Source organism: Rhinolophus ferrumequinum, chromosome 25 (assembly GCF_004115265.2).
Source record: "Rhinolophus ferrumequinum isolate MPI-CBG mRhiFer1 chromosome 25, mRhiFer1_v1.p, whole genome shotgun sequence".
NCBI classification, from domain to species: domain Eukaryota; kingdom Metazoa; phylum Chordata; class Mammalia; order Chiroptera; family Rhinolophidae; genus Rhinolophus; species Rhinolophus ferrumequinum.
Window position 1 is genome coordinate 20,810,874 of NC_046308.1, and position 144,179 is coordinate 20,955,052.

General features: G+C 42.7%; 2 protein-coding genes and 2 gene segments (V, D, J or C); 3 read left to right on the forward strand and 1 right to left on the reverse strand.

Moving 5' to 3' along the window:
• The first annotated feature begins 10,954 nt into the window (after window positions 1–10,954).
• On the forward strand, window positions 10,955–61,000 carry SLC5A1 (solute carrier family 5 member 1). The gene is made up of 15 exons (XM_033097966.1): window positions 10,955–11,252; window positions 17,709–17,780; window positions 32,851–32,955; window positions 33,598–33,657; window positions 34,809–34,913; window positions 43,528–43,633; window positions 44,773–44,853; window positions 46,110–46,330; window positions 46,562–46,697; window positions 48,307–48,414; window positions 51,413–51,563; window positions 53,716–53,884; window positions 56,944–57,159; window positions 58,735–58,840; window positions 60,262–61,000. Exons 1-15 carry the CDS (start codon window positions 11,118–11,120, stop codon window positions 60,477–60,479), a joined length of 1,989 nt encoding a protein of 662 aa, XP_032953857.1. The 5' UTR covers window positions 10,955–11,117; the 3' UTR covers window positions 60,480–61,000.
• A 10,566-nt stretch (window positions 61,001–71,566) lies between these two features.
• LOC117017182 (solute carrier family 5 member 4-like) lies at window positions 71,567–103,207 on the reverse strand. Its single transcript, XM_033097105.1, is given in 18 exon segments — window positions 71,567–71,852; window positions 74,068–74,170; window positions 76,806–77,021; window positions 79,658–79,826; window positions 81,918–82,068; window positions 83,225–83,332; window positions 84,992–85,127; window positions 88,179–88,270; window positions 88,273–88,338; window positions 88,341–88,370; window positions 88,373–88,396; window positions 90,507–90,587; window positions 91,879–91,984; window positions 95,717–95,821; window positions 98,397–98,456; window positions 100,676–100,780; window positions 102,335–102,406; window positions 103,079–103,207. Coding segments are annotated over 18 exon segments (1,968 nt in total). The 3' UTR covers window positions 71,567–71,637.
• Window positions 103,208–115,536: 12,329 nt separating this feature from the next.
• LOC117017732 (immunoglobulin lambda variable 5-39-like) lies at window positions 115,537–116,070 on the forward strand. The segment is given in 2 exon segments: window positions 115,537–115,595; window positions 115,715–116,070. Coding segments are annotated over 2 exon segments (390 nt in total).
• Window positions 116,071–122,249: 6,179 nt separating this feature from the next.
• LOC117017831 (immunoglobulin lambda variable 5-37-like) lies at window positions 122,250–122,857 on the forward strand. The segment is given in 2 exon segments: window positions 122,250–122,305; window positions 122,409–122,857. Coding segments are annotated over 2 exon segments (495 nt in total).
• The last annotated feature ends 21,322 nt before the right edge of the window (window positions 122,858–144,179 follow it).

Here is a 144,179-nt window from a genome sequence, read left to right on the forward strand (position 1 = left end):
CTCTTCTTTTCTTGCTTCCTGGTAGGGTTTCCCAAACTTGGAAAAAACTTGTTGAGGAGTTTGCCTACGATCCTTATAAAACCCAAGGGATCAGGGAACCTTGACCATGGATTAGGTTTTAGCCTTTTGCTCAGACAGAAGATCATTCTTTAGCTGAATCTCTCCCTTATTTCTTTGTCTTAGCATTTTTTGTGTCTCAGCAGGGAAAATGGTTCCATCCTTTGGAAAGGTGTGTGTGTGTGTGTGTGTGTGTGTGTGTGTGTGTGCATGTACAGTATTTATTTATGACTCCTAAATAATTGTTTGCATGAATGGAAGATGAAGATAGTATTAAATAGCACTGGGAGATCTTCCCATGGCTGGCAGTGACTATAACTATTAGAAAGCGTGTGTAGGGGATAAAAGCTTTCTGGGAAGCCCGTTTTGTGGTGCAGTTACCTTTACACTCGTAAACATTGCCTGTGTAATCAAGTCTATTTCCTTCACTGTACTCGTACTTTAAGCCCAGGGTAGATAATAAAGCCAGACAGGAACTGGAAGACCTGGATTTCAGCCCTAGCTCTCCCACCAGCAAGCTGGGTGACTTGACCAAGGTCCATCCGTTCTCTGGCCTCTGTTTCTCACTGGTAAACGATAAGTGAGGTCTTTCCCCATTAGATTGTGTACTTCCACATCTTTGCATCTTGCTATCTACAGCACCTGGAACGGTGCCAGGCATATATTGAACACTCAGGGTTTATTTGTTGAGTCAGTGAGTATATTATAGAGTCACCTTTGAAGATCTCTGAGGTCTCTAGCTGCTTGGACATTCAGCGTTTAGTCTCCTTCTCTCTCTTTACCTCCCTGCTTCCCTTCCTCCTGCTATCTACTGATCTAGTAAATAGTATATTTTCATGGTTCATAAAGTACATGTGTGTATATAGAGAAAGCCTGCCAGTCATCCAAATTCTCTCCCTGAAAGCAATCAGTTTTGCCGGTTTCTTGTGTATCTAGGAGATTTTTGCAGTGCACAGGTAAGCAAATATGTACCTATATTCTTCCTCCACCCTTTGATATTTTACATTAAGTTGAGTTTACTACATGTTGTTTTGCACACTTTGCTTTTTTAACGTAACAAAATATCTTGAGATCAATCCATATCAATATGCTAGAGGTTTTTTTGTTTATGACTGCATAGTATTATTCCATGAAGTGGATAAGCTGTGATATATTTAACCAGTCCTTTAGGGATGGGCATTTAGGTTACTTCTAATCTTTTCCCATTACAAATAGTGATGCAATATATAACTTTGAACAAAGGTCATTTTGCCCTTACATATGCCTATCTGGAGGATAAATACTTAGAAGTAAAATTGTTGGATCAAAGGATATGTACGTGTATAATTTTTAAGTAGACTTTATTTTTTAGAGCAGTTTTAGGTTCCCAGCAAAACCGAGCTGAAAGCACAGTTCCCATATATCCCCCTCCCTCATTAGGGCTTACTCTTGACGTTGTACATTCTATGAGTTTTGACAAATGTATGATTTGTCTATCTATCATTATAATATCACATAGAATAATTTCACTGCCCTAAAAATTCTCTGTGCTCACCCATTCATCCCCCTTTCTCTTTAACCCCTGGCGACCACTGATCTTTTAACTGTTTCCATAGTTTTGCCTTTTCCAGAATGTCATATAGTTGGAATTATGAGAGTATATAGCCTTTTCAGATTGGCTGTTTTCACTTAGGAATACACATTTAACATCCCTCATGTCTTTTCATGGCTTGATAGCTTATTTCTTTTTATCACTGACTAATACTCCATTGTCTGAATGTATCACAGTTTATTTATCCATCACCTACTGAAGGACATCTTGGTGCTTCCAAGTTTTGGCAATTATGAATAAAGCTGCTATAAACATCTGTTTATATGTGCCGGTTTTTGTGCAAATATGTTTTTAACTCCTTTGGGTAAATACCACGGAGCACTATTACTGGATCGTATAGTAGGAGTATCTTTAGTTTTGTAAAAACCTGCCAAACTGTCTTCCAAAGTGGCTGTACCATTTTGCATTCCCACCGGCAATGAATGAGAATTCCTGTGGCTCAACATCCTCGCCAGCATTTGGCTTTGTCAGTGTTTTGGACTGTGGCCATTCTAATAGGTGTGTAGTGGTACCTCGCTTTAATTTGCAATTCTCTAATGACACATGATGTTGAGCATCTTTTCATGTGCTTATTTGCATATTTTTATTTGCATATCTCTATATCTTTGATGAGGTGTCCAGCTCTTTTGCTCATTTTTAAATTGGGTTGTTCATTTTCTTATTATTGAATTTTAAGAATTCTTTGTATACTCGTATTTTAGTTAACAGTCCTTTATTAGATGCGTCTTTTGCAATTCCTCCCTGCAGTCTGTGGCTTGTCTTCTCATTCTCTTGATATAATATTGATAGATGTTCTCAAATTACTCTGTTAGAGGTGGTACTGACTTATGCACCTACCAGTGTGAGGTGATATAGTACATGTTTCTCTTCCAAAATAGTATATTATCAACTTGTTTATGATCTTTTCCAGTCTGGTAGGTAAAAAATAGTATCTCACTGTAGTTTTAATTTGCATTTTTCTTATTAGAGAGAAATTGGGATATCTTTTAATATGTTTATGTGCCATTTGTGATTCCTTTTATATGAACTATTTATTTATTTATTTTTCTATTGGGGTTGGCTATGGATAGTGAAATTATGGATGAACAAATCCTGTGGGCTAGTTCAAAACTGAATATCCTCAAAAACCTCCTGTCTCTGCATTCTTCATTTATACATGCTTCTTTGCCATTTGGATGCATCTCTACCGGCAAACTAGTGACTCTATTTCTTCTGTTTTGACAGATGTTTTGGTTGTTTAATACAGAATGTGGTTTACCCAACTCGAATCACTCCCATCTTTCCCTGGGTTACCACACCAGGAAACCCCATTCTTCTTAGTCAGCAATACCTTACATTGTCATACATAATCCTTTTACTCACGCATGTCAACTGTGATCATGAAAAGCACAGAGTTACTCATCTTTATGAATATTTTGAAATTGCTTTTTACTCAATACTCCTTTCATTGTTACAATGGGGTCACTTGTTACTTCACAGTATCTCTGATGTCTGCTCTGTCATGCAGATGGAAAGTGTTACAGCCAGAACAGGAAATAGATCTAACTCTCAGTTCAGTACTCTTTTATTTATCTACCCATCTGTCTATCATCCATCTATCCACCTATCCATTGATCATCCGTCTATCCAGCCAGCCACCCATGCATCCACCCATCCATCCTTTGACTACTTGTATTTCAATAAGCGCTAAAAAAATACATACCTATGTTTACAGCAGCATTATTCACAATGGCTAAAAAATGGAAGCAATCCAAGTGTCCATTAATGTATGAATGGATAAAGAAAATGTGATATATATAATGGAATTATTTAGCTTTAAAAAGGAAGAAAATTCTGACACATGCTGCAACATGGATGAACCTTGAGGACATCGTGCTAAGTGAACTAAGTGAGTCACAAAAGGACAGATACTGTATGATTCCTCTTACATGAGGTTTCTAGAATAGTCAAAGTCATAGAGACAGAAAGTAGAATGATAATTACCATGGGCTAGGTGGGGGTGGCAAAAAGGGGCGTTATTGGTTAACAGGTACACAGTCTCAGGTTTGCAAGGTGAAAGAAGTTCTGTGCATGGATGGTAGTGATGGTTGCACAACAATGTGAATGTACTTAATGCCACTGAACTGGACACTTAAAAATGGTGAAGATGGTAAAATTTATGTTATGCATATTTTACCACAATTAAAAAGAACACCTACAGTAGGATGTATCTAGTCAACAGGTATTTATTGAACTCTGTATATTTCAGAGCATGTGTGTTAGGCACTGGAGATAGACCCTCTTCACAGAAGGGAAGACAGACAATAAACAAGTAAGCAAAGAAATCAACAAGCTATTTATATTTTGTTATGAGCGCTATGAAAGTCATGAACTGGGGTGGGGGTGGGGCAGTTTTAGTTAGAGGGAAAGTGGTGGTTCTGAAGCCTTTTTTGAGTCATCGATCTTTCTGAAAATCGGATGAAAGCCATGGGCTCTCTCTCCAAGAAAACACAAATCTGACCACAATTATGCATACAATTTTATGGAGACCATGGATGTTCAAGCCCACCTCTGAGGGGGCCATCGGCCTAAGGTTAGGAACCCGTGCTTTATGGGCTGTCCAATGTTCTGTGGGGTGAATGCCGTATGATTCACAAGGTCCCCTGAGGTCCAGTTCCTGCCCATATCTCTGACCTTATTTCCCGCCATTCTGCCCAGCCATGCTGACCACAAGCACTAACCACTCCCTGAATGTGCATACTGTGTGCTCTCACACCTTAAAACCTTTCCCCAGCTGCATTGCCTCAGGAACTCCTGCTTATCCCTTACGACTCAGTGCAAATATCCCTTTTTAAAAAAAATTGAAGTAGGGGCCGGCCTGGTGGCTCAGGCGGTTGGTGCTCCGTGCTCCTAGTGCCGAAGGCTGCCCGTTCATTTCCCACATGGGCCAGTGGGCTCTCAACCACAAGGTTGCTGGTTGGACTCCGCAAGGGATGGTGGGCTCCGCCCCCTGCAACGAACAACAGCAACTGGACCTGGAGCTGAGCTGCGCCCTCACAACTAAGATTGAAAGGACAACAACTTGACTTGGAAAAAGTCCTGGAAATACACACTGTTCCCCAATAAAGTCTTGTTCCCCTTCCTCAATAAAATCGTTAAAAAAAATATTGAGGTATACTTGACCAAATATCCCCTCTTAATGATTATTTCTTTTGCCCCTCTCTCTACATCTCTTAGAGAGACAAAGGGAGGCATGTTCTGTCTCACCTTGCCTCACTGCCTGGGCATCTATCACATTATAATTGTTTATGTTCATTATTTTAATTCATTTATCCACCCAGCTAATATTTATTGAGCATCTATTATACGCCAGCCCCAGTCTTAGGCATAGTGATGGCCAAGAGACACTGGCACCACGCTCATGAAACTTATAGTCTAGTGAGGGCTATAGACATTGAACGTAGAGTTATACAACTAAATGTGAATTGAAAATTGAGAGAAGTATCGGTAGGATGAGAATAGAGCTTGAGAACAGGGTTCTCAGGGAGCTTTTAGGCTAAGGGTGGAGTGCAGGTCAGGAAGTCTCTTAGAAGTAATTAAACTGAGATGAAAGGATTATGAGAGTCAGTCAGGTGAAGAGTAGGAAAGTCTTTGCATAGAGAACAACATGCATATCAGATGTAAACTTTCCTTGATGGACTGGGAGGTCCCCAAGGGAGAGACTGTGTCTTTGTTTTTGTTTTTTGTTTTGAATAGTGTGTATTTCCTTCTTTTATGCTCCCTCACTTCATTGAGGTGTAATCGACAAAACTGTATATGTTTAAGGTGTGCAGCATGATTATTTGATATCCACATTGTAAAAGGATTTCCACAATGGAGTTAATCAATGTATACATCACCTCACATCATTACCATTTTTTTTTCGTATCCAAAAAATATAAGAAACTCATTCAATATAGGAGGACCTAACAGGCACATGGAAAGATGCTCCAGCTCACTAATCATTGGGAAAACTAATCATCGGGAAAATCAAAACCACAATGAAATATCACCTTACACATGTTAGAATGGCTATTATTAAAAAGACAAAAGAAAACAAGTGTTGGCCAGGATTTGGAGAAAAGGGAAACTTGTACATTGTTGGTAGGAATGTAAATTGGTGCAGCCACTCTGGAAAACAGTTTGGAGGGTGCTCAAAAAATTAAAAATAGAACTACGATATGATCCAATAATTCCACTTCTGGGTATTTATCCAAAAGAAATGAAGTCAGTATCTTGAAGCACTATCTGTGCTGTTATGTTCATTGCAGACATTGTGTCTTATTCAAGTTTGTAACTCCAGTGCCTGGTGTAGAGTGCATACTCTGAAGGAATGAATGCATGAATGAATGAATTTCTCAATGTAGAATTATCAGGACCAGACATGAGATGGGAGACAGTATTCTTTTGATGGTGAAATGAACCCACCTCTTCATTCTCCTCAGATGACTTGTTGAATAAATGAAAGAAACTCATGAAAACTTTAGGACTAGCCAACAGGTGGGGGAAATAAATTTTTGTTATCTTTGGCCTGTTGCCTTGTGCATTTTTTTTCAATTGAGGTGAAATTCACATACCATAAAATTAACCATCTTAAAGTGAAGAGTTCAGTGCCATTGAGTGCACGGAACTGCCACATCTATTTCCAAAACATTTTCATCACTCCAAAAGGAAACCCCGTACCCAAATGTGCATGGGTTTTAAGCTTCTGAAAGACAGGGACTACATTTGTTTTGCTCACTTTGTGTCCCCGACACCCAGACAAATGCTCAACCAGTGTCTGTTGAGTACTTGCCCTGAATGACTTGCCATGCGCACTGTTACCTCTGTGGGTCTTTCGGTTGCCCAAGAATTGAGCCTGTTGTTTTGTGTTCCTGGAATCCCGGCCTCAGAGGCGGTTGATGGATGGGTGGTAATTGGCTGTGTGGGAGGTAAGGTTCACCGGTGAGAGCTCTGGTGAGTTCCTCTGCCAGTGCCTGCAGGCCTTGGGCTACCCCCTGCCAGGGGCTGCTTCTTTGTCTCATCTCACAGAGGGACTTGGAACACCTGGGGTGACAATCACACTGAGGGGTGGCTCTCTGAGGACACGAGTGACAGTTACCTCTTTTACTCCACCTGCTTCCATCCTGGGCTCTGAAGATAGTGCCAGTGATACGGTTGACTTTTGGCTGCACCTGTTATAATGAATGACTCACTGAAATGCCACACACCTCCAGGCAGCTAAGTGTGAAGCTGGGAGTGACAGAGGGAGGCTGCCTGGGGAGTATGCTCAGACTCATAAGGCTTCACTTCCCCTTTCTCTGTCGTCTTCTGTCCCTGCTCTCTGCACCAGGGGTTAAAATATGGGCTTTGGTATTAGACACACAGGGTTGAGCGCCATCTTGGCCTTTTACCAGCTTGGGTAAGTTACTTAACTCCTGTGAGTCTCAGTGCTCTCATCCATAAAATGGGGATAACAATACGGTCATTGTGAACATGAAAGTTGCACTATTTGTCCAACAGCATCCATTTGCTTTCTCGTATCTGTCTTCTGCTCTGCGAGGGCAGGGCCCCAGCTCTGGCTTCCACATCTTGGGGTCTAGACAACGTGATGATGACGAAGCTAAAAATTAACCTTTCATCGAGCACCACATAGGTGCTTGGCAGTGCCCTGAAATGTTTTATATGTTCTCTCATTTATCTTAGATATTATTACCCTCAATTTGTAAGTGAGGACACTGAGGCCCCCCAAAAATTGATAACTTGATCCAAGGTTACCTAGTAACAAGAAGAGGAACCCAAATTCCAATCAGGGTATGTTTCCTGCACTGCTTTGGAGGAGCAGCCAGGGAGGAGTGATATGCTTTCTGAACACTGGCCATAAAGTGTCTCACCCTTTCCTGGAGGCTTTTAGAAATGGCGGTGAACAATAGAAAATGGCGCCCTTGGGGCCAGCAGATATAGTGGGGGATGAGACTTAGGGGGAAGTGCCATTGACATGCTTCTGACATGCAACTTTCCAGGGCTTATTGTCTCCAGTTTATAAATGAGAGACGGACGTTCTGGGAGCTTCAGGGCCCAGGCTGCAGTCATAGAATTGGCACCAGGATCCTTCTTAAGAGACCAATTGGTCAACCTCTGCCAATTTGACCGGACAGAAAACTATCTTAGAGAGAGGAAAGTGACTTGCCGAAGGCTCCTTGGTAGAGGGACCAGCACCTGAACCCAGGCCTCCCGACGACAGGCCAGGCACTGTCCCTGCTGCCCTAGGCTAAGGCCCAGCATTGAGGCAGTCCCCTGTGAAGAGCTCTGGGGAGCTAGGCTGGGGTGTCTTGCAGCCCCTCACCCTGCAGCTCCTCCTGAAGCCTGTCTGGGATTTGGGATCTAGAGGAAAGAGATACAGCCTGCCAACAAGCAACCTGGGTTCTGGGCCAAGCCCAAAGCTGACATGCATGGTGGGCACTCAGCAAGCTTCTATTAGATCAAGCTGTATCCCCATAGTAGAGGTGATTCTCACAAGGTCACCCAGCATGACAGAGGCCAGGGCTCAGATTCTTAGATGGAGCCTACCAGGGTTCCACCCTCTGTTGACTTCCCCTTTAAAGGAGGGTCAGGGGCACTGTGTCCCTCTCAACGTTCCATATTCCCCCGACTCGCCCCAGGCCCAGATAACAGCTCAGGGGTGGGGGTGCAGGTGGGCTGGCAGCCTGAGGCCAACTCCCTGCTTCCCTCTCCCTTCTTGTGCACCCTCACCCCCTCTTTGCCTGGAAGCTTTTTGGCCTGTACCCCTGGACTTGGAGTCACCCTCTCCAGCAGCGACTTCCTCCCCATCCATACTGTTTTCTTGTGTTTAAATTGTCCCTTTAGAAGAGACCAATGAGGAAGAGAAATCACAAAAGGGCCTCATACAATCTGGGGATGGCCATGGTGGGGGGTTACTTGCTGATGACATGCTTTTTATTTATTTTTATTTTCTGCTCCAGCTGGTCCCTCCCTTGTTATTGTTGACAACCTCCCAGCCCCCGCCCCATGCTTGCCCCGTTCTAGTGCATTCCTCACTCCTACATTACCTGGCTCACTCCTCTTTCAGGGCCCTGCTCAAACTAGAACTTTCCCAGGCCTTCCTCCAACCTCACTCATCCCCAGGTCAAAATCCTTGCTAGGCATTAGTGCTTCTCTTTCAAAGCACATATCACAATGATGAGTTTATAGGTATTTTTTTTGTAAAGATATTTCTTTCTTCCTTTCTTCCTTTCTCCCTTCCTTCCTTCCTTTTTTTTTTAATAGGACTTTATTGGAAAACAGCGTGTACTTCCAGGACTTTTTTCCAAGTCAAGTTGTTGTCCTTTCAATCTTAGTTGTGGAGGGTGCCGTTCAGCTTCAAGTTGTTGTCCTTTCAGTCTTAGTTAGGGAGGGCGCAGCTCAGCTCCAGGTCCAGTTGCTGTTGCTACTAGTTGCAGGGGGCTCAGCTCACCATCCCTGGCGGGAGTCGAGGAATCGAACTGGCAACCTTGTGGTTGAGAGGATGCACTCCAACCACCTGAACCACTGGGCCGGCCCAGTTTATAGGTATTTGTCTCACTTTTGATAATGGTCTCTCTTCCCCCAGCAGGCTGGACGCCCTTGTATCCCCAGGGTTGGTGCACATGACCTGGCCTACAGAAGCTGGTCTTTTGCTGCAAGAATGAATGCATGCATGCATGCATTTTTCTTCTCTCTTGCTGGCCGCCATCCCTTTCCTTCTCTGGCCACCTGTGTTCTGCTGTCTTAGAAAGATCAAAGGATGCTTTTGTCCATCCTTTGAGCTCCTTTACCACTTCCAGTCCTCCCTCCTGCTCACTTTTGGGATTTGCTTATTTCCACAGACTTCACTTTTGGAACTTGGCACTGGCTGGCTGCCTACAGCTTGGGGTTCAGGGCTGGACTTTTCCTGTGGGTGGGCTCACCTCCAGATCAGACCAGAAGTTGCTTGAGGGCAGGGACTGCTCGGCACAGAGCCAGGTGAAAAAGATTTGTGGGAATGAATGGACATGGACAGAAGGTGAGTTGCTCCAAGCGGTGGAGACATCCACACTGAAGAGTCCCTGCTACCAGGTTCCCCAGAAGGAGAATTCTTACTCCCTGTAGTCAGGTACTATGATGGGCCCTGGACATAGCCTTATACAGTGTCTTCTTCTGAGGGTGGATGGGTGGGGAAACAGGCAGGACTGCAGCCTCAGTGGGAAGAGCGAGCACTGGGAGGAGGGGAATGGACCTCAGAAGCAGCAAGGTGCAAAGGAACAGGCTGCTGGCCTTTGGGCCGTGGGTGGTTGTCTGGTGATGGGCCTGGAGGGCCTGAGGCAGAATAGGTTTGCGTGGTCCTTCTCCTCCCTGCACCTTATCACCCCAGGAAGGCTCCCCTCTCCAAAAGTGGCTGCTCTATGGCTGGCCTGGCACCAGCCCCTGAGCGCATTACCCAGCTGTCCTCTGAACTCGGCCTGCCCTGGCCCGGGCTGCAGAGCCACCTTTGTCACTGGCTCACTGTATGACCTTGAATGAGTTGCCCCTACTCTCTCAGCCATCTCTGTTCTGAGCCCCGACATCAGACAACATCAGCTTCGACATGTGTTTCCAGATGGGCAGGCTAAATCCCCAGGAAGGCACAGGGTTTGATGAGCTCCTTGGAAAGGATTCTCTGTTTATCTCCTCTCTTGCTTGCCTTGGAAGAGCCCCAGATCACATTATTAGGTGATGCCCTGGGCCAGGAAGTAGCTCCCGGTGGGATCCCCTCTCCCTCTCAGTTTCTTCCTCCTTATGGGTTAACAGTGCCCCCTAGGGCTGCAGGCTGTGGAGGGGGTCAGAAATGTGGGTGGGTGGGTAGGAGGGTGGTTATCCGGTAGCCAAGAGATGGCAATTGCACTGAGCTTTTACTAGCAACATGCAAAACTTCCAGTCCTCCCCAGAATGTTCTCCACGGAGACCAAGAACTTGGCTAATTCCTGGGAACAGTCCTGCACCCATTTTACATGTGGAGAAGCCAGGTCCCAGAGGGCGTGGCACCGGTCCAAGGGCAAGTGGCAGGTGATCTGAAGCTTCTAAGCACCTGGCCCCAGGCAGCCTGGTTCCTCCATGGATCCACTCCCGCTCTGCCTGGTGTGGCCCCACGGTGGCAGGCCAGGAGTCCCGGCCCAGTGCCCGCTGTCCTCCTACAGCGGGCCTTTGTGCCAGGCGGGCACCACCCCCCAGCCGGCCCCTCCCCGCGGCGGGTCAGCCCTTACCTGCCGGCCCGCCTCCGCCACGCCAGCAGCTCCGCTGGCTCCTCATTCCGCGCACCGCGTCCAGAGCTGGTCTCCGACGGCTCAGCGCAGGGGTCCCGCATCACCACCCCGCTGCCCAGACTTCGCGGGTGCCCTTCCCCTGGGCTGATCATTAACCCGGAGGCCGTATAAAGAGCGAGCCGCCAGGGTGGGAGGGACGCCTCGTCGCCGGCGCCATGGACAGTAGCACCTGGAGCCCCTCGACCCCTGTCACCGCCGCGCCCCTCGCGTCCCACGAGCGCATCCGCAATGCGGCCGACATCTCTGTCATCGTTATCTACTTCGTGGTGGTGATGGCTGTCGGGCTGTGGGTATGTTAGGGGCTCTGGGACACTCGCTGAGGGGGCGAAGGCCAGCGGCAGGGACAAGGAGGGGCCACCGAGGAGCAAGGGCCTGGGTGAACCCCGAGGAGGGGAGGGTGCGGGAAGTTCAGCGGAACCGATTTGCAAGTGCTTAAGAGGAGTTTGGGGGCACAGAGGAGGTGAGGAGGGCAAGCAAAGATGAGCAGAAGTGAGAGGGATGCTGGCCAGCACCAAAGAGGGACACCTGGAACCTGTGAGCAGAGAAGGAGCCTGGGAGATTGGAGACGGAAGGGTATGGTGTGAGGGGGCAGGAGAGGGCCCGGGGAGGGTCCCCCAGCTTGGGAGATGAGCCCAGACGAGGTGACCACTGTCCTTCCTCTTCATCATCCAGTTTTGGATGGAAAAGAAACAGCGTAGATGGGGAGGGACACAGCCTCTGCCAGCTGCAGGTGCTGCAGGGCAGCCTAAGGTAGTCGGGGGCTGTCTGGTGTCCCCTTCCTGGGAAAGGCTGACCTGATGGCCTTGTACCATGAGATCCCAGGGGCTGAAGTGAGTGAGTTGTGAAAGCTGACTAGAGGAGGAGGAGGAGGAAGACCCACGGGTGGCTTGGTCCCGGGAAGAGGGCAATGCATATGGCTCTTTCTTGGGACTCTGGGGACACATCAAACCAGAGAAACTTGTTCTTAGCAGCCTGGAACTTGGAAATTTCATTTGTGACAGAGTCTGGCACACCCAGTAACTGGAAGAGGTGTTTTAAATATGCAAATATTCCAGCCACTCTCAAAGGCTTTCTTGGAGGGTGACAGAGCAGGAGGCTGCTGTGCCAGCAGATGGTTGAACTCTTGACTTGAAGGAGAAGAGGGTGGACATTAACCCTTCCACAGCCACAGAGTATTTTTTAGGGATAAAAGGAAGTGTCGACTTTTTTTTAAAGTAATTGCAGAATCCAGATATGACTAAAAGCTTCCCCAAGTGTCATAAGGGGTCATTGTGGCTGACTCTTCCTAACACCCTCAGCTTCCCAGAAGTGTCCAACTAGGAGTCAGGACTCTCAAGTTTAGTACCAGCTTTGACATAGTTCTGCCATGGGACCTTGGGTAACCTGACTCAGCCTTAGTTTACTCAAGTGTAAAATGGGTACAGTCTTACCTAGGTTGTGAGGATTTGCAGAGATGAATCTGAAAGCTCTTTATAGATGCTAGGAGTCTTTTAAAATACTATTATCGGGGTGTGAGGGGTGGGAGATGAGCGTAAGGGGGATCAAATATATGGTGATGGAAGGTGAACTGACTCTGGGTGGTGAACACACAAAGGGATTTATAGATGATGTAATACAGAATTGTACACCTGAAGTCTATGTAATTTTACTAATAATTGTCACCCCAATAAATTAAAAACAATACTATTATCATTTGCCCTCGAGGGTATGAGTGAGGCCCTGAATTATTTTTGTCCTTTTAAGTAAAATGGACAAAAGTGATCAGTTGAGTAGGACATCTTGATAAAAAGCTGCGAGTCAGAGAGGGCAGGAATGCTAGCCCCCATTTTACAGACGAGGAAATGGAAGCCCCATGTGGTTGTGATTTGCCTCAGGTTGCAATTTATGGAATTATTCTTGGAACTCAGGTAGCTTGACTCTTGGTTTTCCATGGCACCAGGTACTTTGGCACTTTGCCTGCCTTCCTCCTCTCACCCTTCCCCAGCTTATAAGGGCTGGAGCCAACACGTGAATCCATCATTTGCTACTGTGTTTCCCGGAAAATAAGACCTAGCTTGACAATCAGCTCTAATGTGTCTTTTGGAGCAAAAATTAATGTAAGACCCGGTCTTATTTTACTATAAGACCAGGTATAATATAATTTAATATAATACCCAGTCTTATTTTACTATAAGACTGGATCTTTATAACATAACATAACATAACATAGCATAGCATAGCATAGCATATCATAGCATAACATAACATAACACCAGGTTTTATATTAATTTTTGCTCCAAAAGATGCATTAGAGCTGATTGTCTGGCTAGGTCTTACTTTTTGGGAAACACGGTAGTTGTGCTGCACTGTCTGTTTTCCAGACAATCACTAATTATCTTCGTTCCCTTAACCAATCTCATTTGAGCCCTGCCAGTCCTGCCGATTATGGTGTTTACCCTTTTTGAATATCTGTGAATCAGAATCACTTGTCCTTCTAAACGCTACTTAATGCGCCTGCCAGTATTTGTCCACATTTAGTCTTTCCCTATTAATCAGCGCCTCTGGACTCTGATCATTTAAACTGCTGGATTTCTTCCAGTTTGCATTCCTTTTTTTTTCTTTTTCTGCTGGAGCGTCAAGAGTGGCTTGGTTCAGGGACAGGCATCCTGACTCCTACTCGATCTCTGGACTGCAGAGACAGACGGATCCTGACCATTGTGCTTCCTCAACTTAGAAAAGGCACAGCTAATTGTTCCTCTGTCCCCACCCGCCTTTCTTCCAACATTATTTTGTTCTGTTTTATCCTTTTCCAACACAGCCTCATTCAATCATATTGGGACTCGAGCTTATTACTTCTTCAGTATGCATTTCCATCCCTGCCCCCACGCCCCAACTCTCAGTTTGTTTCTTGGGGGATTTTATATCCCTTTAGGCTGAATCTCTGACCTTATTATTTCTGGAATATGCCAGGAGTTATTAAACAACTCTCCATGGGCCAAATCTGGCCCGTAGCCTGTTCTTGTACGACCCATAAGAATGGCTTTTACACTTTTCAGGGGTTGTAAAAAACAAAACAAAACAAGAAGAATATGCAGTAGAGATCATATATATATATATATATATATATATATATATATATATATATATATCACGAAGCCTAAAGTAACTACTACCTGACCCTTTTAACAAAAGAAACTTACTGACCCCTGCCTTATGCAGTTGTTTGCACTAATAACATCATTGGACGCCTGAATAGCAATGGCCCCGAAGGGAGCCCAAACTTTCCATTTTACAGATGAGGATCAGACAGGGTGATCGGAAGTCACTCAGATGAATCAGCACCAGAGCTGGGACTAGAAGTCAGGTCTTATGATGCCAAGGGCAATGTTCTCTGCACTATCTTGCCTTTCTCCCTCCCTAAGACACTTTCCAGGAATAGCCTCTCCATGGTCCTTATCACCACTTGCACTGCTGTGGCAGTATCCTGGTGCTGCTGAATGCCTTCTTTCCTCACCCATTTTCATAAATTGAGGGCCTACTGTTTATCTAGTTCAACTCTCTTCATCCTATGTTCAAGTCTCTTCTTTAAACCACTTGACAAAAGCATCTTGACAAGTTGTCAAAGCTTCACTCGAATAGTTCCATCTCTGGACAGCTCTGACAGCGAGGAAATTCTTCCTGGTACTGAGCTCAGATCTAACCTTCTGGAGCTTCTCCCATTATGTCTGGCTCTGCCTTATGCGACTGAGTGAGCGTGTCCCACTTTATGTAAGATAGTGGGCCTCCCTCCATCTCCTCTTCTCCAGGCCCAACATTTTCAGTTTCTTAAGCTTCTGAAATGCCTCCCTCTTGCTTAGTGATATTTTTATTCCATTCAGAAAAAAAAATGTGGATCAGTAATTGTGCTTCGTTGGCTGCTGTGGCTTGCAATTGTGAAGTCATTCTCTTCTTGTTGCAGAGTGCACAGGAAAATTTAATGGCGTGGTTTATAAAGTGAGGCTTTCCTGTGAGCATCCCTTGCTTATGGAGACAGTGTCTTTCCATTTGCAGGGAGTGAACAGCAGGGAGGAAGGAGGCAGGGTACATGAGCTGCGATGCATGCCCCGGGAAGCACCTACTGAATGCTGCTGACAGACCGTTTGCAGAATGCCTGCCTGGGGCAGAGTGGGGATTGCTGTCCATTTTCAGAAGGAATGTTGATGGTGGGATAAGGGGGAAGAGTGGAGCTGGAGGGAACTGGGAATCCCATTCAACTTTTTTTACTGAGTGTGCACCAGATACAAGGCATTTTACTACGCATTACTGGGGGATTAAAAACTTGTAAAATGATTACCACAATCAAGCTAATAAACATATCCATCACCTCACAGGCTTGTAATTTTTTTTGGTGGTGAGAACACTTAAGATCTACTCTCTTAGCAAGTTTGACTATACAATACAGTATTATGAAGTATAGTCACCATACTGTACACTAGCTTTCCAGAACTTATCTTATAACTGGAACTTTGTACCTTTGACTAACATCTTTCTATTTTCCCCACTTCCAGCTCCTGGAAATAAGTATATATATCAAAACAGCACATTGTACACTTTCAATGTATACAATTTTTATTTGTTAAGTATACTTCAATAAAGCTGGAAAGATTTATAATACGATAACACAAAGTAAAAAAATTGTAAGAGCCGAATACGAGGTATAGGTAGAGTTCTCTCGATGTTCACAGGAAAGGTTATTTTTATTTGGAGAGGGGAGGGGAGACTTCCATGGGAGAATGTCCAGTGAGGCTTCATGGGGAAGGTGGCATTTGGAGAGTCCTTGGCGGGCAGGTGTGCAGGGTCTGGCTTGTGGAGCTGAGGGGATGGCGTTCCAGAGAGGAGAAGACCTGGTGTAGAACACACCTCTGCTCACCTTTTATCCATGCCAACATGACTCCTGAATTATTCCAGCTTCCCTAGTCTCTGCCCTCATATTCTTCCTCTAAGCTCTTCATTTCTAAGACCAACTTGGAAATGGGCCTGGGCCCCAAACCCACTTTTCCTGTCCCTCCAACCCTGCCTGGGGATATCAATCCTCTTCAACTTCACAATAACCTTCAGAATGGCCTTTCCTAGGCCAACTGCAGGAGCCCAGTCAGTTCTTGGGACTTATTTCTGTTTCAGCCCTACCTACATTCTCTGCTCCTTGGGTCTTTTGGTCCTCTTGGTAGTCCCCTGAAAAACTCCTATGGAACGGAGGCCTCCAGAATATGTCCTATGGGAGCCCAGAAAGATCTGAGCTGTGATCTCCTTGGCACTGCCTAGCACACAGAGGTGTGTAACAAATCTGTGTTGAGCTTTTGGACGCATGAATGGCTCTGTGCCCGAAAGGACTAAGTTCAGTATGTTTTTGCCCTCTGCGCATGCCGCGATGTGCTCTCTGTAGCAGATGTGTTTGCGGAACGAATGGTGAGTTTCTAAACACCTGGAATGTCACCTTCACAGGTTAATTCCTTCAGACCAGTGATGCTCTTCAGTCTCAGGGGTCACCTATGAAAATACAAACACCTCTGTCAGGCCTAAGTCACTGTCAGCCATTAGCATTCAGGGAGATTAGCAGGCTTCAGCTGAGAGAGGGCCACTGACGCAGAGCAGGACGGGGAAAGGACCCCGGGGCAGATACTGTCCCCATTTTGTGCTGGAGGACTGGGCCTGGGCCTGAGACCAGGAAAAAGCTGAAGGTTCAGAGGCCACATTGTAAAGGAGCTGTGAGAGGGGTTGGTGGTCATTTATTGAAACGGCGTGTCATTCTTCTCCTCATAAACCTTCATGGCTCCCTACTGCCTTGGAACAAAGCTACACTTTTTGGCCTGGCGTTTGAGGGTCTGCGGTTTGCCCTGACTTTGCCCATTCATACACCTCACCCAGGTTCACCACACAACACCGTCCACCATTCCCTCCTCCCCGCACTGGTATGGGTCCATCTCTGGGTCACCGCTTATGCTGTTCCTGCAGTCTGAAATGTCCTTTCCTTCTTTCCTCTGACTAATAAACCGCCCTCTTTCTTCAACACTTGCTGAAATGCTGTCCCCTCTGTGAAGCCTTTCCTGACCCCTCAGTCAGAAGAAATCTCCTCTTTCTTCTGTATTTATAATAATAATCATTCCACAGCATTCATAACATATTGAAAAGCAATGTTTCCAGCAAGCTCATCCCCAAAGGGGAAAGTTTTGAACTGCGTTTGAATGTTTTAGTCTTTTCTGAAATATTTAGTACGAACGCTGTGCACTCCTATAGCATCCTTCCTTCCTTCCCTCCTTCTTCCTCCCTCTCTGCCTCCCTCTCTCCCTCTCTCCCGCCTTCTTTGTTTCTTAGCAGCATTATTGAGATATTTACATACCAAATGGTGCTTTTAAAAAACTACGATCCTTCATTAGGCACCTTGAGTATGCTTGTAAAAAGCCACACATGTTTCCATTTCCCCTTATTTAACAGAGACACAAACAGATCCAGGTGGAGGGACTTGCTCGCAGCCACACTGTAAGCTCATTGCAGAGCTGGCAGTAGGGCAAGCTCTTTAAACCTGAGCTTCAGTCTCCATGTCTGTCAAAGGTAGGTCCCTCCCTCCTTCCTCTGAGTGTACTGGGCTCCAGGGGAGTGAGGAATGTGGAAGTGTTTCAGAGAGTGAAGTGGGTAGAAGAAAGTGTGAGTATATGGGGCGGTGTGTCCTTTTGGCTGCAAGGTCACTCTGTTCTAGTTTTCTATTAAACTTTTGACCCTCTCCTCCTCAGGCGATGTTTTCCACTAATCGTGGGACCGTTGGAGGATTCTTCCTGGCAGGACGAAGTATGGTGTGGTGGCCGGTAAGTTTTCTCTGAAATACTGTTTGCTTAACTACGATATTCCCTGTAGGAGGCCATATTCTTCTTGACTTGGGGACGCAGTGATTCTTCCTTTCAGCCTTAGATCCCTGATAATGGGTTTCGTGCTCCCCAGGTATCCTCGGCACCCTGATCTCTTGTGGTAAGGGAATAGCCTTTAAATAAATAATGTTTGGAATTCTTCAAGGGATAAATAGAGGAAAAGATTATACAAAGTGGGCAGTGAGGAGAAGCAAAAAGAGCACACAGACCGAGGGGATCTGGGACAAATCTGAACTTCCTCTTCTGTATCTATAAAATGAGGGAAGTAATATTTACCGTCCAGGAGTGTTGTGAGAAGTGGACACCTCTCAGCAGGTGGAAACTCAATAAATAGTAGCTCTTTTGCTACCTTTTTGCTACTTTAAGTCCCATGGAAGACTATCTGTCCTGCTCTGGGAGCCTGACAGTGCCTGATACACAGGAGGCCCTCAATACATATTTGTTGAATGGCTGGAGGAGGAGCCCCTACTGTTCCCAATTACAGTTTACTTCATCTCTTGGTGGATTTTGTATTTTGTAAACTTAAGAGGTGCTTTCTCTGACACTTGTATGTGGGCAGGACTACATCAAAGCATATGTGCATGGATCCCAATCAAAGGATATGTGTATGGATAGGAGAGAAACTGGGATGTCCTTTCCACCCTGTCAGCACAGGACTCTGGCCTGTTTATCAGTTCAGCCCAATGACCATTTCCATGAAGAGTTCTCTCCGAAACAACTGGTTGACCAAATTGGCCAAAAAATTCCTTGGGCTTAAGAAATAAACAAGACTGGCTGGTGAAAGAGGGGATAATGAAGCACACGTACAACGAGAAGAGGGTGACAGCTATGAGTCAATTGGAGAAAGAGAAGCAAGAAAGTAAAGAAAGTAAAACCACTGTCGTGTGCAGCACAGAGAGAAGTTAGGAGGAAATCACGCCACATTTGGCCTTTGATACGTTGTTTTGAGATGGCTTTTAACCACTGGCATCTTCACAACTGCTTAGGTTACCCTTCAAGTCATTTTTGCTTCATTCTTACGGTAGCCAAGAATACTGGGCAGAAGCTAGTTTCTGTGGTGGGTCCCCCCTGGTGGTCTCTCATGACACCACGTGTGGGTCAGTAAAGGCACAGACAATCTGAGGCCTCCTTTCTGTTCTTTGTCAGGGTTTTTTGTCTTCTTATGCTTTGGACTTTGGCAATTTCCTAAAAGCGGGTGTTGACTAGGCAGCTCTGATCACAAAGTTCAGGACAAGGCTGGGATAGTCCCTCTAGAACCGCGCTGTCCAGGATGGTAGCCGCTAATCACATTGGCAATTTACATTACAATTACATAAAACTGAAAATCTCTTTCCCCAGTCACATTAGCCATATTTCAAGTCTTAATAGCTGCATGTGGATAGTGGTTACCATCTTGGACAGGGCAGATCTAGAACATTTTCATCATCGCAGACAGTTCTGTTGGATAATGCCGCTCTGCAGATCTCAGAGCCAAGGCTGGCATGAAATCTTAGCAGACTTGAGATTTGCTGAATTAGATAGCCGAATAAGACCTTGTAGTTTACTTTAGTTATTTTGAACATAGTGCACCCCCCACTGCATCTAATGCTTCAGTGTCCCCTACAGTAAACGTGCCAAGTGCTTATCTAGCCTCAGTTTGCATCCAACCACCTTTTCTACTCCCCTCACCTCTGCTTTGACAAGAAACTCATATCTCTTCATGTATAATTTCTAACGCTGATTTATTAGGGATAAGGTCTTGGCTTCCAAGCTCTGGGTCTAGGGGAAGCCAATGAGAAAAGGGAAGAAGCATGGGGTAGGACCATCCTTAGGAGATATGCATGTTAGGCTAGGCCTGGGGACACCTCCCACATTGACCAGAAGTGATGGCTCTCTTCCTGACAATTCCCAGGTGTGGGTCTGGGCTGAGACTTGGTTGGTGAGAGGGATTAGCCCCACCCAAAGCAGGCAGGGTTCAATGGCTCACGTAGGGTTTCCTGTGAGCGGTGTTTTCCTTCCTCATGTTCTCAGTATTGGATTAATGCAACAGAGAAACATGCCATTATTCTTCTCTTGCGCAGAAGTCACTGCTTCCTTGATGAGGCTGAAATTCAACTTTTCTTCCTCCAACAACAGTTTCCATCTAGGGCTTTATGAGGTCACATCAATGGTTTCTAAACCTGCTCATGTATCAGAATCACCTGAGTGTGCTTCTTAAAAACACAAATTCCTGGTCCCCACTCCAGACCTAGGAAATTAAAAAAAACCTTGGAAGAGGGCCCCAGGAATCTCCATTTTAAAGATGTTTCCCAGATGCTTGATAAGTACTGATTTGAGTAGACTCTTATCTGTTTGGTCAGATTACTGAAAATACCACCATCTGTTAGGGATGCTGGGGAGGAGGATTCTTGAATGAGGAAGCAGTGTCCTCTGTCTTTCCCAACTCTAGAATTTTCTAGAATTAGAGTATTCTAGTAGTAGAATGAGCATGGGCTTTGACGTCAACATATTTGACCTGCCACATTCATTAGTTGTGTGATTTTGGGGCAAATCACTGAACTTCCCTGAGCTTCAATTACTACCTCTATAAAATAGGAAATAATAATACCTGCTTTGGAGGGTTTTGCCAGGATTAAATGAGATAATTAAATGTACAACACTCAGCACCTTGCTTGGCAAGGGCTCAATAAATGGGAACATTACAATATGGAAGAAACACCAGGAGTGCCAAGGCCAGCCCCCAGTTGGCATTTGGTGCACAGACAGCACGTAGTATTGGTCAGTAAATGGAAAGTAGAATTTATGTGAAGTTGTTATTGCCTCTTCGCTTAAATTTAACTTTCAGATTGACTGTGTGAATAAATGAACGTGATTTATATGTATATTTCTTTGTAGTACTATAAACCATCAATTCCAGCTGCACATTGACCACATTTTAACATCTTTGAAATTGGCTCGTGTATTATAACCTATCAGTTAGCATGCCACGGTTTAAGTGGCAGTGTTTTCTCTTTCTTCGTATTACATGGTGTGTCTTCCAATAGTTGGTGTTTTAGATTCTGTAAAGTATGGTTATATTCTAAAGTAGTGGTTTTAAAAATGCGTTTCCTAAGCGCTGCAGAAATGCCTCAGGGGCTGCTCACCCCCTCCTTCCCAGCAACCCGGCTTTTATTTATTTTATAAAAGGGCAACCTGCTAAGACTTTATTTGAGTACACGTTTCTGCTGACTTAAAAAGTTTAGAAACTGTTAGTTTAGAAGACAAATAAGCGTGGTGATTTCTATACTAAAATTTAAAACGGTTTTAAAACACTATTGCCATACACACTTGAAAGAGAGAGTTGAAGGAAAACTCGGCCTGCAAGAAAATGCAAATCTAAGTAAGTGCTCTCCAAAATCGAAAACTAGTTTCAATTGTATCAAACCTATACGTCTAAATTTCCCTTTGTATCAAAATGCAAATTCAGTTTAAGCCTGTTTGTTAGCCTGCAAGTTCATGACTGGGATAGCGGCTCTCAAATGTGCTGGCCTAAGGAGAGCATCACAGGGCCACAGGCTCTCTGAAGTTGACATCTCTCTCAGCCTGTGACTGAGCCAGAAACCGTCCAATGGGACCTTTTGCCCTATCCACCTGCTTTGGCCTCCTACTTTGTGCTGTAGGAGGAGTGAGCAACCAGAGAAGCTTCGGAAAGAAAGTATTGGGATTTTAGGAAGGGAAGACTTGCATTGACCTTGGATTGATACATCCTGATAAAAGGAGGAAATCAGAGCTTGTAAAGTCTGAAAGGAGATTGGACAGAGGAGACGCCAGTTGAGGGTATTTTGGGGACTTTGAAAGGAACGGTTGTAACCTGTAATAGGTAAAGAATCAGGAGCTCTAGAAAAAGACCCTGTTCCCAAAACATTAATGAGGCGAAGAGAGAGAAATGGTTTGTGCCTTGGCCTGGGGATAGAAGTGAGGGACAATTGGAGAGGAAGAGCAAGGACTCCAGGGCTGGGTCACAAGAAGAGTCAGCTTACACAGGGAGCCAGGCAGGAAGGCTCACAGAAGCCTGAGTCACATGTGAGGCAAGCCGAGCCGTCTGAGTTACTGAGTAACATGAAACCATGAAGCTATACCTTTTGTACCCGTGGGCTGGTTCATGGCCCAGGATTCCCTTTCTCTATGCCATCATGGTTTGGCACCTTTAACACACAGCTGCCTGTGTGCTGTGTTGTAACGATTATTTGGGCAAGTGGGAGATGTGAAAGCAGGAACATGAGTCTGGAAGGGGAAATTCCCCACTCCTTGGCTAGTGGTACCAGAAATTACTCAGACAGGTGTGGCTCCAGGTACACAGCCCAGTGGAGGACTCTTGTTTTGGAGGAGAGTTTGGTCACACATACCAGAGCCAGCTGGATACAATGGGGAGCAGTCTGGATACAATGGGGTTGAGCCAACCCTTCAAAACCCTTCCAACACAGAAATAAGCATTGCAAAGGGAGTGGGGAATCTCACAAAGAACCGAGTGACATCAGGCAAATCATTAACCGCTCTGAACCTCAAAGAGTCTCCTCTGTTTTGGGAGACAGTCCAGTTGAGGATCTCCCAGGAATAAAATTCTGATTCCGCACCACAGAGGCAGGAATAAGCTTGAGGGAAATGGGCGTGCTAGGCAGTTTATTGCCAGCAAAGGTCTTGAAAATGGAATGACTGTGTGTCTCTCAATAGCCGTAGTTTTTTTCCTTCCTTTATTTGTAGAGAATCACTAGAGAGGAGTATTTCAATGTGGTTCAGAGCAAGGGTTGACAAACTTTCTTTGTAGAGGATCAGATAGTAAATTTTTAAAAAGGCTCTTGCAATTTCTATCACAACTTCTGCTGTAGCGTGAAAGCAGCCATGGATATGACATAAATAGATGCGTGTAGGTATGTTCCGATAAAGCTTTATCTACAAAAACAGGTGGAGGGCCAGATTTAGCCAGTAGACCCTCGTTTGTCGACCCTTTCTTTAGGCCTGGGCTTTGGAGTCAGGCTGCTAGAGTCCAAATCCAATTTCTGTCCCTTACCAGCTGTGTGACCCTGTGTGATGAGTTACTAAACATCTCTGAGCCTTACCGGTTGTTATCTCTATAATAGGAATAATAGCACTTACTCGAAGTTGTTGTGAGGACGCATGTACAGTCTCAGAACAGTGTCTGGCACACAGTCAACTCTCCGGTTTAGCTCTTGTTCTCCTTATTTCAACTGGAAGCTTTTGAAGAAAGCTTTTGAAGGACTGTCATATCCCCTATCTGATTGAATCCTCAGTGATCTAGCAACAACCATGATGAACCCCGTGGGTTGCCCAAGTTCACGCAAGATAACAACAGCGCTAGACTCTCTGTTTTTCTCAGGTCTCGTTCTCCTTATCCTTTGAGATGGAAATTTATGAGATCAATAGGTATGGTCTAAAGATTTATCTGAAAACCAAGACATTCTTTCATTTAGGGTTGACCAAAAACGATGATGGAACTTTTCCGTGAGGAAAGAGGACAGCTTCTCACACTTCTTAAACTCTCTTGAGTAAAATGTATCTGACTGTATTTTTAAGTCTATTTAAAACCTAGTGATCGGCTCAAAGTTCAGCCACTTAGGGTGCTATAGGAGTGGCCATTGGGAGTCCTGCAAGAGCCTGACAGGCCAGAGACATAGCTGGGCACTCATACCTGAGAGAGAAAGCCGGAACAATGCAAATGGACACAGGGGGGCAGCGAGCTCACCAAGGGAGCAGGAAGGAAGGTGTGAGACGGAAGGTAGACAAGCAGTTGGCCTTCACGAGCTTGGGTGGAAGTGACCATGAAGTCCAGGTGGCCTTCTCTTCCTGCTCTGATTTCTTTCCTCTTGCATGTAGCTATGTGTGCTTTCCTTTATCCTAGGGCCAAGCCTGTGTTTTTCTTTTCTTTCTTTCTTTTTTTTTTTTTTAAATTGGGGAATACTGGGGGACAGTGTTTTCTCCAGGGCCCATCAGCTCCAAGTCATTGTCCTTCAATCTAGTTGTGGAGGGCACAGCTCAGCTCCAAGTCCAGTTGCCGTTTTTCAATCTTTAGTTGCAAGGGGCACAGCCCACCATCCCATGTGGGAATTGAACCGGCAACCTTGTTGTTGAGAGCTCAGGCTCTAACCACCTGAGCCATCCGGCCGCCCCTCTGGAAGCTCAGCAGCAGCTCGTTGTCTTCAATCTAGTTGTGGAGGGTGCAGCTCCCTGGCCCATGTGGGAATCGAACCGGCAACCCTGTTGTTCAGAGCTCACGCTCTAACCAACTGAGCTGTCTGGCAGCCCCAAGCCTGTGTTTTTCTTAAATTTTTTTTTTTAAATCTCTTTCAACAGCTAGTCCAGGGCCTTGCATCTAGCAGCCACTTGACAAATATGTTCTGAATTAAAGAATGGGAGGGAGGAGAGAGCCATGTCCCCAGACCCTCGTGCTGGAACCCCTTGTTGACGTCACTGGAAGCCTCAGCTGCATTCTGTTCCCTGGTGTAGTGGCCGCACAGCATAGGCAGTGGTAAGAATTCGGGGGGTTAGGAGAGGACCGGGTCCGAGTGAAGCCTGCCTTCAGCAGTGCCCCACATCTCTGTTCTTATGTACAGAGAATTTTTGTTTTCCTCATGATAGTAAAACTGGAAATGCAAGCCTGGCCAGAATCAGAGTGCCCAATTTCAGCCCATGTTAGACCTCTTGGTAAAATCTGGGGTGGCCATGCTTCTTCACTCCCTAAAATATTTTATTTTTTTTCAGTGTGAGTCAAGCTTTTGTAAAACTAGGCAGTTCCATAGATATGTATCTCTTTTGTGGGGAGAGTGTTTTGCTCAGTATGGCAGTTACGACTGCCTTGCTCTCGAACGACCTCTTGTCTCCTCCTTTTCCTCTTCTACCACCTCCTCCTCCTCCTCCCCTTTCTTCTCTTCCCCCTCCTTCTCTTCCTTCTCTTCCTCTTTCTCCCCTCTGCTCTTCTCCCCCTCATCCTTCTCTTTCTTTCTCCCCTTCTGTCCTTCTCTCCTCTCTCTCAGTGATGGAGCCATTTCCTTCCCATTCTTCACGGCTTAGTCTCCTCCTTAGAGTTTCTCTGATTAATGCATAGCCACTCACCACCCCATGTACAATTTGTGTTCCTAGGCATCAGGTGACGGGTGTGTAGCCAAGTTCCTGCCATCTAGTTAGTACCTAAGCTCCCGTCTTCTCTGGCTGCCCTCCCACCATCTTCTAACACATGAGCACTAATGCAGACAGAGAAAGGAACAAATAACTTACAGTCATGTACCACTTGACGGCATGGATGTGTTCTGAGAAATGTGTTGTTAGTGATTTTGTCCTTGTGCGGACATCATAGCATGACTTACACAAACCTCGATGGTCTAGCCCACTGCACACCTAGGCTGTATGATCTAGACCAGGGCTGTCCAAACTTTTTTCAACGTTTTTTACCAAGAGCCATATGCGGTAAAATACCCAAACAGCCGGGCCACTCACTCGAGGTGAAGTACGTATTGCCTCACCTGGTTTATTTAAGTAAACTAAATATATTTTTGGAATTTGCTGCAGGCCAATAAAAAATGGATCGCGGGCCGCAGTTGGCCCGCGGGCCGCAGTTTGGACACCCCTGCTCTAGAGGATTGCTCCTAGGCTACAAGCCTGGACAGCATGTTACTGTACTGAATACTGTAGGTAATTGTAACACAATGGTAAGTATTTGTGTACCTAAACATATCTAAACATAGAAAAGCTACAGTAAAATTATGGTATAAAAGATAAAATATGTACAGGGCACTTACCATGAATGGAGCTTACAGGACTGGAAGCTGCTCTTGGTGAGTCAGTGAGTGAGTGGTGAGAACCACTCTCTGAGGATATCTCAATGGAGGTGTCTAGCACAATCCAGAAGAGGAGGCCCCGGGATATCCTGGTATCAACCCCTGAAAGGAAAGACAGAAGCTGGGAGTAGAAAACCATCTCCAGAGTGATGGACATCTGGGTATGATATGGTCTGTTAACAAAGCAGTTTCCTGAAATTAACTGAGTGCTTTTCCATTTGAATTGTGAAGATCTTGCTCTCTCCAAGAGAAAATGACCACTCTGTCTCTTAACAGCAAATTCAGGGCACTCCATAAAATCATGGGCCGTGTAAAAGCATCATCAGTATTTCTTCAGAATAGCATGCTTTTGTGGGGCAAAAGTTTCGTAAAAGGTTTCTCATATTTGTCACCTCCTTTAAGCCCAGGAACGCCCTTGAGAGGTAGGCTAAGAAGGATTCTTATCCTGGGTGTATAGTGGGGGACACTGAGGCTCAAGGCAGTAAAGTGATTGGCTCAAAGTCAAATAATTTGCTCCGGCAGAGCCACGATTAGAACCAGGTCAGAAGGCTTCCAGTGTGCTTAGAAGGAGGAGAAGAGGTTCACACGAGTTAATTATGCTTTCGAGCATGATTATTGATATAAGGTACTTTTTCCAAATCCATTGGCCGCTTCTGATTGTGAAGCTAGGAAGATACACACAGCCATTGTCTGTTGTCTTTGGCAGTTCTCCTGAGTTAGTGGTCCTGAGTGTACGCATGCTATCTTACTTTTATCCCTAAGGGTGTGGGAAGTAAAGATAAAATTAGTGTGTAAACTTGAATTACTTTCTTCCTCTGGGCTATAGTGTTGTTTTTGTTTGAAAATGAAAGGTTGACCTTAATTATTTCCAAGGTAATTCCTGCTCTAACATCAGATGCTTGGGCTAAGGTGTCTATTTTCTATTTCCTGTCACACAAAACATAATTTTAATTAGCATTCAATGACATTTTCATGTCTTTTCTATAACTCCCCACCCCCTAGCCAAACAGATAACTTCCCTGCATGTTTTGTTCTCAGACCTCAGGCTGTGTGAGTGAATGAGACAGCTCTGGACTTGTTGCAAAAATCTGTGTTCCGATTATAGGATCACACGAACTCATCGTGGAAAAATGGGTAGCACGAATGCCATGATTTCACAGACCTTTAAAACTCCAGAGGTTAAGTAGGGGATTTTGGAGAGAGAGCCTCTTTCTCCCCAAGTTTTTTGTTTCCCACCCATCTTAGCCGCCCAGTGTTGTAGTAAGTCACTGTACTTCTGCTCTGGAAGAGAGGACAAAGCAAGTTTCGGGGGGAACAGTGACTTTCAGTCCGGCCCAAGCAGGCTTCTCACACTATTGTGCGGGAGCATCAGCTGGAGCGCTGACGACTCTGTTAGTAGGTCTGGGGTGGGGAAGGAGGATTTGCGTTTCTCATAAGCTCCCAGGTGAAGCTGATACTCCTGGCCCACGGAACACTCGGTGAGAAGTATTGCTTCGAGGAGCCCATTCCAAGGGCTGAGTTAAGCACCGAAGGAGTGATCATTAAATAGACTAATATCTGCCTTTGGTTCAAGAGATAGACGCAGTCCTTGCCAGCTTCCGACTTCCAACATTAATAGTTGGTAGGGAGAAATGCGTTTGGCCAGATGTTTGCCTTTAAAAACAGGTTTAAGTAGTTTTAAGTAGTTTGGAGTAGTAAGTGGTTTAAGCAGTTTTCCCTTTAGAGAAGGCTCATGGGAAAACATCACATTTGTGCCAAACCCTGGAGAGGTTGAAGTGAAAAAAATTGTCAGTGATAGAGCCACTGTATTATTAAGGCAGACCAAATTAGCATTATCAGGAATCTAAACTGCAGTGAGAGGAAATCTGTTCTTGTTAAATGGCCCACATAATTTAGAGGCAGATTCTCCGACAGTGATGGGCACGGAGAGGCGTTAGCTTGGTCCTCACCACGGCCAAAGACCCATGGCTGAGTGGCAGGTTTAAAAGAGGATTTGAAGCCACATGATGTTAAAACCAGATGGCACGTCAAGAAGGGCAGCCTGATTTGCGCCGGACAGCTCATGTCTGGAGTGTCCATTTGGGTCAGAGGCCCACTTGGGCACATAGTCGGAGCTGAGGGCAGCAAAGAGCAACAAGGATGGTGAGATACAAGTCCATGTGGATTCAAGCCCAGTGAGGAGCAGACACACGAGAAGAAACAGCTTAGCCTGGAGAAGATTTGAGAGTGGGCACAACCCCTGTCCTCAGATACTAGAAAGGCTAGTTTGTGGGAGAGAGATTTGACTTGTTCTGTATCATTCCAGAGGGCAGAATCAGGACTAACGAGTAGATTTTGGCTCAAGATTAAAGAAGCACTTTTTAACCATGAGAGTTGTTCCATTATGGATTCAGTTGCCTCATAAGGTGGGGAGCTCTCTGTCACGAGGGGTGTGCATCCAGATGCTGACCATCACATGGTGGTGGGGGGGAAGGATTTAAGCTGTGACGTCTGTGGGTCTATCCAGCTCTGAAAGATTCTATCATTCTATAATTCCTCCGTATGTTTTCCTTCCTGTCATCTTTCTAGGATTAGACATGTAGGCAGTAAAATGTGGCAGTGATTTCCCGAAAGTCCGAGGAAAACAGAGTGATGTGACGTTATGTCCACACTATCAAACCTGTTGGGTTTGGTTGGACCCAGGTCATCTTGCTCAGTGACCGCACAACCATATGGATACTTGTAATGGCTTCTTGAGCCCCATCAGGGGATGGGGAAGGCTTGGAAAGCAGTTAGTCAGAAGCAAGGGCAAGCTGGAGAAAGTTTAGATAAAGCCTAAAATTGAGCACTCAGACGGAATGTGGGAGGAGACTACAGAGAAGAACGGGATGATTCATGTCACTGGATCACTCCCTGAATGGGGCACGATTCCCAAATGGGCCTGAATGTGGGTGAAGCGGTGGACAGGGAGTGTGTTTGGAAATCAGGGTGATGAGAAGCATTGCTGATGAGCTCCGGCGAGAGGAAGGGCAGTGTGAGAACCTGGCATGGGAGTGTAGGTGATAAAGCCATGATGTCTGTATTAGCCTGCGTGGGCTGCTATAACACAATATCATAGACCAGGGGGCTTAAACAACAGAAATACATTTTTTTTCACAATTCTGGAGGCTATAACTCCAAGATCAAGATGTTGTCAGGGTTGGTTTCTGGTGAGACTTTTCCTCACTTGTAGGTGGCTGCCTCCTTTCTATGTGCTTCCATGGCCTCTTCTCTGTGCGCATGTGGAGAGAGAGAGAGAAAGAGACTGGTGTCATCTTATAAGGACCAGTCCGATCAGATTATGACCTAATTTAACCTTAATTAGCTCCCTAAAGACCCTAGCTCTAAATAACAGTCACATGAGCCATGAAGGCTTCAACATATAAATTTGGGGGGAACATAATTCAGACCAAAATAGTGTTCACTGTAGTTCTTACAAATTGTCTTTGAGGGTGAAGTGATTGTCCTCTTGGAGGAGAGAAGAGAAGCTGGACGATCAGCTCGAATGTGTCTTTTGGAGCAAAACTTAACCTAAGACCTGGTTGAGGGCCATATATCGGGCCATATATATGAGGGCCACATAAGACTCTGATTGAGGGCCAGCTGAGTGTCAGTCATTCATGATCTCATTTGACTCTTGCACAATCCTGTCACGAGAGAAGACTGAAGCTCGCAGATGTTATGATCATCCAGATAGTAAGAGGTCAAGAAAGCATTCAAACTCTAATTTATAAGCTCACCCTACCATATTACTGGAGGGGACTTGAACTTGAAATCTTGCTGAATTCCAAGGACTGTGTCTTTAAATTTGGAGTTTCCCAGAAGACTGCTTGGCAGGTCCATTTGGGGGCCCGGGAGGGTCTCTGAATAGGGAGGTGATGTGATCAGAGTTGTGCTTTAGGGAGATAACTGGTCATGTGGATGGGAGGTGACTGGAGATCATCTAGAAGCTTGTCTCACTGGTCCTGTTGAGAGATAATGGCAGCCAGTGCAGGACAATACAAAAAGTGCTGGCGTCCCATGACATGGTGAGGACAGACTCAGGTTTTGGTAAATGGGTGCAGGTCACGGGGTAAAGGGAGGGAGTCCAGGATGAGGCCAAGGTGAGTGACTGGGACAATAGCAGTGCCCTTGACAGAAATGAACCTGAGTCCAGAGCACACTGGTGCCCCCAAAGCTCTCCTGGCCCTCATTCCATCAGGTGATAAGGAGGTATCCCAGGAAAGCTTGAAACTGCCAAAAGTCCAATATCCCCACTTGAGGAGATGCTGGAGAGGACTTCTTGAACTTAAGGTTAATCTAATGCAGTTAATCATTACTGATAATTATGTCCTTAATAGTACAACATTAGGCTTAATCATTTATCAAATGTGAGATGATAAATGAAACGATAATGGATCAGGACAGGCAGGCTGCGGGCAGAAGGGGATTTTGATTAAAAGTGGGCTGTTATTCCCATCAAGCTTCGAGGAAAAAAAGGTGGCTGTCTCTAAAGAGACTGCTTTCCTCCTGGCTTTCCCTCCTCCTCCTCCTCCTCCTTCCAACTCACAAAGCATTTTAATGTTTATGTTATAAGGAGGACAAGATGCAGTCTAGGGCAATAGAAGAACTCACACCGTGAGAATTCCACTCACAGGTGGAGGCAACGGTAATTTACTTCTTTATACAAAGTTTACTGGGTCCTGTTCTTTTAACAAGACGAGCATGCCTATGTCGTACAACCATTTGAAAGTACAGATAACAGAAGACTAAAATTCATAAGTGGCAATAATTAGAGTATACAGTTTCCCCTTCTTAATGAATGGTGTCCTCTCATGTTACCCAAGTCCCGAATCTAAGAGTTACCCCTGCCTGACCACTTTTTCCTCATTTCCCATATCTGACCCGATAACAAGGCCTGCCAACTTTGTTTCTGAAACAGACCCCACTCTCTATGCCTGTTGTTTGGACGGCACCACCCGAGACCAAGCTGCCGCCATCCCCTCTCATCCAGATGCAGCAGCAGCATCCTACTTGTGTCTCTGTTTTCTTCCTTTCTTCCCTAACACTACTCTCTACACAGGGACAGCAAATTAGATCCTGTCCCTCCTCTGCTTGAAACGCTCCAGTGGCTTCCTATCACACTTGGAATAAAATCCACACTTCCTGTCCTGGCTTGCTAGCACCTATGTTATATTAGGCTGCTGCAAAAGAAATTGCGGTTTTTGCAATTATTTTAACTTTTTAAACCGCAATTACTTTTGCACCAACCTATATATCCAGCCCAGCTATCCAGCCTCATCTCACACCATCTTCCTCCTTTCTCACCACACTCCAGCCACTCTGGCCTTCTATCTGCTTCTCAACCATGATGACCTTCCAGTGTGTGTGTGTGTGTGTGTGTACGTGTGTGTGTGTACGTGTGTGTGTGTGTGTGTGTGTGTGTGTTTGCTTTGCTGGAATGCTTTTGCTGGAATGCTTTCCTCACCTCTACCGAAGGAACTTCCCCCAACCTCCAGTCTAAAGTAGTCACTCTACTGTGTTTCTCCGAAAATAAGACCTAGCTGGACAATCAGCTCTAATGCATCTTTTGGAGCACAAATTAATATAAGACCTGGTCTTATTTTACTATAATATAAGACCGGGTCTTACATAAGATAATATAATATAATACCAGGTCTTATATTAATTTTTGCTCCAAAAGACACATTAGAGCTGATTGTCTGGCTAGGTCTTATTTTCTGGGAAACGGTATCACACCTCTATTTTCTTCATAGCACTTACCACTCTTGGATCATTTTTCTTTCTTCTTCTTCTTCTTTTTTTTTTGTTCATTTATTTATGTTTCCTCTGTTAGAATATAAAACACTGGGAATCCCCAGTGTCTAAAATAGTGTTTGACATATTGAGTAGATGCTAAGGTTAATATTTGTTGAACGAATGAATAAAGGCACTTACACAACTATTTCCTCATTATTCCGGGACCTCCTTTCAGCCCTGCCTTCAGGGATCTCCCTGTCCTCTGACTTGGCACTAAGCACCCACTGCCTTGTACTGGGGGTAGCGTCTGGTAGTGTCAGAAGAGTTTCTTAACCTGTCTTTTGGGAAATAAGTGTTTTGTTCCAGATTTGGACCATCTTAGGGACATTAGATAAAAAACTATAAGTCCTCTCTCACCCCCATCCACTGAACAAGAATGAGGATAATTATACTAGTTTGATATTTATCAAATACTGCTATGCCTTCTCCTCCTGGGTATAAAAGGACTCTAGAACTTTCTGGAATTCTCTTGGACCTCAGATGCAATTGGGTTGATGGCACAGTATCATGACTGGTGAGTGCAAGAGCCCTTTCTTGTTTCACCTGATGTTTTCCCCTTCACCTTCCATTCACAATCCCATTCTCCTTTCCCATTCTAGGTGTCCACTCTTGAGTATTTAATATATGTTTTTCCAATCTGTCCTTGAGCCTATGTATTGAGGCATATGTATATCCTTGAAAAATGCCCTGTTTTGTGCATGAGTCTGTGGGGTCTCTGGGACCTTTGTAAAAACAAACTATCTCAAATTAGAGAATTATTATTACTATTATTATTATTATCATCTCTTATTACTTGGGAGCACATGGTATCACAGAATTTAACAGCTAGGAGTCACTTGGAAATCATTGGCTCTGCCACCTGACTTCTCTGACAAGTGACAGGCTCAGGTGACAGGCTGAGGCCCAGAGGCTTCCGTGTACATGGTTCCTTTATCAAACTGTCCCCATGTACTGAGAGCCTGTATTAGTCAAGGTCCCAAGCCAGCAAACCAGGAGTGCTGAGGACAGAAAGCCAAATAGTATAGGCCCTGCTCCTGAACCCACAGACTCGTGGGAGACTTTTAGGGGCGTGGGGCAGGCTGTGGGGCTTCCCAGGTCTCTTCACTATTGAGCGCTGGGCTTACAAAGGACTCACAGATGCTCTGATCTGGGAATATGTCCTTCTGTCCCTTCCCTAATTTTTCCCTTTTCATCTTCACTATTATTATCCACACCTGCCTTCTGAACCAGCCGTCCCAACAGACTCCTGCCCAGTCAAGTTCCTGGCGTGCCTCTGCCCTTTCTTGCCCTTCTCTTGGATGACATATCCCTCCTCTCCTTAGCCCACCCGTAAGTGTCCTGGTGGAGCATAGAGTCCTCACCCTCCTTTATCTTTGTGTTTCCAGATTGGAGCTTCTCTCTTCGCCAGTAACATCGGAAGTGGCCACTTTGTGGGGCTGGCGGGGACCGGAGCAGCTGCAGGCATCGCCACTGGGGGCTTTGAATGGAACGTGAGTAACACCACAGACTGTGTGCTGGAGCTTGAAGGAACGTTAGCGGTCAATCTGTGCCCGCTGGTAACTGGTAGAACGTTACCAGTTCTATCTGTGCTCCAAGATGCTCTAAGTCTTAGGGAACCTCTCAGGGCCACCCACGATGCAGATGAAGAAGGGACATAGTTTTAGGAGCCCCACGGTCCTGCTCCCCTTCCATCAGAGTAGCATGAGAAAACCACTGACATGACAGCAACAGTGTTTTTTCCTTCTGTTAAAATGCCCAGCCCTTCGGTCCCCTTTCAGCCATATTGGAGGTTTGGAAATGCTTACCACCAGAATTCCATTATTATTGTTATTATCATTTTTGAAAAGGTCTCTCAATGGTATTTTACTTCTTATAAATCAGGGAAGAAACAAAAGGAGTTGTAGCATCGGTGGGCAGCTGTGTGTGGTCCCCTCCATGGTTGCCCAGCTGCCATTTCTGTGGGCCAGTCAGGCAGCAAACCCCCTCCAGGCTCTGATGGCCATCGAGGGAGTTGTCCTGAGAGCCCAAAGAGAAAATGCTAGGTGGCTGTTCTGTAGCAGCTCAGGCCCCTGCAGGCAGCAGGAAGGGATAAGATAGCTCCTAGTTTGACTCCACCTCTTTTTTGGTTTCAGGCCCTGATTTTGGTGGTTGTCCTGGGCTGGGTGTTTGTCCCCATTTACATTAAGGCTGGGGTAAGTATTTGCTCTGTTATTCCCTTTCCTCCTGACAAATAATATAGATACATGAGCTCGGTCCTCCTGGAAGGCGGAGGAGACTTTATGGGATAAATGGCAGAAAAAGCCTGTGCTTTGGCTTTCTTTCCCAGGTTATAAAATTCCTGACTGCTCTTAGGGGTATTAAACAGATCCACCCAGCCATGACTTGTCCGTCTAGGAAGCCCTCCTAAGCAATCTTACTCTATTCAGAGCCTTTTGAAGCATCACGTCCTTTCATGCTGGGTGTGTATTTATGAGGCACTGCCATGCATTTGCTCATGATACATAACTGTGTGCCTCTGCCCCTGGGTGGTAAGTAGCATGAGAAAAAGAACCATATTTCCCCTTCATTTGAATATCTCAGCAGGTCTTGTTTGCTGAGAATGCAGCTGGTACTCAACTATCGAATACATGCTTGGTCTCTTGAAGAAAGCTCTCTGACATTTTACCTAAGACACCTTTGGTGTCATCTCTTCAGTGAACTATAATAAGTACCTACTATGAAGTCTATTGAAAGGAATATGGAAGAAACACCGGGCAGACGCTGCATCTTCTGGAGGCTGTTGGTGACACATGCCTGATCCCAGCAGACAGCAGGCTCAGGGTTGAGGGAACCAGACAGAGTGTGGCTGGAATTTTCAGAAAGAAAGTGGGAGAACAGTCGAGCAGGCCTGCAGCCGCAATCCTTGGCAAGGCCTGTGTGCAGAGCAGGGTGAAGCACACACCCAGCCTGCCCACCTTGTTTGGTGCACTGAAAAGATGCTACCACTGTTATGATGTCTTGCTCACAGTAGGTGCTTTTTATAGGAATATCAATCTATCTATATATCCCCTCTCCCCACGGCAAAGATCTGCCTTCTTGGTTATGTCCAGTCATATGTTTATTAAAAAAATGTCTATTGGGTGCCTTCTGTGTCCTGGGGTAATATCTCTGCAGTGGTAAAACATGTGGGATCGAGATGAGCAAATGGCTGGAGGGCAGCCACCTAATCACACTGCCGACTTCTCTACCAATGAAGGTTAAGCCTTCATCACACCTCTGACACCACGGTGGATGCCACTGCTCTGCTTGCTCTGGGCTGTTCTGTCACTCTGGCTGGTGGTGACCTCCCTTACATCCCATGCAGGTGGTGACAATGCCAGAGTACCTGAGGAAGCGATTTGGAGGCAAGCGGATCCAGATCTACCTCTCGATTCTGTCCCTGTTGCTCTACATTTTCACCAAGATCTCGGTGAGTCCACTGCCTGGCGAGGCTGGGGCCTGGCTGTCTCAGCACCTGCCCGCTCTCGCACCTCAGCACATGCTGGCCCCCCAAGGGGCAGTGCTATATGTTTCCATGAACTTGGTTCCGTAAGTCTTCTTGCTCCTTAGGGTAAAGTCCTGTTTCATGCATCGAGGAGCCAGCCCATGGAATTCCTTATCCTCCATTGTGAGGGAGGTTGAAAACATAAACAAGTTCAAAAAAGTTCAGTGAAAGCTGTTCTTCATAGATCAAAATGCACAACTTTCTTTTTTTTTAAATTGGTTGTTTGTCTTCTTTGCTGTTGAGTATTTTTTTTTTAAATTTATTGGGGTGACAATTGTTAGTAAAATTACATAGATTTCAGGTGTACAATTCTGTATTACATCATCTATATATCCCAATGTGTGTTCACCACCCAGAGTCAGTTCTCCTTCCATCACCATATTTGATCCCCCTTACCCTCATCTCGCAACCCTCCACCCCCCTTACCCTCTGGTAACCACTAAACCATTGTCTGTGTCTATGAGTTTTTGTTTCTCATTTGTTTGTCTTGTTCTTTTGTTGTTTTTGGTTTATATACCACATATCAGTGAAATCATATGGTTCTCTGCTTTTTCTGTCTGACTTATTTCGCTTTGCATTATACTCTGAGGATCCATCCATGTTGTCACAAATGTTCCTGTATCATCTTTTCTTACCGCCGAATAGTATTCCATTTTGTATATATGAGTATTTTTTTTTAATATTCTGGATAATAGACCCTGATCAGATATATAATTTGCAAATATTTTCTCCCATTCTGTAGATTGTCTTTTTACTTTCTAGATAGTATCCTTTGGTGCACAAAAGTTTTAAATCTTGAAGTTCATTTTGTCTTTGTTGCTCATGCTTTTGTTGTAATTGAATTCATTGATTCAGTGACACTAAAGAATCCACTGCCAAAACCAAGGTCATAAAGATTGACTCCTACATTTGCTCCTAAGAGTTTTATAGTCTTAGCTCTTTTATTTAGGTCTTTGATCCATTTTGAGTTAATTTTTGTGTATGATGTGAGATAGGGGTCCAACTCCATTCTTTGACATGTGCATATTCAGTTCTCCCAGCACCATTTGAGGAAGAGACTGTCATTTCCCCCCTGAACAGTCTTGCACACATGTTTTTACACAACTCAATGAAAACATGTTCTCACCCTGGGCCGATAGGACTTTGTCTTGGAGTCAGGACTAACGCCCAGGATTACTGCTCCCTCCCTGCCCAGCTTCCTGGTTCAAATTGCTACTGCCCCATTGGTGCCTTCATTCTTTCTCTGCCAAAATGATGTTTCCACCTCCTTCACTTTCTTCTCCTCTCCTTCAGGGTTAGTTTTAGTTACAAGATGAAAACCCTGGGTTTTACAGCCCTGCTTTATTAGAGATCAGTGTGCAGAGCCTGCACTGGGAAGTGCTGGGAGTGGTGGAGAAATCAGTTTTCCTGAGGGAGGGAAGAGGAGAAAAAGGAATGTTAGCCTGGAGGGTGCAGAGGTCACCTTGGAATTGCGGGAAATTCGTGAGAGAATGGCTCCTTGGTTCAGCTTGTGAGGTGGCACCTGTCTAACGACATGTAGAAGATGGAATTCAGACTCCCCTTCTTTGGAAGCAAGACTTCTGCAAGTCCACAGTTCAAGCAGGTGAAAGTCTGTTGACTACAGTTGCCATGGAAAGGGCACTTTTTGCCCTCAAAACTGGTGTAGGGGTAGTCACATAAATAAACGAAGTGCCCAACCTCACGCGCTGCCTTCCTAGTCACCTCACCTATTGCGCAGGTTACTGATTAAACCTCCCTGGACTCGGGAGCTCCCAGGTAGCTGAGGGGCAGCTTCCCTCAGCTCAGGTCCTGATGGAGCCCATCCCCCAGCAGCCAGCTTTTCCTGAATTTTGTTTTTAAATGATACTTGGTGTAGGCTGCTCCCTCTCTGTGTGATTTCTGGGGCTCCTTACTGGAGGCCTTGCCCAGTGTCCTACCTGCTCCCCCTGCTTTCCAGAGCCAACAGTCCCTTGAATAATGCACCAGAAGGATGACAGCTGCCCTTGGCTCGGTGCCAGTCTCTACTTGGTCTCCAATGGGGGCTTTATTTATTCTATCTCCAGTTCTCATAATAGTCCTGCACAGGGAGATATTTTAATTTTATTTTCCACTTCCTGGAAGAGAAGACGGAGTCTCAAAGAAGTTAGGTAATTTGTCCCAAATCACACAGCTAGTGTACCGCAAAGCCAGGATTGAAACCCGGGTGTCTCTTGTCCCAAAGTCTGTGTTCTCCTCACAATTCTGCTCTGTGCTTGGATGGAATGAAGGCACAGGATGACAGAATGGGATAGATCGTCTAGTCCTATGTCCTATGCTCTCATTTTAGAGATGGGGAAACTGAGGTCCAGATGGGGGGAGGGACTTTCGGGGTTAAACAGTAGCAGAACTAGGATGAGAAGCAGGGTCTCTGACAGAATCCAAACCTTTGGACGTTATGTACCATTCCTCCCACCCCCTCCACCCCCACCCCTGCCTTCTAAGTCTTTCAGTCTTTAGTAGAGGGTAGATCAAAATTCAAGACCTTGGGGAAAATTTAGATAGCCAGTTAAAGGGCCTTCCAATATGAATGCGTTGCTGAGAATGGGACTTGAGAGGACCGTGAGGAGAAAACATCAGCTGCACGCTGGGTATATGAAGGATCTGATAGTGGGACATCCAGTTAGCATGGAAGGCCAGAGAAGGGTCAGACAGACAAGGCTTTGTCTTTATAAATTTGGCTGACTTCAGGTTCACCATGGGTCATATATAGAGCATGCAATCTTTAGAAGATTTACCTGCCAGGAGCTCACATTAAGATGCACGTGAGTTCAGGGTTCATGGACAAAAGAAAAGAGTTGTTAGTTAACAAAGTCAGGAAGTCAGGTATTTACGTTACACACAAGGATTAATCAATGTCGTTGTACGTGTGGCGAGGCATGGGGAATTCATGATGGGTGAGGAGAGTGGCCTTGTGAGATCCATGTCCAGGCAGGGAGCAACCAGGGATGTGCTAGGAAGGCTTGGGGGGATGTGGGGATCCAGTGGGTGTGTAATTAATGGGAGAGAAAACTGAAATGCATTTCAAGGGCAGGGCCCAGATGTGACCCAGGCCATGAGGCAGTGGTGGTACGGGGTCGTGACTATGGCCGCCAACTGGTGGCCAAGTCCTTTTGAGCTCTGAGACTCCGACTTGATTATTCCTCCTTGGACTCCTCTGAATTTTATGGACTCCCCTTGAACACCCTGCCTTATCGCGTTCTGAGAAGCACTCTGATCTGTAAAATTTCCTAGCGTCAGGTATCTTATTCAAATGTGCATAACCATGAGATAAAGCCTAAGAGTTTATGAATCACACGTGATGACCAAATGTCCCTGTTTACATTTCCGAGGGCTATTATCACAGATCATAACTGCAATAAACTTTTACAGCAACTTCATTGTGCCTTTTAGATCCTTAGGTGAAAATAAGAGATTTGGCTGCTGCTTAAAGTTTGAGTACTCAACTCTTGGGCTATTCACTTTCATAAATAAAAAGAGAAATTTGAGCAATGGGGCTCTCCATTTCAAACCTCATTGCCAGGCAGGATTTATTGGGTGCTCAAATACAACTAAGACCAGAATGGGCAACAAACACACACATATAAAATTATAGGATCTCAAAGCATCAGAGTTGAGACAAATCAACCTACCCAAGGCTCTCAGTCAGAGACTCCATTACTCTAAGAAGTTTTCCAACTGGGTCTGTATTTTTATTGTTCCCCATGAGTCCCATGGATATTGTTCATCCAGACATTCAAAATGATGGGAACAAAGTTCTTGGCTAAATCCAACTTCCTATTTTTGTAAATAAAGTTTTATTGGAACACAGCTATGCCCATTTGTTGATATATTGTCTATGGCTGCTTTCATGCTTCAAAGGCAGAGTTAAGTAGGTTGGAAAGAGACTGTATGCAAAGCCTAAAGAGGTCTGCAAAGCCTAAAACATTTATTATCTGATCCTTTACAGAAAAAGTTTGCTGACTCCTGGTCTAGAGAACCACAATTTTCTAATCCACTTCAAGGTAGTTTTGCTTAGAATCATTGGGGAAATTTCCTCCCTCCCTCCCTTCCTCTCTCTCTCTCTCCCTTCCTCCCTCCCTCCCTCCCTTCTTTGCTTCCTTCCTTCCTTCCTTCCTTCCTTCCTTCCTTCCTTCCTTCCTTCCTTCCTTCCTTCCTCATTTTTCTTTATTAAAGGCTAATAGTTTAGAGAAGGAGCAATCTGGGATGAGTTGTGAAACAAATAGTCTCATAGGATTATAGGAAAGTACTTTTATATCAAAGCTGGTGATTATTCCCTATTCAGTCCACTGTTTTTATAAATAAAAAAGTAATGACTATCAACTTTAATTGAAAAATAAAAAATAAAGAGCAAGAAAAGTAATGACATGCTTCAAACATATAGAAAAGTACAAAGAATAATATAGCATATGCCATCATATAGATTCCATAGCTCTAAACAATTCACCATTTAAAAACATTTTTTTTTTATTGGGGAATATTGGGGAACAGTGTGTTTCTCCAGGGCCCATCAGCCAAGTCATTGTCCTTCAATCTAGTTGTGGAGGGCGCAGCTCACTGGCCCATGTGGGAATTGAACCGGCAACCTTGGTGTTATGAGTACTGCGCTCTAACCAACTGAGCCAACCGGTCACTCCAAGTTCACCATTTTTTAAAAAAAGAAATAAAATATTATATATATGACATTATCTATATAAGAGGCTTATCTGTACCCCTCTTGACCTATTTCCTTCCTTTTTAAAGGGTAAACACTGTCTTGAACTTGGTACGTATTCTGCTGGTCTATGTTTGTTTATATTTTTACTACATATATATGTATATCCTATGTCCATCAGGAATATATTGTGTTTTTAAATTTCTGCTTCCCCACCTTTGAAACTGTAAAAAACAAAAAGTAACAATGGTATTGAAGAAAATCTGGAAGGGAAAGCACCCAGAATTCTGTAACTCTAGTACATTTTCATATTGTGACCTTGCCTGTATGGTGCGCATACTTTACAGAGTTGTGATCTGTACCATTTTGTGGTCTTTCCCCCCACTCTTTGCATCAAACTGTAAACATGTTTCCATGTTTTCATCTTCAGAATTATTATTTTTTAGGGGCTGTGGAACATGCTGTGTTTCCCTGAAAATAACACCTAGCCAGACCATCAGCTCTAATGCATCTTTTGGAGCAAAAATTAATATAAGACCTGGTCTTATTTTAATATAATATGACTGGGTCTTTAATATAATATAATATAATATAATATAATATAATATAATATAATATAATATAATATAATGTAATACCGGGTCTTATATTAATTTTTGTTCTAAAAGATGCATTAGAGCTGATGGTCAGGCTATGTCTTATTTTCGGGGAAACACGGTACTCGTTTATGTATAATTTTCAGCAAGCCATTTAAAAACTCTGGTAGACAAAAACCTCTCAATGATGGTGGTTACCTTTGGGCTAAGTGATGGAATTGGGGCCACTTGCATTTCTCAATGTATAACTTTCTGTGCTGTTTATTGTTAAACTATACACATAAATTATTTTGTTATTTTTTTTAATAATAAAAGACCTTGCTCTCTGCAGAAAATATCCCAGGAAGGAGGACCCTTACCTTTCAATGTCGTAGGAAGGTCATTAAACTTGCAGACAGAAAACCTAGACTTTAGCCCTTGAGCAAGTCCTTGGCTTTGTTTTTCTCATCTGAAAAGTGGAGCCAATTTACCTGTTCCATCACCTTGTTTTGAGGATCCAAACAGTGCATGTGTCAGAACGTGCTGGATGTGGAGGAACAAAATACACTAGCGAAGCAAGATCAAGTTTGGCACGTAGGAGATTTAAAGACTAATGTCAGGGTACTTAGACTAACATGAGCTTGGCTGTGGTATCCTCAGGCACTCCTGTTGGCTTTTGGGGTCCCAAGGGCAGAAATAATTCATCCCTGAAGTTAGGAGTGACTCATGGGGGGAAGAATTTGTCCTAGGTTTCTTCTATTCATGAGGGAGTTTTTCTTAGAATTCTTTATCTGCCCTGTTAGCTGGAAATAGAGTATTATAAAAACTAGATTTCTATTAGCCCAACACGTCCCATAAATGTTTATAGACTTTGTTTATAGCATTATCTTAGGAGTTGTGTGTTACTTATTTGTGACTGATAACAGCCAGGCAAATATTAATGAGGGTATCACAGTCGTAAAGCATTACAAATTAACTACTCTGAAAAGTAAGCAACCGAGGGCATTTTACGGGCAGTGGCAGCCTTGGAATATACGTATATATATTTGCTCACTTATGCTTATTAGCTAATCTGCTGAATCAAAAAAGTGCATACTTAACAGCATTCCGTTGTAATCAACAAACGGGGCCCGTCAACTGAAATAACTTTATGTGACTTTTTAGAGGCATGGGAGGGGAGGGACGGGCAATAGGATTACTCATCTGTCACAGTCCACGTGACCCAGTGTGCAGAGTCAGGAAGGAGTGGCCATTTCACCCTTAGTCAGGCGAAGGTGCAGTTGGGAACTCTGTCTTCTTTGGCTGCTACAGAGGGCAAAGTGGAACAGGTCCACAATCTGGGAAGGTAAATGCTCTCCTCAACAGTAGAACTTTCCCACCTCCAGCCACCGAGACTCACAAGCCCCACTTTAAAGTTGGGAACACTGAGTCAGGGAGAGGCGAAATGTTTTATCCAGTCCCTCACTCAGGCCTAGAGTGGCAGCACTGCGGTTAAAACCCAGGTCCTCTCACCACCAGCCCTGGGGGTGGCGTGGGGTATCTCTTTTTACGTCATTACCTCTCTCCCCACATCTGGTTCTGCCTCTTCTCTCCCACCAGAAAGACTATGATATTAGGTCCCCTGGGGCTAAAGAATCTGTAGGGGAGCCAAGGCACAGGGTCCTCAGGAGGCCCATTTTAGGGGAGGGGGTCGTGCATTAGCACATAAGCTTGGAGTTGGTGTGAAACGCTCTCTGCCAACGAAGAGGCAGAAAATGGGAGATTTGGTTGGTGGGGATCCGAGTCACTTGAGGGCCCCAGAGAGCTGCAAGGGGGCAGAGAGGGGAAGATAAGAATAGAGAGGAGCTGCAAGGGCACCATTCCCCAGGGCTCTGACTGGGCGGCCCTTTACATGCCCTGAAACGTATTAGGTTTTATGCAATAAAACAGCTCGTGCATTGCATCTAGGGGAAGGCTAATTTCTTTCCTATCGAGAGATTTGAAAACAAAAGATTCGCCATGATCATCCCTTAATCCTACCCTTCCTGGTAGTAGCGTTTTTTGGAGATGCCTTGAAAATTAATTTTGGGTGACTCCAGCGCCCTCTGTTGGTTTAAATTAGCAACTGCACCATCCAGTCAGGTAGCCTTCTTTATGGGGCTCAACGAAGTAGGGAAGGGAAAAAGAATTGCATCAAGAACTGGTGAATTCAGGGGTGAAGAGAGAATAATTCTCCCTCAAGTTACATGAGCTAATTTATATCAAATAACCTAACACCCAGCCTGCCATGCAAGGGGGTCTTGGTCATGTTCTGGTTGCGTTACGTCAAGATGCACTCCTCCTGGGCGGGGAGATAAAGTTATGATGTAAAAGTTTCTCTCCACTTTCGCGTGGGGCTGGGGCTTCCCGCCCATGGGACTCTCCAGCACTCAAACTTGCTTTTGGGAATAGATCTGATAAACCTTTGCACACCGAAGTGTAAACAGTTTAAGCGGCAGTCCATTGGTGGGTTTGGAGGAACCTCAGGGTATTCGTCGTTGTGCGTTGGGAAACAGAGTTCTATAGCTAAATAAGTTTGTGAAGGGTCATTTACCGTGCTCCCCTCCTGGAGATTCGCTGTACGTGCTGTATAGTAAAGGCTCAGAGAGGTTGTTTGGTAAAGAAACTGCCTTAACTTTGTTTCATTCAGTGTTTCACAGCCTCTTGGACCACAGGCTCCTTTTCTTTTATAGAATATCTATTTTTCTCTTAAATGAAGCTTATTGGGAAGCTTAGAAATAGAGCATGACTCTCAGGTATTTGTATCCTTCTATTTTTGGTTTTTATTTTATTGTGAGAAGAACACTTAGCGTGCGATCTATCCTCTTGACAAATTTTAAGTGTACAATACTACATTAGTATTGATTTACAGGGACCACGTTGTGTGGCCGAGCTCTAGAGCTTGTTCGTCTTACTTAACTGAAACTTTATGCCTATCGATTACTAACTCCCCGTCTCCCCATCCTCTCCAGCCCCTGGTAACCACCGTTCCAGTCTTTGATTTTATGAGCTTGACTATTTTAGATGCCTCCTATTTGCGGAATGGGGTAGTACTTATCTTTCATATTCTGGGGATAAAAATATAAATCTCTAATTGTGGTATTTCAGCCAAAGGACAAAGAGGTGTGGGCCAACATTGGGCCCTGAAAACTCACAGGCGTAGACACTACATACACAGGAAATGGCTTCTGCTAACGTTTTTAAGTTTGTCTCGCTGGCCTCTGCCACCCCTAGTTCACCTCTCCTCTCCTTCCAGGCAGACATCTTCTCCGGGGCCATATTCATCAACTTGGCCCTGGGCCTGGATCTGTACCTGGCCATCTTTCTCTTATTGGCGATCACTGGCATTTATACAATCACAGGTGAGTCCACTCAAGCCCAGCCCCGGGTTAGGCTCTTGGAAAGAATGAAAGGAAGTAGGAGACATGGCTTCTCCTCTCGAGGAAGAGAGGTACACCCAGGAAGTAGTTTGAACATGGGGTATTTGCTTGGTCCCAACCCTAACAAGTTATATAGGTGGCCCCAGAAAACTCCAGTGTTGGCTGGAATAGTCAGGACAGCTTCTTCCTGGAGGTGGGGCAGGGCTTGGCCTGGCAGACCGTGGCGCGAACTTGGCTGAGTGGAAAGAATCAGGAAGGGTGTGCCGGGTGCAGGAACAGATGAGAGCAAGGAATGGAGGTAGGAACGGGCCTGGCATGGGGTGAGCAGCAGGTGTGCTTGGCTGGAGGACAGTGGTCAATATGAGGTAGTTGGGGGGGTGTGTGGGGAGGTGATAAGGCCTGATAATTCAAACAAGGTCACAGGACAGGGCCTGGGACTCCAGACAGAGGTCTTGGATTTGACGTGACAGGCACTGGAAGGCACTGTGGGGAAAAAGGGAGAGTGACACATACAAAGAGATTTTAGAGGAAGACTCAAGAGATGGCTGGAGAAGCTGGTGACACGAATAACAATTGGGGGCACATTTGCAGAGGGGGTACTCTGCCCCAGTTAGGGGGGCCAGGGTCAGCGATGGAACTTGCAGCTCAGCTGGAGCCCCATAGCTTTGGGGACAAGAAGTTACTTAGATGGTTTGAGTAAAGAGAGTCGACATACACGTAGCCTTTTGACGTGTATTGACTTGGCAACGTCAGCAGACATGCTGTAGAGATGTCAGCTCTTTGCTCTTCCCTGCCTTCATTTGTGGAAGATGCTTCTTCTTACCCCAGAGAAGCCATCTCCTGGCTGAAAAGGATCACAGCGAGCTCTTTCTCCTCAAATAGGGAGAAACAGTTGTCCTTTCCCCAAGGTCTTCCCAGCACTTCTGTGAACAGTGGTGGTGCTGTCATGCTGGGTAGCAGACTGCTGTAACAGGACAGGGGGGGAAGGGAGGAAAGGCAGGCAGGTGATTGAGGGGTGTGCTCAGGTGTGCAGAAGGGGAGGGACAGCGGTGGAGACAGGAAGCGGGCTGACAGGTTGTCCTCCTATGCGACGTCAGTTGACTGTCTCCTTGTCTGCTTAGGGGGCCTGGCAGCTGTGATTTACACAGACACCTTGCAGACGGCGATCATGCTGGTGGGGTCTTTTATCCTGACTGGGTTCGGTAAGTGGGGCCTGGACAGGCTGAGGAGGTGGGGAGGCAAAGGTAGAGAGAGGCCCAGGGAGAGAAAAGCAAGTCCAGCATCTCTGTCCTGCACCTGCTCCAGCAGTGAGCTGGGGGCGCTCTGCCCTCCCCAGGGAAGCGGTCCAACCAAGATTGGCCATCACTACGGGTGTGCAGGGGGTGCTCTCCTCTTCCCTGGAGTTCTCAGGCTGGGCCTGGCCCAGACAACGCCTGCATTCCCGGCGGTCCTCTAGATAGTCTGGGCCAGTGGTCCCCCGTGTGGGCCTCTGATGACATGATTTTCTCTCCACAGAGAAACTGGACAAAAAAAGGAATAAGGCTAAATATCCAAGGCTAAATATATTCAAGTGTTGTGTCTTAAATTTCAGATTTTTGTCTTGTCTACATTTTGAGGTCAAATGTCCTTTCTTTTATGAATTGATAATGATAAGTGATCATTTTCTTGTGTATGTTGTTATTTGACAAAATTAAAGAAAATCAATCCTTCTGTGTTATCCCCTCAGGTTTTCAAAATTTCAATGTTTTGAAATTTTATTTTGTCTATGAAATCCTAAAGTTAAGACTGGAAACCCTAAGCCTAGAGGTACTTGTTAAGGGAGGATATAAAATGCATTTTATTTTTAAGGGGGTCCATGCTCTGTGTGTCTTGTGAAACCTCATATCTGCTCTCTACGCTCTATTTTCTAAGAGCTTCCATTCAGTTTTCCCCAGTGGTCCCTGAGGGTCTGCAGGGCAGAGGCTGAAATGACTTTTTCAAGGACACAGTTAACAGGTGGCAGGGCCCCAGGCCCCTCACCCATTCTCTGTCCACCCCACCACACAACTGGGACCGGGGGTGGTATGGCCTAGTCTGTGTGTTCAGGTTCCCAAAGGCTGCTGCTGACAGCAGGGGTCGAAGGGAAAGACAGGTTTTGAACCTGGTTCGAAACCAAGATCTTTGTTTTAGTGATTCAAACACCTTTCCTTTGTAAAGAGGTCTATGGTGGGAGTCCTTTCACAGGTTGTTGCTTTGTATCTTCACTGTAGCCCCTGGGGGGTCTGGGTAGGGTTAACAATGCCATTGTACGGATGAGAAAGCCCAAGCCCAGAATGGGAGAGTGACTTGCCCAAGACCACACAGTGAGGGCCCTGGCTGTGGGTTGGGTCCTCTCAGTTTCTCAGGCATCCACAGGAGGGAACCGCTATGAAGAGTTGAGAGTTTCAGGCTGTTGATTTTTGTTACCGATGTTTTCCAGCTTTTCACGAAGTGGGAGGCTATGAAGCCTTCATGGCTAAGTACATGAAAGCCATTCCAACCGTGGTTTCTGATGGAAACATCACCATCAAGAAGGAATGCTACACGCCGAGGGATGACTCCTTCCACATCTTCCGAGATCCCCTCAAGGGAGACCTGCCATGGCCCGGGCTCATCTTTGGGTTGTCCATTCTTGCCCTGTGGTACTGGTGCACAGATCAGGTACCCACACTGGACGTATGGCGTGGGCAGGGTCTTCTCTGGGGTGCGACAGGGACTCCTGTCTGTGGCTTGCAGGGTTGGGAAAGGTAGGGCAGGGCTCACGTGGTCTGGGGGGTCGCTGAGCCTTGGTGACATAGGAGTGGCAGGCTGAGGATATGGGGGAGGGGAGCAGGAGTGGCCAGAAGGTGTGTCACAGCCTGCCCCCCTCCCTCACGGGGCTTTCCCTGACAGGTCATTGTGCAGCGCTGCCTGTCAGCCAAAAACATGTCTCACGTGAAGGCCGGCTGCGTCATGTGTGGGTACCTGAAGCTGCTGCCCATGTTTCTCATGGTGATGCCGGGGATGATCAGCCGCATCCTGTACACAGGTGATGCCTTCTGCTGGACCCGGTGGCCACTCTCTCTCCTTCTCCTGGCTCCGAGTCCCTTCTAAAGCCCTGCAGCTCCCTGCTCCTTCCTTTCTGTGCCCTTGTTCTTTTCTTGCTACCATGACCAAGCATTATTGTTCTCCCTCTAGAGTGTGGGCAACTTGAGGTCACAGAACATGTGGAGTTGCCTTCTCTGGTTTCTTACGTTGACACCTGCTTTCTTTCCTTTCGCAGATTCTCTGAAGTCATGATATGCCTCCAGCTGTGGCTTCTTCCAGCTAATACTCGCTCACTTCTTGCTTAGTCTCACGCAGGGCCTTACTGTCAGAGGACCCCAGCCAGTCTCTAAATATCTGCTACTCTGAGCCCTGTTTCCTGGACAGTTTCCTTGAAGGAGCCCCGAGTCTTGCACTTTGCTCTCTAGGGTGACAGATTCTTCCTTGGCCCTTTTGTGGCCTCTCCAGCATTGCCAGTTGCATGCAATTTTGGGGGCAGCCATCAGAGGTCAAACCTTTCATGGCATATAAAATGATGGCAAAAACGAGGGCACCACAGAGTGAAAGTTTGGTGAGCACGCTCGGCAATGAAGACAAGACAGTCTCGGGGCGCTGGTTACCATCAGCTGCACGCTCCTAAAAGTGCTCTCACACTCTTCGGCAGGCTTGCCTATCACGAAATAAGTATACGGAACTGAATACTTTGCGTTATAATGGATGTAACACAAAAAAAAATATTTCAGATGAATCAGTGCTGTAAGGGCAGCACTAAATGAGATACCTGTAGTAGGCACCTAATAAATGTCGGTCGATCTGAATTTTATAGAATTCTATAGAAGTTTCCAAATGTTTCTTCAAGTCTCCAGATCAGGGGTGTCCAAACTGCGGCCCGCGGGCCAACTACGGCCCGCAATCCATTGTTAATTGGCCCGCAGCAAATTCCAAAAATATATTTAGTTTACTTAAATAAACCAGGTGAGGCAATACGTACTTCACCTCGAGTGAGCGGCCCGGCTGTTTGTGTATTTTGCCGCATATGGCCCTTGGTGAAAAACGTTGAAAAAAGTTTGGACACCCCTGAGCTAGATCTTGTCCCTTTCCCCTCCCAGACTGCTTCCTTTCTATCTCTACTCCAGATTTCCCACATCGTGGAAATAATACCCAACTGCTCTCCCACGGGGGAATTCCCTCAGTTGTCTGGGCATTCAACCCTACTTGCAAGAGCTGTGTCAGCTTCAAATAAGCCTCAAAATTAGAAGCCACAAGTCACTGTGATCTCCAGGCAAACAAGACAATAGTTACTGCTGAGCTGCAGGGTTTCTGGCTAAAGTCTAATTACTGTGCTCAACTCCCTTCCCACTCTGAGCATTTCTGTGCTTCCCGTTCCTCTGCCGAGGAACTGTCTCTCCTCCCCCGTCAGAGCTTGGGCATGGTCAGGACCAGTGGCCGCAGGGGCCTGGCATCGAAGGGTTCAGCCAGGAGCTGTACTCTTTGTGGAACCATTTCAGGGCCTCGGGCAGGAATGTCTCGTTTGAAGTCTTACCTTAAGAAAATGAATCTTAAAATAGTTCCCTGATGTCTGCTTGCTGACGTGGCTCTTTATCTCTCCTCAGAAAAAATTGCCTGCGTCCTTCCCTCAGAATGTGAGAAATATTGCGGCACCAAGGTTGGCTGTACCAACATCGCCTACCCGACCCTGGTGGTGGAGCTCATGCCCAATGGTGAGAGTCGTCCCCACTGGCAGGGTCTTTCTTGTAGGGAAAGCTTCAGGTGTCCTCAGTCTTTGACTGTGTCTTCCCTCAGTGGGAAGGAGACATAGGACTTGGTGGGGCATTCTGAGATCTGGCACTTACTTGTCCATGAGTCAGGCCTGGAAAGGGAATGATCTGAAATGCGTGAGGAAAAACACGACTTTTCCATGCTCATCTGGAAGGTCTTTTGTAGCTCTCCAACAGACATTAACAGGGTGGCTTGAACTAAGTGGAGTTTTACCTGGAGAATGAATTGACTTCTAGACTGTTTCAAGGAAAAACATGGAGGGAAAGCAAGGAGTGGTTTTAGCTCTAGAATGAGGATGTTTGAGGCGGTGGACGGGACACACGGGGGCTTCTCACTGTAGAGAATCTGTTACTCATGGAGATTGAGGACTTAGGGTTTAGTTAGGGTTTTGGGGTAGAACGGTTTTTGGGGTTACTGTTCAGATTTCATATTGAAGAAAAATCTAATTCTGGCTCAAGAGGTACAAATCTCATAAGGTTAGGGAGTCTCAAGAGAGCAAAAATTCAAAGGTGTTGATCAGGAAAACTTAGAATGAACTTATATAAAATTTTATTACTGAAGGGAAACATAGAGATTATCTAGTCAAACCGTTTCATTTTACAGTTAGGGAAACTGAGGCCTGCAGAAGGAAAGTGTCTTTTCCAAGTCACACAGCAACTCAATGTCTGGCTTACATAACTCTGTTCAAGGCTGGAAGTGAGGAATTTGGGATGGTCTTAAAAAAACGTTTTAAACCACAGACTGGAGGCATGACCTTGGACAAACCATTTGCATTCAAATTTTATAAACATGGGAGTAATAGTTAACTATTCTATTGAGCTGGGCTGCTTATTAATTGAGGTTGCAATTAGAAAGAGTCACATGGCTCTTTTAGAGTTCTGGCTTGGATTACACTAGCCTCTGTGGGGTGTTTATGCTATTTCTTTAGATTGGCAGACAGACCCTGTGCTACATGGCATGCAGGACAATGAAACACTGTGTTATCTGTGCCATTGCCACTCTCTTATCAGCTGGAATCTGGCGTCTGTAAACACCAAATTCCCCAATGACCTCCTGATGCTGGATCAAATACATGTTTTCCATTCCTCATTTTACTTGACTCCTCAGTAGCATTCAGCATTATTGATTATTCCTCTTTCTTGAGTTATTTTCTTCTCTTGGATTCCATACTAGGATTTGTCCCTGTTTGTCTTCTTCCCCTTAGTGTTTTCAGCTGCTCCTTTTGTCTATCTTGTAGATTCAGCTTCCTCCACCCAGCCAGTAAGTGTTCCCCCACCAATCTGTTACCAAATTCTGTCCATTTTGCCTCCTAAATATCTCTTATATTCATCCATCTCTATTTTTTACCTTCATCATCCTACTCTGACATACCATTATTTCTTGCCTGGACTGCTGTAAAATTATATTCAACAAATATTTGTTGAGTGAATAAATGAATGAGAGTTTGATAAGAATATAGTATGTAAGAGGAGAGCTGTATCCCAGCTCAACAATTAACTAGTGAAGCAAAGGGCAGAGGCAGGGCTCGAAGCCCTACCTTCTAACTTCTTAAAATGGACCTTTGTTTTAACAACTGAAAAATGAGGGAGTTTGATTAGATGATCTTTATACCTCCTTCTATATCTCCAGTAGTCTGTGATCTATGTTATATAAACTCAGGAGGAACCACGTAAAAAAACTTCCTGACAGATGACAAAAGAATTGGAATGGGTAGCCTTTATCATTCATCTTGGAAGGTTGTAGATGAAACTATGGAATTTATTCACAGATATAAAACCTAGAGGAATGGTAGAATCATGTTCCAAAAAGATCTCAAAAGGCAGAAATGTTGACTCAAATCTAACAAGGTGAAGTTTAATAGAGATCTATGTCAAATTTTATGTACTTGGGTCCCTCAAACCCAATTGTACAGGAATACTGCAAGAAATGGAAGATGTTTAGCTCGGAGAAGAGAGAGTTCAAGAGGACATGAGTTTTCTTTGGATATGTGAAAGAGGGTAAAGTGGTAAAGGGGAAGACATCGTCTGTTGGGTAGCATTAGGACTGCATCCAAGGCTATAGAGATATCAGATTAGTCAGAACTGTCCAAGAGGTAGGAGTGGAATTAGTGGGTCATATGGTAACTGTATGTTTAACTATTTGAGGAAATGTCAGACCATTTTGCACAGTGGATGTTCCATTTTACATGACTGCCAGCAATGTATGCGGGGTCCTATTTCTCCACATCTCCACCCACGTTTGCTGTTGTGTCTTTTTTTATTATTATAGCTACCCTAGTGGGTGCAAAATAATATCTCATTGTAGTTTTGATTTGAATTTTCCTGATGCTGAGCATATTTTCATGTGATTTTTAGCCACTTGTTATCTTCTTTGGAGAAGTGTCTACTCAGATCCTTTGCCCATTTTTAATCAGGTTGTCTTTTTTTTATTGAGTTGTAGGAGTTCTTTATATTTTCTGTATACTAGACCCTTACTAGATATATGATTTGCAAACATTTTCTGCCATTCAATGGGTTACATTTTCATTTTCTTGAGAATATTATCTTTTGAATTTTAGTTTAAATATTTCTGCTATATTATTAATCTCTTGGGTAAGAGACCTTATAAAAGTCCCCTCAGATGGAAAAACACACACATACCCCATCACCACCATCACCACTATCACCATCACCATCGTTATCATCGGTAGCAGCATCATGATCCAACTACAAAGTGTTTACCTCATATGTATTTTGTCCCTAGATCTTTGTTGACTACTGTGAGTTTACAATATAATGTAAAGCCACAGTCCATTCCTTTAAATGTCCAGTCTTTTTGGAGAGATAAATTGAAGACCATGGCATGGTTTCAGAAGCCAAACAAATCTTGAGTCCTCACAGTTTCCAAGCACAAAAGAGCCAAGGTGCTGTGTGTGCCACTCAGAACCTCCTTCTCTTCCAGGACTGCGAGGTCTGATGCTGTCAGTCATGTTGGCCTCTCTCATGAGCTCCTTGACCTCCATCTTCAACAGCGCCAGCACTCTCTTCACCATGGACATCTATACCAAGATCCGGAAGAGAGCAACCGAGAAAGAGCTCATGATTGCAGGAAGGTAAATGCAGCTTCCCCCTGCCACGCACCATGACAGCTTGAATGATCAGAGAGGTTCCCTCAAGCTAAGGAAGACTGGTAGATGCTTGGGTAGAATGGGAATAACCTCTGTGGCTAGTTATATTTGCCCTTCAGTAGCATTAACTTTATTATTATTATTATTACTACTCGTTAGTGGCATTAACTTTAAATTGGAGATCATCAAACAATGCCTCTCTGGAGTGAGAAGTGACATCAGTGATCATTAAATCTAACCCTCAGTTTATCAATGAGAAAAATGAGACTCATCCTGCCTAAAGACAGGCAGCTGGGACAATGGCAGAGCCAGGACTGGAACTCAGAGCCAACCGAGACCTTGTCCAAGGCCATTTATACTGTCCCATGCTGTCCTCTTCAGCGCTTCACACTGTGGCTCTTCTCACGGGTCATCGCTGAGGCCTGATACCTCTGATGCCTGGACCCTTGGCTGAAACATTTTGCAGGACCATTATAAGGATCAAGTGATATTTTGCTTGGGAATACACACTCTGTAGTCTAAAACCCCAGGCTATGTGCACATGTAATTGTCCATGGGCTAATGGACCCAATAGGATACGGAAAGCAGGAAACATTGACACCTGGCTCAGGTGTGCTAATCACCATTATTATCCATGGAGCAGATTGTCTGGATTGAAGGCTAGCAGAAGCTCTGCTATGTCTCTCCCTGGGGTTATGGCAGGTCAACCTCCTCAGGGCAGGTGGAACAAATCCCTGGGATGTTAGTCCGAGGAGAGGTTCCCACTGAGTGCAGGAAGGGTATGCCACCTCACAGGTCTCATGATCAAGATTAGGGCAACGGAAGGAAGGGAAAACTGACAGGTCACTCTTAGGTGACAAGGCATCTGGCGTTCAGGAGAGCTCTGACTAGGTAAGAGTCTACTACCCTGCCTCACAGAAAGCAGCACCATTACCCTGACTAATTTTTCCTTACGAAGGAGTTTACTGGGTTTTCCTGTTATTTATAAGGCTTAGGATGCAACACAGGAAGGGAACCGTTTTGTTGTTCTGCTCAGGGTGGACTCCTTGGCCCTGATATGTTGAGCTAGCATTTTCGTGCATCCCACGACTGCTACCCTGGGGCTTATCCCTTCCCTAGATAAGCTTACAGTTACATAAAACAATCCCAAACTTTGCTGTGGGACTGTGAGAGCTATCAAGAGCTCAGAGAAGGGAGAGGTGAGCATGGCATGCAGTAGTTGGGGAAGGCTCCTGGGGGAAGGAGACCCCGAGCTGAGTCCAAAATGGTGGGTAGGATTTAGGTAAGTGGCGGGCAGTGGGAGGGATGTTCCAGAAGGAAAAATATGTGAGTGAAGACACTGCTTTGTGGAGGTTAGTTTCAGACTTTTTTTTGGCCTTAAATTGAGGTCAATGAGGCCAGGGAATCACAGCCTTCTTTCTAATTAAATCAAGAGCACATATAAGAGGCCTAGTAAGGGAATCCTCCAATCTTTTCAGGATTTGAAGTAAAACTCAAGAGGAGAAGAGATAGAAATACCTGGTAGTGTCCCTTTCTAGCTAGGCGGTTCCTTTATAAACTCTTCTTGGCTCACGATTTTAACTTTGTTGTGACTAAAAAGAAGGAGGAGGGGAAGAAAATAGTAATGATAGTTTTTACTATGTATTGAGTGCCTACTATTTGCTAGGGGTTTTACTCTAGCTAATCCCAATTGCAACCTTGCAAGATCAGTCATGTTATTCCCAATTTACAGGTGGAGAAATTGAGACTCTGAGAGGTAAAGCAAGGTGTCCTATATCACACAGAGAGAATAAAAGACTTCCGAGAGACGAAGTCCACATTCTTGTTCCTCCACTCTACTGTCTCTCAAAGTGGGATTCTGTTATGGTAATGACAGGTCTAGGTCATTGCTGAAAGTCAAGGTCATTTCACTTACTCATAGGCACAGATGACTTTCCCCAGGAGGCGGAATATGGAAGGAAAAAGCCTTACGAATGAATTTGCTAATTATGTTTCCTTGCTGTGGTCATATCATATACACATTTATGTGTATATATTTGCTAGTTATATGTGTGTGTGTGTGTATGATGTATAGCTGTATATATTTATCAACGCAGAGCCGTTTATTGACACCCTGTTGTGGGGGCTTTGATTCCAGATTGTTCATCCTCGTGCTGATTGGCATCAGCATCGCCTGGGTGCCCGTTGTGCAGTCAGCACAAAGTGGGCAGCTCTTCGATTACATCCAGTCCATCACCAGTTACTTGGGACCACCCATCGCAGCTGTCTTCCTGCTTGCTATTTTCTGCAAGAGAGTCAATGAGCCGGTAGGTATCATTCATGTAGGTTCAGAAAAGCCCATTCTGGCCCAGAAATTCCCACCTGGTTTTGCCTATTGTCTGTGGGAGGGGTTGTATTTCCCAGAGGTCTCAGGCTGGAGCGGATGTGTTTCTTAGGGTTTGTCCAGGGAACATGGGACTCTCATGGGTTCACGTTCTCTTGGACCCCCCTCCTCCTTGCTGCAGGCTCCAAACTAATTCCTAACTAATGACGTACATTTTCCATCCAATCTTGGTGAGTTTTTCCCAACTGCATGATACTCCTGGGGAAGTGTGTAGCCTCTGGGTGAGCAGCTCCAGAGGAAGTCTGAGCACAGGTCACCTCCTGTGGTTCTGCAGTGAGCTCCACTCTCCAGACAGCATTTTCAGGGGCCCCTGAAGGACCAAGTCCTGGTGCTCAAGCAGTTTATATGCAAATCAAAGTAAGGTCAATAACCATTGGATAAAATGTGGCACAAAATACTAACAGAGAGGGGTTTCTAGAAAGGCTACATCAACATGGGTTGAAACTGAGAGGGAAGGGAGGGCATTCAAGGCAGAGAGAACAGCACTGCCCAGAATTTGGTGGTGGAAGTAGGACAGAGATGAGGGTGAAGGACTTGTCAGAAATCTTACCTGGCTTTAGAGGGAGTTTGTGTGTGTGGATAATAAAAGACACAGCTGGAGAGGCAGGTTAAAGTTAGATTAGGCCTGGCCCCTTTGAAAGCCAGGTTAAAGACTTTGGGTCATCAGTGGGGGTGCCATCACAGGTTTTGAAGCACCACGAAAAGGATTCCTTTGAATATGGCTTCTGATTGGGGTTTTGCTCAGCTGTCTCTGTATCCAACCATCTACATGCCTCAGGAGGGTTGAGAAGGGGTGAGGATGCTGCCTGCGCAGTTCATTGTCTGAGACAATGTAAATGACCGCATATATTTGGTTGGAGACAACGGCTTTCTCCCAACAGGACAGAAACAAATACATACCAGGGAAATAGCTCCATGGAGTGACCCAGCTTTGAGCTGCACACATCACTATGTGTCTCTCTTCATTCAACATTTACCATTAGGAAGATAGTCCAGATTCGCTGGTGACACAAAACACAGTGTATAAACACCACTGAGAGATCAGAATTGAACCTGAAAGTGATATCTACAGGTTAGAGAAATGAGCATACAATGGGGTAAGTTTCAGTAGGGATTGGCAGAGACTGGTTCACTGAGAGATTTCTAAAATACAAGTTAAGAACATGGGGCCAGAAGCCCAGCTGGGTATTGCAGTGAGCCCAGGGCTTTCAAAAAACAAGGCTAAGAATTGGGATAGACTGTAGATGTTCTCAACCAGGAGTGATTTTGCCCTCCCCTGGGGACATCTGACGATGTCTGGGAACATTTTTGATTGTTGATTTGGGGAATGCTACTGGTATCTAGTGGGTGGAGCCCAGGAATGCTACTGAACATTCTGTAATATGCAAGGCAGCCCTTCTACCCCAACAAAGAATTATCCAGCCCAAACGTCACAATACGGAGGGTGAGAAACACTGATCTAGAATCTTCAGAGAATAGCACGTAGACAGCAAAGTGATTCTCAGGACTGCTCGGGCACTGCATTTCCTAGGGGTGGGTGGGGGGATAGCTCTAAGTCTTGAGGAAAATCTTAAAGTTGCTCAGATTTTTTAAAGAGCTTCTCCACGATGAAGACTAAAGCAAAGGAAGAGGCTAATTGCCAAAAAAGAAGGATAGCCTTAGCAAGTTACAGTGATACTATTCACACAAACTCAAGTCAAGAAATAATTTTTTGACTGAGTAAGTGCATGGGGGATAAATGGGGAACACTCATCTTTTCCTTTTTCCTTGTTCATTTATTCATCTAGCAGACACTTCCCGATGCCAGCTATGGGGCCAGGCACTAGCAACACAAAGGGAATTAATACTAGTTCCTTCCTTGGGCCAGCTCCCAGTTCCGATGGGGAGACAGAGAAGTAAGTGCGTGATGACGCAGCAGTGTGGTCGGCACTGGCACGGAGGTGTGTCCCCAGTGCTGTAGCCACGGCCAGGAGGATGTGCCCACTCAGTTCTGTCTGGGGAGGAGAGAGGACTTTCAAGTTAGAACAAGATTACCAAGAAGGGAAGAGCCTGTGCTCTACCAGGTAGAGCGAGTGCCCTGTGCAAGAACATGAACATACATGACACATGGAAGAATAGCTAATAATTTAGTGCACCAGGAACATAAAGGGTAGGGGTACTGATGGCTAACAAGGGAGCTATTCAGATCAGCTCTTGACAAAATCATGAAGGTTCTTTTTGGCCACCTTTTTATAAGTCACTCTACTTTGTCACTGGTCCTTTTAAAATGTGGCCTCGAGACTCAGACCCGGTCCTCTAGGTGAAGACTGACAAGACAGAGAGAAAGAAAGAAAAAAAGAAGGAAGGAAGGAAGGAGTTTAAAAAACCCTGAGAAACTGTTCCCCAATGTTTCTAGTCTCTTAAAGTCTTCCATTGTTCTAATATGGAAACCCAAAATTTAGTATAAAAACACATAATATAATTTTATGTTCTCAAATTAAAAACAGTGACTTTGGAGTTATAAAAGGGGCTGATGGAAAAGTTCGTTTCTCCTCTATCCCCAAAAGATCTAATTTCTTTTTCTATGTCTTCGAGGAATACAAATTACTTCACAAGTAGTTACTTTATACCTGAATGTGCCTAAATCTGAAGGTAATAGTAGCTGCAGGCAGAGAGATTCAAATTATTGTTAAAGTTAAAAGGAATTTTTGCCATTAAGTCTCTGGGTTGATAGTCTAACAAGTTATTAGACACTTTACCCCATTATATTATGAATCCTTATCTTCTGACCCAGGTAAAATCACACCATTGATATATGATAGACGTGTCAACCATTGAAGGCCTGACATAACACTTCCAGCCATATATTGAACTGCAGGGTCCTGGCTTCAAATGACCCGGACCTATCATTTCTCTCACCTTTATTCTTTTGCCTCTGTCCTTCAGGAGTGCACAGCTGTTTTTCTGTGTTGGGCATCATTAACCCTAAGTTTTCTTTCACAGGGAGCCTTTTGGGGACTGATCATAGGATTTCTGATCGGGGTGTCCCGTATGATTGCCGAGTTTGCTTTTGGAACCGGGAGCTGCATGGAGCCCAGCGACTGCCCCACGATCATCTGTGGTGTGCACTATCTGTACTTTGCCATCATCCTCTTCATCATTTCTGTCATCATCATCGTGCTCATCTCCCTCTTCACCAAGCCCATTCCAGATGTGCATGTGAGTTTTCATTTGGGAGACCCATCCTGCCCTGGTCATGTTCATGCTGCAACACCCATCTTGGTTGTCCTTGGCGCAATTAGATGTCTCACACTCATGTGACTCAAATAGGCCATACTTGCCCTTGGTGCCACGTAGAAGGATACAGGATAGGAGGCTCCGAGTGCCAGCACAGCAGTATCAAGCATGCGTCTTCCGCAGGAGTACTCACAGCGGTCCACATTGAAGTCCAGGGCATATTTTCTGAGTCATGCTCCCCAAGTGACAGCTCAGGTAAAAGCCAGTGAGGTCACATACCCTGGCTTAGATGCTCACGTCCGTAATAGGAACTTATATTTCTTGTAACAGTCTCATGGTCAGAACTTACAGGGATTTCAGGAAGGGACATACCTAGTTACAAAAATCACCACAGACAGGAAAATCTGAAGTATGATTTGCCCTTTAGTTTTTCCTAATTAAGCATCTAAACAGTTGCCCATAGAAGTCAAAAAATTGCAAACAATATCAAAGTCCTCAAGACTTCAAAAATGGCAACAATTCTTATTTAGCTCTGCAAGCATTCTTATTTAGCTCTAGGTGTCGCCCTTGGTTTAGGGTATATTCATTCCCAGCCTTCCCAGTGCAGATGATGACCAATTATGGGCCATTTTTCCTGTAAGCAATATAGTCTGGTAATCCTGCAAACTGACACTCTGCCCTTTCCAGCTTTCCAAGGAACAGAGCTGGAGAGTTAACCCATTGTCATCATATTTGTCCATAGAGAAAGAGAAAGAGTTTTGTTAACCCATTACACACACATCAATACAGGGACTTAAGAAATCCCTAAGAGACCTTTGACCTCATTGCTAAATTTTCAAAGCTGTGACCAACCTACGGTAAATGTCAAACAAAAACGCTCTCATAGCAGCAGAACCACCATCATGTTTATTGGCCAACTCTGTCACAAAATTTCTTTGTGTTGTATTAATTGCTTCCTGATGTCTGTCTTTGAATTGCAGCCCCAAACGCATTTAGTTCCATGCATCCTCTTGGAGTAGAGAAAGCAAGGTAGTCACCAAAGAGGGCATGGCTGGGATGAACACACTGCATTGATTTTTAGACTTCAAATTTCTGGTGTCATGGCAACAGAGACTGTGCCTCCAGCTCTTCTCTGTTCTAAGTGGCTCCTTCTTCTACAGACTCTCCCCCACAATACAGTAAAAACATGTACAAAAATCTGATCTTACACTGCTGATGTAGACAAATGGGTGTCTAGTCTTGTTTCAGAGCTCCAGTGCTAAAAGGAAAACATTCACTTATCATATGTAGCAAGAGTTCTTTCATTCAAAACATTTCTGTATTCTAGGCAGCCTCTTAGTCTCAGAATATGCATATATCATAGGGGCTAATGTTTACATCTAAGTGTGTGATTTACATCTAAGTTCCTAACATATTTAGATATAATACTATGGATGGAAACTGTTATCTATGTTCTTGTTGGTACTGAGAAACTACATTTCTTTTTCCTTCTTTGTTCTCCTAACTTCTCGGCCACTGTTTGGATCCTTCTGCTAACCTGTTCTGCTTTCTCCACAGCTCTACCGCCTGTGTTGGAGCCTGCGCAACAGCAAAGAGGAACGTATTGACCTGGATGCAGGACAGGAGGACATCCATGAAGCCCCAGAGGAGACCATTGAAATAGGTGATTTGTGACTCAGAGCCTATCCCTGAGCCCTAAAAATTTATTCCTACAACAGCTAGATCACTTTACTGAAGCCTTCACTAAATGCCTTCATCAAAGCGCAGACCTCTCTCCTAAAGGGAGTGGGGAGCAGGGTGGGGAGGGGGTGAGATGAATAAATGAGTTTTGGGGTGTTCACTCTGAAGCCTGGCCAAGGGGAAGAGAGAGGTACAGAATCAGCACAACCCGCTCACCACTTAGAGTTTACAGTGCTCAGTGATTAAGTGTGGGTGAGAAATTTGCCACCTTGACTTGAGTTGGGCCATGGCCAGTGACAAGGAAAGAGTTAAAGGTTCTTCTGACTTAGCCTGTGAAAGCAGATGGAACCAAAGCTATGGTCAAGTCTAGCAACCAAAACTAGCATTAGGGGGATGGAATAGAGGCTCTGGGATCTTATGTCTTACTGGCTTACCACATCAGGTTTAGAAAATTGAATTTCTCTGGGAGTTCAGTGAGATAATGCTTACCTGATCATGGAGAAATGCTTTCCTCAACTTCTGTGTTGCAACATTTTTTTCTCTATGTGGAGGATGGTGGTGGAGATGTGTAGTGTACAGAGGTGTGGGAGCTCAAGGTCATATGTTATTTGCCTGGTGCTGGGCTGAAGGTCTCATCATTCCATCTGAAGGGGAGCACAGATACAGCAGAACAAGTTCTGAATCTGGCCGTCAGGAATATCACAGAATCCTAGATCTAGAAAGGGCCCTAAGATCATTTGGTCTTATCACCTCATTGTACAGACTTGTAAATTGAGGTCCTGGAGTGGAGAGGCTTTGCCTATGGTCCCAGCTCTGGTATAGTCTGCTTTTGAACTCTAACGACCTTTCAGTTCTGAAACCTGTGACTCTATAAGTGCTGGAAGGAGGCTGGAGCCACGGGCAGCTGACCATAGTGCTGAAAAGGTAGCCCCTTTCTGTTTCCCTGGAACTGTTCAGATCAATTCGTACTACATGGCTGAATATATTGTGAGGCCTTGGAATTTTCAGATGTAGCCAGTGAACTCCTGAGTCATGCATGTCTCATTGCTTTCCAGTAATGTAGCAAACAGATATGTTTATGTGTTTATGTGTCACAGCTCTCCGGCTGTGTCTCTCATAAACTATTATTTCCTGTTTGATTCTGACAGTTCTAAATCAAAACGTAGTTGCATTGGGCCTGATAGAGAGAAAACGTAGGCTCGCTGATCAGAAGGATGTAAAACATGTCTCTTAACATCATCTTGTCATTAATTAAGTTCACTCAGATATTTTGTACCATTTCCATTCCTGTAATGAAGAAGATTGGGAAATGTCTGCGGAATGGCAGATGTCCCACTGGAAACCTTTTCTAGTCCCTCCTGCTTCTGTGTTCAACAATCCTTTTATGCCTTTCCCCTGATACAGAAGTTCCTGAGAAGAAAAAAGGATGCTGCAAGAAGGCCTATGACCTGTTTTGTGGCTTGGACCAGCAGAAGGGCCCCAAAATGACAAAAGAAGAGGAGGCAGCCATGAAGCTGAAATTGACAGACACCTCTGAAAAGCCTTTATGGCGGACAGTAGTGAACATCAATGGCATCATTCTGCTGGCTGTGGCCGTCTTCTGCCACGCTTATTTTGCCTGAGTCCTGCCGTTTGCTGGAGACTGCGCTCATAAAAGCCAGGCTCTTTACTCTGCCTCCCTTGAGTCTCATTCTGTGATGTAGAAGAACCAGTTGTAAATGTCGCCCAGTGGATAAATGTGTACATGTGTAATTACAGGATAGCTGGAGGAAAATCATTAATTTGTTGTTAACTTATGTGTTTGAGGCCAGTGTGACACAGTTAGCTGTACATATGAGAGCTTCAGAAGAATAGTCTACTCATTCATGAAAAGGCAGACGAAGAAACAGAAGCCCCATGAGGTCTGATGCCAGTTGGTAGAGTCAACGTGTTAGCGTTGTGGCTCTTGAATATTATTTTGAGTCGCGGCCTTCTTGATTCTGGTCACTTTCCCCATCTGATCTTCCTCATCTCTCTCTCTCTTTCTTTTTTAAGAAAAAACATGTCACCCCTCATCATATCCCTGTTAAGTTCTTCCTGGCACAAGAAAAATCATTCTGATAAACCGATGAACACATTGAAGCTGAGAATGGGAGTTTGTTGGGGGTCCCTGTCCTGGATGTTAGTTCTTTGAAGGAGATCCCCAGGGATACTAATACTTAGTACTAATACTTAGTATTAGTACTTTATCATAAATTTAACTCTTTTAATTCCACCTGTGAAATCCCAATTATATTGTAATATAATCTCACTGAAGTGAAGAAAAAGTCACAATGTTAATATTGACTGATTTCAGTCTAGCTTAGAAAAGAGCTGGGACCCGGGGTTCTGTGGAGCTGACAGTAGTTCCTGGATGGAAAAATGGCTCAACAGGTGAAGGAAACCCAGAGAACACTATTTGATGTGCCCTCGTATTCCCCTTCAGCTAGGCAGAGAAGAGGGAAAAGTGGAGAATTTCACTTGGCTAGCGTTACTCAGCCTCCTCAGTTTTATATGGAGTTTGTGACATTTTTGAGCTTTGAGAGGACAAAGGGAGAGGATTGGAAGTTGGTGGAAGGAGTGGGCACAAGCATCTAAAGTGTTTTGCATTCTATTTCTGGCTTTGCCAATGATCCACTTTGTATATTGTGGTAAATAATTTTGTCTCAACTGTGTATTTTTCTCTTCGAAAAATGGGGACCTTGGTGCTTATAGCATCTACTTACCTCCTCTGGGTGTGACAAAGTCACGTTGTAAAGAGGAGGGGAGATATATACATGATAGATGCCAAACAGATGTTATAGTAAGCTTCATTTCGTCCCATACGTTAAAATGTATTACTTTGATAAAAATAAACACATTGAAAAACTGTAACATCCAGATTTCCTGTTTTCAGAGATTTTAGACAAATACTGACCACGTCCGTGGTGAGCTTTAGTGGGCACACGATATGGATTAGGAAGCAAGAGCCAAGATAGTTGAGAATAGAATATAGCCACTTGAACAAAATATAGTAAAGTTTGGAAATGATTTTAAAATCTCTAGTAAACGTGAGGTGAGTAGCTCTACCTTCAATGCGTAGTGTCCTGTCAGAACAGACTGAGCCACTTGGGTAACCAGGGCCCAGTAAATGATAAACTGTACTAGAATAATTGCAGGGGTGCAGGGAAGGGCAATTCTTTTCCTCAAATGGAAGATGGGTCCTTCGGGACAGAGTGATTGCTTATTAATGCTCAGTTTATAGAACTGAAAAAAATCATGCCCTATCACATACACACACACACACACACGAAAAATAAAGCTTCTTTAAATATGGATGACACTCAAAATGGAAAGACAGGCCACCTACCCTGCAGAGTGAAGTTGGTTCAGGGACGTTTGACTTACCTGGGAGCATTGATTACTTCTGTGTAGCTAAGCCAGGCATTAGTGTTTACTTAGAGAAATTTCTACCTCTGGAACTCACTGGAACCACTCTTTGCTAGTGCTGAAGTCACCATCTCCTAAAAGATGCACTCAGCTTGTCCTGTGCCACAGAAGCAAACCTTGGGAGAAAAACATGGGTTCAGTTGGAGGAGAGAGGTTTCTTAACATTGACCTCCAACCCCACCCCCCAAAAACGCCTTCTAACCTTCTCATTGGATTTAGGCAAATGGAACTGCTTGAACGAGGTGCTGCTGCCTTGGTAGGTTGGTGGGGATGGGATTAGGCAGGTGTGGATGAGGTTAATGGAGCAGCGTTGTTTGCTTCCAGAGGTTTTAGAACCAGTGTTGTTCAGTCCAGAAGCTCCTCATTGCACCCCTGGCTCAGTCAGCTTTTGTACTCCTAAGAGCAACTCAAAGAACATGTGATTGGACACAATTCATCCCATGCCTGGAGAACTGGTGGCAAATGTCCACCTGCTCATGGGACCTTCTTTATACATGAATGATGGCAGCATATACACATGCATTTCAGAATCAAACAGTGGCTTGGAACGGTGGTTGGTTTGCGCATGATAGCTGTATCAGAAACCCTGGAGGACTCGCTGAAACAGAGGTTGTTGGGATCCACCTCGGAGTTTCCCAATCAGTAGGTCTGGAACAGGGCCCAAGAATTTGCATTTCTAACAAGTTTACAGACCATTTTGATGCTGCTGATTTGGGGAGCACACTCTGAAAACACCTACTTAGAATTAACTCACAGAGGCTTCATTTCATCACCAAGGCAGGCAGAACTGAGAGAACCTCTTTCCCAGGCCCTATTTTGAGACTTTTAGTGATGTCCCAGGACCAAAATTCTTTTCTGAAACCAAAGGTATGTAGGTATGGCCGAGGCACGTTACAATGTCAAAGCACAGAAAAATCCCACCCTCCTTACCTTTAGGACCCATCTGCGTAAGTCTGACTTCACCCCACTGAGATGTTCAATGCCTGACACTTTACCAGCTTGACTTCTATTTTAATTTGGTACTCATCATGTATCATAGTATATACTGGTCCTAAGAGTCAGTCTCATATGTGGAATGATTTGCAGATAGGGGTGAGATGAGAGCAGAAAGCCCTAATATTTATTGGGCATCGTCTCTGGGCCAAGCCTTTTAAGCAATATCTAATCTTTACTACAGTTTCTGAAGTCTGCATTACATTTAGAAGAAATCAAGGTTCAGAGATTCAGGGATGTACCCAAGATAAAGACCTTGGTGTTCATGGTCTAGGGGTTGACAGTCCCTTCCCCCTGCCACATAATTTCTCAGAGCAGCCTTCCAACAGTGATACAATGTTTCTCCTTCAATTCCGAAGACCCTGGAATGGGGTGGGGTGTGGACAAGTGAGAAGACCAGTATCTATTGAGCACCTACTTATTAATATTGAGAAGTGTTAGAAGTTTATAACATTTGAATCTGTGAGTTAAGCATCCCTGTCTCTGTTTTCAGATGAACAATGAAGGTTCAGGGAAGTTGGTTGCTTTGCTCAAGGTGGGCCTGTCTCTAGACCCTGTACTCTTACTTTTGGTTTGGGTGGATATCTTCTCATGACCAAATAGTGATAGGAATACCTTTTCGGTCAAAGCAGTTTCTATTCTTCCACGAGGGCTCTTTCAAGACTCCCAGGATGTGGATAATGATGCTTTCTGGTTCTGCTTCACCCCCAGGATGAGAGAAGGTGGTCCTTGTTTCCACAAGATGCAAAATTAGCTCTGTGTTATGGGCTTAATTGTGTCCTCCCCAATTCATTTCTTGAAGTCTAACCCCTAGTATCTCAGAATGTGGTTATATTTAGATATAGGGTCTTTAAAGAGGTAACTAAGTTAAAATGAGATGCTCTGTAATCCAATATGATGGGCGTCCTTATAAGAAAAGATGAGGACACAGACACACAGAGGAAAGACTATGTGAAGGCACAGGGAGAAGACGGCCATTTGTAAGCCGCGGAGCAAAACCTTAGAAGAAACCAACCTAACTGACCCCTTGATCTTGGACTTCTAGCTTCCAGAACTGTGAGAAAATACATTTCTTCTGTTTAAGCCACCCAGTCTGTGGTGCTTTGTTATGGCAGCCTTAGCAAACTATTAATAATACAATCTGTAAGGGAGTTAGATTCTGTTCCTTGTTTTCTTAGATTCTCTATTTGTCTATTTGATATCCATTTGATATCCACAGTGACAATTATATTACTGTTTTTTCTTATTTTCTGTATTCTTGATGCTCTGACAGCTGGGAGTCCTTGCGGACTGGGGGGAGACTCCCCCTCCAATGGCTGGCTCCTTTTTATTGTTAGGAAAGGGCTTGTCTGGGAGCACATCTCTCAGATACAAACCGACCAATCCAAAGCTATAGCCCCAACCACATCCTTATCTAACTTTCACACACCAAGCCGATATGTACCCTGCCCTAAATCATCCCCAGGCCAGGTACCAGACAACTATAGATCAGCTCAGTACTCCCAAACCCGCCAGAATTATTCAAACCGACCAATCCCAGCTGTTTACCCTGCCATGCCTTTCCTTTCCTGAAGAAACCCCCATAAAGTCTGTGGCCCAAGCCTCCCCCTTGTTCCTTTCTGCCTCCTTGCCAACACTGGCACTTTCCCCTGTGGCCCTGCCTGGCGTGTGTTAACCCCCTCTCTGGGACCTGTGAATATAATAAACTTCCTTTTAAACATGGTTCTTTTCTCTCGTGGCCGTACCAACTTTGTTACAGCACACTCAACACCTACATTCTTACAATACGTTCCTTCCACTTCTCCTTGCCATCTCAAAAGTCTACAGGATGCCATCAGACAGTGGCTTGATCAGGTATCACACCACTGTTTTCTTAAAAGACCATCTGTCTCCTTCTCAACCTTTCTTCTGGCCCCTTCACCTTCTCTTGTCTTCTTTCTTTTTCTCCATTCTTCTCTCCTCAGTGGCCTGGTCCAGCCATCTTACCACCTCCATTTTTCTACTCAGTGAACCTATCGTCACCAGTCTCTACCTTCACTTTTCATCTCTTTCTGACCCCTCTTGAAGCCCATTAGCTGGAGCCGCCAGGAACACACCTGTGGTCCCACAAATCTAGATTGATTCAACTTGCTACAGCAAGGGAGAAAGTTAAGCAGAAATGTAGCTCCTCATCAAACAGGGAAAGAGTTAGGGTCATTAGGGATTTTTGAGGAATGGTGGAGTTTAGGGAAAATTTGCTTGAGGATATGTTTTGTTAGGCTTAAAATAAACCAGAGTGTATGTAAAGGGGTTAACATCCAGTCTGGCATAAGAAGCAGACGTACGGTTCTTGTTATCATGGAAATTCCAAGTTAAGATAAATATGAAATGTTATGTCTGAAAACCTCTTATTTGAAGCTCTGCACCTGGATTGGAAATTGAGGCTGCTTCTCTGTTATAGAACCACATGACTCAGAGCCTTCAGATATGAGTGAGATATTTCATTCTCACTGGCATGGTTTCAAATAGCCAAGTTTCTTAGTCTATGATTTTAGAGAACAGGTTTCAGCTCCATGTCCAGCTGTTTTCATAGGATCACACTCCTTGTCTCTCATTCTCACACCCCAACTTTGACCACCCCAGGGCCAGGGTCCTTATTCCAGAGTTCTAGTTCTTAAATACTTCACTATACTGTCTACTCAAAACTATTGAAAAAGGAAATTTAACTTGTTGAAATAAAATACTTGAATGATGGGATACATATCAGAATGGACAGAACTTCACTTAGTGGGTGGAAATATGGAGGCCAGAAATTATCCTAAAACGTACTAAAAAGAGGTAAAGGAAACTGAAATAAAACTCAAAATACATAACCCAGGAAGTCCAACGTCCATCTTATTGGAGCCCCAGAAAAACAGTAAGCAGAACATGAAGAGAGGAATGATACAAAGAATAGCAAGCAATTGATAACCAGAATATTCAAGGGATTCCTGTGAAGCAACAAGAAAAAGACAGGAGGAAATCATTAGGAAAAAATGGACAAAGGATAGAAAATGTCTTCAAAGGAAAGAAAATCAGGAAGAGATCATAACATAGTGACATCAGAAAAATTGTGGAGTGGGCCTCTCCAAGCTTTCACCCCTGACAGAAACATTGAAATATGAGTAGAAACTGTTAAAACCAGTTTTGTGAGAACTCTAGAAATCAGTCAAAAGTTTATAGCAACCAAACAAAGTGCTGAATCAAGAAGAAGTCACTACAAAATGGTGCCAATCCATGACTGTCACCCTCTCGCTTGTGTGGTGGCCATTTTAAAGCAGCAGCAGTCATAGGGGTAGCCTGTGTTCCCCGTGTAGAACTACTTCCCTGGTTCTACAAGGCGCGAAGCAGATCATATTTACAAATTATTGTATATGCTTGTTCTAATCTGTCTGGGAGATACATGAAGGATTAACATAAGGTACTCCTCGATGTTTCACCTAACTTTGAACTCAGATTGGAAAATCGTCTTGAAAACACTATAAACCAAACTAACAAGCCTCAGATACCCAAGCAAAAGATTACAGTCAAAACATACAATAGACCGCTTAAGGCAAAATCAGGGGAAATTATCTTCGGGAAATTGGGACATCCCAAAAATCATATATACTTCGGAATTTAGAAAGTCATGTGCATGACCGGGCAAGACGCATGCTCAGAAAAGACCTGAGAAGACCCTAAGCTTTCATGTGACCCCTAGGCTCAGTTCAAGCCTGGGTAAGAGTTGAAGGAGGGCCCCAGAACAGAGTCAATTTTCAAAGACTGGGAAAGTTCCTGGCATTCAAGGAAATCACAATCAAAACAGTATCTGAGGAGCAGAGGAATGAAAACAGAGGAATGAAAGGGTTCTATGATTACATTGACAAGGAATATGGTCTTTATAATAGTATTTTGGGATGATCACTAAACAAATGGACTATGAAGCATTCAATGACCAATAAAAGAGCAAACTTCAGGGAAGGGGGAGAATATGATTTTCAGAGTTACAACAGTATAATAGTCAAATATCTAATTTTCGTAAAAAAAAAAAAAACCCAAGACATACAAGTAAAGAGGAAAGTATGACCCATTCAAAGGAAAAAAAATTGACAAAAACTGTCCCCGAGAAGGTCCATCAATTGGAATTATAGATGAAAACTTTAAAACAACTGCCTTAAATATACTCAAAGAGCTAAAGGAAAATATGGGCAAATAAAAAACCCTAAGAAAATTATGAAAACAACGTATGAACAAAATGAGAACATCAATTAAGGGATAGAAATTTGTGGGGACAGAGCCAGGAGTGCAGTTTCCAGGTTCTCAGCCTCCCGTGGAAAGGTGCTGGCTCAGGTAGTAAATGACCATGACTGTGATTGGATGGTCATTGGCTGTGACTGGTTGGCTGTGACTGGTTGGCTGTCGGCTGTAACTCATTGGCCAATTGGCTGCTGATGTAAGTGCTGTGACTGCGCTGGCGGGTTGGCTGTTTGGCATGTGAAAAAGCAGACAGCGGATTGTGTGGACCCTACTTCGTGTGTCTCGCCCGGCCACCAGCAAGAATATAGTGGTATGACTCCCCTATCTATGACTCTGTGGGTGTTCCCTTTTGGCCTAACCATATCCTATGTTCTTATGTGGTGAGCGGGAGCTGGGACCCCGCATGACACCCTGCATGACAAAATTATTAAAAGGAATCAAACAGATATTCTGGAGCTGAAAAGCACAATAGTCAAAATGGAAAATTCACTAAAGAGGCCCAACAGCAAATTTAAGTGGGCAGAAGATAGAATCAGTGAACTTGCATATAGGACAATTATTAATAAAATGTCAACTTTGAGGAAAAGAAAGAAAAAAATGAAGTGAATAGAAGAGGGAAAAAATGACATCATTAAGATGGTGGAGTAGGAGACCCCAGCATCCAATCCCCTCACAAAGATCAACAGATGCTTTGTTTGCATCTCATCCAGAGATCTGGACAGCTGAGACATGACAGCTAGGAACCAAAAAGAAAAGCAGGGGGCCTGGATGGCTCAGTTGGTTAGAGTGTGAGCTCTTAACAACAGGTTTGCCAGTTCGATTCCCACATGGGCCAGTGAGCTGCGCCCTCCACAACTAGATTGAAGGACAACGACTTGACTTGGCGCTGATGGGCCCTGGAAAAACACACTGATTCTCAATATTCAACAATTGAAATATGAAAAACAAAAGCAGAGGTTACCACTTGCAGCCACACTATGGCAACAACTGTGGTTTCCAGTGACCTGCTCTGCACAGGATCCCAGCAGCTTTCAACACCGAAGAAACCAATGACTAGTGCAGCTGCCTAAGGCCCCCTGCAGATTTTACCAGTTTTGCCCCACAGGTATTCATATTAACTGATGACAGCCACCTTAATCCCTCCTGACTCCCTAACACCCAGCCCCCACCTACCACTGTTGGAGCCTAGGACCTGCAGTGACAGTAAGCCCAGTATTCTGTTACTGTGTAGGAGAGCAAGACAGCAGCCTAGATCCTGGCAGCTGACCTCCACTACCATGTGTGCACTTGGGGCTAGCTCCTCTAGCTATGCACTTGCATGCTGCTGGCCTAATGCCCATCACCTGCCTCCACTGCCATGTGCACACCTGTGGCAAGATTCTGCAGCCACCAAAGTGCATGCTGATAGTTAGGGCCCCCACAACTGATCGTGGGCCTGGATCCAGCTCTTTATCCTGTTGCTGAAATGCACCACTGGATTACCTCAAGTAGCCCCTCCAGCTGTGCACCAGCATGCCCCTAGCCTGACTCCTGGCACTGGCTTCCACTTCCTTGCTACTGTGGCAAGACCCAGCAGCCATGATAGAGTACACCAGCAGCAAGGTCCCTTGCAGCTGCCAGTGTGCCTGTAGTTTTTACTTTTAATGTAAATGGATTAAATTTTATGATCAAAAGGCATAGAGTGGCTGAATGCATGAAAAACGAGACCCAACTATATGCTGCCTATGAGATTCACTCCGGCTTCAACGAAAGATATAGGCTCAAAGTGAAGGGATGGAAAAAGATATTCCATGCAAATGGGAACACAAAGAGAGCAGAGGTAGCTATACTTATATCAGATAAATAGACTTTGTGTCAAAAATTGTAACAAGAGACAAAGAAGTTCATTATATAATGATAAAGTGGTCAATTCATCAAGAGGATATAATGATTGTAAATATATATGTATCCAACATCAGAGGACCTAAATATGTACATTAAGCAAATACAAACAGATCTGAAGGAAGTAATAGACAAAAATACAATAATAGTAAAGGACTTTAATATCCCACTTTCAGTAATGGATAGATCATCTAGATCAGAAATCAATCAAGAAATGTTGGACTTGAATAACACTTTTGACTGACTGGACTTAACAGATATATACAGGACATTCTATCCAACAGCAGCAGAAAATACATGTTCTCAAGTGCATATGGGACATTCTCTAGGTTATATCATATATTAGGTCACAAATCAAGTTTCAGAAAATTTTAAAATATTGAAATTATAACAAGTATCTTTTCCAGCTATAATGGTATAAAACTAGAAATTAACAACATGAAGAAAATTGGAAAATTCACAAATGTGTGGAAATTAAACCATACATTCCTGAGCAACCAATGGGTCAAAGACGAAATCAAAAGGGACATCAAACATACCTTGAAACAAATGAAAATGTAAACACAACATACAAAACTTACAGACTGCAGAAAAAGCAGTGCTATGTAAGTACATACAATCTCCGTAACAACTGGAAAAACACAAATTTAAAACATAAAATTGCTTCCCAGTCATCAAATTGACAAACATTAATTAAGATTTATAGTATACTCTGTAATTAAGGATGTGAGTAAATAGGAACTTTCATACATACAGTGATGGTGAGACTATAAATTGGTGACTCCTTTTTGGAGCACAAATTTTTAAATTTTATCAAAGTATTAAATGTTCATACCCTTTGACTCAATGTTTTACTTATAGGAATCAATGATTAAAGAAAATAAAATTATCTAATGTGCCAAAAGGTGAAAATATACAGTATGTCAGTCAAATATTGTTGAAAATAGCAAATAATTGAAAACAATGTGAATGTTTCTCAGTGGAAAAATGGTCAAATTATGGTAAATAATTATGTGGAATAATGTTCGACTATTAAAAAGGAGGGAAACCTATATGCACTAATAGGCAAAAATCTCCAAGATAAATTTAACATGGAAAAGCCAGTCATGGAATAACACATAAAGTAAGATTGTATTATGTAAAGATGTGTATGTTCTAGTTCATATATGTATGCCAATGACTAGAAAATTTACTTTAAGATAGGCTTTAAACTTAGTTATTCCTCTGGGAATTTAGTGGGAGCATACAGGAAAGATGAATTGTCATTGGAGAGTATTACATTTAATTCCATAGAATTTTCAGTTTGAATTTTCATGACAATATCATCGATAGGTGTTTCTTATGAAATTTATGAAAAACATTTTAATTTGTTGATTTACTTCTAAAATGGTGTGTTTTAAACCTATATATAATCCTAAATAGAGACAACTGTCACTTAGAATGTCAAAATAACAGAAACAAAGACAGAGAAATACATATATTCAAGTGACAATGCCAATAAATAAATTAATGTGAATATCTAAAATTAGGTTGTGGTAATCGTTGCACAACTGTGACTATCCTAAAATACACTGAATTGTACACTTTAAAAAGATGCATTTTACAGTATATGAATTATATTTTAATAAAGTAGTTTTAAAAAATCAGTGGCTTAAAGTGCTAACATTTAGGGGACAATGGCTTTGAGGAATAAGCTAATAATTTCCAGTGAATTTATAAAAATATTCACAGCAGGCATTTCCAGCTCACGTCCCCTCAACTATTAGAAATATATCTATTTTCTGAATTGAGATCGGTGATGTGAAGATGGGAGGAGAAGGTCACTGTTTTACAATGAGCAGGTTAATAGGTAAGGCAGATATGGGAGAGGCAGTTCTTCTAAGTTGAAATTTTTGGAAATAACAGAAATCAATTGTAAATAGGGCAGTCTACTTGCTGAGATATTTAAAAAAAAAAAGACCCAAATGCTCCTACTTTATACACACATATGAAGTCAGTTCACTGGCTTTCTGAATTGTCAACTCTTTCTCTTTGTCTCTATTTTTTGACACAAAGGAACAACAAAAGCAAAAAGTGAGCTCCATAGTCATCTCATTGGATAAAATTACCAACTGCTCATCTGCTTTTTGCAACACAACAAACTCTAAAGATGAAAAATCAATAATATCTTTTGCTTAATAAATATTCTAGTGGTTAAGATAGAGTTCAGGCAAAATAGGCATGGACAAAAACTGCCACTGTCAGGAGGAGTATGGCATTGATGTTCACTATCGTCCTCCATAAAGGCTTTTCAGATGTGTCTGTTAGCTTCTTCTTCAGGGCTTCTTCTTCCTCTTTGCTCAGCTTGGGGCCTTTCTTCTGCAAACCGCAGAATAAGTCATAAGTCTTCCTGAGACATCCACGAGTTTCCTCAGGATTATCTAAAACAAAGAAAGATAAACAAATGATCACAAAACATAGGAAATGAACTCCTGTCAATGTAGTACAGATGACTGTAAAGAACGATTACAACCACTTCTAAGTTAGAGGAATCCCCGAGAAAATATAGACAACTTTGATTATAGAAAAACAGAAAACTTTTGCATGGCATAAAGTAAAAATAAAGTAAAAGGAAGTGATAAATTGGAGACAAACATTTGCATCTTATATCACAAAGCGTTTAAGATCCTTAATATTAATGTGTTTCTAGAAATAGAGAAAAGACTACAAACAAACCCATGTAAACATACTAGAGAGATGAACAAAGAGTTCAAAGAAAAAAGACAATTCTTAAACTCACTCAAAAAAGAAATTTAAACCAAACTGAGATACTACTACTTATCTATGAGCAGCAAAAATTCAAAAGTTTCACAATATATTATATTAGTGAGTCTAAGTGGAAGCAGGTACTCATACACATTGTTTACCAGGAAAATATGATTCAACTCCCATGAAGGGAAATTTGGCAATATATAGCAAAATTGCATGGACATTAACACTTTGACCCAAAACTCAAACTTCTCAAAACTCTATCTCAAAGATATACTGGCAAAAATACAAAAGCTTTAAGTACAAGGCTTTTTGTTGCAGCATTAGAAAATTTAAAACATACTTCCAAACTCAAATGTCCATGGAAAACCATAATGGAAGTAAGACTACTTAGAAATAAATGGTAAAGAAAATTCTACAAATTCAAAGCTGTGAGATTCAGCAAAAGCATTTTTTGAGGGAAATGTGTAGCCTTAGTTATTTACAATATAAGAAGAGCTGAAAAATAATGAACTAATACTCAATTTAAGTTAGAAAAAGTAATATCAGAATAAACCCAAATAATGTAAATGGTAGGGTGTACTTATGAGACCAGAAAGTGATGTAATAGAAATGAAAGATAATAATGGAAAGAACTAACAAAGCCAAAAGTTGATTCTTTGAAAAAAGTAAAATAGACAAGACTTTAGTGAGATTTATCAAGAAAAAAGAAAACTCACAAAGAAATTACATTAGGAATTAAAGGGAAGACATAATTACAGAGGTAGCGATGGAAAAGACAATAGATATTATGAATAACTTTATGTCAATATATTTATTGTGTGTACTAAATGGTCACAATCCTAAAAATATATAATTTTCCAAAATTGGTTACTGAAGAAATGAAAACTCTAAATAGTTCTATAGGCATTATATAAATTTAATTAATAGTTTAAAATCCCTCCCCTCACTCACACACAGAAATTCACCAGGCTCTAACGATATTATTAGCAAAATACCACAATTTCGATAGAGATATCATTCCAATATTACTAAAATATTTCCATAAAATGAAAAATTTCCCATTTATTTTATGAGATCACTATGATCTTAATACCAAAACCAGACAAAGACTAAGTACAAAAAGGGAAAATTATAGGCCAGTTTTTCTCAGGAGCACTGATAGAAAAACCTCCAAAGGAGTAGGAGGCATAGCTCCTTCCTTGAATTTGAAGAACCCAAACCAAACAAAACAATAAGTGTACAGTTCAAGACAACATGTCCTGAAATGCTAAACGTGATCAGCAGTCCTAAAAATATCAGGTAAACAAAGAACCATGGGGATGGAGGCTGGAGAAATTTTCATGAAGTAAGTGATATTAGAATTTAGTTACAAAGAATAAGTTTTTTTTCTCTTGGAGAAGAGGTAGAAATATTCTAGGGAGCTTAGTATATGTGGGGGGAAAGTGAAGAAATCTGCCTGGTTGGAATGGAATGTGTATTGGAGAGAATAGTGAGAAATAAGGTTGGAGAAGGTGAGGCTAGATGCTTAATCACAATCAATCAAGATTGATTTGTTGAACATTTAATATGTGACTCATTTAATATGAGCAGGAGAGACTGGAATTGATTTTCACCTTGAGCTGTCACACAAATCCATGAATGGATGATAGATGGATAGACAGACTGATGGAGAGGCAGCTTGAATGAGGAGATTTCATATGTAACAAATTATCTTGCTTGTTGCAAAGGTACGATTTTAAAGTTTCAGTTTGCCACAAATCTAACAGCTTTTTCGGAAACTGAATTTAGTGTCAGTAAAAAAACAAAAAAAACAAACACAAAACACTAAACCAATTCAGGTACATAGAGTTTCTACCTGAAAACCCAATGTAAAGCAGATATTACCTTCATCAATACCATCATCAGCTTCTTCATGTATTTTATCTTCTGCATCTAAATCAATTCGTTCCTCTGTACTGTTCCGAAGAGTCCAGCACAGCCGATACAGCTAACCAGAGACCATTGACAAGCTCATTAGTGATGAGCAAATATTTACAATAATGCACATTTGTTTACTGTACAGTGCAAAAAAAATCATACAGCACAAGAGAATATAGATAACAAAGAAAAGGTCTTCTACTACATTCAGTCATGAAAACACACTAACCATTTAAAATTATTTCTGTTTTTAATTCTTCTGGTAGTTATTAAAAACTCTTAAATAATACGGTCAAAACTTCTACTTCTGGATTTATAATTTTATAAAAATCAAAGATTTATCTAACTTGCACTATATCCTGGCTTCACTCATTGTCCTTATCATTCAACTGCGATTAGCTACTTCATTATTACTTCCAGTTTGTTTAATGGTTACTTTTATAACTCTAAATATTTTCTTAAGTTCCATTTTTGGATCCATCATGTTTAGATAGCATTTATGTACTATCACTGAGTTCCAACAGCGATTTATACCCTTACACATCTGTTTCCCAGCCAACACGCAAACTTCTGTCAACTTTATCATTATTTTAAACTTGTCAAACTTCATAGAATTCTAGTTGTTTTCCTGAAATATAATTAAGATTTCCCTGCTTAGTCTGTATGTTGATTAAAAATTTTGAAGATAAACAGCATTCATGTTATTATGTAACATTTTTCTGAGTGTGCCATAGATCCAGAACAGCTCTAGGTCATTCCAAGGAAATGTTCTAAGGAAAATTGTTCTAAGTGTCAAATGGGTTTTTAAAATTATAATCCATTACATGCTCAAAGCCATGCTTCATTTTAACTGGCCTTCATTTTAAATGACTTTCTTGTGCAAACTTACTAGAATTGGTAATCGGCTTTCTTATTTGTTGTTGAATTGTTGTGTGACATAACAAGCATATGCCTCACCTTATCACTAAGATTCTTTTTTTTTAATCACTAAGATTCTTAATTGTAGCTTCCTAAGGTTCTTACTCATGGCATTTCTTACACTACATCACTTTTCGTTGTTACAATCTTTTATCGGGACTCCAAGTACTTTCTCATCTTCCCAAAAACGATCATCCTGAGATTTCTCTTTACTGCACCGTTAGGTTATATTCACACTACTCAGGACTTTCTCTGAAATGACTGTTGATTTTTATCAGTCCATTTTGAAGGTTCAAACCTCACAGTATATTAATGAAACATAAGCATAAATTAGATAAATGATCGCACTGGTCCTCCAGACAATTTTTTTTCTAAAACTTAATAATAAATTATGGTTATTTCTATTGGTACAAATGAGTTTAATATTTATATTTACTTCTTTGAAAATTGTAATATGTTTTCTAGTATTCTTTCATTGAGCTCCTAATATTCAGTATGAATATTAGTTATGAATTCTGGTGATGTGTCTCTGGTAAAGTAATTTGAACCACTTGTGTGCTTCAGGTTTTCCCATCCACATGAATCTATTTGCCACTCCTCAAGGAAATATACAAATAAGTATTGTTTCAAAGGTTATGACTGAAACATGAAAAATAAATAAAAGTTATATATGTTAGTAATAAACTCAAACAATATTAGTATGTAAGCAATATTTAAATTTAAAAAAAAATGACTAATATTTTTTAGATCTTTTAGTGCCTCTCCGAGAGACAACTCTTATTGAAAATTTCTGGTGTATATGCTGTAAGATTTTTTTCTATTCTTTGACAAATATACATATATCTATTTACAAGTACTTTATTATCAAGAAGTGATATTATACAACACTATATTATTCCGCAAGTGTTTTCCTCCACTTAGCCATATCATGGACATTTAAAAAAACAAATAATAGAGCTTATCAGCGTTTTGAACAGCATAATATTCAATGTACTATTATTGTTTACCCATTCCACTAGTGATAGAAATTTGAGTTGTCTCCATTTTTTTTCCTATTAGAAGGCTTTTGCATAGAAAATCTTTATACCTACATTTTCCCTACTTGTACAACTATTTCTACATAATAAGCTCTTAGAAGTAGGATTGTTGACTAACAGGGTGTGAGAATTTTAAAATTGATAAATACTGCTCAATTGTCTTCCTACAAATTATAAAATTCATACACTCACCATCAGTTATGGAGAGGGGGTATTTTCCAACATCCTTACCAAAATTGGACATATTCATAGTAAACCTTTTTTGCCAATTTGAAAGGCAAAAAAGCATATCTGATTGTTCTATTTTTCGTTTTCTGACCCTGATACCATGTACTTTTGGAAAAATCTCTGTGTCAGCATCTGTGCTGTACATGAAATTCTATTGTTCCCAAACAGGCCCAGCTCAGATGACAACTCTGCTTTGAAGTATTTCCCAGTCTCTTAGGCAACGCTAATTACTCAGTTTCCGGTATCTTATACCAGAGGTAGAGATTTACCTCCTGAATGCATTGTGGAGTTATTTGAAGATGAAACCCATTTCTTAATCCCATATTTCTTAATTCACCGGTGCTTTGCACATATTAGGCGCAAACTATTGTTTAGTTGAATGACGGCATGATAATCTCTTACGTTCCTCCTAGCGCTCATGGTGCTATGATACTGTTACCTGGGCCTTGTACACAGTTGAAGTTTTAGAAGGCAAAGAACTCTTATTTTAAAATGAGCATATATCTATTACTCATTACTCACATGTACATCAGGAATGGGTTTTGTTAACAGGGAAATTCCCAGGATGACCGTTATGGAAACAAAAAAGAGAATAATGGCAAAGTACAGATAGTGCACTCCACAGATGATTTTGGGACAGTCACTGGCAGCCAAGCAACTCCCTGTTCCATAGGCAAACTCTGCAGTCATACGAATGAGGCCTATCACCAGTCCAGTCATTAGACCCCAGAAGGCTCCCTGCAAAAGAAACAAGAACAAAATCAGGATATTTAGAAAAAGAGAAAAGCTTGTTCTAGTAGGTCATAATTATCATCCTGCTGGCTTTCTCCACTAGGAACCAACAAACGGCTAACCTTGAACACAAGGTCACCAACGCAGAAAAAACGGGCCAATATGTGTCCTTGCTAGTGGGCTGTTGCTCTCCGTGGTCCTGAAACACCGTTGCACCATTGATTCTCCAACTCCAGGACACGACAGGTATTCTCTGCTTTTCCAAAGTGTGTGTTACGCAGCACTTGGTTTTCACGAAAGACCTACATTACTACCTGTTTTTGCTAACAGAAAGAAATCTGAAGATTTTCACTTTTACGGAAAAATAGAAAGCGAAATAGCGTTCAGCGTGTTTTTCAGCAAACCATTTTATAGAGGCAGTATGCACCAGAGCAATGAGAGTGGCCCCACCAAGCTCCTTTCCTGGGAACCACACTCACCTTCTCAGCACCAAGCCATCTGTACTTTATCTTGATTTATTTTGTGCACCCATTAGCAACATGTGTGTGGGGACAGAGCCCCAAAAAGCAGTTTCCAGGCTCTCAGCCTCACATAGAAAGGTGCTGGCTCAGGTAGTAGATGGCCATCGACTATGATCAAATGGCCATCAGCTGTGGCTGGTTGGCCGTCAGCTGTAACCAGTGAGCCATTAGCCATGAATATAACTGCCGTGGCTAGGCTAGCAGAAAAAAGGGGAGCTAGCAAGAAGATGGTGGCTGAGTCTGCAAGCGGCACAGTGAGGGTTGAGAATTGTGTTGCTCCTGGTTCCTGTGTCTCCAACCCAGCCGCCAGTGAGAGTATAGTGGTGTGACTCTATACCACTATAGTTTCCGGTATAGAGAACACCTATGGCTCCGTGGGTGTTCCTTTTTGGTCTCACCATGTCCTGCGTTCTTATGTGGGGAGCGGGACCAGAGACCCTGCCTGACACCCCGCACGACAATGTGTCAGAAAAGTCTAAAGAGGATATTTTTTTGGGGGTCTGGAAACGTTCAAAATTTTTTTCCATATAAATTAATGGTAAATATTTCTTCACTTTATGCCATTTTGGCTTAGGAAATGTTTCATAGAGACATTCTACTTTTGGATAGCCGGGGGAAACCTGTACTGTTTACTCTGACCCAAGCTTAAGTTTACCTTGACCTTATTTTCTATATAGATGTAAAAACTTGTTGATTTATTTTGTAGAATAAACAGAACTATGACTTATTTAATACAGTTTGCGGAGTTTATATTATATAGTTATGATAGTTCTATTAAGCTTTTGACAATTAAAAGCATTTATTTTTCTCTGAGAAGTGTGGGGTGGAAGCATGTGTTCCCGGTTCCCCTGATCAAGATATTATGTTTAAGGGAAACAGTATTACATAGAGATGAACAGTATGAGATTTGGATGGAGAAAGACCTGAGTCTGAATCCCAAGATCCCACTTACTAATATTAAGTAACATGTGGACATGTGGAAAGCACATGATATTAACGTCCTGCACCTGTTCCCCATCTGAAAATTATAATAATAAAGCTAACACCTGGGAGCAATTAGGGATTAAATATATACGGTCCATAACAATCCAATATGTATGAGATCTGACAATTAAGTTCATGAACTCATCCTAGAAAAAGTGCTACATATCTCATTGCTAAATAACACTACTGTCTCCTTTGAAGTACTCCCCTTGGAAGGTTATGCACCGAAACCAGCGCCTAATCCACCCTCAAAGCAATTTTGGAACTCTTTGGGGCTGTCGTTGTATTACCCGTGATGTCCTGAATGTCATCAAGATGTCTTTCTTTCAATATTTCCTTGATCTTCGGGTAAAGAAAGAAATCATTGGGGGCCAGATCAGGTGAGTAGGGAGGGTGTTCCAATAGTTATTTGTTTACTGGCTAAAACCTCCCTCACAGACAGTGCCGTGTGAGCTGGTGCATTGTCGTGATGCAAGAGCCATGAATGGTTGGCCAAAAGTTCAGGTCATCTAACTTTCTCACGCAGCCTTCTCAGCACTTCCAAATAGTCAACTTGGTTAACTGTTTGTCCAGTTGGTACAAATTCACAATGAATAATCCCTCTGATATCAAAAAGCGTTAAGAACATCGGTGCAACAAGTTCACAAACTTAATTTGTCAAAACTCATATATACATATACATATAATGGGATTTAACATATTTTGAACCATTACTAATGTGGTAATTTTTTTCCTAAGCATTTCACATTTTAAAAATCTCTTTTAATCCTCATAGCCATCCTATAAGGTAGGCACTGTGATTATCTTCATTTCACAGAGTCAGACAGTTTGCATAAGATCACAGTAATATTAAGTGGCAGAGCCAGGAATGCATCCTGGCAGTCTTACTTCAAAACTTGTGTTCCTCAGCACGGTGCCATGTATGTAATAATATTTTGTAAGAGATATAAAGTCTGTACCATGAGTGTGCACTATATATTTCCACACTTTAGTGACAATCAAGAATTGTGGCTGACCACAATTGAAATTAGATGGGCCTTGAGTTGTAAAACTTGGGTGGAAAGAATGAATTTCTCTACCAGTGAAAAAATACATTTTTCTCATTCCAGCAGGAAAAGTTTCCCAATTTTCACTTACCTGTTCATTGACTCTTTTACAGAAGATGGCAAGCAGGAAGACAGCTGCGATTGGAGGCCCCAGGTAGCTGGAAATTGATTCCATGTAGTGGAACAGTTGTCCATTTTGAGACACCTGTACTAATGGGACCCACAAAATGCTGATGACAATTAATAGAATGATAAATAGCCTGGAGAGAAAAACAAATGATTTGAGTATTAAACAAAAGCATTATTTGTACATCCATTGTGTTTTAGTTTTTGAATTCATTCCTGTGGCCATTTAATGATTTTCCAAAGGAAAGTAAGCTCCTCGACCTCACGCCATGCGATGCTTAATGACTATGTTACTGAAACGCAAGTAAAGCAATTGCTTGTCTGTAATTAGTCATAATAGCTTCAACTGTGAGATTAAATGCCCATTCATAAAAAGTTCAAATGTCAGCAATTGATTAATAACGCTCTAATGCAATATGTCAGTTAGAAAAAACACAACAGTATTTCTAAGTAATTATTTGCATGATAAAGAAAGCAGACTCCCATTTTGGTCTTTTTCCCTACATTGAGAGAAACTGAGTCAGTTCGCACAGGTAAGAATGAAAATATACTCTCTCCCAGAATGCTGAGTCCATTGGCCAGAAATCTAGTTTGTGCATTTTACTACTTGAGTACTTTGGCAGGTGGAAAGAATTGGTTAAAATATTGATCTACAGTAAAAGTCATGCTCCTGGGGTCCAGGGAGCATGACTGATTCACTTTTTAAGACTTCACAATATTCTGTGCTTATTGTATGAATAAATAAACAATAATAATGTATTGGACTGTCTGTTAAAGATCAGTATTGGACTTGTCTGTGCTCACCTGAAACAGAGAGGTGGGAGTCAGGAGAACTGGGGACAAGCATTTGGGCAGGAAACTGAGGCTCAATGATCCCTTTAACCTTTATAAAACCTCTGCAACCTCGCAATAACTAAATGTCATAAACCACGGAAAGTCCAAGCATGCATAGTGCCTAGAACACAGTAAAGATTCAATAAATAACACACCTGCTATCATTATTGTTATTATCATTGGAAAACAAATCATGTGCCTCCTTTGCTCTCTTATCTTCAGTTGTCTTCTGTCTCACATGGAATAAAATCCAAAGTCCTGTTATGGCTTAAATGATCCTGCAGTATTTTATCTCCGCTAACTTTCTGACCTTGTTTCCTATCACTTTCTACTTCCTCCTTATGGGCCAACTTCACTCCTTGCTGTCCTCACACACACCATACACGTGACTGTGGAGGAATGCGGCACTTTCTGTTCCTCCCCACAGAGCCATGGGGCTCCCTCCACACTTCTCTAAGGGCTCTGCTCAAATGTCACCTCCTCAGGGAGGGCTCCCTGAACACCTGTCTTAAGTAGCCTCTTAATCCTGCTTTAATTTTCTTCCTAGAATATATTTAATTGTCTATCTTCCCCACAAAAGTGCAAATCCCATGAAGCAGGAAATTATTGTTTACAAGTATGTCCTTTTTTCATATTTGTATTCTGGGAGATAGTAGGTATTTAAGAAGAGAGAGAGGAAAAGAAAAACTCATTAAATTATCATTGAGACTTAAAGGGGATCTCAACCTATGGTAGAGTGGACTCCTGCATCTTGGAACCACTGAATTCTGGATCAACACTTTTTCCACCACATAAAGAAACACAGGTGATTTACTGATCTTCCTCTTCTGTAACATTTGTCTAGAGTCAAGATCTGGAGCAACTGAGCCCTTGGAATTTCTCCCTAAATGCTTAATTTACCAAAGCAATTGCTATTGTCTTCAACAAAGCACAATCTTATAAGTATGTGGTCAGTTTTTCTTGATACTCTATTTCCTAAAGAATGCAGTTGGTAAACTCTTCTGTAGTAGTGCGCGCATGGCCCTAATCTGTTACTTCCTGCATGGAAACTTCTAGAGATGACGCATTAACCTATGAGAGTAGGTTATACCCCATGGGAAACATTGTTGGCTTTCATGAAGACACGGTTAGGAGAGAATGTGAGAAGAGGAATAAGAGACAATCAGAGGCATTTGAAAGTCTGAAAAAAGCAACTGTTTCACTTAAAAATATGGTCCCAAGTTTTGTATCTGGCAAGAGGCAAAGTTTGCTTAAATGTCCTTTAATGTCTCTTTTCCCATTGTGAAATTCAATGACTAGTTTTTCTGAACCCAAAGATAAGTAGGCTCTATTTCATTTCTATATCCCCGCTTTTCCAGAGAAATTTTAGACAGAAACTAGGATTCTCTCACCGTCCAGCTATAAGGAGCTCTCTCTCTGATGCCCTCTTCCTAATCTTGGTGTAGAGGTCCATGGTGAAGAGAGTGCTGGCGCTGTTGAAGATGGAGGTCAGGGAGCTCATGAGAGAGGCCAACATGACTGACAGCATCAGGCCTCGGAGTCCTGGGGCCAGAAGAGGTGCAAGAACTGGTTAGGAACTGGATGATCTACAAGGGTTTTTGCCAAACCAGAGAGTCATTTGAAGATAAAAGTGTCACCTGGAACATTTACTAATTGATGTGCTTATCAACACGTACCATTATGTGGCATTTTCTGCATATTTCCTTGTGATTTGAGAATAATCCAGTATAGAATTTTAGTTCTAAATGTAAATTTAGAGATCATTTCCTGGAACCTGAATTTGGAAGAGAGGTAACAATGTTGTACCATCTTTTTTGGGGGAGGAAATCTTCCTAAGTCTTTCTGAAGACTTAGGAAACTAGAGAGGAAAAAGCCTAGTTGGTGGTTCTGTTGAAGAAGTCTTGGTGGGCCAAACAAAGAGTTTTGAGATATTATGGCAAATTTGTCCTGCAGTTTCCTCTGTCTGTTAATAATGCCCCTAAATTTCATAGGACAAAGCATGGAATGAGGTGGACGAGTGATGTCACTTGTGGGTCATGCCCCTTTCCTTCTGACAAAGTTTGTATATGTCAGAGAGGAGAAAGGTCACAGAAGCGTTAGCTAACTTTTGCTGGACCTAAGGTACGATATCACCTGGTCACTCCTGAGTTGCATATGTGACGATTTAATACATGTCTATACTGTGAAGTGGTTACCACAATCAAGCTAGTTAACATGTCTATCACCTCACATAGTGATCATTTTCTTGTTTTGTGGTGAGAATACTTGAGATCTATTCTCTTAGCAAATTTCAAGTATACACTACAGTATTATTAACTATCATCTCCATACTGTACATTGGGCCTCCAGAACTTACTTCTCTTATAACTGAACGTTTTTACCCTTTGACCAACATTTTTCCATCTCCGCCACTCCTAGCCCCTGGCAACCACCATACTCTTCTCTGCTTCTGTGAGTTCCACTTCTTCAGATTCCACATGGAAGCGACGTCATGAAGTAGTTGTCATTTTGTGTCTGGTTTATTTTACTTTGCATAATGTCCTTCAGGTTCATTCAGCTGTGTTGTCATAAATGGCAGCATGTCTTTCCTTTTTAAGGATGAATAATGTTCCATTATCTATACCTATATTTGTATATCTATCTATCTATCATCACATTTAGAAAAATCAGTTCGTTCATCTGAGCACGGACATCTTACCGTCAGGCATCAGTTCCATTACCAGCATTGGGTAGGCATAGTTAGTGCAGCCGACTTCAGTGCCACAGTGTTTCACACATTCAGAAGGGACGACACAGGCCACCTTCTCTGAGGATAGATTTAGAAAAGTGGATTTAGTAAGTGGGGCCCAAACAGGTAAGATCTACAACCACTGGGCATAGAGACAAGTTGTAAGATCATAAGTGAGAAGAAACTGGAGAGTCAGCTTTGAATTCCATACCATGGATCTGGCCCTTCTTTGCCCAGAATATGATTTGCTAAGTGACTCTCACACCTGTAGTTCTCCTTGTACTACCTAAGGGGCAGGGTTCTTCTTTGGGGTGTGGCCCAACTAGAGCATTAAACCAGACAGAGGGAGCTGATTCCATCCTCCAGAAAAGCTGCAAGAGCATAAATCCTCCCAGAAGCACAGAACTCCAGAGTTAAAACCACCACCACCACCACCACCGCTACCCAGGAAGTTAGTCCTGTATGCAGTCATTTAGCCCATTTTTCCCCATCAACATCTAAGAAGAGGTATCACTTGTAATGGTTGTTGGGATGACGCCCCATGTGGGATGATGTCTCACTTCATCCTGACAGTTTTACAATACCTTTTTATTGCTTACAATATTATGACAACAGACAGCAAAAATTGAAAACATCACCCAGAATACTAACATGTTAGCACATTAGCTTCTTTTAGTCTTTATTCCTTCTGATCCTTTTTTTCACAGAGAAATGTCTTTTTTGTATAGATATGGTAATTGTTGAGGTAATATGTCATATGTTTTTCTACATAATAATAATAACTTCAGCATTTTCCCAAGTTTTGAGATAGTCTTTATTCTCTTGTGTGAAATTTTCCGTAAAGATGGTATACAGTAATATCTTTGGTCACTCCCTACTTGTTGATATCTATGCATTACGTTTTTTATTGTAATAAACAACACTGAATGTTGCCATAAGAAGGGATGTCAGTTACTTGATGTTCATCTTAACAAGATTTCAGCTAAATAAACTGATGCCTAGTTGAGAAAACATGAAGTGGATTCAGTGTTATCTGATGCGTTGCCCCAATTAAAACCAGAGGTTTCAATTAGCCAAGAAATGTTCTGCCATATTTCCTTCACTTTTCATGATAAAGAAAGAAAGTTGATTTTTGAGGAAGATTTTCAATTTTAGTAGCTACTCTCAGCTGACTCAGAAATTAAAGTACCTCAAACAACCCCCAAACAGTGAAAGTGGGTACAGTTCTCTAACCATCTTAGAGGGAGCAAGAAGTGACAGTGCATCTCTAAGACCTTGTCAGTCAGAGATGTCCTGGACTTCACACCACAGCTCACCTAACTCATATTTTCCCAGTTCTACTTCATCCTCCTGCATTATCCTCTAGACTTTCTTAAACCTAAGCCACTCATGAAAACAGAACAAAACAGTCTCAAATGAGTACAAGGAGACAGTCACACGGTATAAAAAGGGATAAGGAAACAGAATGTCAAATATACCGTTGTTTTGTCTTGCTTCTGACCCTCTGCACAAGCTGTTATCTCCACCTCATTTATTGTTTACCCCCTTGAAAACTGATTCCCCCCCCCAGAAAACTGATTCCACTCTAATATCACAAGTGACCATTGATTCAAGATGGAATTCTGTTTTTACCTCCATACATAATGGGTTTTCTAGTTATGAAGATTTTAATACATCTTAAAGCCACTGCTCAGAATTCAAGCGTAAAAAAAGAAGATTCATGGGTTCAGGACTTGCCTGTGTACAGGATGCGGCTGATCATCCCCGGCATCACCATGAGAAACATGGGCAGCAGCTTCAGGTACCCACACATGATGCAGGCGGCCTTCACGTGAGACATGTCCTTGCCTGATAGGCAGCGCTGCACAATGACCTGCCGGGAAAACATGCCATAGTCATGAAGCAACCAGAGGATGAGGTCACAGAAGGGGAGTGCCTCTTTTCAGGGATTAATGTTACAATGAAAAATAGGGTCATGACTAGGGGAGAATAATGAGCTTCAGAGTAAAATCAGGACTTGAATCCTTGTTATTCTTTTTTTTTAAATTAAAGTTTATTGGGGTGACAATTACATAGGTTTCAGGTGTGCAATTCTGTAACATATCATCTATATATCACATTGTGTGTTCACCACCCGGAGTCAGTCTCCTTCCATCAACCATATATTTTTGATCCTTCACCCTCATCTCCCACCCCCCTCTCCTCTTACCTTCTGGTAACCACTAAACTATTGTCTGTGTATATGAGTTTTTGTTTCTTCATTTGTTTGTCTTGTTCCTGTGTTGTTTTCAGTTTTATATACCACATATCAGTGAAATCATTATGCTAAGTGAAATCAGGCAGACCGAAAAAGTAGAGAATCTTTGCTCCTCTTACATGAGTATTTGACTTCTGTGAGTTTCAAGTTTCTCATCTCTAAATAGGGTTATCTCTTGTAGGGCATTCTGAATATTTGATATAATGTTTGTAAGACTCTTGGTACATAAAATTCACTACACATCACTGCTGTTAAAATATGTTTACAGATCCCAGGCTGCATTGCAACAATGGCCATGTGCTCCTCTAGCTATAAAGCTGTCACTACTGATCTTTGCTACAAGTTGTGCCTTTGATGTTGTAGGCACTAAATAAGCAACATACTCATTAGTATCGCTCTACTATTGGGGAGCAATTGTCCCGTTGGGAAATCAAGCCCATTTCCACAGAGTCAATCAGCCATCAGAATAGAACCCTGAGACATTCATCTCTAGATTTCTTCAGAATATTCTGAGGACCTCATTGAGTTATGAATGAAATATGGTGGTCCCGGGAAAACCAATTCATATAATTTCATAATTTGTACTTAAATTATGTAATCTCTTGACTAAGAATTTTCTAGCCAATCAGGATTTCTACCCATAATGCCATAACTTCTTGACATTTTTCTTCTCAAGGAATGTCAGAAAAATAGGGATTTTTTCCCGCTGCTTAATTCTCTTTGGAGAGACAAATATGTTAGGGATTGCAGCAGTGTCATTTAGTGCTGGGGAGCAGGTGATATTTTTAGATAGAGGGCTACAAGCAGACAGTTGGAGGAACAATGCAAACTACAGGTGAGGAGGGGATCCCTGTGAGCAGACATCAGGCGTCAGAACTTAGGGTGAATGTGAGGCCACTTGTAGGAGACAAGTCAGGTGGTCAGATGCAAAATGTAAATAATAAAGATGGTTTTACATGTCAATGATGAAAGTATTCATTCTTTGGTAAATACGCTGAGAAAATCAGTTTATTATATAAAGAAAAGAAAACTGATTCCACTATAATATCACAAGTGACCGTTGATTCAAGATGGGTTAAAATTGTGAAATTACAAATTTGAGCTAACAGAGACTATTTACAGTAAGGAAAACTTTAAAATAATAAAAACAAACTTAAATACTATAAGAAAGAACATCCAGGAGACATAAACAAGATCTTGGAAGTTATATATACAAAGGCAGAAAAACTTGAAGATAAACTTGAGGAAGTCTCCTAGAGAGTAGAGCAAAAGACTAAGAGATGGAAGATGGGAAGAAAAGCTAAGAACACCAGAGAACCAGCCAAGGAATACCCCAAAATACAAAGTCCCCAAAAGAAAGAAAAATGGAAGTAATTAAAGAAATAATCTCCCCATCCATAGTACATTGTGGTGAAATTTCAGAACACTGAACAAAGGAAAAACAAGGTTCCAGAGAGAAAAGACAGGTGACATCCAAAGAATCATGAATACCTTCAGGCTTCTCAAGTAATGGTGGAAGTCAGAAGACAATGAATCTATGACTTTGGGAAAATTATTTCCAATCTAGAAATATGCATATAGCCAGAGAATCATTTTAGGAAAAGTTGGAATAAAGACATTTTCAAGTATGTAAATTCACAATAAATTTGTCTCCTGTCTTTCACAAGAATTTACTGGATAATTCAATTGTCCTGAAAGAAGAAGTAAACCCAGAAAGAAGATGATATGGAATACTAGAAATAGGAGATATAACACAAGAACGAGGATAAGGGAATCCCAAATATGGTAGTGAGTGGGGTCCTGGATTAGGATGGGCACCAAGCATAGAGAACAACTTGACAGTTTGTGAGAAGCCAAAGGCTCTGGGAGAAAATGAGGCAAAGAGTTGGTAGAATACTTGATGTGTTTGTAAGTATTAGAGGAGAATTAGATAATGTGCAGAGGGCTTGATGTTTAACGAGTAATAATTACCAAGAAAATTTAAAACAAAAAATTAATAATTATTTACTAGAAAAATTATTTACCTAGAGAAGAGAAAAAGCTAAAGACAAATCAGAGAATATCATGTGGCTCAGCTATGAATTATTATTGTGTAGTCACAAAAATGGTAGCACTCAATGCTGATCTCACCAAAATCGTGAATTAGATCTACTGGGAGGGTGGGAGGACAAGGAAGTATGCTTGTGTGGGATTGAGAACGGAAAGTTGAAAGAGGGACACCCTCAACTCTCATTATGGGAAGCCAAAGAAAAACGCAAAAATTTGAAAACCAAGATGGAGAAGCTTTCATTTGAAAAATCTGGGGATCAAATTTATAGCAAATTCTGATTCAGTGGGCCTGGGTAGCATCCGAAAGTGTTTATTTCTAATGGGCTCCAAGGTGACATCCATGCCAATGGTTTACAAGCCATACATCGAGTACAAGGCTATGGAGAATAGAAATATTAATACATACCAAAATACGTAATTGAAGGAGCTGAAGGTGTTTTCCTTTGAGAGATAAGAAATAGGGTAGAGACAGGGACACCAGACAGCTATTTTTCACAAGCTTTGTAGAAGAGTTTGACTTTTTAAATGATGTATGTACACAAAATAAAAACTAGATGTTTTCCTATGAGAGGAAAAAGAATAACATAAACATATTCACACACCACACACGCACTTTACCTGATCTGTGCACCAGTACCACGCAGCTACGATGGTCATTCCGACTATCATTCCTGGCCATGGAATATCCCCGGTGATGGGATCTCGAAAATGTGGAATGAGTCTGCCTGAGGAGTGTAGCATTTGGAGCTAATTGTCAGGTTGTCCCCCTCGACTAGGATGGGATGGCATTCATATACTTCTCTGTAAACTCTCATAGCCTCCGACTTCGGCAAATGCTGAAAAGGCATTGTACGAAATAAAATGTGTAACAGCATTCTAAGACACCCAGTGTTCATACTTATTCCTTATGGTGGCGGTAACCCAGCACCTCCAATCAGCCAAGTCAAATTCTCAATGTCCTTCTCCCAGGATCCATGTCTTTCTATTATAGTACCTCCACTGGGCATTACCCATGCTATCAGATTTACTTTTGCAAAGTCTATAAAGCAAATTACCTTTCCATTTTTCTCCTTATGGTACTCTTGAAAATTTTGATTTAGTGTCTGGCTTAATGGTAAAGATAAAACTGTTATCCAACAGATTGATATTGATGTCTCATAACCACCCAGAGCAGAAACACACCCGAAAGTGAGCTAACAGAGTAAGCCTGATAAAATCAGCCATCAGAAAGCCCCAAACTCCTCTGAAAGGGCCCATAAGTGATGGCCTCTCTTTCGGACGTAGAGCGTGGCTGGTCTGAGCTTATTATGCACAGTCTGGCTTTCTGGTGCATTACGATGTTGTACTTATGTTACAATAAAAAATTGGGAAGATAAGAAGCAGAAACTGGAGGAAGCAGATTATATGTGGTGAGGGGAAATGGGAAGACTCAGCCCACTGGGGGTGTGGAAAGTCTAGACAGGTGTAGAAAAGAACCACAGTAGATGGATAGCCGAGAAAGATGTGCCCAGGCATCTTAGGTTGAAATGATGCAAAAATCGTTGGAGTATTATACATTCGTAGAGTTGAGGTTGACATTAATTTACTTCGTCAGTACTTATTTAACAAACAAAAATGTTTGTATGTGCCAAATATTGTGCTGGGATCCTGTGCAAAATGAATTTGCAAGGCAGGAACTCAACCTAGTGAAGGATATAGACAATACAAGGAAATTGTTTTGATAAGGGGAATATGGTTTGTAACAAAAATACATGAGGGACCCTAGAGGATGAGAGAGTCCCTACTCCTTATCCTAAGAATGGAAGAAGTGAGACTTAGAGAGCCTGATGCTATGGAGTGCGTAACTAAGGTGAGAAACCAAAGAACCATGAACAAGAATAGTATAGGAGTTCTGGCTAACTAAATAGAAAGTTCACAAGGAATTGATACCAATAGTTGCCTCTGGGGCAGCACTGTGCAACAGAACTTTCTGCAATGATGAAACTGTTCTATATCTGTGCTGTCCAATAGCCATATATTAAGCACTTGAAAAATGGCTAGGCAAATGAGAAACTGAATTTTTAATTTTACTTAATTTAATTTAAATAGCCTTATGTGACTAATGGCAGCCACATTGTGTTAAAATCACCAACTTTGTTGTTTTTGCAATTCTGTTGCTTTTTGCTTCATGTATCTTCAAGCTTTGTGATTAGGTGCATACATATTCAGAAATGTTATATATAGTACAGCTTGAGCAGATGGAGCATGGTGGCTGCAGGACAGGAGAGTGATGAAGACATTTATTTTCACCCTATGTCCTTTTTACAGTGTACATGGATTTCCTATGCAAAGATAAACAAATACTATAATAAAAAAACCCCAAAATTAGTGAGCTGTAAATTGATTCATCAGTAGTGCTTGCCGAAGAGAATGAACTGATGATACTAATAAGTAAGAGTCATAAAGGAAAATCCAAGCTGTGTTTGTATATTCTAATAATAGAGTGAGTAATGTACTTTAATAATTTCCATCCAAAACAGTCACAATGAAATAATATTCAATTACCTAAATTTCCCCTAATGTTTAATCCTTCATTTTATGAACCTTTTATGTAACTGAAGGGTTTCTGTGCATTGACTCCAATGCACCAATATTTTTGTAAAATTATCAGCCCAAGGATATTAATTTTGTTCATTCTGAACACAAAGGTAGGAAGAGGAAACAAGATAATTAACCCGAACAACAATTTTTTGTAAAGGAAGTTAAGTTCTTCTCCCTCATTTCTTCATGCTGAGAGAGTACAGCAAGAAAGAAGTTGGGCAGACATTTCAAAGATGTGAATTATATAAATGATGGGAAATGTGACCAGGCAGAACTGGGAGGCAGCAGTAAAGAGGGAACAGCCTGAACAGACACAAATACTATGATTTCTGGCCCCAGGGCTTTTCTCATAGGGTCATCACTTACCAAACCCCATGAGAATAAAAGAACCTATCAGCATGACGATGGTCTGCAAAGTATCTGTGTAAATAACCGAAGCCAAGCCCCCTGTGGAGAGGAAGAAAAAAAAACCAGTTTTATTCATGTGCCCTCATCTATTTGCCTTTACCTCTTGGTTATCCTCTACCCAAACCCTGGAAATGACTCAGCAGAGAATATATGAAAAGCTCCTGCATGGGCCACAAGCTCCTCTTGGCCACAGTTGTTTTTGCTCCAGTGTGGGAACATATCATTGTTTCAATAGTGGAGTACCAGATATAGTTGTTAATTTGTGTTTTGCTGCAATGTTGTGCGTACAACAACTACTCTTTTAACTCTAGACTCACTAGACTTAGTCAATAAGAGGGCTCCTTCGTGAGGGTGTCATAGAGAAAAAGAGTGATCCTGAAAACAGGTGATTCATGCCCTCGTCTCTCGCTTATTCTGACACTTACTCAATGCATTATGATAATTTATTCAATTTATTTAAATACAGAGGGTGCCAAAAAATGTATACACATTTTAAGAAAGGAAGAAACTGAATTAAAATTGCACTGATGGTAACCACTTTGAGCACCCCTTATAATTGCAGAAGTCAAATGTGACTTGTATTCATCTTTTGTTATCAGTATATATTGAGTATTACAATTTTAATACAGTTTCTTCCCTTCTTAAAATGTGTATACATTTTTGGGGGACCCTCTGTATAGCTGAAAGAATTCAGCTTATTCATCTCTCACTTATTTAATGTATGAAAATGGCTCCAGACTGTCTTGATTATTCAAGCTTTTATTTTTCTTTCTTTTTTCCAACTGAGCTGGTGTACTTGACTTTTCATAAGTCAGTGTGCGTGAGACACTATACCAATGTAGCTGGCTCATGAATGCCTACTTGGACTCTTGCCACATACCTTCTCCCCACAAGCAACCCACTGCTCTCGTTCTCCTCTCCTGATTCTGCCACTCAGAGCCCACTTCCATGCCCTGGCATCTTATATTCATTTGGGCCCTGCCTTGGATTTGCCAGTCTCATGTACGAGTTGTTATTTCATCCTGACCTCCCATGTGTATGATACTCTGGATTCCAAATGCCCAGCTAGGTACCGAACACAGAGCTGAGCCAAATGAGCGTTTTCCCCCACCCACCATGTCACTATCCTCGATCAAGGGGCTCATGCCTAATACTGAGGACTCTGTCTCCTTCATTCTAGTTGTGATTCTAGGTTGTGCTGACTCTGAATGGGAATAAAAGGATATCCTTATCTTGGCGATGACAGCACTAACACTGAGGTTGCTAATTGCAGGTTGGGGGGAGATGAGCAGAAGATAGCGTGATTGAGCTAACCATGCAGTGAACTCACCAGTGATCGTGTAGATAGCAGTGATGGCCAAGAGGATGAAGATCGCCAGGTAAAGGTCCAATCCCAGGGCCAGCTTGATGAATATGGCTCCAGAAAATATGTCCAACTAGAAAGGGAACAGTTATAACAGAAAAGAAACATATGTTACATCACTTAGCTGTTCACTGATGACTTCCCACTAATATTTACGGTAGCTACGCGTGTCATCTCTGCGATCCAGTTATGAAGTCCTTGGAAGCCAGATCTCATCCTCAGAGGATTAATTATTAGACTGACCATAGAGAAGAACAATGAGTGAGTGAATGGAAAATACTACAGCTTGTGTAGACTACTCTTTCATGATTGCCAGTAGAGAAACAACAATAAAAGCTAGGGTAGCAGATAGAGGAGTCCCAGAGTAAGCAATGGTTATGTTAGAAAGGAAGATACTTGAGCATGTTTGGGGTAGTAGAAAGTAAGTGGTACAATACGATGGAGGGGGTGGTAATTATGAAGCAAATAGCCAGAGACATTGACAGGAGATGGGATCAAGAGTAGGCATAGGCTGAGGGGGTGACCTTTGACAAAAGGAAGAGTCCTCACCTTCAGAGTGGTGGGAAGAAGAAAAGAATGAGGCAAATGTAGACTATTTGAATGGGATGGGGTGGGATGTACATGGTTCATGTCTAAATTTTCTACATAAAGTGCGAGGTGAGGCTTTCTGATAAGAGGCAGAGGTCCAGGAGCCAAAAAAGTTATGAAGAGTTTGGAATAGTCATTGAGAGGACCAGGGAAAGTATTTTAAAAAACACAGGCAAAAGGATTATTGGTTGAGATTTAGAGGTCAGCAGGGAGTTGTGCAGAGAGACTCTAAGATCATGTCCACCCAGCTCTGTCTGGACTCCTGGACCCCAAGTATGCTTCCTAGTTTCCCTGATGTTTCCTCAACACAACTTGTGCTGGCCCCCTTTGGATCTGCCCCTTCAACTCTGATGCCACCAGGCTCCACATCGAAAATAAAAAACCAAACCAAAACAGAGCATATAAGCATAGCATATAAGGATGCTAGTTAGAAACACAGAAGTAAACTACCTGGATGTAGGCACAGAGTAAGTGGGAAGCTGGATTCACTCGGGGTTGGAGTTTTGCTAGGGGAATTCAATGAAAGGGGAGATTGGCAAAGAAATCGAGGCTATGTGCTGAAGAGTAGTTATTAGGATTGATCATGGAAACTAAGGCAAAGGAAAGCATGAGTGAGGTGAGGGAAAGGGAAAAGGGGCAGGATTCAGAGTCAGAAAAATTAGAGGTAGATTTCTTTGTAGCACTTTGGTTTGGAAGGAGTGTCACAGGAGACGGTGGTTTTTTTCCTCCCTAAGAGTTGAAATAAAACTTGACATGTTATCATCTCGCCAGACATTCATGTTGGTGAAAAGCCTGTTCTCGATTATCTGAGCCTAGAACCTAACTCTGTGTTACAAACACAAAATGTTTCCTGCAACTTTGTTATCAGTGGGTTTTCAAGGAATGCAACTACTGTGCAAATTGAGGGAAGATTGTACATTTTATAAAATTGAATATTTATCAAACAATTATTTACCATTTCAGAAAAGATATCACGTACTGAGATGTCACTCGTGTTTGAGTTGCCATGAAACATACCTGCATCTGTCTGCATTTATAGCTGTCACATTCGTACTGACCTAGATGGCGGGCAATTATTTAACCTCTGCATGAGGACTTGCGTGTTCACACCTTATCATTTTCCTATTAAAACACTCATGATCTTATTATGAATTCCTTGACTTCTGTTTCTCTTATATAGTACAATTAAGACGTTAAATTGATGATTTTGAAATTATATATAAGTAGCTTATATTAACAATGATTTTTTATTGTGGATATATATATATATATATATACATATATATATATAATAAAACTTGACTTTTTGTCATGTACAATTCAATGAATTAATTATATTAACAATGATTATAAAGTATTTCTCATAAAAAGGAAGCTTTCCATGATCCAGGATTTTCTTTTGCTCTTGAAGGACATTAGGACCATTTTCAATATCGGAACAAAGTTTGTAGGTTACATATTAGTTTGTATCAAACTTAATTTTCTGATTTAAAAAATTTGCAGTGTGGTTTTCTAACAGAGCGTCAATGTCTGTAAGGCACAGGGACTGAAACATTTAGGGGTAAAGGCGCATTGTGTCTACAATGATTCTCAGTGTATGTATTATTGGAGGGTGAGACCAGCGAACATGATGAACTTTTTCAAACCAGTAGCAGGGGAGGATTGTCACAGCTGTCCTGTCCGAACTCCTTATAATGATCTGTTCAATGAGTAACCAGGACAAAATCTGTTATCAGTGTAATAGTGCACAAAAGGTCATGTCTGAGATTAATCATTATTAACATCACTTAAAACATAACCATGTAGGTAAGAATGGACTCCTGCTATGGTATCTTTCCAGCTGACCACAGACTTTGCACAGTCCATTCAGCTCCTCATCGTTCCATCTTCTCCCCACCACCAGGAAACTTCCACCGCAGGAGGCTGCATCCCTTGGGGCCCCTATGACACTCTGTCATTCTGCTCCAGCACCTTGTTCATGCTCTCTAGGACCACAAAGCTGGATATGTCAGAGACTGAGGAGAACTGGGAGATCATTAAGTCCCACCCACTTGTGGGACATTGCAAGCTCCTCTGCTTCCCTTGGCCTCTCCTAATTTTCCAGTCCTGGGGGCTTGTTTAAGTGCCTTCTAGCCCCCCCCCCATGAGGACAACCTCCACTTTCACCCAGCAGGGAACACTCCCTTTCCTGGGTGTCCATGACACGTCTCCTGTACTTGTCTATCCACTTGATTCCAGCTCCCATTGTAATATGTTTGCAGATATTGTCATGAAGTGTGAACAATTTCATAGTTAAATTCTTATCTCCTTAACCATATGGTGAACTCCTAGTGCACAGGAATCTTTGTTAACCCCAGCATGGAGCTCAATAACACACAGTAAGTGCTGGGAAATGCTCACATTGCATCAGGAGGGCTCATGCCATCTAATCTAAGCAGCTGGTTTACTTCCACCAATGACTCAGCTCAACAGAAGAGAAATAGTGGGGGTCAGCTTATTCTCTCATGAACTGCCTAGACTATGAACTTGTAGGAGATTAACTCATCAGTCATGAGAAACAAACATGAGAAACAAACGAGTTACTCTTTCTTTGTTTTCTACACGTGCTGCTGAATCTTCAAATTCCTTTCTTCTTCCCTTAGTGATTATCTCCAATAAATTTAACTTTATACAAACTTTAGAATTCTTTTTAACACTTATTTGTGATATCTGTTTTATAGGGGTGGTCTTAGATAAAATAAATTTAAGAAAAGTCAGTATCATAATACATAGCACTTTCCTTCTGGTTCACATGTCAGATAATCAAGCTGAAAATAAATAGACTGGCTCTGACAAAGAGAATAAAGAGATTATTGTGCAGTGGAGAGGCAGGGGGCCAAAGAATCCTCCTCTTTTCTGCTACTAGATAGCTGTGCTACTTGAATGAGACCTTTTGTTTTTTTCCTGTACATCCATTTTTCTCATATCCTTAATAAAAGGGTGAGATTACACTCTGGAGCCTTTCATGACTTGAAATTATTTTACTCTATGAATGCAGGGTCTCTGAAGCCCTTTCATCCCATAAAAACCTTGGTAGAGAGAACCCCAAGTACTTTAAGACATCCATATAGCTTGACCCTGTTTATAGTTAATAGTCCACACACCTGGTTCTCTGATGGCGCTCTAGCCCCATCAAAACAACCTGGTGAAGCTAAAATGCCAGGAGCACTGAACTCACTGAGATTCTCAAAGCCACACAGATGAAAAGGGAGAGGACGGACAGGTAGATCTGGAGTCGCTTCCCACCAAACCGCTTCCTCAGGTATTCCGGCATGGTCATCACCTGTGGAGACAAACAGCAACAGGGACTCGCCTGGAGATCCCAGCACGTTCAGATTATTGAACATTTACTAAGCACCTAAGAGCGGGAAAGCTCATGTGTGGCACCTTGGGAAATCAGAGAGGCGAAAAAGGCACAGTTCCTTGGAAGAGCAGCAAGGCTGGAATGAACACAGATGTTGGAATCAGACAGTCTTGGGATCTGTTCCCAGCACTGACATTTACTAGAAGGCTGACCTTTAGCAAATGACAATCTCCCTGAAACTCCATTTTTTTCCTTTTGTAAAGTGGGTGTTTCATATGAAGGTAGATGTAAAAAAAGAACAAGGCAAACAAATAAACAAACAAAAATGCATAGACATAGACAATAGTTTAGTGGTTACCAGAGGGTAAGCGGGGAGGAGGGTTGTAGATAAGGGTAAATTGTATCAAACATATGGTGATGGAAGGAGTACTGACTCTGGGTGGTGAACACACAATGTGATTTATAGATGATGCATTACAGAATTGTACACTTGAAACCTACATAATTTTACTATTATCACCTCAATAAATTTTAATTAAAAAAAATAGACTTTTGTGTCTGGAACAAGAAAATTTTTAAGGTTTTTGATAGCTGTTGTTATATTGTCTTTCAGAAAATCTATTCTGTACCAATTTATAGTCCCAGCACAATATTCCTTTCAGTGGAACTCTTTATGGAAACTTTTATGCTTGTATTTTACTAAGAGACTTTTTGAATAAATTGAAAAAAAAGTAGATGTAAAATTCCTACACCACCACCAAATGCACTCAACAAATAATTTTTATTATTTTTATCAATAATGTTGAAGTCTACTAAAAAAATATTGTAAATGATGAACCACAATTGTGTTACATAATAAATTGATAATTGAACAAAATGCAAATATATATTTGGGTATATATTTATGTGTATCATTATTGGAAAGACGAGAATTATACAAATCTAGCGAAACTGTGACTATCTCTACTGAAATATGAGATCAACTGTGATGTGTAGCATAAAAAGCTTTCTGTTTCATCGTAGCAGATTGAGCTCATGATTTAATCTCCTCCAGCATAAAAGAATGTTTAAATATTTGTATAATATTTTCAAAAACAAGAAGGGGAATTCTTGGTGGTTCAGAAACAGTGAGAAGCCCCTGAAAGAGGATAATGCACATCCAAGAACACATGCATGAGCTTTGCGGCATGGGTCTGCTAACCTAAAAATAAAAGACTTTTCAAAGTAAGAGGTGACAAGCATTTATTTGAGATCAAAGAATAGCAATTTGGGAAGCACTGATTCAGACAGAAGCCCAGATAGTGTTCTGATTAGGAGACAAAGGCAAGAGGTATTTATGAGAAAGGGAAGGAGAAACAATTGCAACAATAGAAGGAAGGCATTTCTATTGGTGAATAAAAGCTAACATAGTGATGTTAATTCTAAGCAATGTTTTTAATTTCCAGTACCGTAGTCATCAGTCCAGTAGTCTTAATATCTGCTTCCTTGTTATTTTTTCTAAACAATTCTTTAGGATACAAGCTTGCTTTAGGCCAAAGGTTATTTTGCTCTGTTTTAACATTCCAAACAGAGCTTATGCCTTGCAAGGCATAAGACACACAAGGCAGTTCCTCTGGGATGGCAGCTCCAACTCTTTTTTAAAGTGGTTCCAGTTATTTATTTTATTTTTTTACAGGCCCTTGAACCAAGGACAGCATCATCCAACAGAGTTTGTTCAAGCCTGGAGCTAGAGGGACCCCAGGATGAGCAAATGGGGACTATATGGTGACTTGCAGAGGGCCTAGCCAGAAGGCTTGCCCCCTGAGCACCCTCATCCCAGGAATTATTTCAGAACGCAGTACTCATGGTCTGAGCACCAGCAGCAAAAGGAACAAAAGTGGAAACAGGACTCAGGGAGACAGAGCAGTGCCCCAGTTACCCTGTTTCCCCGAAAATAAAACCTACCGGACAATCAGCTCTATGTTTTTTGGTGTTCGTTGGCGAATATAAGACCCGGTTATATATTATATTATATATTATTATTAATGATATATAGATATATATTATATTACGGAGATGATACCTGGTTTATATAGATATTATATTATATGATATTATAAGACACGGTTATAGTAAAATAAGACCAGGTCTTATATAATTTTTGCTCCAAAAGACGCATTAGAGCTGATTGTCTGGCTAAGTTATTTGGGGAAACACGGTAGTTGGCAACACCCACGTTAAAGGGGAGCCACCATAGCTATGGTATATCCTACCGCTTTATTAAAAAAAAGATACCACTTTACAAATGTCAGAATGGCAAGAATTAGAATGAATGAAAATGCCATGTGTTGGTAAGGATGTGGGAAAATGGGAACCCTTACAATAGTGATGGCCAGGGAACAGCTGACTGCAGCCATTTGCAAAAGCAGTCTGGCAGCACTTAGTGGGCTGATGTTAATGTGAGCCCAGAAATCCTAGGACAAGTGATATTACCCAGGTTTCATGACTGAGCAGAAAGAATGAGCGAATACATAGACGCCTGACAGATGTGCTGAGAACACCTCTGTATACTCACCCCTGCCTTGATGTATATGGGGACAAAGAACCACCCTAGGACCAGCAACAGGAACAGGGCCTACAAGAAACCAAGGAAAGAGTGTGAAGTGAGAGAGGCTTGGCTTGTGTGCCTTGTCACTTCATGATCTCTGAGTTTGAAAATAAAATACAGTAAGTTCTCACTTAATGTTGTTGATAGGTTCTTGGAAACTGCAACTTTAAACAAAATGATGTATAACTAAACTAATTTTCCCATAGGCTAATTGATACAAACTAGAGTTAAGTTCCCACAGCACATTTCTGGTCACAAAAACATCACCACGCTTCTAAATAAAGACCCCAAACACTTCTAATCTTAAACATTGAGATAAATGTGAGTTACACATTCATTTAATCTTAAAGATTAATTAAAACAAGTAAGATAATTATTTTCCAACCTGCTTATTCCAGTTCAGGGTCGAGGCGGCTGAAGCCTCTCCTGGCAGCTCACGATGCAAGGTGAAAATCAAGCCTGGACAGGACTCCCTTTCAGCGCAGGCTGCACACCGCCCCCCCCCACACACACACACTCAGACTGGGAAAATTTAGACATGCCAATTCATCTCAGGAAACTGGAGTACCCAGAGAAAACGCACACAGACATGGAGAGAATGTGCAAACTCCACGGACAGTGGCCCTGGCTGGGAATGAATTTTGTTTTCTTATCAACATTATAACAAAATGACATTGAATGAAATAATGTTATTCAAGGACCTGCCATTTCTGGAGGCTTAGGATGTGACAAAAGATGCATGGTGAAAAATGGACAGAAGATAATAGATCTGAGCACAGCTGGACCACTGGAAAGTCATACCATCTTTGCCAAAAGAAATTCTTGCCTGGCAGGCATTATATACAGAACGACAAAGCAATGAGAAAGAAATTTGCAGATACGAGGATATTCCCGGTATCCCCCAAGTCTTGCCACTTATAATAATGATAATAGTATAATCTTGTATTAATATTAATGTTTACAAAGAGTCTTTCCATATATCACTCATGCTATTCTCACAACAACCAGGTGAGGCAGATAAGCACAGTTATTTCTGTCTTATAAAGGGGGAATCTGAGCCTCATGGAGATTAAAGAGGCCCAAGGTCACAAGCTAAAAAAGCCAGGTTCTCGGCAGCCTTATAATCACACCTACTGGGGCCATAGGACATTTTGTCCAAGCCTCTGGAGGCTGGCTCCTTTCAGGAGTCCATGGCACTATCAAGACAAAACTAAGGCCATAGGCCATGTCTGGACCCATAGGCTGGACCACAGGCTGGGTCCATTCTGGTCCCCAATACAGCTGAAGTAAAACTAGAGGCAAAATCTTCAACAAGGGAGGGTCACTGGTATTTGTTATGACTCAAGGTTACTTGCTGAGTCCATCCTGGGATGGTCTGTTCACACAATTACTATGATCCAACTTTCTTCCATATAAGCATCTCCCACTGACTGATATACAGACATATGAACATGCAAACACTAGACAAAGGTAAGAGGAAAGAACAGAGAAAAAAAACCTCAGACAACTCAAGGAATATTTATGGCATGTGCTCAGCCAAGAGCTAAATGAGGAGGCTATAAGTGACATAAGAGGAGATGGTCCCTGTCCTTAAAAATTTAAGGTCTAATGAAGGGAACACAACTTCTACTGGTAAAATGGCAGTAGACCAGTTAGGAACTCAATCACAATATCTTGCAGATTCTACCTACTGTCTCTAAATCATTCACTCCTTACTCTGCTGTCACTTTCTTAATCAGGAGGCACTCGGTCAGTTTCTATGCATCCATGTGGCGTCAGCACTAGGAAGCTCCCTTGACATATGTCACACCCCACCCATTGTTTCGGATGGATGCCTGTCCTGTGTGAAATCTCTCAGACTCCATGCATGCCTCTCTCCCTGTGCTGTCTACACTGCAGTGAATTCACACCTGTCTCTCCCACAGGGATGTAAGCTTCTCAAAGAAGGGACCATTGCTTTCACATTTTTCTATTGCCTGCATCCAGTTCAGAGCTGGACACAGAGTATAATTGCTCAGGGAGGGCAATAACTGCTTGAGCAAAGTCTCAGAGGTGGGGGATGTGACTGGAATGGCCCAGGTAGAATAGGAATGCACAAGGGAGGCCCTGAATTTCAAACAATGGGTGGGTTAGGAGAAGGAAAAATGGAAATCAAACCAAAGAGGAATTTATCCTATACGGATTCCCAGAAAAGCATACGTGGACAGAGTTTTGATCGAAAGGAAAAAGCCTATGCACTCACTTACATTCCATTCAAACGCTGCAGTGGCAATTCCTGAAGCCGCTCCGGTCCCCGCCAGCCCCACAAAGTGGCCACTGCCGATGTTACTGGCGAAGAGAGAGGCACCCATCTGGAATCCAAGAGAACACACTGGGATCAGGGTTCAAAGATTCAAATCAGACTTCATGAAAGCAAGTCAATATTGAGATGCTTCCGTCTCTACTCCTTAGGGCGGGAGTCAGCCAACTACGGCCTGTGGGCTGAATCTAAGTTTTTGCATGGTTGGTAAGCTGAGAGTACTTTTACATTTTGGAATGGTTAAAAAAATCTAACGAAGAATGATATCTTGTGAAATTATATGAAATTCAAATTCCAGTGTCCAGAAATCGTTTTATTGGAACACAGCCATGCTCGCTGTTTTACGTATTGACTGCGGCTGCTTCTGTGCTGCAATGGCCCAGTGGTGTGGTTGCAACGGGCTGTGTCGGCCCACAAACTCTAAAGTACTTCCAACCTGCCACTTTACAGAAGAGCTTGCTGATGCCTGTTTGAGAGGAACATGAATCTATCTATCTGAATGCTCCAAGTTCAGCCTGTCCGTGGCCAAGAACTGCCAGACCTGCCATCGGCCCTTTCAGTCAGCCTCAAGGAACCCAAAATTGGGTAGAAGGGGGTGCCTCTTCATCCTTATGGCTCTAAGCACCCTTTTTTAATCCACCCGCCTTCCCATCGTATTGTCTACTATTCTTAAATCCCAAAGATCAAGAGAGATCTCTTGAGGGAGCACCGATGAGCACCTGTGCTGACTGAACAGAATTGAGGTGTGAGACCCCTGCAGCGCCTGTTCTTCTGTTCCCATCGTTTCAGCCCTCTGTAAAAATCACCTTTTCTATTCAGGCATTTGGGACCAGGGGATGGGATTCAGTTCATTTGTGGCTATGGGATTGGTTGGACACCCATTTCGAGGTTGCAATTGGTTTGCTTCAGCCATCCTGGCCAGGTCATTTACTGATCTCCACTTCCCCTCATCTTATTTAGTCAGCAGATCTGTGAAGGAAGCATGTACTGAGCACTCACTGTATGCCCCGCACAGCTGACAGTGCATGGGTTCAGAGAAGAAGACGTACCCTCTGTGGCAATGAGACTCTTGCCAAGCAGACCGGACATCAGAACCCAGCAAGGAAGACACCAACTGGGCCAGAGTCAAAGAGGCATCACCACTGGCACCACCACAGGGCACACACTTCCACTGTGACAGCTGCACGGAACAAAGGACTAGATATTCAGGCGATAGCGCAGGGTGAGGCTTCTCAGATGAAGCAGGGCTTGAGCTGGTTGTTGAAGGAGGAAAGCAGCAGGGGACACTCACCTACCCAAGAGGGGCAGCATTAGCTCAGGGTTGGGAACAGAGAAGGAGTCTGCTGGGGATCGTCAGGGCCAAGACAGGAGGAGATTCTTGATGAGGACCAGGGCAAAAGAATACTGAAGCAGAGCTGATTTGGGTTTTCTCAAATGCCACACTACACCTGCTGTCATAATTGGTGACATACAGTCCTTTAGTGGACCAGTGGGGCAGAGCCCTGAGGTCAGGGATTTAGGCAGCAGCCATGGTTTCCTTCATTTACTCTTAAACACACACCACACACACAGGACACTTCTCTCCAGGAAACTCTGACCCACTCACCGGCCACCAGGCCACGTCTCGACCAGCCAGGAAGAAGCCTCCAACAGTGCCCCGGTTGGTCTTCAGCATGGCCTGAGCGGAAGGGAAGATACGTGACAGTCAAAGCACAGCAGATGCAGCCAAGACGCCCCAGAGACTGGCCAGGCTGCTGAGGAAAGTGACCTCTTCCCGCTCTCCTGAAGAAACATTTTCCTGGAAACCGTGATATAGCATCAATTTGTAGAGGGCCTCAAAATTGTAGTTTCATGGGATCTCAGGGACTTTAGGAAATCTTATTCCTCAATGTTGGTCCTAATTGCTCTGTTTACTTTCATTTATGAAAACGATGTGCGGTATCACCGAAGCTGTGCTTGGAAGAAAATTTGCAGCCTCAAACTCATTACTAAAAGGAAAGAAGGAGCACCAATGCATTAAGCCTCCAACTCAACTAAGAGAGTGAGCAAATAACAAAGGAAAAGAAAAGAAGTGAGATAATAAAAATAATGTCTCTATTCGTTATGCCACACGCTGGAGATGCTGAACAGAGGAGGTCTGAAGTTCCCAGTGCTGGCTCCGTTCACACGCCGGAGTTGTTAGGAGAACCAATTAAGTCAGTGCAAGAAAATGATTCTGAGAGAAGGACAATGAAATCTGTGACAGTTGTTACTGTTCTCTCAGCCTTATCGCACCACACAGTTCCCTCCTTTACATGTTTTACCCCAAGCTTTGTTCCCACCCTAAAAGCCCCAAGGAGTTGCTACATACCCACAGCCCGACAGCCATCACCACCATGAAATAGACAACAATGACGGAGATGTCAGCAGCGTTTCGGATGCGCTCTGACATCTCAGGAGGGCTTGGGGTCCCAGTGCTGGGGCTCAACGTGCTGGCCATGGCTGCAGGCGATGTTGTCTCCATCCCAGGAATGGCCCTTTCCTTTATATAGGCTCTGGGTTAATGATCAGCCTCGAGCAGGTGGGGCAGGCTATCAGTACCAGCTCCTGAGCATAGGGACCTTTAAACCTTTTCTCTCCAACTCTGAGACCCTGGCCCTCCAGCAGTCAAGCGTTGGTCTAAGTGGAATGTGAGAATGAGGGCTGAGAGACAAGAAACGGAGTGAGAATTGGAGGTGGAGGGTGGGGTGGTTCCTGTGTGGAAAGACAGGGTCTTTAAGAAGATTTGACCTGGTTGAATGAAGATTAGGGAGAGATGATGGGGACAACGAGGGAAGGCCACAGGTTAAAGGGTCAGAAAAGGGTCAGGAGGGATAGGGGGTGAGGGTCCCTTACAGAGCAGATAAGATTCCTGACCAAGGAATTATACTCCTTGAAAGTGAAGTTAGTTGTGTATTCCATGGGTTCCAAAACCCCATATTTTTCTGGAACAGGTAATCTAAGGTGGCATCATATGACACTTCAGGACTATGGTGACCCATGCGGGACAGAAAGGGGCTCTATGAGCGTTGCATGTGGAGAGGGGGCCGACAGGGCTGTGCAGTGGGCTGGGCGCGAGGTTTCGACAATGGGTGAATCAACCTAAAAGCATGTGGTAGTGATTTTAGCACTCAATGCCCGTGACCCCTCCATTGCCTGAAGTTAAAAGTGAAGCCTCAACACTCTTTCCCCCCCATATTTTTATTGTGGTAAAGTATACATAACACATAAAATTTACTATTGTCACGACTTTGAAGTGTACAATTCGGTGGCATTAGTACATTTGCCATATTGTACGACCATCACCACTATCTGTTTTTAGAACCTTGCCATTATTCCTAACAGAAGTTTTGTACCCAATAAACAATAACTCCCCATTCCTCCCTCTTCCCAGCCTCTTGGAACCTCTATTCTACATTCTTTCTCTGAATTAGCCTGTTCTAGGAATCTCACATAAGTGGGATCATACAATATTTGTCCTTATGTGTTGGGTTTATTTCACTTAGCATGTTTTCAAGGTGCATCCATGTTGTAGAATGTATCAGAATTGTATTCCTTTTCAAGGCTGAATAATATTCCATTGCATGTATACACCACATTTTGGTTATTCATATATCTGTCGATGGACATTTGGGTTGTTTCCACCTGTTAGCTATTGTGAGTAATGCTGCTATGAACATTGGTGTTCAAATATCTGTTTGGGTGCCTGTTTTCAGCTCTTTTGAGTATATATCTAGAAATAGAGTTGCTGGGTCATAGGACAACATGTTTAACCTTTTATAGAAGCACTAAACTGTTTTCTAAGAAGCTGCACTATTGTACTTTCCCACCAGCAATGCACAAGGGTACCAGTTTCTTCACATATTCACCAACACTTGTTATTTTCAGTTTTTAAAATTATAGCCATCCTCAGACGTGTTCAAGTCGTTTTCATTTTTGGTTTTTATAATGCAATGATTAATGATGGTGTTTCCTGTGCATATTGGCTGTTTGTATATATATTTGGATAGCTGTCTATTCAAGTCCTTTGCCCATTTTAGAACTGGATTGTTTTGTTGTTTTTTTTGATTTGTAGTTCTTTAGTTTTTCTGGATGTTAATGTCTTACCAGAGATGAAGTTTGAAAATATTTTTTCTTATTCTGTGGGTTGTATTTTCATTCTCTTAATAGTGTCTTTTGATGCATACAATTTTTAATTTTAATGTTCAGTTTATCTATTTTTTCTTTTGCTGTTTGTATAATTAATGTCATATTAAAAAATCATCACCAAATCCAATACCATAAAGATTTTACCCTATATTTTATAGTTTTAGCTTCTTATGTTCAGGTCTTTCATCCATTTTGAGTTAACTTTGTATATGGTATAAAGTAAAGGTCCAACTTCACTCATTTTCATGTGGTTACCCAGTTTTTTCAAGATACGTTTGTTGAAGACTGTTCTTTGTCCATTGAATCTTCTTTGCATTAAGTCTTCCAATCCATGATTACAGGATTTGTTTCTTTCAGCAATGTTTTTTAGTATTTATTGTACAAGTCATTCACCTCCTTGATTAAACTTAAACATTTTTTTCTCATTGATGATACTATAATGGAATTGTTTACATAATTCCCTTTTGAGATTACTCATTGTTAGTGTATAGAAATGCAATTGATTTTGTGTGTTGGTTTTATATACTGTAAATTTGTTGAATTATTAGTCTAATAGTATTTTTGTAGAATTTTTAGGGGTTTCTTCATATATGATCGTGTTATTAGCAAATATTTTATTTTTTCCTTTCCAACTTAGGTATCTTTTGTTTATTTTTCTTGCTTTAATTTTTTCTGGCTAGGACTTCTCTTACTATTTTGAATAGAAGTGATGAAAGCAGTCGTTCTTGACTTGTTTTTATCTCAGGGGAAGAGTTTTCAGCCCCTCACCATTAAGTATGATGTTGGCTGTAGGATTTTCATTTATGATCTTTAACATATGAGGAAGCTTCTTTCTAATCCTTTTAATATGCTGTTGAATTAAGTTCACTAGTATTTTATTGAGGATTTTTGCATTAATATTCATAATGGATATTGGTTTGTAGTTTTCTTGCTTCTTTGTCTGGCGTTGGTATCAGGGTAATGCTGGGTTTACAGAATGAGTTAGGAAGTGTTTTCTTCATTTTTTGGGAAGAGTTTGAGAAGAATTAGTGTTAGTTATTTTTTAAATGTTTGGTAGAATATACTACTGAAGCCATATGATTCAGGATTATTCTATCTTGAGATGTTTTTCATTACTGATTCAATCTTGTTACGAGTAATAGGTCTATTCAGATTTTCTATTCTTCAGGAATCACTTTTGTTAGATTGCGTGTTTCCAGGAATTTGATCTAGGTTAACTGATGTTTTGGTTTACAAGTGCTCACAGTATTCTGTTATAATTCTTTTAATTTCTGAAAAATTAGTAGCACTGTCCTCAAATTCATTTCTGATTTAAGTAATTTGGGTTTTCTCTCTTTTTCTTCTGAGTCAGTCTAGCTGACAGTTTGTCAATTTTGTTGACCTCTTTGAAGAAACATCTCTTGCTTTAGTTGATTTTCTCTGTTCACTATTTGTTTATCTCTGCTTTAATCTTTATTATTCCCTTCCTTCTAATAACTCTGGGTATAGTTTATTATTTTTCTAGTTTCTTAAGGTGTAAAATTAGTTTTTGGATTTGAGATCTTTCTTCTTTTTAAATGTTTTTTTCAGCTATAAATTTCCCTCTTAGTACAGCTTTCTTTGCATCCATAAGTTTTGATATATTGTGATTTTGTTTATATTTGTTTCAAGTTATTTTTTCCTAGCATTATCAAGCTATAATTGAAAAAATTTTATATAATTAAGGTGTACAGTTGGCTTTTTTTTTTCAGGAGGGCACAGCTCACAGTGACCCATGTGGGGATTGAACCAGCAAACTTGGTGTTATTAAGACCATGGTCTAACCAACTGAGCTAATCGGCCACCCCCAGTTCATGTATTGATATATGTACACATTGTGAAATTACCACAATCAATCTAATTAAAGTATCCATCACCTCACATATTTACCATTTGCATGTGTGTGTGTGTGAACAATAAGGTCTACTCTTTTAGAAAATTTCAAGTATACAATACAGTGTTATTAACTATAGTTACCGTGCTATACATCAGACTTTAGGATTTATTCATCCTGCAGAACTGAAATTTTGTAAACTTTGACCAATATTTCCTCATTCCCTCCCAGTCTCTTGGTAAACATAATTCTGCTCTCTGCTCCTTAGAGTTTGACTTTTTTAGATTCCACATGTAAATGAGAACATGCAGCATTTGTCTTTCTGTGTCTGGCTTATTTCAGTAAGCAAAACATCCTTTAGTTTCATCCATGTTGTTATAATGACAGGATTCCCTTCTTTATAAAGGCTGAATAATATTCCATTATCTATCTATCCATGCATCCATTCATCCATCTATCTCTATCTGTGTATGCCACATTTTCTTTGTCCATTCAATTGCACTGGACACTCTGTTTGTTTTCATATTTTGGCTATTGTGAATAATGCTGTGATGAACATAGGAGTGCAGATAACTCTTCAAGATACTGATTTTGTTTCCTTTGGATATCTACCCAGACATGGGATTGCTAGATCACATGATAGATCTATTTTTAATTTTTTGAGAATCCTTCATACTGTTTTCCATAATGACTATACCAATTTACATTCCTACCAATAGGACACTAGGCTTCTCTTTCCTCCACATTCTCACCAACACTGGTTATCTCATGCCTTTTTGATAATAGCCATCTGTTAAAGTCTGATACTTATTAAGGTATAAGGTGATATTTCATTTAGGATTTTTTTTTAATTAAAGTTTATTGGGGTGACAATTGTTAGTAAAGTTAAATAGATTCCAGGTGTACAATTCTGTATTACATCATCTATAAATCCCATTGTGTGTTCACCACCCAGAGTCAGTTCTCCTTCCATCACCATATATTTGATCCCCCTTACCCTCATCCCCCACCCGTCAGCCCCCTTACCCTCTGGTAACCACTAAACTATCATCTGTGTCTATGAGTTCTTGTTTCTCATTTGTTTGTCTTGTTCTTTTCTTGTTTTTGTTTATATACCACATATCAGTGGAATCATATGGTTCTCTGCTTTTTCTGTCTGACTTATTTTACTTAGCATTGTAATCTCAAGATCCATCAATGTTGTCACGAATGGTCCTATTTCATCTTTTCTTACCACTAAATAGTATTCCATTGTGTATATATGCCACAACTTCTTTATCCACTTATCTATCAAAGGACATTTTGGTTGTTTTGCTGTTTTGGCCACCGTAAATAAAGCTGCAATGAACATTGGAGCACACTTGTCTTTATGTATAAATATTTTCAGATTTTTTTGGTAGATACCCAGGAGAGGGATTGCTGGGTCATATGGTAATTCTATTCGTAATTTTGTGAGGAACCTCCACACTGCCTTCCATAACGGCTGCACCAGTCTGCATTCCCACCAATAGTGGATGAGGGTTCCTTTTTCTCCACAGCCTCTCCAACACTTGTTACTATTTGTCTTGTTGATGGTAGCCATTCTGACTGGGGTGAGGTGATATCTCATTGTGGTTTTTATTTGCATTTCTCTGATGATTAGTGATGTGAGCATTTTTTCATATATCTATTTGCCATTTGTATGTTCTCTTTGGAGAAATGTCTCTTCAGGTCCTCTGCCCATTTTTCAATTGGGTTGTTTGTTTCTTTGTTATTGAGTTGTATGAGTTCCTTGTATATTTTTGATATTAGCACATTATCGGAGGCACTGTTTGCAAAAATCTTCTCCCATTCAGTTGGTTGCCTCTTTATTTTGTCGATGGTTTCTTTTGCTGTGCAGAGGCTTTTAAGTTTGATATAGTCCCATTCATTTATTTCAGTTTTTACTTCCTTTGCCTTTGGAGTCAAATACATAAAATGCTCTTTGAATCCAAGGCCCATAAGTTTAGTACCTATGTTTTCTTCTATGCAGTTTATTGTGTCAGGTCTTATGCTTAAGTCTTTGATCCATTTTGAATTAATTTTTGGTACATGGTGAGAGATAGCAGTCCAGTTTCATTCTTTTGCATGTGGCTTTCCAATTCTGCCAGCACCATTAATTGAAGAGGCTGTCTTTTCTCCATTGTATGTTTTTTGCTTCTTTGTCAAAAATTATCTGTTCATATTTATGTGGTTTTATTTCTGGATTCTCAGTTCTATTCCATTGGTCTATGTGTTTGTTTTTCTGCCAATACCATGCTGTTTTGATTATTGTTGCCCTGTAATACAAGCTAAAGTCACGGAGTGTGATACCTCCAGCATTGTTCTTTTTTTTTAAGATTGCTTTGGCTATTTGGAGTCTTATGTGGTTCCAAACAAATCTGATGATATTTTGTTCTATTTCTTGAAAAAATGCCATTGGGATTTTGATGGGGATTGCATGAAATCTGTATATTGCTTTGGGTAATATGGCCATTTTAACTATGTTGATTCTTCCAATCCATGAGCACGGAATGTCTTTCCATTTCTTTGTGTCTTCTTCAATTTCGTTTAAAAACGTCTTATAGTTTTCAGTATATAGGTCTTTCACATCCTTGGTTAAGTTTATTCCTGGGAATTTTATTCTTTTTGCTGCAATTGCAAAAGGAATTGGTTTTTTTAATATCTTTTTCTGAGATTTCATTGTTAGTATATAGGAATGCAATGGACTTTTGTACATTGATTTTGTAGTCGACAACTTTACTGTATTCATTGATTGTTTCTAATAGCTTTTTGGTGGAGTCTTTAGGGTTTTCTATGTATAGCATCATGTCATCTACAAAGAGTGACAACATAACTTCTTTCAATTTGTATGTCTTTTATTTCTTTCTCTTGCCTGATTGCTCTGGCGAGGACTTCCAACACTATGTTGAAAAGCAGAGGTGATAGGGGACAGCCCTGTCGTGTTCCTGAACGTAGAGCAAAGGGCTTCAGTTTTTCATCGTTAATTATGAGATTAGCTGAGGGTTTGTCATATACGGCCTTTATTATGTTAAGGTATTTTCCTTCTATACCTATTTTATTAAGTGTTTTAATCATAAATGGATGTTGTATCTTGTCAAATGCTTTTTCTGCATCGATTGAAATATTCATATGATTTTTGTCCTTTATTTTGTTTATGTGATGTATCACATTGATGGATTTGCGAATGTTGAACCATCCTTGTGTCCTGGGGATGAACCCCACTTGGTCGTGATGAATAATCTTTTTAATGTATTGCTGCATTCGATTTGCTAGAATTTTGTTTAGGATTTTTGCATCTATATTCATCAGAGATATTGGTCTGTAGTTTTCTTTTTTGTGTTATCCTTACCAGGTTTTGGTATCAGGGTAATGTTGGCCTCGTAAAATGAGTTAGGGAATACTGCCTCTTCTTCAATTTTTTGGAAAAGTTTGAGCAAGACTGGCATTAGATCCTCTTTGAAGATTGGTAGAATCCACTAGTGAAGCCATCTGGTCCCGGACTTTTGCTTTTGGGAAGGTTTTGGATGACTGATTCAATTTCGTTACTGGTGATCAGTCTATTTAGATTTTCCAGTATTTCGTGGTTCAGCCCAGGAAGGCTATATGTTTCTAAGAATTTGTCCATTTCTTTTAGGTTATTGATTTGGTGGCGTATAGTCCTTCATAGTATTCTTGGATGATCCTTTGTATTCCTGTGGCATCCGTGATAACTTCCCCTCTTTCATTTCTGATTTTGTCTATTAGTGTCTTTTCTCTTTTTATCTTAGTGAGTCAAGCCAAGGGTTTGTCAATTTTGTTAATCTTTTCAAAGAACCAGCTCTTTATCACATTAATTTTTTCTATTGTCTTTTTGCTCTCTATTTCATTTAGTTCTGCTCTGATTTTTATTATTTCCTTTCTTCTGCTGACATTGGGTTTCATTTGTTCTTCTTTTTCTAGTTCTTTAAGGTGTAATGTGAGGTTATTTATTTGGGATTTTTCTTGTTTCTTGAGATAGACCTGTAATGATATAAATTTCCCTCTTAAAACTGCTTTCGCTGGATCCCCCAAATTTTGGTAGGATGTATTTTCATTGTCATTTGTTTCCACGTATCTTTTGATCTCTCCTCTAATTTCTTCTTTGACCCAGTTGTTCTTTAAAAGTATGTTGTTTAATCTCCATGTATTTGTGGTTTTTCCTGCTTTCTTTTTGCAGTTGATATCCAATTTCAAAGTCTTGTGATCAGAGAATATGCTTGGCATGATTTCAATCTTCTTAAATATGCTGAGGTTAGTTTTATGTCCCAATATATGGTCTAACCTTGAGAATGTTCCATGAACACTAGAAAAAATTGTATAGTCTGATGTTTTAGGACGAAGTGCTCTATAAATATCAATTATGTCCATTTCATCTAATGTGTCATTTAGGGCTGCTATTTTGTTATTTATTTTCTGTTTGGGTGATCTATCCATAGCTGTCAATGATGTATTTAAGTCCCCTAGCATAATTGTGTTTTGGTCAATTTCTCCCTTTAGTTCTGTTAGTAGTTGCTTGGTATATTTTGGTGCTCCCTGATTGGGGGCATAAATATTACGTCTTCTTGTTGTATATTCCCCTTCACCATTATGAAATGTCCATCTTTGTCTCTTGTTATCTTTTTCACCCTGAAGTCTGTTTCATCTGATATCATTATGGCTACACCTGATTTTCTCTGGGTACCATTTGCTTGGAGTGTCAATTTCCATGCTTTCACTTTGAGTCTATGCTTGTCCTTGTAGCTGAGATGTGTCTCTTGGAGACAGCATATGGTTGGGTTTAGTTTTTTGATCCAATCTGCTACTCTGCCTTTTCATTGGTTAGTTCAGTCCATTTACATTTAGGATGATTATTGATATGTGAGGATTTCCTGTCATTCTATCTTTAGTTTTCTGGTAAGGCTGTGTCTCCATTGGTTCTTTGCCTTTATGTTGTTGTCTATTATTTCTGTGTGGTCGTATTCTATGATGTTTCCCTCTGTTTCTTCTTTTATTACAGTATGTATTTCAGTTCTGGATTTTTTTGGGTGGTTACGCTTAAGTTTATGTAAAAGAAAGTTTCATATTTAGAGTATTCCATTTTCTTCAGCACGCTTACTTTCTCCATTCCCATATTCCGGTTCAGGCCTTCATTCTCCTCCTTTTTATGTTTGGTTGCCACAAATTGTCCCTGTTGATGGTGGTTGAATAGCCTCCTTTAGTATTTCTTGTAGTGCAGGCTGTGTATTAGAAAATTCCCTCAGCTTCTGTATGTCTGGAAAGGTGTTTATTCCTCCTTCATATCTAAAGTATATCTTTGCTGGATATATTATTCTTGGCTCATAATTTCTCTCTTTCAATAGTTTGAATATTTGGTTCCATTCCCTCCAGGCTTGTAGAGCTTCTGCTGAAAAATCTGATGATAATCTAATGGGCTTTCCTTTGTAGGTTCCCGCCTTCTTTCCCTGGCTGCCTTGAGGATTCTGTCTTTGTCGTTGATTTTAGACAGCTTCAATACAACATGCCTTGGAGAAAGCCTGTTGGAATTGAGGTAATTAGGTGTTCTATTTGCTTCTTGGATTCGAGGATCCAGTTCTGTCCACAAGTTTGGGAAGTTCTCATCAACAATTTGTTTGAATATATTCTCTGTTCCCTTCTCTCTTTCTTCTCCTTCTGGTATGCCCATTATTCTTATATTGCTCTTTCTGATGGAGTCAGAAAGTTCTTGTAGAGTTCTTTCATTTCTTTTAAGTCTCAAGTCTCTTTCTTCTTCCATCTGTGTCATTTCCAGGTTTCTATCTTCGATGTCACTGATTCTTTCCTCCATCTGGTCAACACTACTACCTAAGCTGGTTATTTCATTCTTAATTTCTTCTATTGAGTTCTTAATCTCCAGAAATTCTATTTGGTTCTTTTTTAAAATTTCAATCTCTTTCGTAAAATGCTCATGTTGTTCTTTGATTGTGTTTCTGAGTTCATTAAACTGCCTTTCTGTGTTTTCTTGCATCTCCTTGAGTTTTTTCAGAACTGCAATCTTGAATTCTCTGTCATTTTAGTCACATATTTCCATATCTTTAAATTCCTTTTCTGGAGACTTTTCACTTTCTTTCTGAGCTGTCTTGGTGTCTTGGTTATTCAAGACAATTACTGATTTATTATTTCTCTTCCTAGACATCTACAGGAGTGGCTTCTGCTTCAGGTTAATAGGAAGAGGTCTTTCTTTTGTCTTCCAGTACTTGTTGGTAGAATGTTTTATTTTCTCTCCGACTGCAGCCTTTTTTTCTCTCTCTCACATGGTAGTGCTATGTTTCTCTGCACTATTCCAGCTTCTCACACAATGGGGGGATTCCCTGAGAGATGGGCTTCTCCTCTGTTAATAGTTCACCTGGGTCACAGGGTGCAGTGTCCATGTGGGTATGCGGAGAGCTTTTCAAGTTCCAAAGCTCTTCCTGCACCAGATTCAGAGCCCGTATCTTTCAGCAGTTCTGTTTACTCCTGCAGGGATCCACCCAGATAGGTGGGGCCAGGGGCAGGGTGAGTTGTGAGAGGTGACCCAGAGCAATGGTGGCAACCACCACCACAGCCAGTCCTGCTTCCACAGCTCCCTCCCCTTTGCTGGAACTAGTTGGTCTGCGAATCTGTGTCTGCAGTCCACAGTTCTCAGAACAGCAAATATTCTGTTCTTTTGATCTGACACTGCTACTGTTCCGCTTCTAGTACCGGGCAGGTGGGGGCGGGGCAAGCTCTGGGAGGGTAGGGAGGGGGTGGCTAGTCTCAGTGCCTAAGGCTTCCATTCTCTGCTCAGCAGTGAGGGCTTAAACCACCGTTTTCAGCCTTCTTCCCTCAGTCTTTGCTCTGAGGTCTCTGCCATGAGCATTGGGTTCAGCCGTGTTATATGTTGCCCCCTCAGCCCTGTGGGCCATAAGCGGAGCCCTAGCAGTCCGAGTTCCTCCCTCTCCCGCAGCTGCGGTAGCTCCGGGATGCAGTGAGCTCCGAGCACTGAGCCAGGTCTGCGTCCTGCACCCGCCTGAGCAGCTCCGTCTCCGCACTTCTCCCTTCCCTCCTCCCCCGCTCACTCGATTCGCCCACCTTTAGGTGAATTCAGCAGTGGGCCTGTTTGTCTTGCCTGTCTGCTGTGAAGGGAGTCCTTTGTGGAGTTATTGTTGTTCAATTAGTTGTAAATTCCAGGGGAGCTTTACAGAGGCTCACCTCACGCTGGCATTTTGATGACCGATCTATTGTCTACCCATCTTTTAACAGATGAGCCAAGTTGCCAACATGTTTCTGGCGTGAATTCAAGTTGAAGTCTGTCTTCTTCCAACAGACAGAGGGGGAGCTGGTGTGGGGGGCCAGGAACGGACAGACTTCAGGGTTTCCAGGGACAGAGAAGGAGCAAGGGGAGGGGCTGCCAGGAAGGCATGGAGGGCGTGGGGCCAGACCATGAAAGGACAGGTTAGTGGGGCTTGTGTGTCGGATTTTATGCAAGAAGAATTAGGAGCAACCGAAGGATTTTAAGCCATTTGGTGACCTTCTGAATATGAATGAGAAAGATCCCTCTAAATTCTGTGAGTAGACAGTGCCTCAGGGAGCAGATAATCCTGGTCCTAGATTATTTACCAAAGATTCTAGAAGTCTGTGGCCATTTACACAGTTAATGCAAGTGTACATGCCATGCACTCCGAGGAAATAAAAGTTTCTATTTTTGTCTTTCTGGGCATTCAAAACATCTGCATATGACCTTAAAATATATACTGATATTCCTAATAAACTGAAAATAACTAGCAAGAAAAATAAGATGGAAAAATTACAATACAAATAAATTATATAATACCTAGGACAAAACACCCATAGAAAACATATGACACAACTATGCACAAAACTGAAGATTCTGCTTACAGATAAAATCAGCTACATATTATAGGGGAAAGGTTTTATACAGTTCACTAGTGAATATTAGCCTACAAAAACAGATCAACTGCCCCCTCGCCTGTTCTATAGACCTGGACTCATGCACACGAGGGTCATTTAGCATTTTCTAGAATCTATTGGGTGTGTGTGCATGGGGGTGGGTATTGACAACTTAAGTCTCTCTCTCTCTCTGTCTCTCTGTCTCTCTTTGTCTCTCTATGTCTCTCTTTGTCTCTCTGTCTCTGTCTCTCTCTTTCTATAGAGAGATATAGGTATCTATCTATCTATCTATCTATCTATCTATCTATCTATCTATCTATATCCCACAGAACAGAACTCATTCTGGGAGTGAGATACTACAGCAATCAGCTACAGTGTATCAAAATCACAGTATCTGGGAACAAGACCAGGGCTGTATAGACAGTGACCTGGTGAGCTGCACAAACCAGCTGGGCCATGAGGAAGTGTGTGCCCTGTGACCAGCAGGGGGAGCTGTGGCAGTGCCCTGAGGTCCCTACACAGCTGCTCAGTGTGAGGCATTCACTCAAAGAAGCCTAGGCCAGGGGGCTGGGCCCTGGGCTCCCCGATGGGGACTCAGCAGCTGTATCCTCTCAGGCCTGGTAGAGTCCCCTGCACAGGGACCTTTGTGTGGTCTCAGCAGGTGCCTCCTCCCTGGGCTCTCCCAGGGGTGAAGCCAACCTCCATTCTCCTCAGTCTGGGATGTGAGCTGAGCTCCAGCACCAGGGCTCAGGGAGGGGCTGGGCAGGCACTGGATGGACACACATTTGCATGGACAGCCCCTCCTCTGGTAGAAGGTGGAGAAGAAAAGGAGGCCTGGGGCAGCCCAGCCCCACTGTGGGCTCAGGGGCTGTGTGCACCATGGCCTGGACTCCTGTCCTCCTTGTGCTCCTCTGTCACTGCACAGGTAGGGACAAGCCTGGGGCACTAGGGCAGCCCTCTGGCCTGTGCCTGTCTCTCTGTCTCAGCACCTGAGAACCTTTACCCTGGTCTTGGCCCATCACCCATGAGTGTCTGTTTTTACAGGATCCCTCTCCCAGCCTGTGCTGACTCAGCCGCCCTCCCTCTCTGCATCTCCGGGAACAACAGCCAGACTCACCTGCACCCTGAGCAGTGGCTTCAATGTTGGGGGCTACTGGATAGCCTGGTACCAGCAGAAGCCAGGGAGCCCTCCCCGGTATCTCCTGTACTACAAGTCAGACTCAGATAAAGGGCAGGGCTCCGGGGTCCCCAGCCGCTTCTCTGGATCCAAAGACGCCTCGGCCAATGCAGGGCTTCTGCTCATCTCTGGGCTGCAGCCTGAGGACGAGGCTGACTATTACTGTGCTACAGCTCATGGCAGTGGGAGCAGCTACCCTTACTCACAGTGACTCAGATGACGAAGAAGCGACACGATAACCCCTGGTCCACAGCCCTTGGCTCTGAGCCTCTTTGTTGAGAAACTTTTGTGGAGACACCTGCAGGGGAGACTTCTCTGTGGTCAGACTCGTCCTTGAGGAGGGACAAACATGTAACAAACAGTTATGTCTGTTACCTGAGCCAGCACCAGGTGTCCCAGGAACTCACAGGTGAGATAACAGAGTCCAACTGTTCATCCCATAGCGTAGGAGTAAGTCAGCAAGAATAAATACTGTGTCTGCAACTACAAATGGCTCCAAAGACAATCACGTTCATCCACAGATCTAATGCCATAAAGTGTGAATCTTGTGTTACCAGTGATACATCCACAGTGACACGTGAATACCCACCCAGGTCACAGACACGGTTTTCTCTCTCTTTGAGCCAGGCTGCACATCGAATTGCACCCAGATTGTTCAGACTCCCACTGACAACCCCTCACACCGTCCCTCTTCTCTCCTCTGCTGCAGTGTCCCTCACCTCCCTGATCTCTCCCTCTGGCTCTTCAGGTCCTCACTCCATCTCCGTGTTAGGTTTTCAGAGAAAATGACAAATTCTTCCTGTAGATTCCACCCCCAGGGCTCCATCTCTAGGGAGGAGGATTAGCAGACATTAGACCAGCATCACATCCCTTCTTAATCTTATTCCTACTTTGAACTCTAAATTCTATTTTTCTACTCCCCACCACCCTCAATCTCTTTAATTTGCCAACACAATTACTGATTTTTTTTCTAAAAGTGATATTTGCATCCAGCCTGTTTAGTACTTGCACACAGGCGCTATTGATCATTTGTTTTTCCTCCTTCAGAATTACCGAGGCCCAGCACACGGTCAGTGTTGATGTCGTAAGCAAAGGAAGGATCGGCTGCATAATTCAACACACGGCAGCTTTTATCTTGTTCTGCGAATATTTATTTCCTAAGAACATCAGGACTAGCTCGCCATATACACAATTTACTCAGATTAATTATGCCCCATACATTAGCCCTTTTCCAAAATATAAGTCCTTTCCAGGTCACCCCCAGGGAGGCATCTGTGGGCCACAGGGCACTGTGGGGCATGGCTGTGATGTCAGGGGCAGGGGGAAGGACTATAGGCTCACCCTGCCCTGTGCTTCCTGAGACCTAAGACCCGACCGCTGAGGGTCGTGTGTCTGCAGGATGAAAATGGACAGATTATCTCACTCCACAAAACCTGGACGTCTGACCAATTGGAATTGTTATCAGAGCTAATCTGTTGCAATTCCTCTTTTCTGCCTAAATTTCTCTGGATACACTGCCCCCACCCCCTAATCTCTCTCCTCTCTCTGACTGGACATGGTCTGGACTCTGTAGTTTCTGGGCTTCCCTGTCTCTCCAGAATCAGGGCTTGGCCTCTGCTGACCCTGCCATCTTCAGGGTCAGAGTCTCAGGAGGCAGATCCTCCCTCAGCAGGAAACACCAGTGACATAAGTGTAACTGGGGTCCCGTTATCAGGGCCACCAGGAAATGCCCTGAACACCCGCTGTGCTGGGATGAGTTGATGCTCAGGATCCCAGGACGAGTCTCTGCTGCGTCAGCAGCTCAGCCCCCTGACCATGTCTAGTCCCCAGTCAGCACACGAGGCTGATCATTGCATTTATCCTGGGACAGCAGCCTCGGTGCTGCTCACACGGTGCTCACAGTCCATGGGGCCATGAGACACAACCTCCCCTCTGCTCTCAGGGCTGGGTTGTCATTCATTCAGTTACCACCAGTGACACTTGGCTGGACGGGATCTCTGCTCAAAAGTATTCTGTCCTAATCCAGATCCTCAGGGATACAGTCCCCCTTTATCCCCACCTCTTGATGACTCAGATATGTGAGCTGTGACAGAAACTTAGGGTCCAGTGGGCTTGGGTACTAGAAGTATACAAAGACTGACAATTAAGTTTGCGAACTCATCTTAGAAAAAGTGCTACATACCTCAATGCTGAATATCACTAGGGTCACCTTTGAAGTACTCCCGTTGGGAAGCTATGCACCGATGCCAGTGTCAAGTCCACCCTTCAAAGCAATTGTGGAACTCTTTTTTCTGGAATGGCCATCAGAGCTGTCATTGTATTACTTTTGATGTCCGAAATGTCATTACAACGTCTTCCTTTCAATATTTCCCTTATCTTCAGGTAAAGAAAGAAGTCATTGGGGGCCACACCAGATGAGTAGGGAGGGTGTTCCAATACAGTTATTTGTTTACTGGCTAAAAACTCCCTCACAGACAGTGCCGTGTGAGCTGGTGCACTGTCGTGATGCAAGAACCATGAATTGTTGGTGAAAAGTTCAGGTCGCTTTCATCTAACTTTTTCACACAGTCTTATCAGCACTTCCAAATAGTAAACTTGGTTAACTGTCTGTCCAGTTGGTACAAATTCATAATTAATAATCCCTCTGATATTAAAAAGAAGTTTAGCAGCATTGTTGCAGCAAGTTCACAAACTTAACTGTCAGACCTCGTGTCTCTATCATCACTGGGTGGCTGAGTAACCAATTAATTTCTCTCTCCTGAAAATGCTGGACACAAGGTGCAGGGCCGTGGCTGTGCCCACCCAGAGACACGTCTGACCCAACATCACTCCATCCTGGAAGCCGTGTGTGTGTTTGGTGTTTCCATCACTACGATGGGTCTAAGTTCCTATGAAGAGACCCGTCGTGTGGTTTCACAGGGCAGGACCAGATCCATGATAGGAAACTCAAAATCTCATGATTAAAAAAAGAAAATCAAGCCGTTTCAGAAAAACAAGTTTATATATCATATTCAGCCAAGAGTAGAAGGCATTGTGTTCCCATTGTTTTTCCATCTATCTTTTTAACTGCAATTTCCATCAATATTCTCTTTACAAGAAACACATATTTTTAAAAGTATATTATAGATTGCATTTCCATCTTCAGAATGGCATCATCATGGGAAAGGTGTATCCACCTTTTTTGAGGTGGATTTTATAAAAACACACACATCCGTGTTACGTACAGTTTGGTAAATGGCGGCTAATACATAAAATCTTTTAATCAACATAGCACATCATCACCACCCATTCATTGTCCTTGTTCACTTTTGGGCAAATCCCACTGACCCCGGCCCCAAGCATCTTCTTTCTGGCACTATAGGTGAGATTTGTCTTTTACAAAATGTCATCTCAGTGGATCATGCTGTGACCTTCCTGGGTGATGAGGAAAGCACAAGTTCTGGCAGGCTCACCTGGTAGAGGAACAGACCCCGGGGTCAGCATAGCTGAGCTCTCTGGAGGAGGGAAAGTCACCTGTCCTCCACCCACCGTCAGGAGCACCCCTGTGAGCCGGGATGGGAAATTATGATGGCTTTGGACGACATCCTGAGGGAGAAGGAAAATCTGCAATTGAGAAGAATTTCAAGTGCATTTCCAGTGTTTCCCTTGAGAAAGGGAAAGGAGAAAGGAGAAAGGAAGGCATCTATCAAATCTTAATCCACGTCCTGTGTCTTGGTCCAGGAGAACCATCTAGGAGAAGAGGGCAGAGGGGGAAGAAAGCTGCTTGAGGTTTGCAGAAGCCAGGAAATGAAGGAGACTTAGAGAGGCTTGGGCTCCAAGCCGCAGACCAGCTCCTGAACACAGCCTGGTGAGCCCAGCCCCTCTGACCATCCTCCCGGATACAGCCTGTTCTCTTGCTACTCTCGGCTGCTCCCAACTCTCTTGTAGAGGACTGTATGTTCAGCACAAAGGGGTGAAAGTAACACATTCATGTCATTGTCCTAACACCTGCCACCTCCCTGGTCCTCCCAGCCTGCCCCTCCCCATGTCACACTGAGAAGAGGAGAGGGGAGGGGGCCACGGCCAGAATGCAGAGCTCCTCCCTCCTGGGGCTGAAGTGCATCAGAGACAACCTGCATCTCTCTGACCCTGTGCAGCTCAGGAACAGAGACTGGACATGTCCATCAGCCTGTTCGCCTCTCACTGCTCCTGATGGGGTCGTGGGAGGCGGAGGCTGCCTGGTGGGATAAACTTTCCCCACCTGTGGGATGAGGGCGCTGGGTACCCTGTCCTCACTCTTCTCTGGGTCTTTCCTAGCTTCCGGGGTGGGGCATATGTGCTGCCCCATCCCCAGTTGGTGTCAGAGGCTGTCTGAGAGTAGACCTGTGGCAATAGCATTGGGATGACTCTGTGCCTAGGTGGGTTCCGGGCAGAGCCCCAGGGCAGTGATCTGTTCATGGTGCTGGACAGCAGATGAAATGTGGAGGAGGCCAGGAGAGCAGCTGCCATGTAGGGTAGGGGGCCGCCGTGTCCCGTCAGCACATGATGGAAGGGCCTACCTGGGAATCCTGCGTCTCAGGATTCAGGTATCAAGATGCAAGGACCAGAGAGTGCGCAGAGCTCAGAAATCCCCTGGGGTCCACGAGGCCCTTGAATGGACCTCACGGAGGGAGGAGTCTCATGGTCATTGGGAAGGATGATTTAGGATGGACTGAGGTCCTAGAGGTCAAGGGCACAGCGTGAGGAGGGGCTGAGGACAGAGGCTGGCAGCCCCTGTGAGGAGCAGGCTCATCCCTGGGTGTCTCGTGATGTCTCTGTGCTTCATTGTGAAGGTCAATGCGCAGGCGTAGCCTCCAAGGCCGGGCGAGGGCAAAGCAATGGGGAGCCCAGGCTCTCAGCGACAGGGGCTGGTCCCACAGCGGGTACCAGCCTGGATCAGCGGACCTTTGGGGTGGTAGAATAATGTGTGTGCTGGAATTATAACATAGGTGACATATTACAAATTGAAATGCGTAATTATAGCTACAAACTATAGGATCATCTTCTGTAGGACTTCAGAGAGCTGCTATTAGAACAAGAACTGAGTCAGTGTGGGATTCTGGAGGGGGCAGTTTTAGGGTTTTGTGCTCATTTGTGCAGGTGCTTAGATCCTGTGGGAATTTCCAGAATAAAAGTTTGCGGCATCAGAACATCACTGTCCGGTCGAGGAAAATAACAGGTGTGGTGGATTAGATTGATTTTGGATGTCAAGTAAGAAACTAGCTTTGACATTAGGAATTTTATTGAAAAATTGTAAGACGTGTGAGTTTTAAATGACAATCTGTGGTTCAGTTCGTCACCTCCCTTTGTTCTACCTCAGGACATGTGCTATTCTACCCCTACCCTGTCATCTTCCTCTATCCACCCAGAATGTCCCCTTGCCAAATCTTTCTGTCCCAAGTTCTTTTCCAAGCTCTGACCTAGAACTTCCTGTTGAGCTAAATCTCTAAGGTGCATCACTGAGGAAGGCAGAGCTGGGATTAAAAATGTGCCAGCACAGGCTGGTGAAGTTGCAGGTAGGCCCCACAGGGGTCCCCGGTGGACGCTCAGGCCCTGCTCCTTTCCCATGACCACAGCAACTACATGGTTGTGCAGGGTCCTCTCTGCCCTGGTCTGGAAGGGCAGGCACGCTGCACCTTCTATGTTCTCTTCTGTGGAGGTCTGTGTCCCCAGGGAGCTCCTGTGCACACTCAGCACCCAGACCAAGCCCCCTCCTCTGAGCCCCCCACGGGGACAGATCCACTCTGCTCTCAGTTCCCTGTATGTGTCCTCAGCTGCACAGTGGTTCCCACGCTCTCCTGGGCCAGGATTCACGCGTGCCCCCCGCTGGACCACCGCCACCGTGAAGGTCCTGATCGGTGACAGTCACACCAGGACCACACCTGCATCATCTCTTGTAGGGATGATTCTCACGTGTGAGAAACACAGGAGTCAAGGAAACAGGTGAAAGTGCGAGGTTGGAGCCTCTTGAAAGAAGGAGGGGTTCGCATTGTGATCAGCAGGTGGCGCCGAGACCATCTATGGGAGTGTCCGCAGGTCAGGGGCTTCCAGCCGGGCAGCCCTCCGCTGCAAGGAGGCCCCAGGGCTGGCCCTTTGCTTCCTGTGGGGACTGGGCGTGCATGTCCTCTTGGGACTTGGCTGAGTCCCCAGCATGTGGGCCTGTGTGTGGTCCCAGCAGCTGCTTCCTCCCAGCCTCTCCCACCGGGGACACTAGTGCATCAGGCTGCCTCCCTGTGCCAGGTCCCAGACCCTGTCAGTGTACTTGGGGAAAAGGCAGGGCGTGGGGAAACATTTGCATGAGAAGCCCCATCTCTGTGAGGCCAGTGGGAGGGAATGAAAGAGGCCCAGGCAGCAGAGCCACAGCTCTGTGGCCTAAGAAGGGGCTGTGTGCACCATGACCTGGACTCCTGTCCTCCTCGTGCTCCTCTCTCACTGCACAGGTGGGGACATGCATAGGGGAGTCACTACCCTTGTTTTGTCTCTTCTCGCTCATGAACCTTTATCCTGGTCCCTGCCCCAACTCCCATTATGTCTGTGTTGCAGGTTCCCTCTCCCAGCCTGTGCTGACTCAGCCGCCCTCCCTCTCTGCATCTCCGGGAACATCAGCCAGACTCACCTGCACCCTGAACAGGGACATCAGTGTTGGTGGTAAAAACATGTACTTGTACCAACCGAATCCAGGGGGCTCTTCCCGCTTATTCCAGTACTACAGTAACTCAGACTCAGACAAGGACCTGGGCTCTGGGTTCCCTAGCCGCTTCTCAGGATCCAATGACACCTCAGCCAATCCAGGGCTTTTGCTCATGTCTGGGCTGCAGCCTGAGGACGAGGCTGACTATTACTGTGCCATCTGGTACAATAGTCCTTTGCACAGTGTGACACACATGGACGGGGAATGGGACGAAAATCCTCATATCCATACATTGCAAGCTTCTGACACATTTATGGAGGCAGTTAATAGTATCACTGATATAAGAGAACATCAGCCCTGACATTCTGGATTAAAATGGCGTTAAACTACAACTCTTTGCTATTTGTACACACAATACCCACAGAGACCCTAACAAGTTAAAACAAACAAATGACATTGATAACATTACTAACGAATTTCTAGTAAAAAAAAGATTGTGTATAACAGAAGGTAAAATCCATCCTGGGAAAATACACACACACACACACACACACACACACACACACACAGTCGGACAATTAAGTTCTTGAACTTGTCGCAACAATGTTGCTAAACTTTTTTGATATCAGAGGGAATAGTCATTATGAATTCACACCAACTGGACAAACAGTTAACCAAGTTTTCTATTTGGAAGTGCTGAAAAGCTGCGTGAAAAAATTAGACAAAAATGACCTGAACTTTTTGCCAACAATTCATGGCTCTTGCATCACGACAATGCACCAGCTCATGCAGCACTGCCTATGAGGGAGTTTTTAGCCAGTAAACAACTAACTGTATTGGAACACCCTCCCTACTCACCTGACAATGACTTCTATCTTTACCCGAACATGAAGGAAATATTGGAAGGAAGACATTTTGATGACATTCAGGACATCAAGGGTAATACGACCACAGCTCTGATGGCCATTCCAGAAAAAGAGTTTCAAAATTCCTTTGAAGGGTGGACTAGGTGCCAGCATTGGTGCATAGCTTCCCAAGGGGAGCACTTCAAAGGTGACTGCAGTGATATTCAGCAATGAGGTATGTAGCCCTTTTTCTAGGATGAGTTCTCGAACTTAATTGTCAGGCCTCGTATGTGGTCAAATGATCTTCAACAAGCATGCCAAGACCATTCAATGGGGGGAAAGCAGTCTCTTTAACAAATGGTGTTGGGAAAATTGGATACCCAGATGGAGAAGAATGAAGTTGGACTCTTACCTCATACGAAAATTAACTGAAAATGTATTAACGACATAACAGTAATCCCTTAAACTATACAAATACTACAGGAAAACCTTCATGATAGTGTACTAGCCAATGATTTCTTGGATGTGACACCTACAGCACGAGCAACAAAAAATATAGACAAATGGGACTACATTAAACTTAAAAACTTCTGTCTATCAAAGGACAGAATCAATAAAATGGAAACTCAACCTACAGAATAGAGGAAAATGTTTGCAAATCCATATATCTAATAAGAGGTTAACATACAGAATATATAAGGAACTCCTACAACTGAACAACAACAGCAACAAAATCAACACAAATAACCCATTATAAAATGGGCAAAGGTCTTGGATAGACATTTCTCCAAAGATGATATACAAACAGCGAACAAGCATATGAAAAAAACCTCCATATTTTAATAATTCGAGAAATAATTGAAATAAAAACCACAATAAAATAATACTTTATTCTTATTAGGATGGCTACTAAAAAACCCCCCCAAAACCCAGAAAATAACAAGTGTTGGCAAGGATGTAGAGAAACTCTAACCCTGGGCACTGTTGGTGGGAATGTAAAATGCTGCAGCCACTATGGAAAACAGTATAGAGATGACTCAAAAATTAAAAATAGAATCATTATATGATCTATGAATCCCACTTCTGTGTATATATCCAAAAGAATTCAAAGTGGGATCTCAAAGATATATTCGTACACGCATGCTCATAGAAGCAATACATGCAATAGCTAAGAAGTGGAAGCAACCCAAATGTCCATTGGCAGATAAATGGATAAACACAATGTGACAAAACAAAGAACAAGACAAACAAAGAAATAAAAACTCATAGACGCAGACAATAGTTTAGTGGTCACCAGAGGGTAGGTGGGGAGGGAGGTGGTAGATGAGGGTAAAAGGGATCAACTATATAGTGATGGAAGGAGAACTGACTGGGTGGTGAACACACAATGTGATCTATAGATGATGTGATACAGAAATGTACACTTGAAACCTATGCAACTTTATTAACCATTGTCACCCCAATAAACTTTAATTAAAAAAATGTGATATATACATAAATATATATCCTATTATATATATATACATATATATGTATATATATGTATGTATATATAATTCAGCCTTAAAAAGGAGAGGAATCCTGTCATATGCACAATATGGATGAATATTGAGGACTCTATGCTAAGTGATTTAGACCACTTACACAAAGACAAATAGTACTCATATATGATTCCAGGTATTCAAAGTAGTCAAATTCATAGAAACAGAAAATGGAATAGTGGTTGTCAGGGACTGGGGGTAGAGGGAAATGGAGAATTGATTTTTAATGTATATAGAGTTTCAGTTTTTCAAGATGAAAAATTGTGCAAGTGTGTTGCATAACAATGTCAATATACATAGCATTACTGAACTGTACACTTTAAATGGCGAACATAGTAAATGTTATACTGTGCATTTTAGCAAAAGTTTAAAAATAAGCTGTGCCGGAGTGCGGAGATGGACGTCAGGGTGTGTGAACTCTGACGGGAGGAAACACCACCTTTTGCTGCAGAACAGCCTGAACATTTCCTTGGCTTATTGGCAGCAAACCACAGCTGTGATGGCACTGGCCGTGACTGTGCCACCAATAGAAATCACAGATGTTTTTGTAGGACCTCATGGTGGTCGTAGAATCTCCAGATACCGTTTAACCACATCCTACTTCAGAATCACTAATTCTAATAACATAATTGCCTTAATAAAGAGGCTCCAATTGGGCTTAAACGATTCAATGTAAAAATGACAATAGTAATACCCAAGAGGTCCACAAAATGAGAAACCTCAAACTTATTGGGACTCTTCTTTCTACCCTACGCAGACATCCAATTGATCACTAACGGTTTGCATTCTCTTTCTAAGTGTCTTTCAAATTCATGTGGCCCTTTGTCCATTCTGACATCTTATTTTAAACCTTCAGAGCACTTGTTGATTGTGGCTATGACTGAATTGACTCCTGATTCACATCTGGCCCCCTCCCTTCCTGACTCCCCAGGGTCTTTCTGCTCTTCTGGTTCTTTCTGATGATGAAATCTGGTCCTGATCCCAGGATTCCTCCCTCTTCCTGCTTGAGCAGTGGGGCTTCCTTTCAGTGAATGGCTCAGAAACTCCCCCCATGTAGTCCCTTCCACTGAAGACAGAGCTCTTGCCTCCATCTCTTTTCAGCCAGAGCCCATTCTCATTGTGATATTCCTCACCTTCAGTGACACAAAGCGACTCAAAATATCTGGACCAGGTTAGTGAGCTTTGATCCACCTAGAGAGAAAAAAGTTTTAAATGTTGTGTGATCATAGGATGGTACGTTGAAAGCCCCTGGACTCGTGGTTGAAATTGGGAGGGGTGTGAAATTGGGAGGGGCGTGGATTTGGGAGGGGCGTGGATTTGGGAGGGCAGGAGACCTGAGCACCAACACCATCCCAAGGTCGACATGTGTCCTGCATCCACCAGGGGGCGCTGTGGTCTAAGCACCTGCTTGACGCCCTCTAGTTTCTCAGCAGTTTCCCCATCCCCTTGTAGGTGTGCCTGTGTGCTCTCAGGGGTAAATGATGACCCCCACCCCCTGCAGTCTCTCTTTTTCTCAGGTGGGGCCACGATGGGGTTTGCACAGCCTCTAGAAAGGGGAAGATTTGCATGGAGACCTCCCTCTCTCAGGATCAGGGTGACATATAAGAAAGAATGTTGAAGGCTCAGGCCTGGCTGTGTGGCTCAGGAAGCAGAGCCTGGGAGCGTCTCCACCATGGGCTGGGCTCCACTCCTCCTCACCTTCCTCGCTTACTGCACAGGTGGTGCCTGCAGGGAAATTTGGGAGGGCACCTCTTTGTCCCCTGGGATGATGACCTCCCTGGGAAGGGGGTCTGTCCTGTCCTCACTGATCTCTGTGTCCCTCCTTACTTTCAGTGTCTTGGGCTGAGTTTGTGCTGACTCAGCCGCCCTCAGTGTCTGGGTCTCCGGGACAGAAGATCACCATCACCTGCACCCGCAGCAGTGGCAACATTGGGGGCAGTTATGTGCACTGGTACCAGCAGCGCCCGGGCAGTGCTCCCACCACCGTGATCTATAAGGATGACGAAAGACCGTCCGGGGTTCCCGATCGGTTCTCTGGCTCCATCGACAGCTCCTCCAACAGCGCCTCCCTCACCATCTCTGGGCTGCAGCCTGACGACGAGGCCGATTACTACTGTCAGTCTTATAGCAGTAGCTACAAGCACAGCCATTCAGGCCCACGGGGAAGTGTGACCGAAACTCCCCAGAGTGTTCCAGTCCTGGGTCTGCCCTCTGCCATCCCCACCAGAGAGGGGTGCCCTTTCCTGTCATCTGCTTGAACGCTAGAGTTGGAATTATTTTGAATTCCTCTATTTTCTTTCCAAAAATGCCAATTTCCCCGCCACATCTACAGGGATAATCGCTTGTTCACTTTGCAATCACTTCATGGTGATGATTTAGTTCAGAACAGGGTTTCTGAACGTCAGCACTACTGACAAAGGGGTAGGGAGTCATTCCTAATGTGGGGGGGGGGCTGTTCTGTGCCTGTGGGATGTCAGGGTACTTTGGGGGCTCCACACATTAGACATCACTAGAAACCTTCTCTCAAAGTCATGAGACACAAAAAATACTCCAGCCATTTCCAAATCTGCCCTGGGAAGTGGAGGGCAAAAGCACCTGTTTCAGAACTACAGGTTTAAAAGAGCATGTTTTTAGCTATTAGAAAGGCTTTGGCTTTGAGTCCTGCTTATGCCATTCAGCTGGACAGATGATTATTTGTGTCATCTCTGTGCTTCTGTGTTCCATATGTTAGACAAGACCTCAAATGATTGCACAGGCCTCAAATGATTGTCCTTATGGATGAACAACATTCTAAGCTCAGAAGTCAGAGAACTTGCTACCCAGTCATATGGAATCTGGCCAGAGAGCAGAGAGCGATTTTGACCAGACTAGGTGTGTAATTAATCTTTATATAAAGCACATGAAAACATAATAGACCCCTCTTCATTTATTCCCCCAGGAAGTACTTTTAAAGCATCAGATACAAACTGTACTCTCACAGTTTCCTTTTTAAGATGGGCATGAGAAACAGACAAGAACAGCAGCATAGGCGAGTGTATAATAATGCCCTTTCTTTCACCAGAGTGTTGGGTTCAAATTTTGGCTCTGCCTCCTTTTGGCTCTGTTCAAGTTTTGGTCCTTGGATCTCCACTGTCCAGTGTAGTCTCCACGAGCTTGATGTGTATATTTATGTCTAAATTTAAGTTAATTTTTAAAATTAATTAAAAATTCTATTTCTCACTCACACTAGCTGCACTTCATTACCTAATGGCTTCATGTGCCTCACGGCCACCACAGGGCAGAGCTAGAACATTTCCACCATGGCAGGAAATTCTACTGGAAAGTGCTAACTTGGACAACTCACTCAGCATTTCCCTAACTGTTTCCTCACCTGTCAAATGCAAACACCTAAAACTCTGAAACTCGACCACTCTTCACACTCTCCAAAACATCTCTCTGTGGGGTATTATATTGTACCTTCTTACGCGACGGAACTCAGTTTGGTCATGTGACCAGCTTTGGCCAATGAAATAAGCAGAAATGACGAGTGCAATTTCTGAGCAGGAGTTGTATGAACTAGCATGTTAGTACGTTGGCAAGTTCTATGATCTCTCTGCTATGAGATCAGCAGTGTTTCAGTAGAATCTTCTTTGTCAGCTGTATCCTGGGATGCAGGTAAAGTGGATCAGAGCTACCACCAGTCAGGGCTGGAAATGGTGTATAAATGAGAAATAAACTTTAGTTTTTTTATTTCACTGAGATTTGATGTAAATTGTTACAACAGCATAACTTGGCCTATCCTCACTGCAATAGGAATTAGAGTCAGAAATAGGGTGCTTCAGTAACAAAAGTAATGAAATAGATGACATTGCCTTTTGCACCAGACAACGGACATTGAGTAGACTTTTTATGGAGGTTGTAAATATGGTTTCCATTTTATTTATTGGCAAATGCTTTGTTAAGTTATTACCTGTGAAAGATGGGAGAGGAAAAATAACTTCAATGAGCTGATGGCTGTGGGTTAAAATGTTGGAAAACTGATTAGAAGCATGGGTTAATTCCCAATGGGGAAATTTTATAACTTAGTGGTTTTAAGAAATATGCTTAGAACAGAGCTGTCTTTTTCCCAAACAGAAGTAAAAAGCAAGAGTCCAGAAATATGGAGAATTACAAATTGTGAGAGCAAATTATTCTCAACCCATTATACTTAAAGATAAACTTGGAAATGCTTTGAATTAAACAATTCACTGTCCGAATGGATATGCCTGAGTTTGTCAGGGAAGAGGGGTGTATGCCCCCGTGTTCCCGGGTGTCCACTTTCTGGGCACTTTGTCCACCTGTGCACTCTTCATTCTTCTTTCTTCCTGACACCAGGGTTCCACTGCAAGCAGTGTCTACTAAACATCTTTCACATTCATCCTTTCCTATGAGTTTCCATCTAAGTCCTTCCTTCCAGCCTTCTTCTAGTCCCATGTTGGCCAGGGCTCTCCCCTCCTGGCCACACCTCTTCTGTATCATTCTCTCACAGGCTCTGTCATTCTGGGATCCTATTGTACCCTTTCCTGCTCTGAGACTGGTTCCCTCTTTCTCTTCTTAAAATGCCCCTCCTACTCTTTCCACCCTGGGAGATCCACTCCCAACTTTCCTCAAGAGCACAACGTGAAAGGACGTCCCTTCTAAGGCGATTTTCCTGAAAACACAAATAATGAGAGTTTCTAAGGCTACCCTTGTGTTTTACTGTACTGGTTATATTCACTATGTTATTGATCTCCTGTAAGATTTCCTGTTGAATCGCAGTCTCCTCAAAAACATGGACAATCAATTAGTATTTGCATTAGTGAGCTGAGCCCAAAGATTAGCCCACAATGTTTCAATCAATATGTGTGGAATCTCAGTTAAAGGGTGAATAACAGACACTCAGCACCTGTGGAAAACATTGCCATTTTACTTCTGGTCATCAGGGGGCATCATGGGACAGTTTCTGGAGGCCCCACAAAGGGTACTCACAGATGAAGAGATTCCCCTAGGACTGCAGTCTGGGTGGGGCGGCAGAGGGAGTTGGACTTCAAGCTCACTGACGCAGACCTAGCAGCTGTATCCTCTCTGTGTGGACCCAGCACCTGTCCCATCCCAGGTCCTGTTTATCAAAGAATTAACCATCTGCAGGACCCCAAACATTGTATAAGGCACATTGTGGCAGCGAAGCATTTGCATGAACTGCTCCTCCTCTGTGAGGTCATTGGGGAGGGAATAAAAGAGGCCTGGGGCAGCCCAGCCCCACTGTGGGCTCAGGGGCTATGTGCACCATGGCCTGGACTCCTGTCCTCTTCGTGCTCCTCTCTTACTGCACAAGTGGGGACAGGACTCGGGGATCAGGTCTCAGTTTCCAGACTGTGTCAGCCCCTCTTTTTGAGAACTTTAGAAAAGTTACACTGGACCCTACCCCATCATCCATATTCTTCTGTGTTTGCAGATTCTTTGTCCCAGCCTGTGCTGACTCAGCCGCCCTCCCTCTCTGCATCTCCAGGAGCATCAGCCAGACACACCTGACCCTGAGTAGTGACATCAGTGTTGGCAGTCATGGCATATACTGGTACCAGCAGAAGCCAGGGAGCCCTCCCCGGTATCTCCTGAACTTCTACTCAGAATCCAATAAGCACCAGGGCTCTGGGGTCCCTAGCCCCTTCTCTGGATCCAAAGACATGTCGGCCAATGCAGGGCTTCTGTTCATCTCTGGGCTGCAGCCTGAGGACGAGGCTGACTATTACTGTGCTACATGGCACAATAATGCTGCTCACAGTGACACACACAGATGGGGGACATTGTGTGCTTTTTATGATTCTTCCTTTGTTGAACTTGAAATACCCATCTTATTATTGTAAAAACCAAACAAACCCTTACTACGGCATTCAGAAATTCTCTTCCAGTTTTTTTTTAACTAAATAAAAATAAAGACTCAGAGAAACAGTCTCAGACCAACATGGTTACATGATAGCCAGAATCTGAGAGGAATTTCTGTTGCAAAGCTACATGTGGACCTGAAGTTCAATTGCACATGGAGAGTAGCCTACAGTGAAGAATCATGTTCAGGCAGCGAGTGAGCAGACCTGTGGTCATTCCCTCAGGGCCTCCTTCATGTCTCAGAGACCCCACTGATCAGCCCCAGGGACAACTTCCTGCTCTTCTTCCAGAGTGACTGCATTAGGGATGGCCTTGCTCAGGGCATTCTGGGAAACGTAACACTAAGGACTAGAATCCAGTTGTGAGAATGGAAGCAAAAATAAGCAAATGACAGTTTCTAGGGCTACCCTTCTGTTTTATGAAACTTTTTATATTCACAGTGTTAATGATCTCCTGTAAGATATTCCTTTGATTCACAATGCCCTCAAAAATATGGACAATCAATTAGTATTCGTAATAGTGAGCTGCGCCCAGGGTAGCTGTGGGGGTTGGAAGTGACAGATTTTGACATCTATTAGTTTATAGCATCAAGGAGAGTCCAGGCAGGACGAAGAGGTTATTCCTCGATTTTGATGCCCACTCTGGATGGAAGTCTTCCACGTCTGCTAAAGCATGGAGGACACCACAGCTCGCACTCCTATAAATCCCTAATTATACCCTTTACCTGCTATCAAAACTTGATGATACATGTTATTGAATGAAGTTCAAGATTAAAGCATCGCACATAAAGTATAGAAATATACTTCTTACTTCTGTTGTAAAGTCAATTATACATTAAAGTTAATCACCATGGGACAGTGCTGAAATTTTGTTCCATGAAGTGAGGAATGGCGTTGAAATAGCAGGTCGTTGTTCACATAAAATCCGTTCTTCTCCATGGTTTTTAATATATAAAAAGGATCAAGGTGATATTGTACCTAAATTATGATTCTAAAATGTTATAGATTTCTTCTGCACTTACCTCACTAGTGGTGGAAATTGTAGTAGTTGAACTTCTAGTCTCTGTTATTTCAATTTCACAACTTAGAGGAAATGAAATTTTTTTTTTTTTTCAACCACATCATCATTGGTGTTGGAATCGCAGTGAACAAGACAAAGATGTAACAAACAAAGATTTGTCTGCTCAGTAATTTGTCAGAATGGCCTTCTCATTGTGGATGTGACAGCCATTCATATACTCCCTAAAACAACCTTGTCTTCAGGGTGAGGAACTTTGGGAAATTGTCTTGTCTTGATATGTTCCAGAGTCAGCTCTTAATAAACACAACATGTTCTTGTAAAATCAAACACAATATTCATCTCCCAATCATATTACTATCTTATATCTGCAAACGGACTCACCTCTAGTACAACGTATCTGCTTTTTTATTTCAACACATTATTTTTTTTACAGCATTTCTAGATTGACAGTAACACTGAGTGGGAAGTACGGAGTTCCCGTGTACCCCCTGTCCTTACACAGGCACAGCCTCCCCTCTGCAGTATTAACACCCTGCATTACAAGTGGCATTGGTGGTATCACAAACCATGAGCCTCCACTGACACATCACCATCATCCAAAGTTCATAGCTTACATTCGCCGCTCTTGGTTTGGTACAGTCTATGGGCTTTGACAAGTATTTAACGAAATGTATCCACCATGATAGCATCATACAGAATAGCTTCACTAGCTTGAAAATCCTCTGCGCTCTGCATATTTCCCTCTCCCTCTCCCTCTCTCCTTACCTCTGACCACTGATCTTTTTGCTCTCTCCATAATTTTTCCTTTTACAGAATGTCATATCGTTGGAATCATTTAGTATGTAGCCTTTTCGGATTGGCTGGAAGAATTTTTGAGGGACATGTTAGAAAAAGCTGAGATTGCTCTGAGTGTATCGTTAGTAGAAATTGGATGTTAAACACTGCTGGGATGGGCTCAGTGAGATGTGAGGAGCACGGTAGAGAAAACCTGTATTGTCTTAGAGAATATCTAATCTGACATAAACAGACTGTGTGTGGAAATATGGACGTTAAAGGTACTGCTGGTGAAAGGTCGGAGGGAATTGAGAAAAATGCTGTTAGAAACTGGAGGAAAGACGATCATTGTTATCTAGTGTCGTGGCTGAATTGTGTCCTACAGTTGTGTGAAAGGCATAGCTTGTGAGCAAGACACCTGAAAATTTAGCTGAGGCGATTTCCAAGCAAAGTGTTGAAGGTGCAGCCTGGATTCTTCTTGTTGCGAGTAGTAAAATGCGCGAGGAAAGAGATAAATTGAGAGAAGAACTGTTATGCAAGAAGGAAGCAGGACTTGAAAAATTGGGAAATTATCAATTTTTCTTCTGTGGCTTTGTTAACAACTCCTTGCTTGTTTTCTCTTTCCTTGGGAGACCCCAAACTTACTGCCCTCTGTATGCTTTCCTCCTAAGCTGGGATTGGAGGCCTCCCAGGTAAAGAGTGGATCAATCAGAGTGTCTCCAAGTGGCCATGTGTCCACTTCTTATATAGACATCCCCAGAGAACAAGCAGGTACGAGGTCAGACAAAAAATGCGTGAACCCATCCTAGAAAAAGTGCCACATATCTCATTGCTGAGTATCATTTCAGTCACCTTCAAAGTACTCCCCTTGGGAAGCTACGCACCGATGCCAGTGCCTAGTCCACCCTTCAAAGCAATTTTGGAACTCTTTTTCTGGAATGGCCGTGAGAGCTGTCATCGTATTACCCTTGATGTCCTGAATGTCATCAAAATGTCTTCCTTTCAATATTTTCTTTATCTTTGGGTAAATAAAGAAGTCATTGGGGGCCAGATCAGGTGAGTAGGGAGGGTGTTCCAATACAGTTATTTGTTTACTGACTGAAAACTCCCTCCCAGACAGTGCCGTGGGAGCTGGTGCATTGTTGTGATGCAAGAGCCATGAACTGTTGGCAAAGATTTCAGATCATCTAACTTTTTCACACAGCCTTTTCAGCTCTTCCAAATGGTAAACTTAGTTAACTGTTTGTCCAGTTTTTACAAACCCATAATGAATAATCCCTCTGGTATCAAAAATAGGTTAGCAACATTGTTGCAACAAGTTTGTGAACATAATTGTCAGACCTCGTGTACATGAGAGAGGTCACCTGAACCATACATGGTGGGAAAGCCAGACCTAACACTCCTTAGCTCTGTGATGTGTAGGGCAGGCCCCTAATGTTCAAGAGCCTCACTTCATCGTCATCCTACAGGATTGCAGAGGCCCTCCTTGTTTGTGGTGAAAGTCAAATGATCCATTAGGTGTGACATCTTTGTCAAGGGATATAAGGTGCCTGGTGCTGACTCAGTGTTGCATCTTCCAGCAGGAGAGGCTCGCTGCTAAATCACTGCCCAGGTGGCCGTCATTCCAGGTACCTCTGGGCTTTTCCATAGAGCATCACCTCTTCATTCCTTTCCTACATGCACTGAGGGTGCCCAGGCAGCAGGGCAGTCACTCCCCACTGACCACCTGGCTTTTCTTGCTACAGCCTGCAAATCTCACGTGCAGGTGACTGAGATGTCTTCTGCATAGTTTCCTTCCCCAAACTTTCCAGGAACTGACAGCTCTCGTGGCGTGCCCAGGCCATCTCATTAACCACAAGAGGCAGCTATTAGCCCATCACACTTTGCCAGGGGCTCAGGGATAAAGGCAGCCCATTTGGAAAAAGCCCTCTTGAAAAACCCCTTCTATGTCCTGTGAAGCACGGTGCTTTTGGATACACCTCTAGAGTGTAATATTTAGGTGACTGAATTTTAAAACCATGGAGTAATGGTAGTGAAAGGAATAAAAGAGAGATCTGGACATGCAGACTTAAAATGATCCCGACTATTCTGGCCATGAGGCAACTATTCTGTGGTGAACAGGGGGGATTTCCATTGCTCCTGCTGACTTCAGGATTGACTCCAGTCTGTGTGAGGCTTCTTTAATTCCAGATTTGTGTCTCGTGTGGACTGACCCCGAATGGCAGCTGATCCCCAAGATGTTCTTAAAGATCACTCACTGCCCCTGGTATTCATACCCTTGGACATATTGAATAGAGATGACTTGTGTAGCCCCCAGGACATTGAAGAAATGACTGTGTGTGACTTCCCATGATAGGTCATAAGACTTCCATTGTGCTTTCTCAGATAACTTGCTCTGGGGAAAGGTAGTTGCCATGTTGTGAAGACCCTCTATGAGCCCTATGGAGAGAGGTTCATGTGTCAAGGAACTGAGGCCTCCTGCCACCAGCCTGGTGACTCAGCCATGTTAGAAGTTGATCCACAAGCCCCAGTCAAGCCTTTGTACCCGGTTGCCATGGTCAAAACCTTAACTGGAACCTCCTGAGCAATCCTGAGCCAGAAACACACTTCTAGGCTCTTTCCAATTCTCTGGCTCCCAGGAACTGTGGAATCATATGTGTTGTTGTTTTAAGCTTCTAAGTTTTGGAGAAATTTGATGTGAAGAAATAAATGATGAAGTGTCAAGAGAGGGAAGTGGCAACACAGAGAGGGTGTAGGCGTTGGTGGGTTAGGTCTTGATGTCTGTCTACCTTTAGCAAAAGATGGTGAGACCACACGAAACTGCCCACCATGTGTGATTTCTGTGGATTGCCTAATGGCCTATTCTGTGGATTGCCTAGTGGAGCTTTCCTTAAAATCCATGGCTTCATTATAAATGTCTCATGGGAGTTACGCACCTTCGTTATGTCTTGTCAAGCTTCTTTGGGTAAATCTTTGGCTATAAATTAACCAAAGGACACGGGCCTCTTCCAAGGTTTGATGATGTCCAAAATGGAAATGCTCAAAACAAGGTATCTGACCCTCCCTGTTGTTGTTACTGAGCTCAAGGGGTTCATTTTGCCTGCATGCATCAAAGCCAATAAAGAAATGAGCAGGAGTTTGCAACAAATAAAGTCGAAGTTTATTTAAGGAAATAGCACCAAGCCCGGAAATATAGATGAGCTTGCTACAGATTATATAGGCAAAAATCACAAGACACCATGAGTTAGGGGCTCGGGGTCACATTGGGAGCTGATGGATTGGAGGGGAAGTAAGGGTTATGTATCATTTCTTCAGGTGTTGAGGGCCATTCTGTGGTATTTTCCGGGCGTTCCTCTGTCTGGTCTTATGGGAAACTAGCCAGGGGGTCGTTTCACCTTAGGGCTCAGGGACTGAAACATAACTTAGGTCAGGATGTTGTCTTCCGCTGCCAGAGGTCTGGACCATCTGATTATTAGTCAGGTCTGGGCTACTGTCTTCTGCTGCCTTGGGGATTCCTGATTATCTGGGGGAAAGGCTAGGTCTCTGAGGGGTATGTATATAGAGAGTGATATGATTTCTAGATCTAGGATTTAAAACTAAATTTAATCAGTCATAAGGACCCTCGGTTTCATTATTGTTCACCCACCCCATTTTTATCAGTCACCTTTCATATTCCTTTGAATAATAAATAGCACCAGTGTACACGTCTACCTCTTAACTAAGAGATAGAGGTGTTGTTTTACCAAGAGTTATACCTAATAAAAATAAAATGAAAAAATATATAACAGGTCCTAATTCAGTAAAGCTGGGAAGGGAAGTGAACTTCCCATACTACACTTTAGAAGAGAAGTTATCTTTCCATTTTCCTAATGAGGATAAAATCACGTCTTGGGTTTTGATAGAAAATGCCTATAACAGGAGGAGAACATGCACACTTTGGAGATCTTAGTGAATGTGGTATTGAAGACCTTTGCACAGTGGGACTGCAAAGGAAGGGGAAGGAAGAGAGAGCCTGGGGTGTTGGAAGCCCTATCACAATGGTTAATTTTCACCTTGTGAACCCAGGGCACTGATAAACTCTTGTACCCTCAAGGACAAAGCCTGATATTGGTCCTGGGGACATCTCCACCCCTCTGTTCTCTCTGCATCCGGTGTGAGCCACACTGGCCTTTTATGTTTTCCCTTTTCATATCCCTCTGGTATCTGGCTTGTCCTATTCTTTTCATAAATGTTTCTGAAATGATGGCAGCATTTTGCTAAGTACTATGGGAAGTAGCTATTATGCTGATTTTTAGGGTCCTGCCTGTCTTTGCTGATGGGGACTCAGCAGCTGCATCCTCTCTGGCTGGGCAGAGTCTCCTGCTCACAGGTCTGTGTAAGGTCCCAGTAGCAGCTTCCTTCCTGGACCCTCCCATGGGGCAAACTCAGATACACCCATCAGCCCCCTCTGTCCAAGAACCAAGTGCAGAACTCAGCAAGTCCTCAGGGTGGAGCAAAGGTCACCACTATGGGAAACAAATTTACATGAAGAGCCCCCTCCTCCCTGACACCACTGAAGGAGAGATAAGAGATGCCTGGAGCAGCCCAGCTCCAGCTCAGAGGTCTCAGGAGGGCTGTGTGCACCATGGCCTGGTTTCCTGTTCTCCTCGTGCTCGTCTCTCACTGCACAGGTGGGGACTGGATTCAGAGACACAGAGTAACCACGCAGTCTGTTAGTCTGTGGCTCAGAATCTCAAGCCTCTCAACTCTGGTCTGTGCCCCACCAACCATGAGTGTCTGTGTTTGCAGGTTCCCTCTCCCAGCCTGTGCTGACTCAGCCGCCCTCCTTCTCTGCATCTCTGGGAGCATCAGCCAGACTCACCTGCACCCTGAGCAGTGGCTTCAATGTTGGTGACTTTTGGATACGTTGGTACCAGCAGAAGCCAGGGAGCCCTCCCAGGTATCTTCTTACATTCCACTCAGATTCAGACAAGCACCAGGGCTCCGGGGTCCCCAGCCGCTTCTCTGGATCCAATGATGCATCAGCCAACGCTGGGATTTTGCTCATCTCTGGACTCCAGCCAGAGGATGAGGCTGACTATTACTGTAAAACTTACCACGGCAACTCAAAAGCTTTCACAGTGCTTCAGACCCATGGGGAAGTGAGACAAAAACTTCACCACTGCTCTTCTCTTCTCATTAAAGAAGCCTGGAAAGTTCCTCTACCCCCCTCGCTACTGGCTGGGCTCTCAGACTTACACAGACAGAGCCTCATAGACATTCCTGAGTCCTGGGCAAGAGGTCCTCAGGACACAGTCATGTCCAGGTCAGAAGAGATGCTGGCCGGCAGACCCCACCCCCTTGATGCCCCTGGTTCACCCCAGCTCCATGAGGACTTAATCTTTGAGTCCTCACCTGTAAAAAGGAGATCGGGACATTGTCTACTCCAGAGGGTTGTGGGAGGATAAAGTGAAGTCATGATATGAAATCATTAGACTATGTGGCTCAGACCAGCCTAGGTGATCATTTTCACCACTAATTCAGCTATTCTATGACCAAATGCTCCAGGAACGTTCTCTTCCTATTTCTGTACTGACTCCTGCTCATCTCCCTCCCCACACTCCCTCACCCATCAAGGGAGGGAATTGAAAGAGAACTTGTTTTTCATTTGGAAAAAATTCTATATTGAAAATGTGGATCTTTCAGATACTAGACCTGAATCATGTACATGCTTTTGAATTTCTCTGTGTGTCAGTGTCATTATTTGTAGCATGGACATACAGTACTCACCTCATCAACCTGATGGGTAGAGCACATTGGATGAGGAATACAGGTGATTGAGTGTATACCTGGGCATAAGATAACAAAAGAATGGGCAGCACTGTCCCCACTTCATGACCCCAAACGTCCACTTACCTCCTTTAACAGCCAGTCCTGGTTCCATTAAGCAGAGAGCCCGGAAGAGGTGCCTCCCAATCGTACAGACTTTTGGATTCAAGGGAAGAGCCCCTCTGAATGGGGAGATGAACAGAGTGGACATTTGTGCAGATATTGATGAGATTCTCATACATCCCATTGGGTCCCTAGAAGAATCCTAATTGGGATAATTTCAGCTGGGGATCCATAGACACCACCATCTGTGAGAAGAGGGGAACTTCATTGTATCTTCCATAACCTATGATGTTAAGTGTCTATTCTCTCTCTCTCTCTCTCTCTCTCTCTCTCTCTCTCTCTCTCTCTCTCTCTCTGGTGTGAAACAGGAAGGTTTGGTAACTTAATAAGGAAAGTGATTTGAGTGAATGGGTAGTGTAACTAGAGCAATGAACTTTCTTAAGGGTTTTACCATTTTTAAGTGGGTGATACAAAGTAGAGACTCAAATGAGATTTCCAATATATATTGCTCATTTGTGTTTATATAATTTCCTGCTCAATAGTCTCCTGAAAAGATTACGTAAGGGACTTCCAGTTTCTGGTCCAGCAGGTAAGGAACTTAGAACTAGTTATTCCATTTTAACAAGTAAAGATCTGACATACTGAAAAATCAATAACTTTTCTTAGATCCCCCTGAGAAGTGAGGTCACAGGGCAAGCCACTGATTGCAAAATTGGAGAAACAGACAGGTGAATACAGAGAATCACAACTTACTGGAGTAGAAACCTCCATGGGGACCATTATTTAACTGGAAAATCCAAATTGTATTGATAAATTACTGGCGGTGGACCAATGTGAAGTATAAAAACTCCAGGGGATGACTTCTCATAAGGGAGCCTGCACTCTTCTGTGAGTTTTACCTCCAAGAGTTCTACCATAACAGAGTTCACATGGTGAATAGCGGGGAAAAATTCCCTAGTGCTGCCAGTAGGGGGAAGGGAAACATACTCATCTTGAAAAGTGCTGGATTATTCTGTTCTTAATAAAAACTGCCCTCAAGAGAAACGACTGTCTAACAACTGAGTGTCAAAATACATGAGGTAAAAACTGCTGGAATGGCAAGGAAAAAATAGATGAATCCACTATTGTCATTGAGACTTCATACAATATCTGTTCTCAGATCATAATGGAATTAAACTAAAATCAATAACAGAAAGATCGTTGAAAAATTCCAAAACACTTGGAGATTAAACAACATACTTCTAAATAACACATGGGTCAAAGAAGAAACCACAAGAAAAAAATTTTTAAATTGAACTAAATATCAAAATATGTCAGATGTGGCAAAATCAGTGCTTAAAGGAAAATTTACAGCTTGAATGCATATGTTAGAAAAAAAAACCAGCAAGATTTAAAATCAATAATATAAGCTTCTGTCTTGGGAAACTAGAAAAAGAAGAGTAAATTAAATGCAACATAAACAGAAGAAAATAAACAATAAAAATTAAGGCAGAAATTAGTGAAATTGGAAACAATTAATTAATAGGAAAAATAAAAAAAACCAAAAGCTGGTTCAAAAGATCAATAAAACTGAGAAGCATCTAGCCAGGCATCTAGTAAGAAAAAAGAGAGAAGGTAAAAATTACTAATATTAAAAATGAAAGAAAGAATATTCCCTGAAACTAATATAAAATCACATTGAATGTCAATTGTAATTGAAAAGTAAAAAATAACTTAAAAAAGAAGGAATACTGATCCCATGGACATTAAAATGATAATAAAAGAATACTCTGACTAAGTCCTTAAGAGACAAAGTCTGTTCAAAGCTCACTCAAGAAGAAACAGACAAAACCCCCTAACAATCCAATTTAAAAATGGACAGAGGACCTGAATAGACATTTCTCCAGAGATGACATACGAATGGCCAATAGACATATGAAAAGATGCTCAATGTCACTAATCAGCAGAGAAATGGAAATTAAAACCACAATAAGATATCACCTCACACCTGTCAGAATGACCATCATCAATAAATGAACCAACAACAAATGTTGGTGAGGATGTAGAGAAAAGGGAACCCTTGTGCACTGTTTGTGGGACTGCAATTTGGTGCAGCCACTATTGAAAACAGTGTGGAGGTTCCTCAAAAAATTAAGAATAGAATTACCATATGATTCAGCAATCCATCTTCTGGGTATCTACCCCCAAATTTTGAAAACATGTATCCCTAAGCATTTGTACCCCTGTGCTCATTGCAGTATTATTCACGGTGGCAAAGACATGGGAACAACTGAAGTGTCCTTCGATAGATGATTGGATAAAGAAGATGGGGTACATACATACAACGGAATATTATTCAGCCATAAGAAAGGATGAAATACTGCCATTTGAGACAACATGGATGGATCTTGAAATGATCATGCTACGCAAAATGAGTTAGACAGCAAACGTTGAGAACCATATGATTTCACTCATATGTGAAATATAAAACTGAAAGCAACTAACGAAAAAGACAAACAAACAAGCAAAAACTCATAGACACAGGCAACAGTTTAGTGGTTACTAGAGGAAAGGCGGGTAGGGCAGGTAGAAGAAGGTAAAGCGGGTCCAATATATACTGAAGGAAGGTGATTTGACTTTGGGTGGTAAACACACAATGCAATATATGGATGTTGTTTTACAGAATTGTACACTTGACACCTATATAATTTTATTAACCAATGTCACCCAATCAATTTAATAAAAAGGAAAATAAATAAACACGCTATCAAATTTCACACAAAAAATCAGTCAAATGTAATCTGCTGTATTAATAGGCTAAACAAGAAAGCCGTACGATTCTATCATCTAATACAGAAAAGCATTCAGAATTCAACACCCATTCATTAATAAAATTCTCAGAGAATAAAAAATAAAGAGGGGAATACACTTAACTTGACAAAGAAAACCACAAAACACCTGCAAGTAACATGATACATAAAGTTGAAATGTTGAAAATTGTTTTCCCTGTGGTAGGAAACAAGGTAACCATGTCCATTTTCACCACTTGTCTTCTACATAGTACTGGATCTTTTAGACAGAACCATAAGGCAAGAAAAACAAATGAAAGTCATATACTCTAAATAGAAGAAAAGGATACAACTGTCTCTATTTTGAGAATAGCCTACATAGAAAATACAAAGGAAGACACACACACACACACACACACACACACATACACACACACGAAGGACACATGAGACAAGGTGAACAGAAAAAGATAATTTATATATATATATATATATATGCAATGAAAATGTGAAACTGAATTATAATATGATTTAAAGTCACTCAAAACTGAAATATTTAGGTGTAAATTTAACAAAACATTTATAGGACATTTATGCTGAAAACTGGACAATGCTGGTGAAAGTAATCAAAGTAGATCTACATCAATGGAGAAACATATCCTGCTGATTGATTGGAAGACTCAACATAGCAAAGATGTCAATTCTTCCCAAACTGATATAAAAGTTTACTTCAGTTCCTATCAAAACTAGGCTATGCGGTGTGGACGAATGGCCAGACACATAGATCAATGTAACAGAAGACAGACCCCAGAAACAGACACACAAAAATTAGGATAATTACTTTTTTTTTAATTAACATTTATTGGGGTGACAATTGTTAGTGAAGTTACATAGATTTCAGGTGTACAATTCTGTATCACATCATCTATAAATCCCATTGTGTGTTCACCACCCAGAGTCAGTTCTCCTTCCATCACCATATATTTGATCCCCCTTACCCTCATCTACCACCCCCCTCCCCCCTTACCCTCTGGTAACCACTAAACTATTGTCTGTGTCTATGAGTTTTTGTTTCTCATTTTCTTGTCTTGTTCTTTCGTTCTTTTTGGTTTATATACCACATATCAGTGAAATCATATGGTTCTCTGCTTTTTCTGTCTGACTTATTTCGCTTAGCATCATACTCTCAAGATCCATCCATGTTGTCACAAATGTTCCTATTTCATCTTTTCTTACCACTGAATAGTATTCTATTGTGTATATATACCACAACTTCTTTATCCACTTATCTATCGAAGGACATTTTAGTTGTTTCCATGTCTTAGCCACCATAAATAAAGCTGCAATGAACATTAGAGCACACGTGTCTTTATGGATGAATGTTGTCAGATTTTTTGGGTAGATACCCAGGAGAGGGGTTGCTGGGTCATACGGTAATTCTATTTTTAATTTCTTGAGGAACCTCCACACTGCCTTCCATAGCGTCTGCACCAGTCTGCATTCCCCCCAACAGTGGATGAGGGTTCCTTTTTCTCCACAGCCTCTCCAACACTTGTTACTATTTGCCTTGTTGATGATAGCCATTCTGACTGGTGTGAGATGATATCTCATTGTGGTTTTTATTTGCATTTCTCTGATGATTAGCGATGTTGAGCATTTTTTCATATGTCTATTTGTCATTTGTATGTCCTCTTTGGAGAAATGTCTCTTCAGGTCCTCTGCCCATTTTTCAATTGGGTTTTTTTTTGTTGTTGTTATTGAGTTGTATGATTTCCTTGTATATTTTGGATGTTAGTCCCTTATCAGAGGCACTGTTTGCAAAAATCTTCTCCCATTCAGTTGGTTGCCTCTTTATTTTGTTGGTGGTTTCTTTTGCTGTGCAGAAGCTTTTAAGTTTGATACAGTCCCATTCATTTATTTTAGTGTTTACTTCCCTTGCCTTTTAGTCAAATTCATAAAATGCTCTTTGAACCCAAGATCCATAAGTTTAGTACCTATGTTTTCTTCTATGCAGTTTATTGTTTCAGGTCTTATTCGCAAGACTCTGATCTATTTTGAATTAATTTTGGTACATGGTGACAGATAGCAGTCCAGTTTCGTTCTTTTGCAAGTGGCTTTCTAATTTTGCCAGCACCATTTATTGAAGAGGATGTCTTTTCTCCATTGTATGTTTTTTGCTTCTTTGTCAAAAATAAGCTGTCCATATTTATGTGGGTTGATTTCTGGGTTCTCAATTCTATTCCATTGGTCTACATGTCTGTTTTTCTGCTAATACCATGCTGTTTTGATTATTGTTGCCCTGTAGTACAAGCTAAAGTCAGGGAGTGTGATACCTCCAGCATTGTTCTTTTTTCTTAAGGTTGCTTTGGCTATTTGGGGTCTCTTTGGTTCCAAACAAATCTGATGATTTTTTGTTCTATTTCTTTAAAAAATGCCATTGGAATTTTGATGGGGATCGCATTAAATCTGTACATTGCTTTGGGTAATATGGCCATTTTAACTATGTTGATTCTTCCAATCCATGAGCACGGAATGTCTTCCCATTTCTTTGTGTCTTCTTCAATTTCTTTAAAAAATGTCTTATAGTTTTCAGCATATCATTGGTTAAGTTTATTCCTGGGAATTTTATTCTTTTTGCTGCAATTGCAAACGGAATTTTTTTTTTTTTAATTTCTTTTTCTGAGATTTCACTGTTAGTATATAGGAATAAATGGACTTTTGTATGTTGATTTTGTAGCCGGCAAATTTACTGTATTTGTTGATTGTTTCTAATAGCTTTTTGGTGGAGTCTTTAGAGTTTTCTATGTATAGCATCATGTCATCTGCAAAGAGTGACAATTTAACTTCTTCATTCCCAATTTGGATGCTTTTATTTCTTTCTCTTGCCTGATTGTTCTGGCAAGGACTTCCAACACTATGTTGAAAAGCAGAGGTGATAGGGAACAGCCCTGCCGTGTTCCTGAACGTAGAGCAAAGGGCTTCAG

Excerpts from the sequence above, each read along its gene's own strand:
- SLC5A1 (XM_033097966.1), top strand. The coding sequence starts at position 11,118 with ATGGACAGTAGCACCTGGAGCCCCTCGACCCCTGTCACCGCCGCGCCC. Across the intron at positions 44,854-46,109 it reads TTTTATCCTGACTGGGTTCG|CTTTTCACGAAGTGGGAGGC; the intron begins GTAAGTGGGGCC and ends GATGTTTTCCAG. Across the intron at positions 46,331-46,561 it reads GGTACTGGTGCACAGATCAG|GTCATTGTGCAGCGCTGCCT; the intron begins GTACCCACACTG and ends TTTCCCTGACAG.